The following is a 118451-nucleotide window of genomic DNA, read 5'->3' as shown; positions in this document are numbered from 1 at the left end:
TTTGTCTTTCAAGGAGTTTTTTCATCTCAATTAAATCCCCAAATTTGTTGGCATAAAGTTTTTCATAATATTCTACTATCCTTATAATAGGTATAGAATCTGTGGTGATGTTCCCACTCTAATTTCTGATATTGATAATTTGTGTCTTTCCTAGTTAAATGTTTATGAAGTTATTGATCCCAAAGGATCAGCTTTGGTTTAATTAACTTTTCTCTATTATATTTCTATTTTTGATGTCATTGCTATTGCTGCATTTATCTTTATTAGTTCCTCTTGTGCTTATTTGGTCTTCCCATTCTAGTTTATTAAGGAAGTTTCTACCTTAATGTATTTGATACTTTTCTTCATCAAAGATGAGCATTAATGTTATGAATTCCCGCTGAAGCACAGCTTCGGCAGCACCTCACAAATGTGATCGTGTTTTCATTGTTTTCCCGTTCGAAAGTCTGTCTGTTTTTCTGTGACCCCCTCCCTCCCTGTGATCCATGGGTTATTTAGAAGTTAGTCTTTTAGTTTCCAAATATTTGGGGATTTTCTACATCTTTATCATTGATTTTTAATTTCATTTCATTGTGGTAGTTGACATACATTGCATTATTTCAGTCCTTATTGACTTATTTTATGGTCTATCTTGGTAAATGTTCTCTGTGCACTTGAAAGGAGTATGTAGTCTGTTGTTGGGTGGAATGTTCGATAAACGTTAATTAGGTCAAGATGATTGCTTGTGTTGTTTAAATCTTCTATGTCCTTGTTTTCTATTTACATGATCTATGAATTAGAGAGGGATATTGAAATATCAGCTATGACTGTGGATTCAACTATTTTCCTCTTATATCTATCAGTTTTTGTTTCATGTATTTTGAAGTTTATCTTACTACATAAACATTTGGGATTAATATGTATTTCTGATCAACTATCCAATTTATCATCATAGAATGATCTGTTTTATTCTTGGTAATAATCCTTGTTCTAAAATCTATTTTGATATTCACATGGCCGTTCCAGTTTTCTTATGATTGGTGTTAACATGATATATATATTTTCCATCCTTTTACTTTTAATGTATGTCTTTATAATTACAGTGGTTTCTCATAATTGGGGCTTGATTTTAAAACCCCGTCTGAGAACCTCCGCCTTTTTTTTTTTTTATCCTCACCCGAGGACATTTTTCCATTTTTTGTTCAGGTAGAGTGGGAGGGAGGGAGGGAGAGAGGGAGGGAGGGAGAGAGAGAGAGAGAGAGAGAGAGAGAGAGAGAGAGAGAGAGAGAGAGAGAGAGAGAGAGAGAGAGAGAAACATCGACGTGAAAGGGACACATCAAGTGGCTGCCACCCGCATGACCAACCAGGGCTGGGGACAAACTGCAACCAAGATACCTGCCCTTAGTGGGAACCAAACCCAGGTCTCTCGGGACCACAGGCTGATGCTCTAACCGCTGAGCCAAACCAGCCAGGGCGAACCTCTGCCTTTTAATTGGGGTGTTTGGAGCAATTTAAATTTAATGTGATCATTAATATGTTTGGTTATAACTCTACCATCTTGCAATTTTTCTATTTGTCTCATCTTGTTTCCTTCCTTCTTTTGATTTTTATGATTCCATTTTATCTTCTTCATTGGATTTTTATGTTAGTGGTTACTCTAGGATTTACAGGATACTTCTTTAACTTATCACAATTTGCCTTCAATTAATATTATACCTCTTAACATATAAGACTGCTGACAGTTTGTTTCCATTTCCCCCTTCCTACCTGTGTGATTGCTGTTGTACATTTTATTTTTATATATTACGAAGGCCACATCTTACTACTTTTGCTTGAAACAATCAATTATCTTTTAAAAATTTTGAAGTAGGAAAGTTTTTTTACATTTATCCACATATTTACTATTTCCAGTGCCCTCATTCCTTGGTATAGACACATGAATCGAAAATGTCTTCTCCCGCCTGGCTGGTGTGGCTCAGGGGATTGAGTGTGTTCCCATGGACCTGAGGGGGGTCCCGGTTTGATTCCCAGTCCAGGCACAGGCCAGGGTTTTAGTCTTGATCCCCAGTGGGGGTGTGCAGGGGGCAGCCGATTGATATTCCTCTCACATTGATGTTTCTATCTCTCTCCTTTCTCTAAAAAATAAATAAAAACATTAAAAAAATTTGTTTTAATCCTCACCTGAGGATATTTTTGCATTTATCTTCAGACAGAGTGGGGGGCATCAATGTGAGAGAGACACATCGAGTGGTTGCCACCAGCATGACCCCAACCAGGGCCGGGGACGAACCGCAGCGAAGGTACATGCCCTTAGCGGAACTGAACCCGGGACTCTTTGGTCCATGAGCTGATGCTCTGACCGCTGAGCCAAACTGGCCAAGGCAATAAAAACATATTTTAAAAAAAAGAAGACAAAATATTTTCTCCCATCAGTTGTCTTTTCACTTTTAAAAAAAATGTTTTTATTGATTTTTTTGGAGAGAGAAGAAGGGGGAGAGAGAGAGAAATATCAATGTGAGAGACATACATCGATTGACTGCCTCCTGCACGCCACGCCCCTCCGTTGGGGATGGAGCATGCGCCCTGACTGGAAATCGAACTGGGACCTCTCAGTCCATGGCACGATGCTCAATCCACTGAGCCACACTGGCTGGGCAAAGTTAATCAAACATTTAAAATGGATTTTTAGAGAAGAAGAGGGAGAGAAAGAGACATCGATTTGTTGTTCCACTTATTTATGCAGTCATTGGTTGATTCTTGTATGTGTCCTGATCAGAGGTTGAACCCACAACCTTGGTGTATTCCCCTTATTCTCTCTCTGAAAATCAATGAAAACATATATTCAGGTGAGGATTAAAAAAAAAAAAAGTATACAGTTCAGTGGTTTTTCAGTATATTCACCAAGTTGTGGAATCATTTAATTCTAGAATACGTTCGTCATTCCCCAAGAAACTGTACCTGTTGGTCGCTCCCATTCTACCATTCCCATGGCCTCTGGCCACTCATCTCCTTCCTGTCTCCATGGACCTGCCTGTTTTTTGTTTTGTTTTGTTTTAATCCTCACCCGAGGACATTTTTGCATTTATCTTCAGATAGAGCAGGAGGGAGAGAGGGGGGAAGAGAGAAGCATTGACGTGAGAGACACATCAACTGGTTGCCACAAGCACAACCCCAACTGGGGCCGGGGACAAACCACAACCGAGGTAGGTGCCCTTCGCGGGAACCGAACCCGGGTCTCTCTGGACCGCAGGCCGACGCTCTAACCGCTGAGCAAACCAGCCAGGGCTGGACCTGCCTGTTTTGACCTTCTATATAAATGAAGTCGTATTTCCTGTGGCCTTTTGTGTCTGACGCCCTTTCCTTGGCATATGTTGTCAGGGTCCATCCGTGTTGCCACGTGTCAGCAGTGCATTCCTTCCCGCGGCTCAACATCACCACATGGCTGGACATTGTTTAACCGTCTGTCAGTCGATGGGCATTTGGGTGGTTTCCATTGTTTGGCTGTTATAAGATCCTGCTATGAACATTGGGTATAAGCTGTTGTGTGGACATATTTTTTCAACTTTCTCGTATACGTCACTGTGAAGGGAATCGCTGAACCATATGGTAACCCTGCTTTACTTTTTGTGGAACTGCCGAACTTTTCCAAAGCAGCTGCACCATTTTATAGCCCTACTAGCAATGTCTCAGAGCTCCGATCTCTTCACGTCCTTACTAACCCTAATTACTGTCTTAAAAAAGAATTGTAGTCATCATAATGGGTGTGAAGTGGTTTCTTGATGTGGTTTTCATTTACATTTCCCTGATGACTAATGGTGATGAGCATCTTCCTATGTACTTAGTGACCATTTACATATCTTTTTTGGAAAAATATTCAAATCTTTGCCTATTTAAATAAGTGAATTATTGTTGAGTTGTAACAGTTCTTTTATATATTCTGGATACCAAGTCCTTATTAGATACATGATTTACAAATAATTCCTCCCATTTTGAGCCATCTTTTCATTTTTTTTTATCCTCGCTCGAGGACATTTTTCCATTTTTTGTTCAGAGAGAGCAGGAGGGAGAGAGAGAGAGAAACGTCGACGTGAAAGGGTCACGTCGAGTGGCTGCCACCTGCATGACCCAACCAGGGCCAGGGACAAACTGCAACCGAGGTACATGCCCTTAGCGGGAACCGAACCCGGGTCTCTCTGGACTGCGGGCCGACACTCTAACCGCTGAGCCAAACTGGCCAGGGCTCTTTTCACTTTCTTGATGTGTCCTTTAAATCACAGATGTTTTCAATTTTGATGAAGTCTAGTTAATCTATCCCCCCCCCCCTTTGGTTCTTTGTACCTTAGGTGCTATATCTAATAAATTTTTGCATAAGCCAAGGTTATGAATATTTCACACCTATGGAAATGTCTTATAACCTAGCCTTGGAAGTCACACATCACTTCCTATTCTGGTGATCACACAGACCAACTCTGATATACAGTGTGGGAGGGGACCGTATACAGAACATGATAAATACCAGGAAGGATTACTATACGGGTTGTCTTCCTGTAAATCTAAATTCTTCCTGTAAATCTGGTGTCATTTCCCTTGAGCCTAAAGAACTTTTGGTAATTCTTGTCATGTGGGTCTGTGGGGGATGAAATCTCTTAATTATAGTTTATGTGAAAATGGCAATATTTCACCACTTTTGAAGAATGTTTTCACTGGATGCAGAGTTCTGGGTTGACATGTTTTACTTTCCTCCCTTTAAAGGTGTCATTAGCTTGTCTTCCAGTCTCTGCTCTCCCATAGACTGCAGTGTTTCACACAATTGTATCGTTGTTCTGTGTAACGTGTCATCTCTCTCTTGCTGCTTTCAAGATCTTCTATTTTTAGTTTCTAGCAGTTTGACTATGAAGTTTCTGAGTCTGGTTTTCTTTGTCTTTCTTCTGCTTGGTGTTTGCTGTGATTCTTGAACTTTTCCCAAATTTGGAAAAATGTGGCCATTGCTTTTTCCAAAAAATTTTTTCTGCCTAATTCTCTCTCTCTCCTCTTCTGGCACTACGATGATGGGTGTTAGACTGTTTGCTATCGTCCCACAAGTCAATGAGGCTGATAATTTTTAAAATCTTTTTTCTCTCCATTCTTCAGATTAGATGTCTGTTGCTCTGTTTCAGAGCTTGAGAAACTGGTCAACCCCAGGCTGAATCTTCTCATCCCATGCGCTTACTGTGGCTGCTTGCCCGCCGCAGTTGTAATGGAGAACTTTGACCCATGGAACGAAAAGTATTTACTCTCTGATTCTTTACAGAGGTTTATAACCCCCCTACCTCTTTTCACATTTAACCATTCTTTTAAAAAAAACCTTTTTTTTTTCCTTTACTGATTTTAGAGAGGAAGGGAGAGGGAGAGAGATAGAAACATTGATGAGACAGAACATCCATTGGCCGCCTCCTGCACGCCCCCCACCGGGAATATGGCCCACAACCTGGGCATGTGCCCTGATTGGGAATCGAACTGGTGCCCTTTTGGTAAATAGGTTGACGCTCAACCACTGAGCCACACCCGCTGGGCTACATTTAACTATTCTTTTTTCTGTCTTTTTCAATGTGTTATTAATCCCATCTATTGAATTTACTTTTGGTATTGTATTTTTCAGTACTAGAATTTTTTTTGAGCTTATTAATTTATTTTTGTTACAGATACCCCTCCCCCCCCAGACACCCTCCTCCCTATCCCGCCTACCACCAAGCATATGTTGTCTATGGTTATGCATACATGCATATAAGTTGTGATTTATCTCTTCCCTCCCCCACCCCACCCCTTCTCCTCTGAGGTTTGTCAGTCTGAACCATACTCTTCTATGTCTCCAGGTCTGTTTTGTTCATCAGCTTTTTTTGTTCATTATATTCCACAAATAAGTGAGATCACATGGTATTTGTCTTTCTGATTGGCTTATTTCGCTTAGCATAATACTCTCCAGGCCCTTCATGTCTTAAAGGACACGAGATTTATCTTTCTTACAGCTGCATAGTATTCCATTGTGTACATGTACCACAGCTTTTTTATCCACTCATCTATGGATGGACACTTGGGCTATTTCCATATCTTAGCGATTGTAAATATTGCTGCTATGAACATAGGGGTATCATATATTCTTTCTAATTGGTGTTTCAGGCCTCTTAGGGTATATTCCTAGAAGTGGGATCACTGGGTCAAATGGCACATCAATTTTTAATTTTTTGAGGTAACACCATATTGTTTTCCATAGTGGCTGCACCAGTCTGCATTCCCACCAGCAGTGTACTAGAGTCCCCTTTTCCCCACACCCTCGCCAGCACTTGTTGTTTGATGATTTGTTGATGGTGGCCATTCTGACAGGTGTGAGGTGATACTCATAGTCATTTTAATTGGCATCTCTCTGATGATTAGTGACATTGAGCATTTTTTCATCTGTTTCTTAGCCATTTGTATGTCCTGTTTGGAGAGGTGTCTTTTTAGTTCCTCTGCCCATTTTTTAATTGGGTTCTTTGTCTTCCTTTTGCTGAGTTGTACGAGCACTCTATGTATTTTGGAAATTAACCCCTTATCTGATGCATTATTGGCAATTATGCTCTCCCATATAGTGGGATCCCTTTTCATTTTGATGGTTGTTTCTTTTGCTGTGCAGAAGCTTTTTAGTTTGATGTAGTCCCATGTGTTCATTTTTTCCTTTGTTTCTCTTGTCTTACGTGATGTATCAGTGAAAATTCTGCTGCATGTGATATCTGAAATTTTATTGCCTACATTTTCTTCTAGGATTTTTATGCATTCACAAGCCACATTAAAGTCTTTTATCCATTTTGAGTTTATTCTTGTGTATGGCATAAGTTGGTGGTCTAGTTTCGTTTTTTGCATGTAGCTGTCCAATTTCCCTAACACCATTTATTAAAGAGGCTGTCTTTACTCCATTGTATGCTCTTGCCACCTTTGTCAAATATTAATTTAGCATAATGTCTTGGGTCAGTCCTAGAATTTTTATATGATTCTTTTTGTTATTTCTCTGCTGAAAATTTCTATTTGTTGTTCATCCATTACAAGCATTTTTCCTTTATAGCCCTGTGCATAATGTAATAATTGCTTTATAAATCCTGAGTGTTAATTCTAACATCTGGGTCACTTCAAAGCCAGTTTCCATTAACTGTCTTTTCTTTTGAGTATGGATCACATTTTCTTGAAAGCAGTTCATTCGGCTGACCTCAGGCTGAAAACCGATTTCGTATGGTGAGTGGCAGCTTGAATTTCTCTCTAGTTCTATCAGCTGGTTGGAGTCTGACCTGTGTATTTAGGGATCACAGTTTGGGGCAGAGCTTATACACAGGAGGAGGGGTTCCCTTTCGCCTTTCTGGGGTTTATTCCCTTACTTTTTAGGTGCTGGGGTCATTTGGCACCCTCTCCTTTGGTTATTGAAGCCAGTAAGACTGCAGCTTTCTGTTGAAGTACTCCACACAGGCCTGTCTCCAGGCAAAAGCCATGGAACCGGAACTCCCCCAGCGCCATTCCCTTCCAACTGTCAGCTCCCCACGAGGGTCTCAGGAACGTGGCTGCTCTTCGCTACCTCAGCATAGTTGTTCTATATGTTTTGTTAAGAATTTGTAGTTGTCATTTATGGAAGGGTTGGCGAATAGGAGTTCCTCCATCATTAGCAGAAGCAGAGCACTCTCCATCGTTTTTCAAAAGATATTTTGCCCTGGCCTGTGTGACTCAGTTCGTCGGGTGACATCCTGTACACCGAAAGGTTGCTGGTTCGATCCCCGGTCAGGGCACATGCCCAGGCTTCAGGCTTGATCCCCAGGAGGGGGAGTGCAGGAGGCGGCTGATTGTTTTGCGCTCACGTTGATATTTCTCTCTCCCTCCCTCTAAAAATCAATAAAAAAATCTTTATAGATAAAATATCTTTTAGAAAAAGAAAAATCTGTAACAAAAATTAATTAAAAAAGAAAAAAAATCTTTTTTTCCCCTTTATTGATGTGGGAGGAGGAGAGAAACATCGATGAGAGAGAAAGGTTGGACAGGGCGAGGCTGTGGACAAGGTCCAGGGCCGTCCTTCCCAGTTACTGTCAGGCCCTTCCTCTCTCATTTGGGATGATAGGGTCATTCAAGCAATTATCAGTCTACTTCACCAGCGGTATTTCGGTGCTCGTCTCCCCACTTTGGCCCAGAGCTTAAAGAATCCTCGGAATGCTGCGCTCAAGTCTGCTCTCACCCTCTGCCGGTCTGGCTCCTGTCTCTCCCGTCTCGTGGACTGACCTGGGCCAAGAGGCTGGGAATGACACGCTCTTTATTTTAAAACAGGCTGGGAGTTTGGCCCACTGAGTCTTTTGATCCAAGGAAGTTTGAGAAAGACCTGAAGACTGAGAATACAGGTCCCTCAAAACAGCAGGCCTCTGGAGGAAGAGGACAGAGGTGACATTTATCATGGGGAAAAAAATCAAAAGTATAGAAAAAAAAGATCATCATTTGTTTACTTGGAGAATCAGTTTAGAAGTTGATATTGGCGTTAAGCAACTAAACAGTTAAGGACCCATTAGGCGTAACCTAGTTCAGTTGAATTATAGCCTCTGCGCCCTGTACTGGGGTCATGCTTCTGTTGCGAGCACTCAGCTTAGTCTGGGTTACAAAACAACCTTCACTGGTCTGAGCTGCCCTGTTCACAATGGCTCAAGGAAGGCCAAAACTTAGGTGCACACGTTGCCTCCAGAAAACCCAGGCGGGCTGAGGGTCGTGGCTGTGGGCAAGGCAGAGGAGTTGGCCCCCAATCCCAAGGCTGGAATGCTGGCAAGTGGCCACCTTGCTGCCCTCGCTCCATCTCTGTCTTCTGCACACCCACTTCCTGTCTTGCATTCCTCACAAGGCATAAGCCCACGACCCACAGCTCGGCAGATTTCCAGACCCTCAGTCGCAAATCTAGTTGCCTCTTCCTTGGCCCTAGTGAGAATCCTGGGGCTCAGCGGGGCTGCAGCTGGCTCTCGGCCTCTGTCCACCTGCAAACCAGTGGCAAGTTTTCCAGGTTCTACCTAACAGGGCACAGACTGATTGGAACTGAGTAGGAAAAAACCCAAGTTAAAGGAACCAGAAACTAAGGCTGTCTGCCACGTGACTTTCCTACCTTGTCTGAGACCCCGGCAGCACACTGATGTGACCACCGCCACGAAGCACCTGCTAACTCTCAGCAGCAAGACTTCTGGCCCATGTTATGTAGAGATCAGTGTGCTCGGTCAAACACTGGCCTGTGTGCTTCAGGGGCCCCGGGCTTCTCTTGCACCGATGGTCCAGGAAAAGGGAGCATTTGTAACCCGGCTCTCAAGCTTTTCTTCGTTGAGAGCGCCGTCCTGAGAAATAGCATTCCCGGCTCTATTTACAGCAAGGCCCAGGTCGAGGGACAAAGCTCTGGACACAGTCCAGTGTTGCGTCGCCCAGTGACCTGGAGTGGGGACAGCTGCCCCCTCTTGCCCCACGTGTGGAGCGTGCTACAGCACCCCCTGCACTGCGGTGCTAGAGTAGGGATCAGGATGGTCGGATTTGTTGACTGGGGCACCCAGTCTCCGACACAGCCTCCGCCGAAGCATGACTGACGGGCCTCAAATGGATGGAAAGGGCTTCCAACTCCAAGGGAAAGGGTGGGGAGGAAACAAATGTTGGCTGATACAGTCAAAGGAAGTGGGAGAAGTGCCGTCTGGGACAGGCTCCAACACATGCGAAGTCGAGATTAGCGTCTGGCCGATAGAAAGCAGTCTGGAATTGCATCGAAGTAGAAATACTTGCTAGATTAAAAGGCCCTTACCTGGCACGTCCCTCCCAGAAGAGGGAAGCAGTCCGAGTTCCATGACTCGACTCGCGGCATTTCAGGGGAGATGCCTGCTAGGAGCCACTGTCCTTGAAGTGAATTCACTGTTGGAAACTGCCGAAGACGCTGACTCGCGGGGAGGAGCTGTCCGGCCAGTATGCGCTGCAGGACCAGAAGCAGACGGGCTGGTTTCTTCTGAGCCTGTCTGCCCTGCCTCTATGGACTCGCACGGGACCTTCTCGACGAGTGCGTTCCACGTCTGTACAGAACGGCTCCCTTCCGAGGCTCCTGACGCCCATGTTAGTCTTTACAAAACAAAAATGTCTACATACGACGGGCTCTGGTTGGCAGTAATGTGAGAGCTGCTATGAAGACGCGACATAACTATTTTTAACACTTCACTTCATTGGCAAAACAGAACTCCCCTCCATCCCTATAGAGAACCTGGTGTGTGTGGCTAACAACTCACCTGTTTAACCGAGGCCTGCGCTGCCAGGCTGCCAGGGCCATGCAGAGCCTGCTTCTCCCCAGAGTCCTCCCTGTCCCAGTCTGAACCGTTCCTGCACAGGGAGCTGTGGAGTGATCTTGTCCAGAAAGGACTCAAGCTGTAGTAACAGTAATGGAGCATGCACGGCTTTGGATAAACTTCGCTGTCCAATCGTCATTAGCTCAGATGAGAAGAAAGTCACTACGAGGGAGAGTTCTAACATGCACGCTGTGGGGAGAACCTCAGGCCAGGGAGGAGACAGGGCCGCGCTGGAACCATGTACGTGCCCTGCCTGACGCAAAGGACTTTCCGACAGAAAGCCCAAAGGCAGAGAGAGAAACCGGGGAGGAGAGGAGGGCCTAGGACACCGAGCGAGGGGAGAGGAGAGGTGTGGGGGTACTGACGGCTCGTGCTTGCACTGCAGCCCCCCCTCCCCGCCCCGATCAAATGGGTGCCGCTTCCAGAGCTGGGGAGATTCTAGCGTCTGCTGTGGTTAATTTAAAACAAAAGGAATATTGTCCTGGCTGCTCTGGCTCAGAGGTTAGAGAAATAAATGGTCCTCGGACCGAAGGGTCTTGGGTTTCATTCCTGGTCAAGGGCATGTACCTCAGTTGCAGGTTCGATCCCCGGCCCCGGTTGGGGTCATGTGCGGGAGGCAACCAATTGATGTCTCTCTCTCTCCCCCCCTTCATCCCTTCTATTTAAAAAAATCAATGAAAAAATATCGTCAGGCAGCCCTGGCTGGTTTTGCTCAGTGGTTAAAGCGTCAGCTTGCGGTCCAGAGAGACCCGGGTTCGGTTCTTGCTAAGGGCACGTACCTCAGTTACAGTTTGTCCCCGGCCCTGGTTGGGTCGTGTGGGTGGCAGCCACTCGATGCGTCTCTTTCATGTCGATGTTTCTCCCCCCCCCCTTCCCACTCTGACAAAATATAAAAAAATGTCCTTGGGTGAGGATTAAAAAAAAAAATCCTCAGGTGAAGATTAACTAAAATGAAAGGAATTATTTGCAGTTCCTCTGTCCAAGTTAAGGACTTTGAAGACTAGCAACTGGGATCCAAAGTACATTCAGGAGTCCTGGTGTGGGTACTCACTTCTCCCTAGCCTGCACAGAAGTTAGAAAAATTAAAATGACCAACTGCCAGGATAATATTTCCAATCATTATTGGTGCTCGCCATTAATCGGAGTCATCTGGAAGCCCCCGCCCCCTCATCAGCCACTAGCATCCTGGAGGGCCAAGAAAGCAGCAGAGCGTGCGTACTTCTGGTCTTCACACGTCCAGAGGCCGTGCTCAGTGCTGTGGCAACACAAGCTCAGGCCTCCGACATCTCTAGAACTGCACCAGAGCTGCAGGGGACCCATCTGCAGATAGACAGGGTCTTCCATCAGTCTTCTGGTACAGACAGAGCAAGTAGGAGGTGACAGGAGCTCTGGTACCAAAAACCAAAAGTGAAGATGAGGTGACAAAGTCTAGAAAGGAGTCATTTATTAAAAAAAACCACACACACACATAAAGAAAACAAAAACAAAAAACAGCCCTCCGCAGGATTTGAAGACACAGAGGAATGCACCACCCTGATGGCTCCACACTGCGCCAACGCGAGAAGCACCGCCGCGAGCCCTACCCACCGTGCCTGCAAGGACAGGGACCACAGCACACCAGTCCGCCACACAGGTCAAGACTGATGCAGGTCACCTGCTTATGGGAGAAAGCAGGACAGGAGCCCTTCTCCAGCCTCCGCGCTCAGGCACGCAGGCCAATTCCAGGCTTCTCTCTGCCTCTGAAAAATGGGCCATTTCTCCTCAGGCGGGGGCTGCTGAGACAAAGGCAAGCGGACATGACTCACGCTAGTCACCGCCAGAAGGCTGGCTCTCCAGCAGAGACCACAGCACAGTCACATTCTAAGGGGGTGGGAAGCTTGCTCTTTCCACAATCCCTGGAATGTAGGGCGCATCTCAGGGGGGCACTTGACATATGTCCCCAATACCCAGTTGTCACCACAGGTAAACCAAGACTATAATCACAACAGCAAGGACAGGATTGTGTTGTTTTTGCCTTTTTTTTTTCTTAAAGGAGGGCATGGAAAATACAGCACACCAATGAAACAAAATGCCAAAAAAAAAAAAAAATACAAAAAAATAGAAAATAGAAAAATGTATTTACAAGTAGTACATTACTATGATCAGAAAGCACAAAGACACCTGCTGCTATAATACATGCATCAGTTCAAGAAGAAAGTACTAAAAACCCTGCAAAGGAGAAGCCTGTAAAAACAAAACAAAACAAACAAAACAAAGGGCCAAAAAGGTTTCTCTTTTCATCCCTAATTTGCTACACTGATCAAAACCAAATAAGAGTCCCCTAAAGTCCATGAGTATATCAGTACAAATACCACACTGGTTTTTAACGCACGTTCAGTTGTGGAGGGAAAGAGCAGCTTATCCAGATACAGGGGAGCCGGAGCAGCCGGCTCTGCGTGCTGACAGCTACAGAAGCCCGTGTGCTGCACAGCATGATCTTAGCAGGTTTTACGTTTTGTTTATTCATATAGATCTATGTGCGTGTGTGTATGTATAAAAACCGTGCCCTCGTTCACTGCCAACACAACATCTGGGTGGACATGAACTCTTGACAATTCTTATGTGTATGTTATAAGAAGTCACTCAATATCTGTGGATTTAATAAGTCACTTCACACCACAGAAAATATTTAATAAATCCAAAAAAAGGAAAGAATATAACGACAGAAGAGCTTCTGTCTCAGTTCTCGGAAACTGAGTCCCCCATAGGAAACTGGTCCCAAAGTTGAGGGTTCACTGAAGAAACTTCGGTTTGCTAATGTTTTTCATCCTTTTAGTGTTCGAAAGGTGTAGAACAACTCCTTGCCACTGTCAGTTTTAAACAGTCACATCTCCATCCCCCACAGGTAACAGTCTAGTGCAGATCCATAAAAACGGGGGAGGAAGGAGCGAAGGGGAGGGCCTGCCACTGCAGGAGGACTCCAACTCCACAGCAGCAGGAAGAGAAGGATCCCAGCACGGCTCCAGCACCTCGCTCCTGTACACAAGCTCCCTGCAAACGCAAAATCCAGTCACTCGTCAGTTCCTTAAACAGGTACATCTCCGAGTACCAGGCCAACTCTCAGAGGAAACAAAACCACGCGCTGACAGAAAGGGACTAAGATGGCCATTCTGGTCACTCTCTGTGATCCATCATACTTCCAGGAATCGGGAGCTGCTGGACTTGGAGTGAAATGGCTCAGACCACATCCGCCGTAGGTCACCCTGAGAAAGAAGGAACTTCATTAAGTTACAGGTTTAAACACAAGGCACACATATCTACAAGTCCTTTCTGATTCTTGATCTCAGGCTGCTTCTGCGGAGAATCAAAGAATATTCAAATTTTACTCACTGAACAGTTGCCCATAATTCTTTGAATAACTCACTAGAAGAGTTCTTAGGCCCCTTGAGCAGGAAGAGGTTTTTACCAACTCTATACTGGTACTCATCCTCTTACTTATGAGTCAGCTGATCTGGGCAAGTTAATTTACCTGTGTCTGTATTCCTCCTCTCTAAAATGGAGTTACAAATAGAAATCCTGCCCGGACTGGTTTGGCTCAGCGGTAGAGCACAGGCCCAAGGACCAAGGAGTCTCGAGTTTGATTCCAGTCAAGGGCATGTACCTTGGTTGTGGTTCGTCCCCAGCCCTGTTCGGGGTTGTGCGGGAGGCAACCAGTCAATGTGTCTCCCTCCTGTCGATGTTTCCTCCCTCCCACTCTATCTGAAGATAAATAGAAAAATATCCATGGGTGAGGATTAAAAAAAGAAAAAGAAATCCTGTAAATAAGAATGTTCTAAGTCTAGTTTTTAAAAATCATTTCCTGCTTCAAACTTTTTTTTTTTTAGATTCCACATATAAGTGAAATTAAATGGTCTTTGTCTTAATCTCACTTAACACCCTCTCGGTTCATCTATGTTGTTGTAAATGGCAAGATTTCATTCTTTATTGCTTAATATTCCAGTATCATATAAATTTATGTACATTGATATACATCTTCTTTCTATTGATGGACACATAGATTGCTTCCACATCCTGGCTGCAATGAATATAGTGGTGCATATATTTTTTTGAATTAGGGTTTTTGTTTTCTTTGGATAAATACATAGAAGTGGAATTGCTAGATCATAGTGCAGCTCTATTTTTAATTTTTTGAGAAATCTCCATATTCAGCATTGTGGCTGCACTAATTTACATTCCTACCAACAGTGTACAAAGGTTCCCTTTTCTCTACATCCTCACCAGCACTTGGTATTGATTGGTGATAGCCGTTCTGACAAGTGTGAGGTGATATTTCATTGTGGTTTTAATTTGCATTTCCCTGATGATTAGTAATATTGAGCACTTTTTCATATGTCTGTTGGCCATCTGTATGTCCTCTTGGAAGAAATGTGTATTCAGATCCTCTGCCCATTTTATAATTAAATTATTTGGGTTATTTTTTGTGTTTAGTTGCATGAGTTCTTTATATATTCTGGATAGTAACTCCTTATCAGGTGCATCATTGGTGAATGTCTTCTCTCATTCAATAGGTTGTCTTTTCAGTTGGATGTAGCCCCACTTGTATTTTTGTTCTCCCTTGCTCTAGGAGATATATATAAAAAAAAAGATACTGCTAACACTTATGTCAGAGTTTACAGTTCATGTTTCTTTTAGGAGTTTTATGGTTTCAGGTCTAACATTTAAAATTTAATTCATTTTGAGCTTATTTTGTATATGGTGTAAGATAGTCGTCCAATTTCATTTTGTTGCATTTACTTGCCACTTACTGAATAAGCTGTCTCTACCCCATTATATATCCTTACTTCCTTTGTTGTAGGTTAGTTGACCATGTAAGCAGGGATTTCTAGGATCTTCAGTCATTTCACTGATGTGTTTTTTAAATGCCAGTACCATACTGTTTTGATTATTGTAGCTTTGTAATATAATTTGCTATCAGGATGTGTTCTTAAGATTTCTTTGGCTATTTGGGGTCTTTTGTGGTTCTATATAAATTTTAGGATTAGTTCTAATTCTGAAAGAATGTCTTTGGTATTTTAATAGGGATTGCACTAAATCTGTATGCTACTTTAGTAAGGACATTTTAACACTATTAATCCTTCCAATCCATGAGCAAGGTATATCCTTCCATTTATTTGTATCTTGTTCAATTTTTCTTCAATGTTTTCAGGGCACAGTTCTTTCACCTCTTTGGTTAAACTTATTCCTAGGCATTTTATACTTTTACTGATTTTTTTTTTTTGAGAGAGAAACATTGATGTGAGAAACATCAACAGGCTGCCTCCTGCATGCCCCCCTACTGGAGATCAAGCCCCAAACCCAGGCATGTACCCTGACCGGGAATCGAACTGAGACCTCTCAGTCCATGGGACACTCAATCCACTGAGCCACACCAGCTGGGCTATTTTATACTTTTTGATACAACTGTAGACAGACTGTCTTCACAATTTCTTCTGATTGTTCATTATTGATGTATAGAAATGCAACAATTTCTGTACATTGACTTTACATCCTGCAACTATATGAAGTCATTTGTTAGTTCAAGTAGTTTATTGGTGAAGTCTTTGGGGTTTTCTACATACAGTATCATGTCATCTGCAACAGAGTTTTATTTCTTCCTTTCTAATCTGGATGCCTTTTATATCTTTTGTTTTATCTGACTGCTGTGGCCGGGACTTCCAATACTATGTTGAATAGAAGTAGTAGTGGACATCCTTGTCTTGTTCCTAATCTTCAAGGATGGTTTTCAGCTTTTCACTATTGAGTATAATATTACCTGTAGGTTTGTATGGCCTTTAATATACTGAGATATATATTCCTTCTATACCCACTCTGTTGAGTCTTTATAATAAGAATGTTGAATTTTGTCAGATGCATCTATTGAGATGACCATAAGGTTTTTATCCTTTATTTTGTTGATGTGGTGTATTGATTGATTTATAGATGAATGGTCAACCATCCTTGGGATGAAATCTCACTTGGCCATGATGTATATAATCCTTTTAATGTACTGCTAAATATGGTTTGCTAATATTTTGAGAATTTTTATATCAATGTTTAAAGATGATCTTGACCTGCCATTTTCTCTTTTTGTAGTATCTTTACATGGTTTTGGTATCAGGGTAACGCTGGCCTATAAAATGAGTTTTTAAGTACCTTTCCTCTTCAATTTTTGAAATAGTTTAACAAGTATTCATTTTCTTCTTTGAATGCTTGGTGGAATGCACCTGTGAAGCCATCTATTTGTTGGGAGCTATTTTAAAAAATATATTACTGCTTCAATTTCTTCACTAGTATTTCATAGTCTGTTTAGATTTTATATTTCTTCCTAGTTCAGTCTTGGGAAGTTATATACTTCTGGAAATTTATCCATTTCTTTTAGATTGTCACATTTGCTGGCATATAATTGTTCATAGTATTCTCTAATGATTCTTTGTATTTCTGTGGTATCAGTTCTAACTTCTCTTTTATTTATTTGCTGATAAACAGAAATTTATTTCTATGAGTTCTGGAAAGTGGAAGTCTGAGACCTAGGTGCCAGCATAGTTAGATTCTAGTGAGAACCACATCTTGGTTCTCTTTTTGGCTAAAGATTTATTATATACGTACCTTTTCAAAGAACCAGCTTTTAGCTTTATTGATCTTTTCTACTGTTTTTTAAATTTATATTTTGCTCTGAGCTTAACTATTTCCCTTCTTCTACTTGGGGTTCTGTTTGTTGTTCTTTTTCTTGTTTCTTTAGGTAGGCCTGTATAGCTATGAACTTCCCTCTTAGAACTGCTTTTGGTGCACCTCATAAATTTTGAAAAGTTTTTTTTTCATTTGTTTTTGTAGTTGATTTCTAGTTTCATACTACTGTGGTCAGAAAAGATGCTTGCTATGATTTTAATCTTCTTGTATTGAGGCTTGCGTTATGGCCTAATGTGTGATCTATACTGGAGAATGCTTCATGAACTTAAGTCAATCTTGTCTAATATGACATTTAAGGTCATTATTCCATCATTTTCTGTCTGTCTGATCTATCCATGGATGTGAATGGAGTTTTAAAATCCCCCAATAAGCCCTGGCCAGTTTGGCTCAGCGGTTAGAGCGTCGGCCTGCGGTCCTGAGAGACCCGGGTTCGGTTCCCGCTAAGGGCGCGTACCTCGGTTGCAGTTTGTCCCCGGCCCTGGTCGGTTGTGCGGGTGGCAGCCACTCGATGTGTTCCTTTCACATGGATGTTTCTCTCTCTCTCTCTCCCTCCCACTCTACCTGAACAAAAAATGGAAAAATGTCCTCGGGTGAGGATAAAATAAATAAATAAATAAATAAAAATAATAATAAAATCCCCCAATAACAACTGCTTTATATATTTAGGTACTCCTTTGTTGGGTACATAGACATTTACAATTATGTAATGTTCTTTTTTCACTTTAAAATCTATTTTGTCTGATATAAATATTGCTACTCCAACTTTCTATTTGTATGGAATATCATTTTCCATCCTTTTACATTCAATTTGTGTCTTTCAACTTGAAGTGAATCTCTTGTAAGCAGCATACAGCCACGTCATGGTGTTTTTTAAAATCCATTCAGTCACCTCATGTCAGGAGCATTTAACCTATTTACATATATATTTTTTTCAATCCTCACCTGAGGAGAGAGAGACACATTAACAGTTCGCCTCCCTCATGACCCCAACCAGCGCCAGGCATGAACTGCAACCAAGGTACGTGCCCTTGACCGGAGTTGAATCCTCGACTCCTTAGTCCATGGGGCTGACCTTCCAACTGCTGAGTCAAACCAGCCAGGGCTTAACCTGTTTACATTTAAAGTAATTACTGATAAATATGTACTTATATTGCCATTTTCATTGTTTTTATTTATAGTTGTCCTCTATTCCTTTCTTTTTCTCTTGATATCTTCCCGTGCTTTGCTGTTTTTTTGGTTTTGTTTTGTTAAATGTTCTACTTAGGTTCCTTTCTCTTTGTGTATCTTATGTAGGGTTTTGGTCACCATGAGGTTTATGTATAGCTGTCTATCTATGTAGCAGTCTATTTTAAGCTGATGGGTGTTTTAAGTTCAAATACAGGGTGAGACAAAAGTAGGGACACATCGAGTGGCCGCCTCCCACACGACCCAACCAGAGCCGGGGACAAACTGCAACTGAGGTACATGCCCTTATCGGGAACTAAACCCGGGTCTCTCTGGACCACAGGCTGATGCTCCAACCGCTGAGCCACACCAGCCAGGGCTAATTATTACTGTATTTTTATATGAACTGTAAACCTACTTTTGCCCCACCCTGTATATTCTATAAGGACTACATTTTTTTATCTTCTCTTCATGCTTTATGTTCTTGATGTCACACTTTAGATTTCTGTGTGTATCTCCAAACTACTTACCGTAGTTTAAAACTTTTTGCTTTTGTCTGCTTTGCTATATTGAATGTCTGGCTATACTGAGGTTTTTACTTGTCTGGGTAACTCTTTTTATCTCTCCTCCTATTCTGAATAACACTGCTGGATAAATTATTCTAAGTTGTAGGTTTTTCTCTTGCTTCCTTCCTGACTGTCTCTAACTTTCACATTTTAACTACAATATGTCTTTGTGTGGGTCTCTTGGGTTCACTTGTTTGGAACTAGCTGTGCTTCCAGGGATGTCCATTTCCTTTCCCAGGTCAGGAAATTTTTCAACCATTACTTCTTTCTAGTATCTCTTATAATGCAAATATTTGAGCACTTAATATTATTCCAGTGGGACTTAAACTATCCTTGTTTATTGAAATTATTTTCTCTTTCTACTGTTCTGATTTGTTGATTCCCACTAGGTCTTTTAGGTCACTGAGGCACTCTTCTGTGCTAATCTGTAATTGATTCCTTCTAATGTGTTTATTTCAGTTATTGTATTCTTCAGGTCTGCTCGGTTCTTTCTAATTCTTTGTTGACATTCTTCTTAAGTTCTTTTATTCCACTCTCAAGTTTGGTGAAGATCTTTATGACCATTTCTTTGAATCCTCTTTATGATTTCAGAGAGAGGAAAGGATAAATATTGATCAGCTTCCTCCTGCATGCACCCCAACTAGGGATTGAACCTACCACCTCCTGGTACAGGATGACACTCCAACCAATGGAGCCACACCAGCCAGGGCTTTTTTTATTTCCCTGGGGATTTTTCTTTTGCGTTCATTTGACAGATGTCTTTGTTCTGTTTACTTTTCTGTTTGCTTCTATGAATTAAGAGGAAATAGCTGTCTCTTCCAGTCTTGGGGAAGTGGCTTTATGTAGAAGTATGCTCTGTGTAGATTGGGGAGGTCAGGTGCGTGTAATAACGCCCTGTTGATCCTGTCCACTCTTTGTTCAGGTAGATGTGGGCTCCAGCGATGTGTCCAGGAACACACTGTAGAGACCTTGCAGGCAGGCCACAGCACATGGACAGAGTCCCTGCCCACCCTATAGAGGTGGAGAGGAAACATAAACAATGGTTCACCAGCCCCTCTGACCTCAGAGAACTCCTGAGGCTCTCTAGTCTTCGCTCTACAGTCTCTATCTGGTTTGCTGTACTGAAAGCGGTCCCCTGTAGAAGAGACCTTGATGCAGGCTTTATGTGCCAGGTAGTTTAGGAAAACCACTTGGAGCCAAGCAAGCACTTACAGTGCCTGGGGCATTAAGCCTAGCATAGCAGCCTGCTGGAGGAAGGCCAGGTGGGTGTGTTGACACCCTGTTGTTTCTGCTTGCTTCTATTTCCAAACTTTAATGCAGAGTATTAAAAGAACTGTTTGGTGGCAACAGGGTGCCGCTTTTAAGAAGAGCAGAAAGTCTCTGCAGCTGGGCTCTAGGGATTTCAGTTAATTATCCATGAGCAGGTGATGTAGCGGTCTAACTCATTAGCATTTTCTGCCAGAATCTGGAAGATGTTGGTAATATCAGGTTAGTAAAACAAAACCCTAATGTCAAGAGCTCAGGGGCTTAAGTAGAACCACCTCTGGCAAGAAGAATACATACCCAAGCCCTGGATCAATGCCAAGTTAGTGCTTTTACAGGTTTATAACTGCTTCTCTCACCTTTAAATAGGCCATCGTGAGGAGTGGCAATAAGGTAAATGGCACCAAATAGAGGAGGGCAGGCTGGGCTGCTCGGTGAATGCGAGATGCCACAGTAGCAGTGAGCAGACCTATGAGGATAGAGAAGTATTTGTGAATAACTTCAAGGGGCCAGCCCTGAGAGAGGAGATTGTTACCTAACGTGTCTTGGCATCTCGAGATTATATAGCTATAATGTGACATGTTCCATCCAATGGGTAGGGTATACAATGCCTAGCTCAAGGAGTTAAAGAAACATGGAACAGCAGTTAAAAAAAAAAACAAACACCCAGAATTCCAAGAACCCGGTTTCAGTCCTGAGTGTGCCTGTCTATTGTGGTATGTGTTGTTAGACTTGGAAGCAGAAGACCTGGGTTCAAGTTTCAACTGTGTTATTTATAAGAGCTATGTAACTTTGGTTAAGGCATTTCACCTCTTGGAGCCTCACCGTTGGTCTTGAAACAGATCCATGTATAGGAAAGTCAACAGAACTGGTGAAGTGCGGCTGAGGAGGTGGCGCTCCTTTCCCTCACTTCCCTGCAGGCATTGTGATGGCAGACAGGTTCCCGCTATCCTAGCCCAATACAGTGGTCTCTCCTACCTGCCTATGAGTGAGCTGGCTACAGAAAAGCTAGCCTAGGGAGGGTCTGAGGTGATAGAACAAATGAAGGAAAAAAAGTTTAGTAAAGTAGGAAATACACATGACACAGATTTTTAAGCATATAGACTGACCCATGATCATTATGAGGTAGTGTTCTTGACTCGGGGGCCAAACCATACTCTTACTACAATGTTCCTTAGACATAGGGAATTGGGCTGGCCAGTATAGTAGGCATCTGTCATCTCATGGGCCTGTGGGTGTTTTCCTTCGTGGCTGTCTAGTAACAGCAATCAGTTACTGCTCTCCTTCTATCCAGTTTGCAACTAGATGACCTGATTTAACTCCAGAGGGTGGAGGAGAGCCACAGAGGGGATCTAAATGCAGTTTCTCTCTTACCTACAAAGTATCCAATGAGGGTGCAATGAAAGTAGGAGACCTTCTGCATGCGTCCAGAGATGTTGGCAGGTCCAGAGGCACCACAAGAGTCACCATTGGCTTGTTTTTTGTAGTTGTCATAACGAAGGACAAAGCATAACAGGAGGCCAGGCATCACAATGTCTCCAATGCCCAACATAGAGAAGTGACTGCCAGTGGAGCTGGAACAGAGTGTCATGTCAGGGATACCACACTCTACAATCCCATTCTCCTCCCCCTGTGCAAAGTCTGTCAGCTTTTTAAGAAGTCAAAGAACTTATATGAATGATAGATGGAAATCTCTACTGGTTGCACACTAGTTTTTTAAGAGTTTAGAGATTAATAGCCACAAAAATACTGGCAATAGAAGTCTTCAACCCAGCCCCTCATTGCTTCAGGAGAGCACCTTGTGGATAACTGCAAGTGATCTGCAAGCACTGCCATCACTAGACATTCACTATTTGTCACAATTACTGCTAAGACTTCAAATAAGCACCTAACTACTACCAGGCACAGGAGATTAAAGCAGCACATTAATCTTTCTAAGGTTATATTACCAGGAACAGTATAATTTAAGCATTAGGACATATTTTCCCCAATGTCTTACAAGTAAAAAGATACAGAATCTTTTGTTAACTCTCTACTAGCTAACTTCAAAATATATTAACAGCAGTAACATATGGTTGTTTGGTAACATTAATCAATCATAAAAAGCAGCACCTGTATTAGTAATAAATCTTTGCAAGTTAAGTCAATATTCTCTTTCTCATTTGTAAGATGGAGATGCTGACTCACAACCCTTTCCAGTCTAGGATTAGAAATGGTGATGACAGAGTAAGAACAGAAAGGCAGTGTGTTCACTGTCATGAGACCCAGTATGTCAGTCCTACCTTGGGAAAACGAGTTTTCCAGGCAGAGATAGGCGAGGAACATCACGCCCAACATTGGGCCCCAAGTGGAGCTTCCGGGAAAGAACATCAAGGGGATTGTCGGCTGGCTGGGTGGCCACCTTCACCATGACGTTGCTGTTGAAGATGTAGGCAGAGAAAAACACCTGCCAAGTGGAAAGTCACCTTAACAGAAGAAGCTGGAAGCAATCTGATTGCAGCATAGGCCCTCTTTGCTCTTAAGAGCAGTCTCAGAATACTGCAACATCAAGCTTTTTTGACTGCATACTTTGAGGAGAAAAATCTTTGCTCCCGGGGCAGAGAACCTTGTCTCCCTCATCCACCCTCACTATCACACACACATTATCTACTCTAACACATTGCAAGAAACAAAGGCACACAGATACCTGCTCACCTTTTAACACAGACAGTTCAGGGTTGGAGGGAGTGGTCTTAGTACTCTGGCCAGCCAGACTTTAAATACTTAAAATTCCAATTAAACACACGAGGAGCAGCAGCTTCAGAGCAACAGACACTTACCCAAAAGACATCGTAGATGAGGAGCCCTGAGAGAAGCAGGCAGGAGACCTTGAGGCTGGGCAGGCGGACGAAAGCGATCATGGCAACACAGAGACCCATGGCCAAGGCTGGGGAGGAGACAGCGGACGGTCGTCAGTGCGCAGTCCAGGCTCACCCCTTCCACAAGCTATCCAGCTTCTAGCCTAACAGAGTTGTAAGTTCCCTCAAAGAGCAGGCAGCCCTCAGCTCCACTCTAAAAATTTACACCTTATAGTGCCAAGTGTCCACTTGAGCCCATTCTGACCTGCTGGTATTTGGGGAAACCCCTTTTCTCACACTGTAGATAGTGTTCAACTGTGTAAGACCCATGATTCTCTATTCTGGTAAAGCTCGAAGACAGGCTAAGTTCTGGACCTCCTAGCCTCAGTTTCCTGCCTCCCCCATTACTGCAGATTCATCATCCTTGCTCCTTACTTTAGAGTTCACTCACCCTGTACGGCACCCCCTTTCATTTACTCAGGGACACTGTCCCAGCAATTCATTCCTCTCTATCCTTGCACCTCTCAAAATCTGATACATGATGTATCCTTTCTTAAACATTGTCTATAAAGATGCTGATGTAGAAATGTGCAAGAAATAACTCATAGGAAAATATGTATTAATTTCAATCTATGCAACACCCTAAGGCAGTGATTTTCAACCTTTTTCATCTCATGGCACACACAAACTAATTACTAAAATTATGCAGCACAACAACAACAAAAAGGAAAGTATAATTTTGACTAATTCATACGGGATGGCTATTGTTGTGTTGGCTGAAACATACTCAACTATTCATCTAGTTTGCCCCTCTTTTTCTTCATTCTTTCATTCAAATAACCCTGAAAAATCTTCCCTTAAGGGCTATTCCAAGCCAAAATGAAGAGAGATGATAACTTTCCCTTGCTCCATGCCACTTGAGAAACTCCCAAAACTCTCCCTAATAGTTTTATCAACAAACTTACCTTCTGATTTAATGTAAACTAAGCAACAATGTTAGAGAAGTAAATGAGTAATCTTAGCGACTTAGCTATAATTACTTTTAATTTATTACTGATATAATCTCTCCATCACCTTGTGTTCTTGAAAAAGATGATCTAGAAAGCTTCTAAGCTCTCTAGATAACTAAGCCCTATGTAGACTAAGTGCCAGAGTCTAGTATTTTTTTTAAATCCTTACCCAAGGACATTTTTCCATTTATCTTCAGATAGAGTGGGAGGGAGGGAAGAAGAGAGAAACATCAACGTGAGAGGGACACATCGACTGGTGGCCCCATCCAGAGCTGGGGACAAACTGCAATGGAGGTACGTGCCCTTCACTAGAATCGAACCCGTGACTCTTTGGTCCCTAGGCTGATGCTCCAACCACTGAGCCAAACCGGCCAGGGCGAGAGTCTAGTATTTTAAAACAAAAAAACTAATTGCTAGACTTCTGGCACTGAACATTTTCTAATCACAGCTTAGTGCAAGTGCTATGGAGTGAGGGGCTGGACTAGACATCTGTTAAAACTCTTCTAGTCTCTGAACTGGTCAGGAATGCAGACTCAACCTGGTTGAACGATGACTGAACACCAGATGTGTATGCACAAGACTCATCAGCTTTTAGCTAACATATCACACCACCTATTGGGCAAATCCTTTAAAGCTTCACCAGAGGATACTTTTCTATTTATTATCAGATAGAGTGGGAGGAAAGAAAGAGAGAGAGAGACATTGGTTGTTTCCCACATGACCTGAGCAGGGCTGGGGACGAACTACAATAGAGGTACATGCCCTTGACTGGAATCAAACCCGTGACTCATTGGTCTGTGGGCCAATGCTCTAACTGCTGAGCCAAACTGGCCAGGGCAAAGCTTTTCCAAATTTAAAAGGATAGTTTACCAGATTTAACAGAGCAGATTAAAAAAAAGTTCTAGTTCAACAAACTCTGAAGTTCCTTCTTAATATTAATGCTTCTTAGTATAACCCTGAAAATACAACTCATGCCTAGCCCTAAAACAGCCACATTCATTATTCTGTTTTCAGTCTAAATCAACTTCAAAGAACAGGCTTTAATTAAACACTCATTAAAAAACAAAAACAAACCTACTACCAAATCACTGCCTACAAAATGACTTCTGATTCTGCAGAGAAATCTGGAAAGATAATTTCTACACCAGAGGATGTATTTCAGAACGTTAAAGACCATGTCTAGAAAGCTATAGTTTCTATAATAGCAGAAAACAAGTCAAACACACATCAATCACTAATCTGAAAAACAAAAAGCTCAAAGGCTTTTTTTTTTTTTTGAGGGAAAACTCTATACTTGTTCACAAGGGCAATTTAATCAGGGCAAACTGGTAGGAAGAAGGTATCTTTGGACAACGTGAGAGGGACACATCGACTGATGATAGAAAATGATGTAAAAGAGTGTTCTGGTTAGGGCTAGTCAGGGTTTCTGGGACAAAGACATTTTTTTCTTTTTGGTTAATTCTCACCTGAGGACATTTTCCCATTGATTTCTAGATGGAATGGAAGGGATGGGGAGAGAAACAACGATGTGAGAAAGACACATCAATTGGGTGCCTCCCGCACGACTGTGACCAGGGCCGGGGATTGAACCTGCAACCCAGGTACATGCCTTTGATTGGGAATCCAACCTGAGACCCTTCAGTCTGCAGGCCAATGCTCTAACTGCTGAGCCAAACTGGCCATGGCCAAAGAAATTTCAATTATAAGGTGAATTTCACAATGGAAATGTATTTCTGATAGCGGCCACCGGGAAAAGAGTTTGTCCTTTATTGCCAATTATCTATAGACTCTATAGTCTAGAGAAAAGAATGCTGTAGTGGAATGCACTCCAGTATATCTTATGAAGTGCCACTTACCCATTTTTCCTTTAGACTAATAAGTATATTCCCACCCCCTGCCTGCAGAAATACAATGGAGAACTTTCTGCTGCCTTGCTCTGAAGCATGTTTCAGATGGCTGTGTAAATCTATTTATCTTAAAAAGAATGTCATCTTCCATCATGCCAACCTTTTCTTTTTTAGTGATGTACTACTAGTAAATAGGTATTTTTCTGTTCTATACAATGCTCAGGTAGGGTAGAGATGAGAGTATAAAGAACACATTGCTTCCTGATTTGAGAGATATCTGATCTTGTTGGGGTCAGCAGCCTAGTAGACTTAAAACCCTTAGAAAAATCTGTAAATAGTATCATGTGTGTCTAGACACATGAATAAGGAGTTCCATGAAAGAAGACCCTGCCCTGGCCGGTTTGGCTCAGCGGTTGGAGCGTCGGCCTGCGGTCCGGAGAGACCCGGGTTCGGTTCCCGCTAAGGGCGTGTATGTCGGTTGCAGTTTGTCCCCGGCCCTGGTCGGTCGTGCGGGTGGCAGCCACTCGATGTGTCCCTTTCACATCGATGTTTCTCTCTCTCTCTCCCTCCCACTCTACCTAAAACAAAAAATGGAAAAATGTCCTCGAGTGAGGATAACAAAAAAAAAAAAAGAAGACCCACCAAAAGTTAGTAGTGGGATTACAGAGAACCTCAGACCACCCAGGGGACTGAGAGACTTCAAGGTACTTTAGGCATCATTTGTCATCATATGGACTCTTGAGTCTGCTAGCATGGAAACTAACTAGTCTTGGTTAGGTGATTACTGCTTTACATTTACTCTAGTTCAAAAAGTAGCACCTGAAGCGTTCATCATTTCATTTCATATAACATTTGTGTAGGTGGAGTTTAAATGTACTCAATTTATATCTGTGCTATTTTTTGTTCAATCATTCTGCTGCAGAAATCAAGGGTTAAATCTCGGGATAAGTCAAACACACATTCCTGCCACTTTATCATCCTCAATACCAAGTATATATAAAATAGGCATTACCCTTCTACCACAAACTGGGCAAGCAACTTGTGTGACTTTGGATATAATGTATTTTTCTCAACTTACTCTTTATCAACTTCCAGAAGCACTGAAGTATCAAACACCAATTCATAAGAACACTGAAAGCACTAATACTTGATTTGGAAAATTTAGCAGTTTTGACAACCACTCAAAAATTTTAAACACTATACTTCATAATGCTTATATGCATAGTAGGCACTCAGGTACTGAAGCAAATGATCACAGTAAATGTTTTTTATAAGGCAATGCATGATGCTAAAATAAGACCAAAGTTGTCAGAAATCAACAAAGGTGAATCACTGCAGAGAGCAGGCACTGGTGATTTTGAGGTGGCCTTCCTACTCTGAGTCATTAAACGTCCGTGACCTCATCTAAAGGGTAACCTGATCTGCAACCTCAGGGAACTGCTTTTGACTTTGAATTATTGGTATATGGTAAGCATTAAAAAAAAAAAAAAAAAAAAAAGCACTGAACAACTGTGACAACAAATGATATATTTATGTAATTGTAAATATGTTTAAAATGTTTGAGATTGCCTGGCCAGTGTGGCTCAATGGCTGAGCATCCACCCATGCACCAGCAGATCACCAGTTCGATTCCCAGTCAGGGCACATGCCCAGGTTATGGGCCCAATCCCCAACTGGGGGGCATGCAGGAGGCGGCCAATCGATATTCTCTGTCATCGATGTTTGTCTCTCTCCCTCTCCCTTCCTCTCTCTCTAAAGACAATAAAGAAAAGCATTTAAATAAAAAGTTTTAAGATCACCCAACAATAAAATTGAGAGTTGTTCCTTAGAAGTACAGTTCTATGAATTCTAACAGATTTGTAGAGCCACCACCACACTCAGTATATGAAACAGCTATATCATCCCAATAAAATCCCTGTGCTATTTCTTTTATTTTTGTTGTTAATCCTTAGGGATATTTTCCACTGAATTTTAGAGGGAGGGAAAAGAGGGAGTCACAGACACATCGCTTGGTTGCCTCCCACACTACCCCAACCCAGGCTGGGGATCAAATCTACATTATTGGAACTGAACCTGTGACCCTTTGGTCCAAGGGCCGATGCTCTAACCGCTGAGCCAAACCAGCTAGGGCTAATTTTATCTTCTTAAGCAAAACATATATTTAAAAATAAGTATCATATGCCACTCAAATCTAATTTTACAGAGCTTACAATCCACTCTATATTTTGTTTCCTAATAATATGCAGCTTCTTAGAGTTTTTAAACTAAGAGTTCAGTTTCCCTTCAGGTTTAAAATGTCTTCTTTATTGAGAATGTTATTGATTCCGGATTTCAGAAAAAAAAAGTCTAAAATCCTTTTTTTGTTAAATTCTATCCAATTTGACCATTAGCAGAACATCCTTGGTTTTGAACTGTCCAGAAAAGGCAAATTCAGAGACACAAAGATTAGTGGATGCCTGGCCTTGGGGGGGTGGGGGGGAGGGGGGAATGGGATGGGATGGGATGGGGAAGTGATTGCTAATGGGTATGAGATTTAGAGGGTGGGTGATTAAAATGCATTAAAATTGATTATAGTGATGGCTGTACAACTCTGTGAATATACAAAAAACCCCCACTAAATTGTACACTTTAAATAGGTAAAACGTATGTGGTATGTACGTGAATTATATCTCAAAAAAGGCTATTATTAAAAAATATCTTTTAGCCCTGGCCGGTTTTGCTCAGCAGTTAGAGCGTCGGCCTGTGGTCCAGAGAGACCCGGGTTCAGTTTCCGCTAAGGGTGTGTACCTCGGTTGCAGTTTGTCCCTGGCCCTGGTTGGTTGTGCAGGTGGCAGCCACTCGATGTGTCCCTTTCACGTCGATGTTTCTCTCTCTCTCTCTCTCTTCCTCTCTCTCCCTCCCACTCTATCTGAACAAAAAATGGAAAAATGTCCTCGGGTGAGGATTAAAATAATATGTCTTTTAAATGTGGGTAAAATAATAAAAATATATAACACCATCTTTCGATACCTAATATTCATGGTAATTATAATTGTATGACCAACACAGAGATAGCAGAGGAAGGGAGGAAAAATTTAACTATCTATACACTATAATAAAATTTTAACTTGTCACATATTAGTTACTCACCATCCATGAGAAGCCAATGGCCAGTGAGAACCCAGATGAGGACGAGCATGACAGAAAGAGAGAATGATAGTAGCTCAGCAGCAGTGAAACGCCCACAGCAACCAAAGGAAATCCTGCAAAACACATGACATTTACTGGACTGATGGGCAAGAAATTTTATTCAATAATCAAACACTCCTTTTGTTCTTCATGATTAGAGTTCAATAGAGCCAGATTAGAGTAGCAGGCAAGTATCTAGATACCTGGATATAAAAACTACCAAAAACTCTTTGAAGTAAACTACAGAGAGCTCAGGGAATTATATTTATGAACCCATTTGATAATGTACTCTTTATCCCAAATTATGAACATGAGCGTTTAGAAGTTTAAAGTGACAATATCAATCTTTGGAGATTCTAAGTACAGGGGACATTCTATTCTTATGAGGAAAACATTGAGGAAAGTTAATAATTCAATTCATTTAGCAAAAATGATTACTTTTAAGAAAGACAGTGACTCTGTTTGGTTATCACTAATTCCTGGGACTATCAGCTGCCCCAAGGGATGGTTTCCTAAGTGCATATAGTATCTCTATTAGCAACAGACTTGTTTCCATGGAGCAACAGCTTTAGGAGTTAAGGTGTGAACATTGGGATTAAACCTAAGTGATCAGTTCTATATTCTAAGTCTCCAAAGATGAAAGGAGAAGAATGTATTTTCATATTCCGTTAACTCACTAGTAAAAGAGTGAAAGCACTGCTTTGAAAGGAAAATTCTCATCTTTTCATAAACTAAGCAGGAAGCATATTACAATGATTCTAATTTCCTAGAATTTGTTTATATTGCCTCTACTATGAAAAGGTGCGAAAGCAAGTAGTACCACTGTCTTCCCAATTTTATGGCATGTGTGTACTCCAGTCAATGTGAGAAATTTAGAATCGGCCCTGGCAGGGTAGCTGTCAGTCAGAGCACTGTCCAGATACACCAAGGTTCAATACCTGGTCAGGGCACATACAAGAAGCAATCAATGAATGTATAAATAAATGGAACAACAAATGGATCTTTCTCTCAAATCAATAAATATTAAAAAAATAAATAAATTTAGCCCTGGCCAGTTTGGCTCAGTGATTGGAGTGTCAGCCCTCGGACTGAAGGGTTTCAGGTTCGATCCCCAGCCCTAGCTGGGGTCAGACGGGAGGCAACCAATCGATGTCTCTCTCGCACATTGATGTTTGTTTTTTTCCCCTGTCCCCACTCCCTTCCTCTCTATCTAAAAATTAATAAAAAACATCTTTGGGTGAGGATTAAAAAAAAATTTTTAACTCATAATAATGCTAACAAGTATGAAAGAAAAACATATACAAGTTTATAATTTAGAGGACATTCCCAACTCCTTACTTGTTCTGAGGTGAACAGGGTCTTGTTAAATACTGGCACATCGGGAGAAGAAGAAAAGCAAAAGCTATCGTTGCAAGAACTACAGAGAGAAAATGTATGGTTAAAGTGGATACAATCAAATTAACCAGAGAAGAAAAGTATCTTCCTTTGGCATTGTACAGATAACCTCTTTTTTTTTTCTTAAAAAGTACCAGGTTTGAAGTAAAGGGAAGCAGAAGAAGGATTTTTCATTCTCTTGTATCTCAATAATAGATAAATAGCCCTGGCCGGTTTGGCTCAGTGGTTAGAGCTTCGGCCTGCAATCCAGAGAGACCCGGGTTTGGTTCCTGCTAAGAGCATGTACCTCGGTTGCAGTTTGTCTCCGGCCCTGGCTGGGTCTTGCGGGAGGCAGCCACTCAATGTGTCCCTTTCACATTGATGTTTCTCTTTCTCTCCCTCCCTCCCACTCTATCTGAACAAAAATGGAAAAATGTCCTCAGATGAGGATTTAAAAAAAAGAATAGATAAATAGTGGGGCAGGGGCATATCTCCTAACAAGTCTAACACTTTGTTCATGTATTACACATTTCCTTCATTGCTTAAATTAAAAACTGATCAGAGAGCCTGGCTGGTGTGGCTCAGTGGACTGAGCATTGTCCTGTGGCCTGAGAAGTCCCGATTCGATTTCTGGGCAGAGTGCATGCCTGGGTTTCAGGCAAGATCCCCAGTAGGGGGTGTGCAGGAGGCAGCCAATCGATGTTTCTCGCTCATATCGATGTTTCTCTCTCCCCCCCCCTTCTTCTCTATCTAAAACAATCAATAATAATAATAATATTTTAAAAAATGATCAGAGCTGACAAATTACCTTGATTAGATATCAATGTTTCTATCTGTGGAAACATCAATGAGGGTTGCCAATGACCACTCTGCCAAACTGGACTTTCTGGTAACCTACCAGCCAAAGTGATCCTGCTCTGGCATCATAAAGCTCATGAGTTTTCAAACCCCTGGACTTTTGCTTAGATTATGTGGGCAGGTTTGAACTGTGTGTGTGTCAAGTGGTTCAAGGAGGGAGGAGGGTAGGAAAAGTCAGACTTATGAAGAAAAACTTGATGAATGGCACAGTGTATAAATCTTCATTTTTAATGATGATAAAAAAAAAAGAGAAACACATTTCCTTTTAGGTTACTGTTACGAATAGACAGAGAAATTAATTTACCTGCTGTACATATTGTAAAAACTACTTGAACTGAGTCAAAGAAGAAGAACATTACTAGGAGAGAGACAGATGCTCCAATCGGAAGGAACAGGGCCTGGGTAGAGTCAATAGTTTGGATACCTGAAAGAGAGAAAAAAGGAAAAAATAATGTACAATATGCCATGTACTTTAGATATATTAACCTATTAGAATGCAGACAGTTCTAGGAATTAGTATATAAAATATAAATTATCTAGACTCCCTAAATCTTTCTTTCCCAATGAGATTATGAACTCCTTGCTCTTCTCAGAGTGCCTTCATTATAGCAGCAATTCAAAAAATACTTATTGAATTGAGGTGCTAACCATCTGGATGACAGGGTGCCAAGAACAAAAACAAACAAAATCAAGAACATTCAAAGGTAGTAAAAATTCAGATTTGTCAACTGGACTACATTTGTGGTCTTGTGTTATAGGCTTGGTAATAGAGGTAGTTTAAACCCACTGACTAAAATTATTTCTCATCATCTGTGGGTTTATTATACTCATGTTCACTCTTCCCCAGTGTTGCTAATAGTTGAAGACTGACTTTGGGGGTGGGGAAAGAGAGAGAACAAAACATATGAAAACAGTAAATCAGAAAAATTATTTTATGAGGATTTTTTTTTAATCTTCACCCGAGGATACTTTTCTATTTATCATCAGATAAAGTGGGAACAAGGGAGGGAGAGAGAGAAACATTGATGTGAGAAAACCACATCTACTGGTTGCCTCCCACGACCAGACCAGGTCTGGGGACGAACCACAATTGAGGCATGTGCCCTTGACCAGAATCGAAACTGCAACTCACTGGTCTGTGGACCAATGCTCTAACCACGGAGTCAAACCTGCCAGGGCTTATGAGAACATTTTAAGGAACAAATAGAATTTAGCACAGTGGTTCTCTTTTCTTGGCTGATCATCAGAATCACCTGAGGAATCTATAAAAAAAAAATTACAATGCCCAGACCCAACAACCCTAGATTAATTAAACTGAACACTCTGGGGATTAGTAGGCCCAGCTAAAATAAAAACTCCTTACAGAATTTTATTTTCCATCTAGTGTTGAGAAACATTAATAGAATATTTGGTAGAAAAGGTAAACATGGTAACCACTGAATGAAAAGAAAAAATTACTAATTTTATCTTGTGTGTGATCTGCTTCCAAATTAACCCTGCTGAGATATCATTAAGTGCATGAGAGGAACTAAATAAATTTTCATTAGCTGTGTGTCTTTTTTTTTTTTTTTTTTGCCAATACCATACTGTTTTGATTACTGTCATTTTGTAAAATAATTTGAAGTCCGGGAATATGATACTTCTGGTTTTGTTCTTTTTTTCTCTGGATTGCTTTGGCTATTGGGATTTTTTGACACACAGACCAATGGAACAGAATGGAGAGTCCAGAAATAAACCCACACATACATGGGCAACTTATTATTTTTTATCCTCACCAGAGGACGTTTTTCCATTTTTTGTTCAGATAGAGTGGGAGTGAGAGAGAGAGAGAGAAAACATCAATGTGAGAGCGAAACATTGATCTGCTACCTCCTGCACACCCCCTACCAGGGATGAAGTCTGCAACCTGGGATGTGCCCTGACTGGGAATTTAACTGGCAACCTTTTGGTGCACAGGATGGTGCCCAACCAACTAAGCCACACTGGCCAGGGCTCTAACCAAAATTTTAACACTAAATTAATATCTTCCTTTTCTTAGAACATTTCCCCCCAATTCTACACTGCTGATCATTCAGGACTTCAATCTCTTTAGCACCTACACAATCTCTTGTATTTCTCTGCTCATCGTTCAGGCTATTACTTCTTTGATTTTTATAAATGGATCCCATTTTCCATGCCATCCCTTCAATCTGGAATGGTGTAATGCTCCGTAATCAAGTACTGGCCTTCTCTGCAACGGCCATTTCTTTCATTACGTTGTTCTTGATTATGTGGAAGTGGACGGTATTCTTTTTGGTATTGATGGCCTGGATTATGCACTAAAGAAATATGTTTGTTGAGAATAATTCAGCACAACATAGGAGGTAGATTTAAGAAAATGACCATTGCCCTGGCTGGTTTGGCTCAGCAGTTAGAGCGTCGGCCTGCAGTCCAGAGAGACCCAGGTTCGGTTCCTGCTAAGGGCATGTACCTCGGTTGCAGTTTGTCCCCAGCCCTGGTTGGTCGTGCGGGTGGTAGCCACTCGATGTGTCCCTTTCACATCGATGTTTCTCTCTCTCTCTCCCTTCCTCTCTCTCCCTCCCACTCTATCTGAAGAAAATGAAAAAAGGTCCTCGGGTGAGGATAAAAAAAAAAAAAAAAGAGTATAAAGTGATTTTGCTTAAAATGGTATGGATGGCAAGCTGCTTTGCAATAATTTAACCCGAAAATCAGATCTTGACACTGGGGTTTTACCTGGTTGCTGGCATTTTACCTCATACAAGGATCTATGTTATAAATTTCAGAAAAGACTCATATTTAAATGATTCTATTCATTGCATTTATCACGCCCACTTTACACTGCTGGATATAACACATTTAACTGGGTGAAAACTGGACAAGTATAATTTCACTGATGGGATTATAATAACTAGAGAAACTGAAATAGATATTAAGTGATTTCCAATTTAACTTCCAAGATCCTCCATGATATTTCTATCTAACTTTATATTAGAGCCCCAGTATTTCCTCCCTATTCGGTATTGATGTTAAAATGTAAGCTACGCTCAATCTCCTCTTGTGCCTGTTCTTTCCACCTGGAATGATGACTTCTCTACCGATCCAACTTTACTGCTTCAAGTCAAACTCACCTTCTCTAGGAAAGAGTCCCTGATCCACTGTTGCTCACCCTGACTTGCCTTTCTCTTTACTATCTTTGTACATAAATGTCAAAATGACATCATCTCTAGTGCTTACTCTGATCTGCTGATAGTAAATACTTGTCCAGAAGGATTCTGAGGCTATGTTAAGTCAAAAGTACTTGCTTAGGTATAAGATGGGAAGTATGTGCTATGTCTGTCTTAGCATTTTATTAATACCTTGTAAACTATTTTGACCATACTGCCCCTGCGACAGCTTGGGAACCAGCTCTTATACAGCTCAATATACCTAACAGAATGCCGAGTGCATGGTAGGGATCCAATACCAATCTCTTAATATTATCAAACCAATTCTCCTTATTTCTAATTCAATTCCCTTTTAATAATACACATTACCAATTTTCTATAGCTATAATGAGGTACAATTTTTAAAATTCACTTGTTTTAAGTGTATAATTCAGTAATTTTGTGGTAAATTTACCAAGTGTGAAACTATCACCATAATCTAGTTTTAGAACATTTCCATCACCTCAAGAACATTCCCTCATGCCAGTTTATAGTTAATTGTTCCCATCCCTAGGTCCAGGCAACCATTATTTTCTGTCTCTATGTATTTGCCTTTCTAGATTTCACATAAATGGACTCATACAGTATGTATTCTTTTCTGTCTGGCATCATCTGCTTAACACAATGTATTGAGATTCATCCATGTTGTAGCATGTACTTCATTCTTTTTAATGCTGAATAGCATTCCATGCATAGGTAGACGATATTTTGTTTATCATTCACTAGCTTAATGGATCTTTGAGTTGTTTCTACATTTGACTATTAGGAATAATGCTGCTGAACACTTGTCATATAGCACAATTCTTTTTTTTAAAACAAGTATTCTTATAAAATCTTAAATATCAGAAGAGATTCAGTGCTTAGTTTTACAAGTACTTCAAGTAGCTTTTTTTAAAAATATTTATTTATTTATTTATTTATTTATTTATTTATTTATTTTTTATTTATTTATTTTGAGAGAGAGAGAGAGGAAAGGAGAGATTAAAAACATTGATCGGCTGCCTCTGCATGCCCTCCACCAGGGATCTAGCCCACAACCTGGGCATGTGCCCTAACTGGGAATTGAATGGGACCTCTCAGTTCATGGGACGACATTCAATCCCCTGAGCCACACCAGCTGGGCCAAGTAGCTAGCTTTAAGAGTCATAATGGCCGCCCTGGCCAATTTTGTTCGGCGGTTAGAGCGTTGGCCTGCGGACTAGAGTTCCTGGTTTAGTTCCCGCTAAGGGCACGTATCTTGGTTGCAGTTTTGTCCCCGCTCCAGTTGGGGTTGTGTGGGTGGCAACCAGTAGACGTGTCTCTCTCACGTCAATGTTTCCCTTCCTCTCTCTCTTCCTCCTGCTCTATCCGAAGATAAATACAAAATGTCCTCGTGTGAGGATAAAAAAAAAAAAGAGTCACAATGGCCGTGGCCAGTTTGTCTCAGCAGGTGGAGCATTGGCTGGAGGACCAAAGAGTTGAGGGTTCGATTCCAGTCAAGGGCACATACCTCAGTTGTGGTTTGGACTGGCCCTGGTTGAGATCATGCGGGAGGCAACCAATTGATGTCTCTCTTTTTCACTCTCTCTCCCCCCCCTCACACTCTAAGTCACAATGAATTTATGATCAACACCTATAAAAACCTCAACAAAATATTTAAATAAAGTCATAAACAGGCACATACTAATCTATCTTCCTTATCTTTAAGAAGATAAAGAACCTCAGCAGCATGCTTTTAGGCATGAGTTAAAAGCAGTACACAGGAAATCGGTAGTTCAGATTTGAAACATAGTTTTAACAAATTATACCATATAGATTAGATTTTGTCATACCAAACATAAATCTTAACACAGTGAATTAAATGGGGTTATAGAAAGTATCAAATTAAAACAACTACATGTATGAAAGTTAATTGACATAAAGTGTCTTACTATTATTGCTGCTGTTGCCATTGAAAGACCCAGAAGAACTGTTATTGTCTTTCTCTTTATCTTGATTTTCAAAGTCCATATTAAGGGACCTGTGGAAAAAATTGTACAGGTAAGTTTTAGTTTTGCTTAAGAAAGAAGTTGGTTAAAAAAGTAACAAAACAGTATTTTTAAATGCTAAGGTATCAGGAGAGAAAGGAAGGTCTATTTTTGACCAACTCTGCAAAAACAGTTCTTGCCACACTTCAAAAACAATCTACATTCCTTCCAGTATGTCAAGAGTTCAAGAGTTTTAAAAGCATTTCACTGTGGCTAAATCTTCCAGCACATCCTTAATTACTTCCTTATGTGATAAATACCTAGAGGGAGAAATGTTGGGTCAAAGGGCAAGCACAATTTTAAGACATTTTACATACTACATAACTATTTCTAGAATAGTTGGACCAATTTACTTTGATAGCAGCCTATGAAAGTACTGGTTTCTCTATACCTTGTCAGCTTTCATTCAACAACAAATATCTGAGTTTCTGCTGTATTTGGGATTGTTCCAGGTACTTGGAAGGACAATAAATAGTGAGTAAAACAGGCTTTACACTGAAAGAGGGGAGAGGCTGACAATAAAAAAGAAAAGCAAGTTAAATGGTAAGAGCTAAGGGAAAAGGGCAGGACATAGAGAGTTTAGGTTTGAAATTTTAAATAGGATGGGCAGGGAAGGTGCCTCATTGTTGTGAATTCTGAGTTAAGACCTGAAGGAATTTTGTCAATATGGGGGACTAAAAATGCTATCTCTGCCCTGGCCGGTTTGGCTCAGCAGTTAGAGCGTCGGCCTGCGGTCCGGAGAGACCCGGGTTCGGTTCCCGCTAAGGGCACGTACCTCGGTTGCAGTTTGTCCCCGGCCCTGGTTGGTCGTGCGGGTGGCAGCCACTCGATGTGTCCCTTCACGTCGATGTTTCTCTCTCTCTCTCCCTTCCTCTCTCTCCCTCCCACTCTATCTGTACAAAATATGGAAAAATATCCTCAGGTGAGGATAAAAAAAAATAAAATAAATAAAAATGCTATCTCTGCTTCAATGTAGAACTCTTTTACTCTGAACAACTTTATGTATGTGAGCTTGCTCATTTATTTATTTATTTATTTATTTATTTATTTATTTATTTATTTATTCGTGAACTACCTGTTCAAGTGCTTAGTTCCTTTTCTATGTTCCTTTAAAGAAGGGGTTTGTGAGTGTTTGTCCAAAAAAAAACTTCTTGCAATGATGGAAATGTTCTGTATCTACACTGACAAATATGGCAGACATTAGTCACATGAGCACTCGAAATGTGGGAGTGCGTGCAGCTGAGGTACTGAATTCTGCATGTTATTTAATTTTAACTAACTTAAATTTAAATAATTTGAGAGCTAAAACTATAAAATTCTTAGACAAAAACACAGAAGTAAATCTTTGTGAGCCTGGATTTGTTAAAACCATTACATCATTGCTGATTTTTCTGACCATTTGTTCTGTTAATTATTGGGGGGGAGGGTACTGAAACCTTCAGCTACATTTGTGGATTTATTTCTTTACAGTTTTATCAGCTCCTGCTTCATGTTTTGAAGATCTTTTAACAGATGTATAAATATTTAGGATTTTTTTCAATCATGTTGCTTAATTGAACCCTTCTTCATTATTAAACAACCTTCTTTGTAGTAATACTCCTTGTTCTGAAAGTTGCTTTGTCTGATATTAACATAGTCACACTCCAGCTTTCTTTTAATGAGTGTAAGCAAGGGAAATCTTTTACTTTAAGTATATAGCTATAGCAAGTAATTGGATCTTGCCTTTTAATTCAATCTGATAGTTCCTACCATTTTTTTTTTATCCTCACTCAAGGACATTTTTCCATTTTTCTGTTCAGATAGAGTGGAAGGGAGAGAGAGGAAGAGAGAGAGAGAAAGAGAAACGTCAACGTGAAAGGGACACATCAAGTGGCTGCCATCTGCACGACCAACCAGGGCCGGGGACAAACTGCAACCGAGGTACATGCCCTTAGCGGGAACCGAACCCGGGTCTCTCTGGACCGCAGGCCGACTCGCAGGCCGACTCTCTAACCGCTGAACCAAACCAGCCAGGGCCAGTTCCTACCTTTTAACTGGGGTTTGGGGGTTTAGGCCAATTTTAATTAATGTGATTATTGCTATGACTAGGTTTTCATATTATCATGTTGCTCTTTGTTTTCTATTTGTCCTATCTTTTTTTGGGGTTCACCTTTACCTGCCTTCTTTTGGATTACAGTATTTTCTTATGATTCTGTTTTATTTTCTTTGTTGTCTTATTAGCTGTAACTCTTTGTTCTTTCATTTTAGTGGTTGCTATAAAGTTTATAGTATACATTTCTAACCCACAACATAGTCTGACTTCAAGTTATATTACTTCATGTATAGTTTATAGTATATAGTAGTTACTTTTATTTCCCCCTCGCAACCTTTGTACTATTATTGCCATGCATTTTACACATTATGCTATAAACTCCATGATTCTCTTTTAAATAATTTTAGATAAGAAAAAACCCTTTATGTTTATCAATGTAATTACCTTTTCTTGATCTTCATTCCTTTGTGCAGCTCCAGATTTCCAACTGATACCATATTTAATCTGCTTGAAGTATGTCCTTTAACATTTCTTGTACTGCAAATCAGCTGAATTCTTCCAGGTTTTGTATCTGAAAACATCTTTACCTTGTCTTCATTTTTGAAGATATTTTTGCTATAGAATTCTATGTTGACAGTTTTCCTTTCTATAGTTTAAAGCTGTTGTTCCACTGTCTTCTCACTTGTACTATTTTCAATGAGAAATCTGATGTCCATCCTTATCTTTGTTGCTGTGTACAGAACGTATCTACCCCCTACCCCTTCTTTCCCTGGCTGCTTTTTGGATTTCAATTTTATCACTGGTTTTGAGCAATTCGATTATGATGTGCCTTGGAGTAGTTTTCTTCATGTTTCTTGTGCCTGGAGGTTAAAGAATTTCTTAGATTTGAGAGTTCCAGTTTTTTTCAGGTGTGAAAAAATTTTGATCATTTTTTAAAAATGTTTTTTAATTGATCTTAGAGAAATACTGATGTGAGAGAAAGAGCAATTGTTTGCTTCTGTACATGCTTTGACCAGGAACTGAACCCACAACCTTTCTGATGCAAGGATGACACTCCAACCAAGCAACCCAATCAGGGCTTGGCCATTCCTCTTTCAAGTATTTTTCTGTCCTTCCCTTTCTTCCCCTCTCTTTCAGACTCCAGTTACTAATACATTAGGCCACAGGAAGTTGCTGTTAGATGTTCAATGATGGCTCAAGAATATTCTTTTCATTAACAATTCTTTTTTCTCTATTTCATTTTGTGTAGTTTCTATTGTTGTGCCTTCAACTTCATGAATCTTTTCTTCTGCGATGTCTAACTGATGTTAATCCCATCCAGTGTATTTTAGATCTCAGATATTATTTTCATCTCTAGGAGTTTGATTTGGGTAGTTTAAAATATCTTATCTGTTTTGATGTACTTCTCTGTTAAATCTAATTATCTGTGTCAGCTCTGGGTTGGTTATGATTGATTATTCTCATCACGGGTTACGTTTTCCTTCCTCTTTGGTACATGGTAATCTCTGCTTATATTCCAGACATTGTAAGTTTTACCTTGTCTCAATGTTTTTATATTCCTATTGGCTGCTTGATATTTTTATAGTACTACAAATCTTCTTAAGCTTTGTTATGGGATGCTGTTACTTGGAAATAGTTTAATTTGTTCAGGTCTGAAGTAGTGTTCATTCTAGGGAAATTATTTTCTACCACTGAAGCAGGACCTTTCTGAATACCTTACCCAATGCCACATGAATCATAATTTTTTTCAATCTTGCTGGTGGAAACAGGTACTTTTCCCTTTAATCCTTTCACATTATACTTTCCTCAGTTTGGGGTCATTTCCTCATATGCATGCACAGATCCACACTGATGAATGCTCAAAGGGTCCATCTACAGAATTCTGGAGTTTTCTTTCTTTGTAAGCTTTCTTTTCTTTTGTATTCTGACTTATTAACTCTAGCTGCCTCAGTCTCTGTTTTTTTTTTGTGTGTGTGTTGTTGTTGTTGTTTTTGGTGGTGTTAAGCCTCACCCGAGGATATTTTTCCATTGATTTTCTAGATAAAGTGAGAAGGGAAGAAGGGGGGGAGAGAGAGAGAGAAACATCGATGTGAGAGACACATCGATCAGTTGTCTCCTGCATGACCCTGACCAGGGCTGGGGATTGGACCTGCAACCCAGGTACGTGTCGTTGACCAAGAATCAAACCCACGACCCTTCAGTCCGCAGGCCAATGCTCTTAACTGCTGAGCCAAACCAGCCAGGGCTGCCTCAGTCTCTCTGAACCCTCAGCTCCACCTCCTCAACTTATAGAGTCTTTCTCCCTGTACCACAACCTGGAAACTATCCTTAATTTTTTACAAAAAAATTGTATACAGATGGTTCCCAACTTTATGTGGTTCAACTTATAATTTTCGACTTCACAATGGTGCAAAAGTGAAACACATTCAGTAGAAACCAGCTATTCTCCAGCCTCATCAGAAGAGAGAGAGATTGATGATCCTGTTGTTGTCACATCCCCATCATCCAGCAGTTAATTTTAGTTCAATACTTCAACCATTCTTGAGGCCCAGTGTATTTTCAACTGTGCATGTTAATGGCAAATACCCATACAACTATTCTGTTTTCACTTTCAGTACAGTATTCAATTACATGAGATATTCCACACTTTATTATAAAACAGGCTTTATGTTAGATGATTTTGCCTAACTGTAGGCTAATGTAAGTGTTCTAAGGTAAGCGAGGTAAGTTATGATGGTCGTAGGTTAAGTGTATTCAATTATTTTTAACTTACAATATTTTCAACCTTCAATAGGTTTACTGGGGCATAACCCCATCATAAGTCAAGGAGCAGCTGTATATTTAAGGTATACAACATGAAGTCTTTATATATGTATACACTGTGAAATAATTACCATAATCAGACTAACATATCCATTACTTCCCATAGTTGCATTTTTGTTTGTGGTCAGAACACTTAAGATCTACTCTCTTAGCAAATTTCAAGTACTTAATACATCATTATTAACTATAGTCACCATGACGTATATTAGGTCTCCAGAACATATTCATCTTATAACTGAAAGTTTGTGCCATTTGATTAATCTCTCTCCTTTCCCTCTACCCTCCAGCCTTTGGTAACCACCATTCCATTTTCTGCTATTATCAAGTTGACTTGGGGTGGGAAGAGGGGGCATCTTAAGACAGCTTAGAAAATTATTTATCATTTCTCAAGATCATTGTCCTAAAAATCAGTTTCAGGTGGAATGGTAAATCCAGTTTCTGTTATTCCATCTTCCCTTCACCCCCCTCCTGAACTTAGTGTCTTGCCAATAATAAGCTGCCTAAGAAATTCTAAACCAGCCTCTCATTACAATTCCTGGTTCCATCTGCTCATCAGAATAACCTCTTTTTATGGCTTTCACTTTTCCCTCCAGTTATTGTTCTCTACCTCTCTCAGTCTCAATGCTCTCCTGTAGGTCTATCAAACTCTGGAAATTTACTCCTAAGATAAGTAATTATGCTTTTTTTTCTGAGCAGCTAAGAAGATTACAGGAAGTTTGGCAAAGCTCAGCAAAGGGATGGCAAACATAGGGGCTCCTAAATCAAGGATTTGTTTTGTCTTTTAGAATCTGATTTTACCTGATATAGTATTCCCTTCTGTACTTAGAAATTGAAAACCTGGTGGGAAGTAAGCAGTCTACTTCACAAATTCTGTAACCAATATTTTATGATCTACTTCTCTTATGGAGCTTTCTAGCTCAAAAATGGTACCATCTTTTTGTTTAGGCCATGAACCTTGGGAGTCATCCTTGATTCTTTTCTCATACATACTATACCCATTCCATCAGCAATCTCATACTAAATCTAAAGCTATTTCATCTCATTCCACCATCATTAGCCTAGTTAAAGCCATCACCATATCTTGCCTGTAGTAAGGCAACAGTCTCTCCTAGGTTTCCCTATTCCACCTTTCACATCTATTTCCCACACAGAACCCAGAACAATCTTTCTAAAAAACAAACCAGATTATGTCATCCCCTATACTCAACTCTCTGTTGAAGACAGATTTTTCTAACTGCACGTGAACAATTTCCTAGATGGATTGTATGCTAGGTCATAAAACAAGTCTCAACAAATAAAAAGTATTTCTCTGACTACAACGAAATTGAATTAGGTTGTTGAAATTCCTTTCAACAACAGAGATAATTTTGAAATACTAGTAAAGTATTAGTAATGTTAGTAAAGTACGCAACACACTTATAAAGAACACTGGATCAAAGAAAAGAAATCACTAGGGAAGTTAGAAAATATTTTTTGTTGTTGTTGTTAATCCTCACCCATGGATATTTTTTCATTGCTTTTTAGAGAGTAGTGGGGGAGGGACATTGATGTGAGAGAGACATATCGACTGGCTGCCTCCCGCACTTGCCCTGATGGGGATCCAACCTGCAACCCAGGTATGTGCCCATGACCGGAAATCAAGCTAAGACCCTCTAGTGCCAACGCTCTGACCACTGAGCTCACCAACAAGGGCTAGAAAATATCTTGACTTGAATGAAAGTAAAATATAACAGTTATGGGATGCAGTTAAAACAGTGCTTAAAAGGAAAATCTGCTGTTTTAAATGCCTGTGTTAAAAAAAAAAAGAAGACAGGTTACAAATCAATTAACTTGAGCTTCCATCTGAAGGAACTAGAAAAAGAGGTGCAAACTAAATCCAAAGCAAGCAGAAGGAAGGAAATAATAAAGATTAGAATGGAAATCAATGAAAAAAGAAAAAAGAAAGTGAATGGAACCAAAGTTGGTTATTTTTTTTTTTTTTATCTTGAGGACATTTTTGCATTTATATTCAGAGAGAGAGAGAGAGAAACATTGACGTGAGAGAGACGCATCGAGTAGTTGCCACTGACATACCCCAAATGGGGTTGGGGACAAACTGTAACCAATGTACATGCCCTTAGCAGGAACCGACAAAGTTGGTTCTTTGAAAAGATCAACAAAATTGATAAAGCTTTAAAGTTAGATTGACAGGGGTGAGGAGGTATCCACAATGACTAAAATTAAAATGAGCCTGGCTGGTGTGGCTCAGTGGACTCAGCGTTATCCCATGAGCTGAGAGGTCCCAGTTCAATTCCCAGTCAGGGCACATGGCCAGGCTGTGAGCTCAATCCATAGTAGGGGGTGTGCAGGAGGCAGCCAATCGATATATCTCTCACACATCAATGTTTCTCTCTCCTTTCCTCTCTCTAAAAAAAAAAAAAATCAATAAAAACATATTTATTAAAATAAAAAAAGGAACCATCACTACTAACCAATGAAAAGTAAATGGATTATAAAGGAACAGTATGGCCCTGGCCGGTTTGGTTCAGCGGTTAGAGCATCAGACTGCAATCCAGAGAGACCCGGGTTTGGTTTCCGCTAAGGGCACGTACCTCGGTTACAGTTTGTCCCCGGCCCTGGTTGGTTGTGCAGGTGGCAGCCACTCGATGTGTCCCTTTCACATCGATGTTTTTTTTCTCTCTCTCTCCCTCCCACTCTATCTGAACAAAAAATGGAAAAAAATGTCCTCAGGTGAGAATTAAAAAAATAAAATAAAGCAATAGTATGAACAAACTGATACCAACACAGACAATTTAGAGGAAATGGATAAATCCTAGAAAGACACAAATTACCAAAACTGACTCAAGAGAAAAAGAATATCCAGGTAGATTTATAAGAAATAAAGAAATAGCCCTGGATGGTTTGTTTGGCTCAGCGGTTACAATGTTGGCCAGCGACCAGAAAGTCCTGGGTTTGGTTCCCGCTAAGGGCATGTACCTCAGTTGCAGTTTGTCCCCGGCCCCGGTTGGGGTTGTGTGGGTGGCAACCTCTCCATGTGTCTCTCTCAAGTTGATGTTTCTCTCTCTCTCTTCCTCCCTCTGCCCCTCCCGGTCTATCTGAAGACAAATGCAAAAATGTCCTCAGATGAGGATAAAAATAAAATAAATAGAATTAGTAGTTAAAATCATACCACATGCAACCATAAGAAAGCTGGAATGGCTACACTAACATCAGATCAAGTAAGACTTTTTTTTTTAATCCCCACCCAAGGACATTCTCCATTTTTTGTTCAGGTAGAGTGGAAGAGAGAGAGAAACATCGACATGAAAGGGACACATCGAGTGGCTGCTACCCACACGACCCCAACTGGGGCGGGACAAACTGCAACCGAGGTGCGTGCCCTTAGCGGGAACCAAACACGGGTCTCTCTGGACCGCAGGCCGAAGCTCTAACCACACTGAGCAAAACTGGCCAGGGCTCAAGTAAGACTTTTAAGACAAAAATTGTTACTAAAGATAAAGAGGAACACTTTATCTCAGTCAACCCATCAGGTAAATGTAAGTTTATAAACATACAGAAAGTAAAAAGACAAACCCAAAGGCTGGGAGAAACTCTTTGCAAGCATTTATCTGATAAAGGTCTTGTATTCACAACATATATTGAACTCTCAAAAGTCAATAATAAAAAGACAACATAATTTCAAAATGGGCAAAAGATCTGAACAGACACTTCACCAAAGACGTCACCCAGATGGTAAACAAGAACACAAAAAGATGTTCAACCTCATTAAAAAAAAATGCTAATCAAAACCATGAGATATCATCAAAATAGTAGAATAGCTATAATCAGGAAGACAGATAATAACAAGAGAAACTGGAACTCACATACATTGAAGATAGGAATGTAAATGTGTGTATAGCTGCTTTGAAAAACAGTGGCTGTTTCTTAAAATGTTAAAGAGTTACAATATGAGCTATCCCTAGCCATCTATCCCAGGGATAGGAAAACATATATCCACACAAAAACTTGTACAGGAATGTTCATAGCAGCCAAAATGTGGAAAACAACCTAAATATTTATTAACTGATGCATGGACAAATAAGAGTATTGTTTGTCAAGAAAAATAATGTAATACTGATACATGTTACAACATAGATGACCTTTTAAAAAATAATGCTAGTGAAAGCAGCCAGTCACAGAAAGCCACATATTTTATGATTCCACTTATATAAATGAAATCTCCAGAGTAGGCAAATCTATGGAGACAGAAAGTTAAAGATTAGTGGTTACCTAGAGCAGGGGAGAGAGAGAATGTGAATGACTGCTAATGGATACAAGGCTTCTTTTGGGATGATGGAAATGTTCCAAAATTGGATTATAGTGATGATTCCACAACTTAGTAAGTATATGGAAGAACTTGATAGTATGTACTTTATATCTCCATAAACCTGTTTTTAAAAAAACAACCCTTATTGGTACAGGGGGGTGGGAGGCAGTAAAAGCAGTGAAATAAGCTGTAAAAACAAAACCAAACAGATTTATTTGCAAATCACATGATTAAGAGAGCCTGTATCTAGAATATTTAAATTGTTACAATTCCATATAAGACAAACAACTCAATTTAAAAATGGGCAAAATTTGAATAGTAACTTCACCAAAAAAAAAAAAATCATGTGGCACACAACTAAGCACGTGATAAGATGCTTAATAGCTAGCTTTTCAACATCCTAATCCTAGTTATTAGAAAAATGCAATCAAAGCCACAGAGATATCATTTCACACCCTAGTACTAGGATGGTTAATACTTTCTAAAAAGCTTGTACATGCTACTTAACTGTATTGTTAAAATTAAAATGATCAGTTTCATGTTATGTATATTTTCCCACAAAAAATGCCCTTGACAATACTTAATAAGGAAAATAAAGTATTGAACAAAGCAAAAAACGAAATAAAATCTTCCCACAAAGAAAAGCTAGGCTTTAGATGGTTTCACTGGTGAGTTGTATCATATATTTAAAGTGGACCTACCACAATTTTACACAATCTTTTTCAGAAAACAAGAGCAGAAAACACTGCCAAATTTATTCAATGAGGGCAATTTAAATGTATAATTAAAGGCATCGTGAGCCCTGGTAGGTTTGGCTCAGTGGTTGGAGCATCAGCCTACAGACAGAGGAGTCCCAGGTTTGATTCCTGCCTGATCAATGGCAAATACCTCAGATGCAGGTTTGAGCCCCAGCTCCCATGAGGGCAGTGCAGGAGGCAACCAATAGATGTCTCTTTCTCACATCAATGTTTCTCCCCCCCATCCCCGCCCTTCCCTTCCACTTTCTCTAAACATCAATGGAAAAAATATCCTTGGGAAGGATGAACCAAAAACAAACAAAAAACAAGTCTTTGGAAAGGCTGATATACCCAAAGAATAGCAATAGAAAATATCAAGATGATGTGATAGGTTCTAGGTTGCTCTAGCTTGACTAATGCTTCCTGAGAGTTGTTATGAATCTAGGGCTATCAACAGAAGCCTCAATGACTAAAACTTTTATCAGTTGATAATGGAATTACCAACAGTATTGTACTTGTTCTACTTAGTGTTGAGATACAGCCTGTGCTTTGCTAAATTCCTATTAAAATCCAGATATAGCCCTGGCCAGTGGACCCAAGAGTCTCAGGTTCGATCTGGTCAGGGGCACGTACCTCCGTTGCAGAGCAGTCTCCAGCCCTGGTTGGAGTCGTGCGGAAGGCAACCGATGTTTCTTTCTCTCCCTCTCCCTTCCACCCTTCCACTCTGTCCGAAAGTAAATGGAAAAATATCCTCGGTGAGGATTTTAAATAATACTAATAAAATAAAATCCAGATATAATATTGGATAGTTCAAAATCCTTTCAAGTTCTCAATTTAAAAGTTGTCATGTGACCTTTATTTTTAAGTGTATCCAGCCACAAAACTATTTGAGTTATACAAACACTAAAGTTCCTTTCAAGAAAGGATAGTGAAAAAGGGAATAAGTGTCTAGCTTCCTATTCCTGTAGCTGCCTGCTGCATAGGAACTTAAAGAGAATCCAGTCTTAGCATTCCCAAGGTCAGCAGAGAAAATACTTAGTAAATGCTAATGTCCATAATTCTAGTAACAGCAGGCTGAACCATAAATTATTTCTATAGGTCAAAAAAGTTGACTACAGGCAATCTCACATGGCTCAACCTATGTCAGTGCTTCTGTTTTAAGGAAAACTTTGTCTCGTCCTGGCCGGTTTGGCTCAGTGGTTAGAGCGTCGACCCGCAGTCCAGAGAGTCCCGAGTTCCATTCCCGCTAAGGGCATGTACCTCGGTTGGGGTCATGTGGGTGGCAGCCAGTCTATGTTTCTCTCTCTTCCTCCCTCTCGCTCTATCTGAAGATGAATGCAAAAATGTCCTTGGGTGAGGATTAAAACAAAAAAGAAAAATTTTGTCTCCTTTGAGAATATATAATCACTGTCATGGATTCTCTCAACCTTCCCAGTGAGTGTGCTTATGTGAGTCATTATTTTCAGAACCAGAATTTAAGCAAATCATTTGCATTAAAATTTGAAAGTCAAGCCTGGCCGGTGTGGTTCAGTGGCTGAGCACTGACCCATGCACCAAGAAGTTGCCGGTTGGATTCCTGGTCAGGGCACATGCCCAGGTTGTGGGCTAAATCCCCAGTGAGGGGCAGGCAGGAAGCGGTCATTTGATGTTTTCTCTCATCAATGCTTCCATCTCTCTCTCTCCCTTACTCTTTCTCTAAAACCAATAAAGAAAAAAAGTTTTTTTAATTCCAAAGTCATATAAGCAAAGCCAAGAGGTGTTTTAACAGCAGCCAAATTAAAGAATATCAGAATTATCCTGTTCTAACTCAATTCCTGCTGGTCACGTTTCCCTTCACAAAGCAGTAAGTTTTGGTGCTAACACTTTCAAAGCAGTGCTTCTGCCGCCTCCCACTGAAGTCAGTCCCACTTTGAGAGCATCTTACCTGAAACTACCATAGACTATCAGTAGAATGGAAATCAGAAATGTAGACACTTGACTGGAATCCACCAGGGAATAGGCCCTAGAGAAATAAGAGAAAAAAATTAAATTATACGGCATCAAGTCCTCATGGAATTTACAGTCTAATGAAGATTCACAAACCCTACTAAGTTTTTATTTCATCTTTAATATTAAAAAGGTATAAATTAGCATTAAAAAAATAAGAGATATGCTGTTTTCTCAGCTATTTTTAGTAACTATTCACAGGATGTTGAATGATATTAATGTAAATATCCCATTTCTGTATGACATACAATATATGCTTCTAACATCCACACCCAACTTAAAAAGTAGCATAATATCTACCTACTCTATGTGAATGATAAAAACCCTCAATGATTCAACTTTCATCAATTTACATTTGGATTACTAATAGTGGCTTACTCAGGAGAGATACAGGTTTTACCTCATCATTAAGTTCTATTTCCATTTTTATAACTGCCTACTGGTTCTCTCCATCTGGGGTCCCACAGGAAGTTCTTCAAAGCCAACAGGTCCAAAACTAAAGTAATTGTTGTTCCTTTCATACCTGGTCCTCTCAAGGAAGGGTATCATGATCCCCTCAGTTGTCAAAGCTGTAAATCTGCTGCATTCTTGACACTCATCTTACTTCCCACATGTAACAACAGTGAGTCCTGCAACTTCCATACCTCCGACTCCCCTACTTCTCCCAATCCTACTGCCAATTCCTTAGCTCCCTTCCATGGCTTGACTATCAGAAATCTTGTTTGCAAGTCTCCAAAAGTTCACCTTCCACACTACCCATTCTTGTTTGTTAGGGATTTCCCTAAATAAATGTCTGTTCCTTTTCTCATTTCATTAAACATATATATTTTTTATCCTCACCAGAGGACATTTTTCCATTTTCTGTTCAGATAGAGTGGGAGGGAGAGAGAGGAAGAGAAAGGGAGAGAAACATCGACGTGAAAGGGACACATCGAGTGGCTGCCACCCGCACGACCCATCCAGGGCCGGAGACAAACTGCAACCAAGGTACGCGCCCTTAGCGGGAACCGAACCCAGGCCTCTCTGGGCCGCAGGCCAATGCTCTAATGGCTGAGCCAAACCGGCCAGGGCCATTTCATTAAACATTTAATGATGCTTCTATGCCAGACATAAACTCTGCTAGCTGTGGGGATATAATAACAAATAAGATTGTCTTGGTTCCTCCCTGAATGTCTTTTCTAAAGTAATAAAAAAAATAAATTTCATTCTAAGAAATTAAAAAACAAAGAGTTAACATAAGCAAGTGATATAATCGTGGCAAATGTTATAAAGGGGAACCCGGTTGCTGTGGCTCAGTGGTTTGAGCGTTGTCCCATGGACTGAGAAGACCTGGTTCGATTCCTGGTCAGAGCACATGCCCAGGTTGTGGGCTCAATCCCCGTGGGGGCGTGCAACAGGTAGCTGATTGATGTAGCTCTCGTACAACAATGTTTCTATCTCTCTCTCCCTTCTTCTCTCCCTAAAAAAGTCAATAAAAACATTAAAAAAATATATTGTAAAGGGGAGAGAGGCAAGTACAGGATACTATGAGAAAGTATAAGTAGATCTTACCTAAGAATTGGGGCAGGAGGTGCTTCCTTAGGGAAGTAGATGAATGAGACACAATAAATAGGACTTGGTGATTGTTAATGGGAGCTTGGGGGAGGATTCCCAGGTTTCAGCTGAGCAGCTGGTGGATGGCTGTACCATTTACCAAAAAAGGCAACATAGGAAGAGCAGGTTAAAACTTAGCTTTTAGGTATTAGGTGTAGAGACAGCTATGGGTCTAGAAACCAGAGGCAGCTATAAGATACGTACTGGAAGTTCATCACCTTCTATGTGGTAACTGAAGCCATAGGTGTGGGTAAGACTGCCTAGCAGCAGTGAGAAGAGGATCTAGGATAAAACCCTAAGAAAACGCCAAAACTTAAAGATCTGGCAGCAGGAGGAGCTGCAAAGAACACCAAAGTGAAACAGAGAAAGAGGAAGAAAACTTAGGATAGCAGGGTGCGTGATGAGAGTGTTTCAAAGAGACAGCAGGATTGGATGGTGTCTGATTTTATTTTATTTATTTTTTATCCTCACCCAAGGACATTTTTCATTTTTTGTTCAGATACAGTGGGAAGGAGAGAGAGAAACATCGACGTGAAAGGGACACATCGAGTGGTTGCCGCCAGCATGACCCAACCAGGGCCGGGGACAAACCACAATGGAGGTACATGCTTTTAGCAGGAACCGAACCCGGGTCTCTCTGGACCGCAGGCTGACGCTCTAACCACTGAGCAAAACTGGCCAGGGCGGATGGTGTCTGATTTTAAACCCTTGATCTACCCCTTACTAGTAGAGGGAACTAGTTACTTAACTTCTCTAAGCTCCAGCTCTATCTGTAAAATGGGGATAATAACGATACCTATTTCGAAGAGCTGTTAAAGAATTAAATGAAATAATTCATATAAAGAGCCGAACACTGTACCTACTTAACATTCATTGTATTAGGAAGAATACACAAGTGACCACCTGTGTTGAAGACTGCTGAGAGGTCAAGTAAGATGGAAACTACAGTGTCCACTGGATTTATTTAATATGTAAGTCACTGGTGACCTTAGCAAAAATAGTTTTAGAGTAGTGATGGGGATGTGAATCAGACTGGAATTGGCTGAGAAGTTCAAGTTAGGGAAATGGAGATAGGTGTTTGAAAAGTATAGGGAAGAGAATAGCAATTGGGGAGGAATGTAAGAATAAGGGTGGTCTTCCATTTATTTAAACACAAGAGATACTCAATTCCTTTTTTGCATGCTGACTGAAAATTACCCCAGTGAAGTGGGAAAAACTAATGAATATAGAGGAGGAAAAGTGTCCTTTAATCTGTCTTAAAAAAAGGATACATAATAAAATGTCATGATAAGGTGTTGTGGTCTATGATGTCATTTTTTGATCTTTAGTTAGAGATATGTAACTGAAGTATTTGTGGGTAAAATGATATAAAGTTTGCTTTAAAATATTCTGAAGGGGAGAGAGTAGGGATAGATGTAAAAAAAAAAAGGTAGCCCTGTCCAGTTTGCTCAATGGTTAGAGCATTGGCCCGCGGACCAGAGTCTCAGGTTCGATTCCAGTCAAGAGTATGTACCTCCTTTGTATTTTAATCCCTGGCCCTGGTTGGGGTCGTGTGGGAGGCAACCAATCGATGTCTCTCTCTCATGTGGATGTTTCTCTCTCTCTGTCCCTTCCACTATCTGAAAATCAATGGAAGAATATCCTCAGGTGAAGATTTAAAAAATAATAAAAGATAAAATTGTTTTTTAATCATTGAAGCTGGAAATATAGGTGCACGGGAGTTCATTATACTTTCTCTGTTTTTTGTTTTTTGTTTTTTTTTGTTATCCTCACCCGAGGATATTTTTCCACTTTTTGTACAGATAGAGTGGGAGGGAGAGAGAGGAAGGGAGAGAGAGAGAGAAACATCGACGTGAAGGGACACATCGAGTGGCTGCCACCCGCACGACCAACCAGGGCCGGGGACAAACTGCAACCGAAGTACGTGCCCTTAGCGGGAACCGAACCCGGGTCTCTCCAGACCGCAGGCCGACGCTCTAACCGCTGAGCCAAACTGGCCAGGGCATGTTTTTGTAAAACTTTTTTTTTTTAAATCCTCACCGAGATTTTGTTTTATTTTAGAGAGGAAGGGAGAGGGAAGGAGAAAGAGAAACATCAATCAGTTGCCTCCTGTATACTCCCTCCCAGGTGATCAAACCTGAAATCTAGGTATGTGCCCTGGCCAGGAAATTGAACCGGCAACCTTTTAGTGCTCCAACTGAGCGAGCCACTCCTCCCAGGGCAAAACATGTTCTTAAATTGAAAATAAGTAAATAAAAATGCCCGGCCAGTGTGGCTCAGTGAACTATCATCCCATGGACTGAGAGGTCCTGTTTTGATTCCCAGTCAGGGCACATGCCTGGGTTTTGGGCTTGAATCCCAGTAGGGGGTGTGCAGGAGGCAGTCAATCAATGTCTCTCATTGATGTTTCTCCCCCTCTCCCTTCCTCTCTATCTAAAAATCAATAAAAACATATTGAAAACATTGGAATAGGTCATATATTCACATGGTACAAAAATCAAAAGTATATTAAAAGGTACACATTGAGAATTCTGACCATCCCACCCCATCCTCTTTAGATAATCAATTGTATTAGTTTCTTGATAGCTTTATGGAATAAATATATAATTTCTCAGCATTTCTTATACAAACAGTAGAGTATTAAATACACAGTTCTGTATTCCCCCACCTCTGTCTTTTACCTTCCAAAGCCTAGAGACCTTCCTATATCACTGTGGAGAATGGTTTCTGTAAACATCTGTATAAAATTCCATTGTGTGGATATACCACTTGTTTTGTTTTTTAAACAAATTCCTTTTAGATGGACACTGGTTGTTCCCAAAAATTCTATTACACACAATTCTATAATAGAAACTTGTATATTTATCTGCACTGCACACACAATGAAATGACACATCTGTGTAGAATCAAGTTCCTAAAATTGAGATTGCTGGATTGAAGAGGAAATGTACCTGCAATTTGACAGATGTTGCCTGACCATCCTTCAGAGAGGTTAAATAATTTTGCACTCTCACCAGTAATGGATCAGAGTTCTAGTTTTCCAAAGTCTTGTCAACACTGAGCACTAACTTTTGAATTCTTTACAACCTGACAGATAAAAATTGGTATCTCAATATGGTTTTTAATTTGCATTCATTTTCTAATGTAATTATAAATTTTAAATTAATTAAAGACTGAGCAGCTTTTCATATGATTAAGGGCTAGTAGGCATTTTGAAAAGCAATAAACCCTGGCCAGTTTGGCTCAGCAGTTGGACCGTTGGTCTGTGGTCCAGAGAGACCCGGGTTCGGTTCACACTAAGGGCACGTACCTCAGTTGCAATTCTTCCCCGGCCCTGGTTGGGTCGTGTGGGTGGCAACCACTCAATGTGTCCCTTTCAAGTCAATGTTTCTCTCTCTTCCTCTCTCTCCCTCCTACTCTATCTGAACAAAATATCAAAAAAAAAAAAAAAAAAAGAAAGAAAAGGAAAGCAATTAAAATTTTTCTTCCAGACTCCAGAGCTGTAAAAACATATAAGCAGCTTTTCCCCCCTGAGGAACTTTTGCCGGTGTTTTACTTGAATGACAGCTTTTTTTGGTACCCTTTGCATTTGGAAGCATATTGTCATTACTTCCCAAACTCAATGTCTTAAGGTCTGATAATAGCATTTATTGCTTTCGCAACATCTCTCGAATCAATGGAGACTCAGCTCGCTTAAGACTTCTAAAACTCTGTGTTGAATTTTTGTGAAACCAGCTCCTGCTCCTTCACAGATCCTCTGTGCTGTGCTCTAGTCTGTAGCTGACAATCTTGTAGTCGCTGACTTTCTTTAGTCTGTTTTTCAAGGTGAGGGCTTGACCATGTTCAAAATACCTTATGAAGAAGCTGATTGGGGCCACCAGGTCTCATCTCTATATCCTGGTAGTATGTTACCCACTGCAGAACTAAATGCATGGTTTCAGGAAAAAAAAAAAAAAAGCTCTGATGTTTAATGTCTTTTTCTAGACTAAACTGCTTTTTGTTTTCTTTTTCAAATACATCTATACAAGAACATATTGTTAAAGTTGACTGCTAATGCAAACTATACCAAGTATTACATAATTAGAAGTTAGAACTTATTTCATGGTATTATTGAAATTTCATGTATTTTCATTTCTATCATTATAGAAATTGTATAAAAAGCTTTTTAACAAAAAGGGCATTATTAGAAAATACAGAACATGGATTAAAATTAATTTTAAAACGATCAATTTAAAAAAAAAATATCCAAAACGAATCAATGTTCACTGTAAAAATTCAAATAAAATATATAAAGCAAAAGTATAAGGATCTCCTCCCTTCTCTCTCTGCATGCATTCCATTCCCTAGGTGTATAAACTATTTATTCATTTAAATATTTTTCCCCCTTTATTGATTTTAAAAAGAAAGAAAGGGAGAGGAAGAGAGAGATAGGAACATCAGTGAGAGAGAACATCAATCGGCCGCCTCCTGCATGCCCAGCACTGGGGATTAGGCCTACAACCTGGGCATGTGCCCTGACCGGGAATCGAACTGGAGACCTCTTGGTACATGGACTGATGCTCAAGCACTGAGCTACACCGGCCAGGCAATACACACTATTTACAATTGGGTATATGCATCCTTCCATATAAATTATGTGTATAGAATCTATACACACCACATAAATGAAAACACACCTGTTCTTCTATAACTTGCTCTTTTTATAACTCAACTATGTAATGGGAGCTATTCTTTTCTTTTTCAATGTTTTTATTGATTTGAGAGAGGAAGGGAGAGAAACATCTTCAGCTGCCTCCTGCATGCCCCCTACTGGGGATCAAGCCCACAACTCAGGCATGTGCCCTGAATGGAAATCATAACTGGTGACCTGTCTGTGCATGGGTGACAACACTCAATCAACTCAGCCACACAGGCCAGGACAGAAGCTATTCTTTTCTATTGCCTTACCTTACTGGCCTTTTGCTATAAAATTAAGACACGGAAAACTTGACAATATAGAATGCACTCTTCTTCTTCTTTTTTTAATAAAGAGAAATCTTCTAGGTTCAATGAACACAACTTTGTTGTTGTTAATCCTCACCCAAGGATATTTTTCCATTGCTATTTTTTAGAGAGAAAAGAAGGGAAGGAAGCAGAGAGAGAGAGAGAGAGGGGAACATCAATGTGAGAAAGACACATCGATTGGTTGCCTCCCACACACGCTTTGACCTGGGCCAGGGATCAAACCTGCAACCTAGTACATACCCTTGACCAGAAATCGAACCCGAGACCCTTTGGTCCTCAGGCTGATGCTCTAGCTGCTGAGCCAAACCGGCCAGGGCTCAATGAACACAACTTTTAATCACATGAATAATGTCTAGTAATTCTCATTTCTACCAATGTTTCACACTTTTTCATCTAAATTAACCTTCTGAATTAGGAGGGTAGATTGTGGTTTCTAACCTCAATAGAAACAAATGGATGCCTTTGCCCATGCCTCTCTTTTTAGTCAATTTATGATTTAATGAAGATAGGAACATTTCTATTGCCCTTTTATCAAATGCAAACCATGGACTCCCGCAGTTAAAGACAATATGCATATCAGGATACTGAACACTCAAACCTCCTGTAAAAACAACATTAGGAAGAACTAACTACATCTTGTACTTTGGCAGATGTACACTAACAAACCCTTTCTAGCCTACAGGAATTATAAAAACATTGATCTTGAATATAATATTATACTTTAAAAATCATTTTTGGAAAATAATATCTGCTTTACAATGTGAACATTAATTAGCACATTTGTTACTAACATTGAAGAGGCTAGAATATTTTGCTATCCTGAAACAACTTTATTTTTTTTATTTTTTTATCCTCCCCTGAGGACATTTTTTCTTTTTTTTTTTTTTGTTCAGATAGAATGGGAGAGAAAGAGAGAAACATCGACGTGAAAGGGACACATTAAGTGGCTGTCACCCGCACAACCCAACCAGGGTCGGGGACAAACTGCAACGGAGGTACGTGCCCTTAGCGGGAACCGAACCCGGGGTCTCTCTGAACCGCAGGCCGATGCTCTAACCACTGAACCAAACTGGTCAGGGCTGAAACAACTTTATAATGCAGTTTTTCTTTGGGAAAAATTTACCAGGGAACTTTCTGCCACTTAAATTCTCTAAGTTTAGGGACTTCTTGGCATAGATGCATTATATTTTATGAATCACTTAAGTTGATTTCATTAGATATTGCCTGTGTCAAGTTAAAGTGAAAATACACACATTTTATTATTAAGTCTTTAAAAAACCCTGGAAACAGAAGGAACTATTTATTATTAAGTTGATGACAAGCCTAGGATGTACTTAGAAACATAAGTTCTCCTTCTCACACTAGCTGTCTTAATTAGCCAGTAAATAATCTGCTGGGTCATGTAGTATATTTTAATCAATAGAAAGAGATAATTACAAAAAGCAAAAGTAAAGTTTGAATGGAACATGAATTCAAATGAATTACAGAGCTATGCAGTCCAACATGGCAGCCACTAGCCCTGTGTACCTATTTAAATTAAATAAAATTAAAAATTCAGTTCCTCTGTTGCACTAGTTGAATTTCAAGTGTTCAACAGCTGGTGGTCAAATAAAGAACATTCCCATCACTGAATGAAGTTCTAGTGATCGCACTGACCTACACCTGTATACAGTAGACTCTTGAACCACAGGTTTGAACTGTCCACCCATACACAGATATGTTTCAGTAAATATATAGCTGACCATCTGTATCCATGGGTTGTAAATCTGTGGATTCAACCTACCACAGATCAAAAACAGTACATATTTTCAATCCATGATTAGGAACCCACCAAATGTTAAGTATGCATTACTTTACACTATTTTATGTTACGGACTCGAGTATCTGTGGATTTTGGTATCTGTAGGGGGTCCTGGAACCTATTCCCTGAGGAATGACTTAAGTCACACACTAATTTTCCACTGCATGTATGACAGGGTGGGGGGAGGGGAAGATTGCCCCCCACCACCACCACCACCCGAAAGCCCTGTGTTGTTTACAGGTCAACTGTAGACAGATACTTGTGTTGCATTTCAAAAACTGGAGTGCTTGGGATTTTACTGGTGGCAATAACAACAACATCTTACATTTTACCGATCATATAGTTTTTATAACCACTCTATGAGGTTCAAGTCCTACATGTCCACAACTCTTTATCCAAAAATATGTCTTGAAAATAGATGTATTTCAGAATTCAGAATTTTTGGATTTTATGAAGAAAAACTCCCCCATTGTGGTCTGCTGCAATGCTTTATAATCAAACAGTAATATTTCAGTAATGAAACATATGACTAGTCACACAAAGGAAGATAAATAAAGATTATAAAATAGACCCAGATCAGTTTATGTCGGGTTTGCTTCTAAATGAGTAACAAATACTATGAGTTTGCAGAGTTGTTGGTTTGGGGACTTGTGTGATTATTACCACTTTTTTTTTTTTTTTTTTTTTTTTGGTACGTGCCCCTAGCAGGAACCAAACCCAGGACTCTCTGGTCCACAGGCTGACGCTCCAACAGCTGAGCCAAACCGGCCAGGGCAATTATTACCATTTTTGAGATGAGGAGCCAGGTACAGTTCTGAACATAAGCAGTCTAACTCCAAAGTCTCCCCAAATGACTTCATCATCGGCCCCAAACTGGATGACAAACTTGGAGTCAGGAGGCTCTGGTTTCTATCTTTAATTATACTATAATCGGCTGGTTGATCTTCCCTGGGCAAGTCTTTCCATCTTTCTGGAAAATCCTTTGTTGGTCTACAAGAATATGAAGGCCCAACTAACTTCTATATTCAAGATTCTAGGATTTTACATTGTTTTTCTTCCAAAAAATAGAGATATTGCCAGAAATATCCTTTCACAGATAACTGTCTTTCATTTGGCTGATCACTGGAATGTCATTAGCATTGGGAAAGATGACACTGTTCCCAGGCTACTAAAAACTGTAATTAGCCCTGGCCAATTTTGCTCAGCAGTTAGAGTGTCGGCCCGCGGACCAGGGAGTCCTGGGTTCTGGGTTCGATTCCCGCTAAGGGCATGGACCTTGGTTGCAATTTGTCCCCGCCCCGGTTGGGGTTGTATGGGTAGCAACCGATTGATGTGTCTCTCTCATGTCGATGTTTCTCTCTCTCTCCCCTTCCCTTTTCTCCCTTACGCTCTGTCTAAAGATAAATGCAAAAATATCCTCAGGTGAGGATTAAAAAAAAATGAATTAATTTTCTTCTTTTAATCACCCAATATTTACAGACTTAAAAGTGATTTATGTAAAACCTAAATTATACCAGCAGAGTTAGATAAAGCTCAGCCATTATAGGGATAAAGTCTCTGTGGTTGGTTTAATCAACCGAGGGGAAATTTTTCTCTTGGGTCACTGTTTTAAAAATTTGGCCAGTACTAGGGTCACAAGCTCTTTTTTCCCCTTGCCAAATAAATTGGTTTCTCCTATATTTGTTTATGCCCTTGGTCTCCTGAAGTAGGCTCACTTTTCAATTACTCTACAGCCCTGGCCGGTTTGGCTCAGAGGTTAGAACGTTGGCCTGCGGTCCAGAGAGACCTGGGTTCGGTTCCCGCTAAGGGCGCGTACCTCGGTTGCAGTTTGTCCCCGGCCCTGGTCGGTCGTGCAGGTGGCAGCCACTCGATGTGTCCCTTTCACGTCGATGTTTCTCTCTGTTTCTCTCTCTCCCTCCCGCTCTACCTGAACAAAAAATGGAAAAATGTCCTGGGTGAGGATTAAAAAAAAAAAAATCAACTACGCTACAAGCCCATAAACACAAGCATACAGCTATTTTAAAAATGTCTAAAGGTTTTCACTGCTAATGATGGTGAGGAAGAGGGCCTTGTTCGTATCTTTCTCTGTTCTTCTCTTTGCCCACACAAAAACTGAAGATTCACCAACACTTCAGAAGTAAACAGAGATCCTAGCATTTTACTACAGGAATTGGGGTCTGGGCTCTGGGGTAAAACTAGAATAAGTAGGCAGGAAAGAAAAGGTATTCCAATCAAAGAAGGGTGGATAGGCTGGCCAATTTTAGAAAATAAGAGCCCAACGATCTTATTTATTTCACAGCCTCTCCCTACATATACTTCCAAGTCAAAGCATCAACAGAAATGTGTCTTCTCTCAGACTCTCCTACTGAGGTATTTGTTTTCAGATATTCTAAATGTACATTAAAAATAGGAACGACACTATACTCTGAAATAAAGGGATTCTTACTAAAATACAAAAAGAAACTAAATACATGCATTTGAGACATGCCAAAGTCAGGTTAGCCGAATGTACTAAAACAGACTTGAAGCCTTTGCTAAGTGATGTATTAGTATAGGTTAGCTGTTCAGTTGAAATATTTTATGTGGTCATTACAAAAACCACTAAGTCTTTAACTACATTCCCCCAAGCATTAATAGAACAAACAAAGAGCTACCAGAAATTTCTCACACATATAAAATTATATTCTACCCCCTAAGACTTTTAGAACCATGCTGGATTTTAGTAACTGCTCTAAAATCAAATATCTATTTCTGGCTGCTTTACCAGCAAGTGCTTATAACACATATCCTGCTAAAAATCATGCCAAACTGAGACAGAGCGAGTACTGTTCTATAATGTGTTCTATGTGTCAGCCTTCCAGCTATACAATGAAAGCATTCTTGTCCACCCCACAACCAAGCAACTACTATTCCAACCCTGCACAGACACTGCCCTAGACCAGCACTTTGCAAACTTTTTGGTCTTGAGACCATTTATACCCTTAAAATAGAAGACCCCTAAGAGCTTTTGTTCCTTCATTCCTTTGGGTTAGAGGTATGATATTTATCATATTAGAAATTAAAGTACTTATTCACGAATTCATTTAAACATAATAAACCATTATATGTGAACGTAAATAACAATTTAAAAGGAAAGTTTACTTTCCAAAACAAAAAAAATTTAGTGAGATGGGACGCGTTCCTTTACGTTTTTGTTTTTTTATTTTTGCAAACCTCTCTAACATCTGGCTTAAATAGAAGATAGCCTGATTCTTATATCTGCTTCTGCATTCAATCTTTTGCCATATGTTGTTTCTGTTGAACTCTGAGGGACTGGGGGATGAGGGAGTCAGCCTTACATAAATGGGCAGTTAGAAAACGGAGGGGTATTTTAGTAACGTTTTCAGATAACTAAGGATATTCTTTGATACTCCACTAAAATTCAACAAGTGGTTAATTTCTTAAAGGTTAGTTGCAATATGGAATCTGAAACTATACTGGGAGTTTTTAAAAACTATATTACATTAAAATCCAATAGATTATGCTGTACTTTGAATGAGTCTTTTACCTATGGATGATTTTGTGAACTCAACACACTGGTCATATGGAAGATATTGATTCACTGTATTATGCAGCTATTCCAGATGTTGTCACATTTCATTATACAATATCTGAAAAAACCACATTTATTAGTATCATTCCTGAGGCTTATGATAATGAACCCAAATTTTCCAAAACTCTAAGTTTCACTTAAAGGTTCAAATTTTATCACAGGCAAAAAACAGATTGTTTGTTTGTTTGTTTGTTTGTTTGAAGTGACTGGCTCACTTTATTCATTTCTAAGAAACTGTCAAGTGGGCATAACTCTAATTCATCTACTAGTCACTCTTCAAGTAAAAATGGTATTTCAAGAAACAGGTAGCTAGTTTAGCCAGCATCTCAAACGACTGCACAAGTGATTTTCTCAAGAAAACCAATGGTACATGAGCAGCAGAAACCTTTAAAGGGAACTTTCCATTTTATCATAAAAAATTATGTGCTCAAGGGTTGAAATTTAATAAAAGTAATTTTCACTGCTTTGCCCTAAGTTAAACTACTTTTTTTTTTTAATCTTCACTAGAGGAAATTTTTTCATTTATCTTCAGACAGAATGGGAGAGAGAAGAGAGAAACATTGATGTGAAAGAGACACATTGACTGACTGGTTGCCTCCCGCACGACCCCGACCAGGGCCGGGGACCGAACCACAACTGAGGTATGTGCCCTTGACCAGAATCGAATGTGTCGAATGTGAGACTCTTTGGTCCGTGGGCCGATGCTCTAACCGCTGAACCAAACTGGCCAGGGCTTTTTTTAAAAAACTGTATGTGCATGGTGGTGAAGAATACAATGATTACTAACACAGTCTGGTGCCATTGCCTTGACTCATATTACAGCACAGCATTGGTTTTACTCACCACTGCTTTTCACCATAAGAAAGTCTCCAAATGAAAAAAAAACAAAACTTCAGTAGCATTATGGAAATAGTTTGACCATGACCCACTGAAAGAATCTGAGAAACTCCCAGGAATCCACAGATCACACTTTGAGAACTGCTATCTTATACATTTACCCATAAGCCCTGGCTATACAAACTGCTAGCATTTTCTCACATGCAATTCTATCACATCACAGACACCAAGTAGTAGTGACAATTTTTTGTTATGCATGATTTTGAGCCTCACATGTAATATAAATTGACTTATATTCCAGGCCTAAGAAATGCTACAATTTTTCCCTTCATGGTGAAATATGTTGAAATAGAAAATTTTATCTTTATCTAAAATATCTGTCGAACATGATAATATCCGCAATAATTCTCTTCCATATTTTCCCCCATATTTTAAGGGGAAAAAAACAAACATGTAAGCTTAAAAAGGAACAGGTTATCTTATCAAGTAAAATTTTAACAAATTAAATTTAATCTTTGTGTGCAACATATAAAAAGTGAATGGGACATTCACTTAAGGTTACAATCTAGTAAGAAAGATGCATCATACAAGGTGGCAGAATGTTTAACAAAGAAATAAAAATAAAAGTGCTATGGAAGTGTTATGGATTGCCACATACCAGGAGTGGGCAAACTATGGCCTGCTGGGGTTCCAAAGGACACAGCCAAGCTCATTAATTCAGGTACTGTCTGTCTATGGCTGCTCCAGCACTTCAATGGCAGAGTTGAGTGGTTGTTACAGAGACCATAAGGCTCACAAAGCCCCAAATATCTGTTATCTGGCCCTATATAGAAAAGGTTTCTGTCCTAGTAGGTGGCTACACCCACCTGGCCAGGAGGGCACAATTTCTTATTTTGCACAATAGAGTTGGTATGTGTATAGGCTAGCAGGAGTCATGAACACCTCTGAGTTACACCATGAAGATGAGGTAGATTTCCAATGTCAAAATAATTTTACATTAGAAAGGAAGAATCTTCATTCTTCATGTCCCTTCCTTAGCACCAAATACTTTATGGAAAGAATATATGTTAGATGCACCATATGTTAATATGTTACATTTTACATCTATCAGAGATACAAAATCTGATGACTGAGCAAATTCCTATGAAAGGAAGGTATTAGTCTCCAAGGCAGTGAAGGTGATCTGGGGTCATTTTGTGTTCAGATAAAAAAGAATTTACAAGAGTTTTCGTGAAACAGAAGACCCCACACTAAAGGCTTCCATGGCAATATACTTCCGTTCTTCTCTATGAATTACTCTCTTAGATAGGTCCTCACATTACAATTTCAAAAACGTGTTTTTTTGCCCTGGCTGGTTTGGCTCAGAGGTTAGCGTGTCGCCCGCGGACCGGCGAGTCCCGGGTTCAGTTCCTGCTAAGGGTACACACCTCAGTTGCACTTTGTCCCTGGCCCTGGGAGTTGTGTGGGTGCCAACCACTCAATGTGTGTCTCTCACATCGATGTTTCTCTCTCTCTCACGCTCTATCTGATGATAAATGCAATGTCCTTGGTGAGGATAAAAAACAAACAAACTTGTTTTTTGGTGGTTTGAGCACACATCCAGGAACATAATTGTGACTCCCATGTTAAAACACCAGCAGCCAGAAATAGCCCTATATTGGCTTTAATAGACATATTCTTAAGGCAAGGGAAAAACTAAGCAACTGCACTCCTCAAAGTAGATAGGTACAAGCTGGAATAAAGTGCTTTATGCATTTTCATTTGACCAAGGGACTTAGTTTTTGGGAAAAAATTATAATATAAATTTTGAAGACATTTTTGCATTACTAGCTTTAGAACTTGAACTAAATAAATTTCCTTAAAATTTTGCAAAAATCTGTGTTAACATGATGGTCAGAATTAGTATTTCTTAAAGGAACTGTTCTTGAATGTTAAATACTCTCTAAGGATATGTACTCATAAAACTTATTAAGGGCTAGGTATATACCCAAAACAGTTAAAAGCAGGGATTCCAACAGATACTTGTATACCAATGTCACAGCAGCATTATACACAGCAGCCCAAAAGCATCAATAGATGAATGGATAAACAAAATGTAATATATACATACAACTGAATTTTATTCAGCCTTAAAAAAGGAAACTGATACACGCTACAACATGGATGAACTCTGAAAACATTATGGTAAGTGAAAATAAGCCAGGCACAAAAGGACAAAAAGTTTATGATTCTACTTATATGAGGTCACCTTAAATTCAATACATCTAAAACCAAACAGATCTCCCATCATCTTGAGATAGCTAATGTCTGATACAAGTTCCAACTAGTATAACTGCTTCTGGTCACTGTCCCATTCTATCTTATGCATCACTGCATGTATGACTATTTAAATTAGTACTCTGCTAGATGCTTGCACTCCAAGATAAAGACCCAGGTCCTACCACCCACCAAGAATTGTCTAATGGGGTGACACAGAAGTAAACATGCTATCAAATTAAGTCATGACATGGACAGGTATAGCAGTTCAACGAGTATGGCCTACTAGATTACAAATACTAGTCAAATAGGTTTAGTTGAACTAGAGAGAAGAAAGCAAGAGATAGGGAGTAGCATGGGTAGGAGAGACAGATAAGAAGAGTGAATAAACAAGAGTTAGAATGTACTTCCAACAAGGGTATCTGTGTTGGGGGGGGGGGGGCAGTGCAGGGAAGTTAGTGGAAAGAAGAAAGGCCAGAAAGTTTAATAAGGCCAGGTCATAAAGGACTATCAAAAAACCTTCTAGAGCTTCAGGCTGTGTTTGCTGTGTCCACTGGTGTCTTCTTCCCTCAATACTTCATGGAACATGCTCTCCCCAAGATTACCAACAATTTTGTAGTTGCTTCATTTGATAAACATTTCAGCCAACATCTACATGACATGCCCCCTGTGGCCCTTTGCAGAATCTGACAACAGTGGCAACTTCCTTTCTGATAACAATTTTGTCCCAGTTTCCATGATATTCTTCTGGATTTCTTCCTATCCTTCTGGCTCCTAATCTTAGTCTCCTTTTCCTCTGTCCATTAGGTTCTGTCATGAGTTCTCCTCATGTCTTACTCCACACAAGATCTCTGGGTGATACTATCCATTGTCATGTCTTTAGTAACCAGTCTAATGACTCCCTCCTCTAAGTAGTAACAACAATCTTTTATTAAGTAGTGTGTCAACTGTTGTATTAAGTACTCTACATTATTATTTCCCTTTTACAGATGAAGAAAAAAACACAGTGAGGTGAATCAAACTTTTCCTTTTTCACTATAGTCATTATGTTTTGTATAATTCACTCCACTATGAAGACATTTAACAGGATAACATGGGAAACTGTTACAGGAAGAAGCAACACAATCCCACTTTTTATTAAAAAGAGGACTCAGTATTTCACACTTCTGTATTATTTGAATTAAAAAAAAAAATTTAATTGTGTTTAGGATCCTAGTGAACATGTTAGAAAAAAAGTAAAAAAACTTTGATTTGGCTAGATTTTTCTTTTCTTTTTCTTTTTTTCTTTTTTTTTATCCTCACCTGAGGACATTTTTCCATTTTTTGCACAGATAGAGTGGGAGGGAGAGAGAGGAAGAGAGACAGAGAGAGAAACATCGACGTGAAAGAGACACATCGAGTGGCTGCCACCCGCACGACCAACCAGGGCTGGGGACAAACTGCAACCGAGGTACATGCCCTTAGCGGGAACCGAACCCGGGACTCTCCGGACCGCAGGCTGATGCTCTAACCGCTGAGCCAAACCGGCCTATATTTTTCATTTATTTTTAAACAAATGCTAAAAGCTTATGTTCTACAATTGAATGTAATATCCCATCCATATAGATTTTCAAAGAGCCAAATTTAAAGATAAGGGTTTTCTTAAACTTTTAAAAGCATCAATCAATATTACATTTGCATATATACTTTAAGATTTATTTAGTCATATCAAATGAAATCCTGATTATCAGCACTAAATGCTACTTGCAGGTAAATATTCAATTTTTTTCAGTTACTGAAGCTGCTTTTCACATAGGAAACAAATGCATTACCCTAATTTGAAAAGGCAGCTATAAAAATTTTAAGGGGCTACTATAATACATTTTGACAAATGTATTTGTAGATGGGACTGAACAAACATTAAAGGGTAAATAGGCTCCTTCAGTCCCTTTCCCATAGTATGTCCTTCCCTATAAGACACTACCTTAAATCTATTAGACAGTCATTATATTTACTAATATAAATGAAATATCTTAATTACTAAAGTCATAAACTCATTTTTTTTTAATCCTCACCCGAGGACATTTTTCAATATTTTGTTCAGATAGAGTGGGGGGGGGGGGAGAACCATCAACGTGAAAGGGACACATCAAATGGTTGCCACCCACACGACCCAACCAGGGCTGGGGACAAACTGCAACCAAGGTACGTGCCCTTAGCGGGAACCGAACCCGGGTCTCTCCGGACCGCAGGTCAACACTCCGACCGCTGAGCCAAACCGGCCAGGGCCATAAACTCATTTTTAAAAAACAGATTCACGTTGGCCAGTTTGGCTCAGCAGTTAGAGCGTCGGCCCGCAGACCAGAGAGTTCTGGGTTTGGTTCCCACTGAGGGCATTTACCTCGGTTGCAGTTTGTCCCGGGCCCTGGCTGGGGTCATGTGGGTGGCAACCAGTCGATGTGTCTCTCTCACATCGATGTTTCTCTCTCTCTCTTCATTCCTCTCTATCTGAAGATAAATGCAAAAATGTCCTCGGGTGAGGATAAATAAATAAATAAATAAATAATAAAAGACAGATCCAAGCTCAAGGGCAATTTGATCAAAAAACACTTTTTCACAAATTTTTCATTTGTTAAATCCAAAATAATAGTTGCATTAAAGTAATAATTTTTTTTTAAATCCTCACCCGAAGACATTTTTGCATTTATCTTCAGATAGAGCGTGAGGGAGAGAGAGAGAAACATCGATGTGAGAGAGACGCATCGAGTGGTCGCCACCCACACGACCCCAACCAGGGCTGGGGACAAAGTGCAACCGAGGTACGTGCCCTTAGCAGGACCCAAATCTGGGACTCTCTGAATCACGGGTTAATGCTCTAGCAGCTGAGCCAAACCAGCCAGGGCTAAAGTAATAATTTTTTTAAAAATGTACTCTAATCAAACCAATTAGTTATTTAGGTTGGAAAAAAGACTATAATACACTGAAAAGGAATTGTCAGAAAAGTCTCCAATTCAGTGAATTGAATCTGTAATCAAACAGAGACCTGAAATATTGAACAGTAGTATTTTCTGATGGTTATATTAAATCACATACCTATTTATTGAGGACATTAAAGAAGTGTGATTTGGGAGGGAAAAGAGAATGAACAAATCCAAAAGAAGTACAAGTTACAACCTTAACCCTCTGGGAAGAGGACATAAGTACATAGAATAACATCAATAGGACCAGGTCTCTCTTATCTCACAGAATTCCAGAGAGACTAACTGAAAGAATACCTTCTGTTTAGTGAATAGGTTAAAATACAATAGACCAGGATTCTAGGTTTGTCAGTAGAATTTTATCTGCTGGAATTGTATATTTTTATTTTTAAAATTTTTTTATCTATTGATTTTGAGAGAGAGAGACATCAATTCTCTGTTCCACTGACCCATGTACTCACTGGCTGCCTCCTGCACATGCCTCAACCAGCTGAGCCACCCAGCCAGAGCTATCTGCTAGAGTTTTAATTTCACCTAGAAACTAGCTTTATCAGTGGAATAAAATCATAAAAATGATATATATTTTTTTAATATTCCCTCTTTATTGAATTGAGAGAGAGGAAGGGAGAGGGAGAGACAGAAATATCGATGAGCGAGAACCAGCTGCCCCCTGTCCGGCCCCGCCCACCACTAGGGATTGGTCCCACAACCTGGGCATGGTACCCTGACTAGGAATCAAACCAGTGACCCCTTCGTGCATGGGTCAACGCTCAACTAGTGAGCCACACTGGCCGGATGATATCGTATTTTTGAAATACCAATCAGGTAGAACTGTTCAGTGTAGATGAATGGTACAGAAAAGACTGGAATAATGGAGCCCAAAAAGTACTCTTATAGGCATGAGGTGATAGAGCCTAGGCTAACTAAGAAGTGGAAACATGAAGTAATACAGCTACAAAGTGTATTTTGAAAGAAAAACCAGTAAGACCTGGTGACACATTGGGCAGTGGGAATGGAGGGATGAGAGTCAAATTTCGAGTATAACAAATGCTGACCTGACCACCTAGCCTGATCAACAGTGGTGGGCACCAAAATCCTGATTCAGGTACCTCATATATGCAGCAGAGCCAGCTGGAAATCACATTCCAAAGCAGAACTCTGTGGACACAGACCACCTCCACACAGCCCAATGCTTACCTAATCAACAAGCCCAAAAGCACCAACGATTAATAACATCCAGACACTCCACCTTCCTAAAAATGGAACTGAGATGTCCTCTGACTGGACTTTAAAAGCCCTATCCCACTTCCCCTTCCTTCAAATCTCATCTCCCAGAGCCTAGACTCTCTGGCTTCCCTCTCTGACAGTAAAAAACTGTTTCCACACTTAGCATATATTCTTTGGTTTCATTTTTCTTGAACAGCTGGCTCATTGGAAATTGGCGTTACTACAGAGAGAGCTTACAGCTGAGGAAAAAAGGTCATTTTGGGATGCAAAAAAGAAGTGTTAAATGCTGAGTACATATGCTGAGAAAACTGGAGTAGTGAGATATTAAGAAGTTTGCCCCAAGTTATACACAGAGAAAATGTCAAAAACAGAATGTGAACATAGGATGGCTCCAAAGGTCCTAACCTTTTAATGCTTCTAATCATTATACTGGATTACCTCTCAACATAAGCAGAAGAGCATGAGGGCTGGGAGTAGGCCATTTGATCAAGAGATTACAGGTGATTTTTTAGAGCAATTCCTATAGAACCAGTAGGTAGGGAGAAAGTGGAAGTGGTGAGTTCCCATCATTGCCTGAGGAAGTCGAGCACTGAAAGATAGGAATGACATTAAATAATAATGTGAAAAATAAACAGGGTGACTTTGTTTATATTTTTTTAAGTTAGGGAATACCCATCCACTTGAAATACAAGAAAAATAGAAGTTCTTAGTCCGGCCAGTGTGGCTCAGTGGATTGAGCCTTGTCCTCTGGACTGAGGTACTGGTTCAATTCCTGGTCAGGGCACATGCTCAGGTTGTGGGCTTGATCGCTGTTAGGAGGCATGGAGGAGGCAGCAAATCGATGTTTCTCTCTCACACTGATGTTTCCACCTCTCTCTCCCTTCCTCTCTCTCTAAAAAAAATCAATGAAAACATATTTTAAGCCCTGGCCGGTTTGGCTCAGCGGTTAGAGCGTCGGCCTGCGGTCCAGAGAGACCTAGGTTTGGTTCCCGCTAAGGTCATGTACTTCAGTTGCAGTTTGTCCCCGGCCCTGGTTGGGTCGTGCCGGTGGCAGCCACTCGATGTGTTCCTTTCATGTCGATGTTTCCCTCTCTCTCTCTCTCTCTTCCTCCAGCTCTATCTGAACAAAAAATGAAAAAATGTCCTCAGGTGAGGATAAAAAAAACAAACATTTTTTTAAAAAAAGAATAGAAAAAAGTTCTTAGAAAACTAAGGATAACCAGAGGAGGGAAATGATTATGTGGACACAATTTTAGGGAAAACAGGAAAGAAGGGGTTAGCGTTAGAGAGAAACAAGTAACACCTTTTCTACTGAGACCAGAAAGATCAGATAAAAAATAATGGGCTGAAGTAGAGATGAGGTTTTATAAACGTACTCATGCTAGAAAGTCTCAATCTTATCCATAAAATAGGATACAGGCAGGGTTAGTTATTTACTGTGAAGTGAAGAAAAGAGCAAATTTAGAAGTATCTTAAGCTAAAATTTCCTTAAATTCAAAGTGTGATTTCATAAGATAAATTAATCATGTACTTTTATAAAATTTATGTTAGAAATTCTTTATATTGAGTAAATATATAAAAATGGACACTTGGCCCTGGCCGGTTTGGCTCAGCGGTTGGAGCGTCGGCCTGCGGTCCAGAGAGACCCGGGTTTGGTTCCGGCTAAGGGCACGTACCTCGGTTGCAGTTTGTCCCCGGCCCTGGTTGGTCGTGCGGGTGGCAGCCACTCGATGTGTTCCTTTCACATCGATGTTTCTCTCTCTCTCTCCCTCCCACTCTACCTGAACAAAAAATGGAAAAATGTCCTCGGGTGAGGATAAAAAAAAAAAAAAAATGGACACTTGAATTCCCTTCAAAGAATAATGAGTATCTAAGTGCTATGGAAATCAACCAGTTAAAGATGCCAAATAAAGATATCAAGAGTTGGGTGAGGCAAACTGTGGAAGGTTTTCCAGATGATTGGTTGATAAAGAGGAAGGTATTTTAAGCAGAAGAGATGGCATATATAATGGTAAGAAGATGAAAACACACCAAATTAGCTTGACCTAAGGAGGATAAACACCTAATAATGAGAACCAGGTAAAGAAACATGTGGGATGCCTTGTGAGGTTCTGCAGTCAGACAGCCTGGGTTCAAATCCTGACTCTGTCTTTTGCCAACGGTGTGACCCTGTGCAAGTTACTTAACCTTTCTAGTCTTCAATATGTAAAATTAGGGTGATAATACCATCTTTTCACAGAGTTACGCTCTCAATGAAGTTTTCTGGTAGATGGAGTGTTAATAACATACATTTACTGTTCATGGGAATCATTACATATTCTTCAGCTAGGGGGTGTGATGAAATGAAAAGAGTAAGGAAAATTATTTTAATAGTTCTATAGGGGTAATAACTAACATCTAAAGATTTGGCTTATTCTGAATAATTCTGTTGCTTAAACCTCATTACCACCCTAGAAAATAGTTAACTGGTTTTTTAAAAATATTTTTCTTTATTGATTTTAGAGAGGAAGGCGGAGGGAGAGATAGAAACATCAATGAGAGAGAACATCAACTGGCCACCTCCTGCATGTCCCCCGTTGGGGATCAGGCCCACAACCTGGGCACGTGCCCTGACCAGAAATCGAACTGGCAACCTCTTGGTGCATGGGCTGACACCCAACCAGTGAGCCACACCAACCAGGAGAAAATTGTTAATTTTCTTTATTGATTTTAGAGAGAGAGGAAAGGAGAGGGAGAGAGAGAAACATCGATAAGAGAGAACACTGACTGGATACCTCCTGCATGCCCCCCAATGGGGATCCAGCCCACAACCTGAGCATATACCCTGACCAGGAATTGAACCAGTGACCTCTTGGTGCATGGAATATCATGCTCAACTTGACAAGTCAAGAAGCTCTCAAGTTCTGTTTACTCTGAACAGCTGCCATTTTTGATTTCCCAAGTAAGGGGTTCCCTATATTAGTGAAAATAATCAAGGACTGACTGCAGAGACAATTATTTGTCATCTTCCAGCAGACAAATAAATCAAGGTCAGCACCAGGGCCCCATTTTTCCCACAGAGACCCAAAGCTATGCAGAATGACTGTGGTGACTTAAAGCTGTTTGCAGTAGGGAGGTCAGAGAAGAAATATTAACCCCTGTTGAGGTTTAACTCTTCTGTACCTTCCACTGGGATATGTGCTCCCATTTGGACTACTTAGTCCCTCTAACTTTTGTCACTTCTACCTGTACTACTATATTTTCAAGTGCTAATGATCTGTTTCAATTTGATTGCCCGTATTTATTCAACTGGATTTTACCTACGTTAGATACTACATGAGTATGAGGAAAAAGCATACCTACCTACATCAACATTGGCAAACTTCAATATCAGTCAAAATAGAAACAAAAACCACCTTTTAAAATAGTGTTTCCCAAAGCAGATTCTATGGAACAAAAGTTTCTTAGGCAATTTAATTGATTGTATGACTAAAAGCAGTGACTGACAAACAGATTTGATAAATGCTGAACTAAACAAAATTGACTACCGGGTTTTTCTTCTTTTAAGGAGAGAAACTCCTGAAGCTCATGTATTTTCCCACAAAACTTATCCTCCTCCCGCTATTTTCCTTAGCACACCTAACAGTTTTATGTTCCACAGCACACTCTTTGGTAAGCTTTGCTTTAAAAGAAGAAATCTTTTTTCCAATCAAAGGCCAGGTAAAAACATGATTGCTAACTCTTGATTCAGAAATAACAACCACAATAATAACAATAGCAAATAATATTTGTTAAACACTTATTATGTGCCAAGTATCATTATACAGTACTTTAACTTCATTATTTAATTATCATTACCACCCTTTTATTATCTCTAATTTAAAATGATTAAATTGATGAGCAGAGAGGTATTCAATGACTTATTCTACGTCACAAAGCTAGTTGATGACAGAGTCTGGATAATATCCAGACAATTTGAGCCCAAAGCTTGAAGTATTCTGTGCTAAGTATCATCCAAAAAGCAGACACTTAGCTGTCTGAAGAGGACTCTTCTCTCCTTAGCAATAACAAGAATATTTAATACCCTTGTTTTTTCAGAGATATACACAAAGAATCAATGACTGAGGTCTTTAGTTGGAATTAATCCACTTTCACTCCTCTAAAATTCAGATGAAATAACTACAGTCCAGGACTTCAGGAGAAGAAAAGAAAACCCAATACAAATATAAAAAACTGAAAAGAACGAGAAGGCCTGGGTATTTTTACTTAGGAATTTTCTAATTAATAAGATGAATGCCCAAATTTTAAAGTCACAGTAAGAAAAGACTATTCTTGCCATGGTTGCTTTGGCTCAGCGGTTAGAGTGTTGGCCCGCAGACCAGAGAGTCCTGGGTTCAATTCTGACCAAGGGCACGTACCTCTGTTGAGGTTTGTCCCCGGCACCAGCTGGGGTCTTATGGGTGGCAACCAATTGATGTGTCTCTCTTACATCGATGTTTCTCTCCCTCCCTCCCTCTCACTCTATCTGAAGATAAATGTAAAAATATCCTCAGGTAAGGATAAAAATAAAGAAAAGACTATTCTTACTTATTAACTATAAAAGGTCCTGGATTCTATTCTATAGTTGGAAAATTTCTGCCACCTGTGAGAATATTTTCAGAGGAACTCGCTGGTTTAACAAGAGTCAAATTCTTGATTAGAGATTATGTTACTGTGTTTTAAAACTTAACAGTTTTGCCCTGGCTAGTTTGGCTCAGCGGTTAGAGCGTAAGCCTTTTTCGGGCGATGAGTTGCAGAATGATTCCAGTCAAGAGCATGTACCTCGGTTGTGGTTTGTCCCCGGCCCTGGTTGGGGTCGTGTGGAAGGCAACCTATCAATGTGTCCCTCTCACGTCAATGTTTCTCTCTCTCCCCCTCCCTCCCACTCTATCTGAAGATAAATAGAAAAATATCCTCGTGTGAGGATTAAAAAACAACTTATACAGATTTTCCAAACTTTTGGTTTTCCCTCTACACAGGAATGCAACAAACACTCAAGCAAAATGTTATCTGGCCTCCCATAAATAATAAACATGAAAAAATCCTTTAAAGGGAGAGTAATTCTTTTAAAAATATGCAAGTGACCAAACAAAGCTCTATCCAAAAGGCCTATGAGATCAAGACATAAAACTGCTGTAATAATAACAACAACAATAATAGCTAATACTTTGAGGGATCTTATTATGTATTAGACCAGTGACTTTCAACTGGAGTGCCGCAAAAATTTTTAAAACATGCAATACCTGACTCTTTAGTCAGGAGCACTGACCTCTTTTCTGACTGTCAAATTAAAAAATGACAACACAACAATAGCTATTCAGTATGAATAAATCAAAATTAGACCTTTTTTTGGTCAGATCAGCAAAAAATATAACATTTTTGGTGTGCCGCAGAATTTTAGTAATTAGTTCATGTATGCCATGAGATGAAAAGGGTTGAAAATCACTAGCTGTTTACATCTAACTCATTTCATTTTCACAACATACCTTTGAGGGAGGCACTATTACTAACAACTCTAGAGATGAAGATACTGAAGCATGGAGAGTTGAACTAATTTGCCCAAGGAGAAAGCAGAGCTAGCATTCCAACCCAGACAGTCTGCCTCCAGGTCCAGAAATCATGCTCTAAACAATACTTCTCCCTCCTCAACTTTGTTATGTTATATCATAGATCAAAATGAACTTTCTAAGTGCTAACAATAAACAAAACACACATGGGCCATTTTCCAAAATAAGCCATAAAAACAAACACTGAAAAATCACACAAAGTGTGTTCTGCAACTACAATGAAATGAAATTAGAAATCCCCAAACAGTTGAAAATTAAACAACATGCTTCTATATAATCCTTGGGTCAAAATAAAAGATCATATGAGATATTAGAAAATATCTTGAACTGAATAAAGATAAAAATACAACATACTAAAATATGTAAAATGCAGCCAAAGCAGTGTTGAGAGGGAAATATACAGCATTAAAGATTATACTGGAGCCCTGGCTGGTGTTCTCAGTGGTTAGTGTCTGCCTGGCACATACCTTGGTTGCAGGTTCAATCTCTGGCCCTGGTTGGGGCAGATGCATAAGGTAACCAGCTGATGTTTCTCTCTCACATCGATCTTTCTCTCCCTCCCTCTTTCCCTCCCTCACTCTTTAAAAATAAATGGAAAAATATTCTCTGGTGAGGAATAACAACAACAATAAAAGCAATGGAGTTTTACTGTTTTAAGCTGACAATATAACCTCCAGTCTCTGGCTTACTTACACAGTTGCTATTTCAATTTGAAATAGTTGTCTTAGAATTCTAAAGCCTGAACATGTTTTATCCTATAAAAGCTCTGGAAAGTAAAATATGAGCCAGGGGTGTTTGGCTTATTTAGTGTATGTCACTTAAGACAGAAAGATAAACAAGTCTTTAAATTAGTTTTTTAAAAACTTGCAACAAATTAGGTTAAATGTCTTAAGAATACAATAAAGTTTTCAAGAAAAAGAATCATTTTTTTAAAATTTAAAAATGACTAGGAGAAAGCTGGCAAAATGAAATGGAAGTAGTCAAGTTTTGAGCGTTTGGTTGAGCCACTCAAAAGTTTCTAAATCAGTTTTACAGAAGCTCTTGGAAGAGATTCCGTATTTTTGTTTGTCAGAGAGAGGGCAGGAATAGAAAACCCAAGAGAGTTCATGAGGGTGGAAGTATGGAAGATTCTTTTAGGCCCTTTCTGGGTATTTTTGTTAATCCTCCCCCCAGGATATTTTTCCATAGATTTTTTTTTTTAGATAGAGTGGAAAGAAGGGAGGAAGAAACATTCAAGTGAGACGCACACATTGACTGGTTGCCTCCCACACAACCCCACCAGGGCCTGGGATAAAACCTGCAACTTAGGTTTGTGCGTGCCCTTGGGAGAATTGAACCAGGGGCCGTTTGGTCCTCGGGCTGATGCTCTAACTGTTGAATAAAAGTGGCCATGGCTCTTCTGGGTATTTATATTGTGACAGCAAACTCTGGTTAATCTTGTGCAGTAATTAAGTAGTGTGTTTATAACTTAAATCTCAATGGACTTTTCTAAGATTTCCCCTCAGGCTCAGGAAGAAGTAAAATAGGATTTTGGCTTATAAATGAAGTTTTATGTTAGTGAATCTGTACCAATAGCCTCAAGCTTCTCTATGAATCAAACATAAAGAAAAAGAAGATTCAAATAAACAAAATAAACCAAAAGAAAAGATGTAACAATAATTTCAACACTAATTAGAAATAAAACAAAAAAAGGAAGGAAAAAGAAAAATACTAATTTAGTCTCTCTAGGGAGACTCGAAATACAGATAGGTTTATTTTTAAGGTATCCATTTGAACTGGCATTTAGTCTAATAAAAAATTAGTGCCAATATTCATAATGTTCCATAGCAGAGCACTGGTCTTCTTGTCCTCCTATTCTCACGTAACATAACCACTTTGAGTATGTATCCTTGCTTTTAGCCACAGTGAATATAAACTGTGTTTGTCTTAACTGCTGAGATAAGCGGGGATAATCTCTGGTTTGGGTAGAGAGTGATTTTATAAGCAGTGAATGTTTGGGGACAGAAAAGGAAAAATAAGGCATTATGCAAACAAGACTAGAGTGGGACAAGAAGGTGGTCCATGAGTACAAGAATGAATGAATTTTGACCTAGACTATTTACCAACTCCTAATGAACTAAGCTGCCAGAATCTATTAAAGGGAAAGAAGATTCACTAGCACTGACTTAACAGAGCATCTCAAAGCTGCTCTAGTTGGCACTGTAAGCAAAATTGCACTTGTTGTATCTATCTGATCTCATTGTTTCCAATAACCATTTTCTAATAATCTAGGATCAGAATATAAATCTCAAGGAAAGTCTGAGAAAACAAGCCAAACCGCAGCCACTGGAGTCTAAAGCTCTGGAGTGAGCTGAAGAGTACAGGGATGCATATGGGTCTAGAATCATACTCACGGAACTAAGAACTCAAATTAAATCCCTCCACACAGAAAAAGGGGGCCCAAAGATGGGTGGGTGGGACATGAACACTGCTGTTTTTGACTAGTCTGAATGACTGAGTTCACCCTAAAGTGAGCTAGCTTAACAAGTATTATTTAAGAGCTGATATACTACTTTAATCATCTGCATTTTTTACAAGGACTTATGGAATTAATCTATATATTTACAATTAAAAGAAGCCAAAATTATACTTTATTATCAAAAGTGACACTTTAACCCAGTAGGTTACAAAGGGAAAAGCCTAGGTTTCTCACAGGTGCTTTAAATTACTGCTCTTTTAGTGTATAAGAAAACAGTAAAGAAAGTAAGCAAACGTAAAGGACAAAAATTCTTTAAAAACTGTGTATAAACTGCTCTTTATCACCTCTATGTGCGGTATGAAAAAAATTTTTGACTCTTTGACAATGGACTAATAATGGTTTATTGTTTTAAATCCTCACCTGAGGATATGTCTATTGACTTTAGAAAGAAAGGAGAGAAACATTGATATGAGATAAACATCAATTGGTTGCCTCCCAAATGTGCCCCAACTGTGAATCAAACCCAAAACCTAGATGTGTACCCTGACCAGGAATGAAACCCGCAATATTTTTGGTTTACGGAACAAGGCTCCAACTAAATGAGCCACCTTCCAGGGCTGGACTAACAGTTTCTTAAAGAAACTTTCCCCCTTTCAACTTGAGTAACTGTATTCGTTTTCTGTTGGTACTGTAGCAAATTACCACAAACTTAGTGACCTAAAACAACACAAATCTACTCTCTTATCATTCTGGAGGTCACAAATCTGCAATGAGTCTTATGGGACTAAAAATCAAGGTGTTGGCAGGGCTGGTTCCTTCTAAAGGTCTGAGGGAAAAATTAGCTTTCCTTGCCTTTTTCAACTTCTTGAAGCATGCCTGTCTGTACTCTGGCTCATATTCCCTTTATCACTTCACTCCAACCTCTTGCTTCCATCATCAAATCTCCTACTACTCACTCTGATCTCTTTATAAGGATCTTTGTGATTATATTGGACCCACCTTAATTTTCCAATTTCTCCATCTCAAGATCCTTAATCATATCACCAAAGTCTCTTTTACTATTCACTTGGTAACAGAAATTAGGACGTGGACATCTCTCAAGGGCCCTTATTCAGCCTACCATACATCTGTATAGAAATTTTTAATTCTACTGCCTGGCTAGTATGGCTCAGTGGTTGAGTGCTGACCTGTGCATTGAGAGGTCACTGGTTCGATTCCCGGTCAGGGCACGTGCCCGGGTTGCAGGCTCGATCCCTGGTAGGGGGCGTGCAGGAGGCAGCCAATCAATGTTTCTTTCTCATTGATGTTTCCATCTATCGCTCCCTCTCTCTCTAAAAATCAATTTTAAAAAATTTGTAAAGAAAATTTTAGTTCTATAAAGTACATTTACCTATAATATCTCATTTGATCCTTATGAGTATCATCATTCCTATTTTATGAATAAAAAGCAGGTCTAGAAAATTCAATTCCTCAGCCAAAGTACTAGGACTCAAAACCAAAGCATATCGCACTAGGACCATATACCATTACCACATGCTGCCTTCTCCACTGCGCTGTTCATAATTCCCTGGCCATTCTCCTCTTTTCTTGAACTTTTTACCTTATCTAAAGCCCAAAATAAAATTTACCAAAAATAATTTAGCCAAAACCAGAGGTTCCTAAACTTTTTAAGGTCATGACTTCCTTAGAATCTTGGTCATTTTTTCTTTTTTTTTTTTAATTGCATGTCCTAGGCCAAAAGAAATTCCTAACAGTTCTCTTGGTGAATGAGTCGGTGCTCAACCACTGAACCACAGCAGCTGGGCCCTAACAGTTCTCTTAGGTCCACACTTAAGTTTTTATATCCTAACAACTTAATTTAGCACCTTCTGAGTATTTCACAACTTCTCAACTTCTGAGTCTTAGAATCAAATTGGACACTGCCACCTTTATTTCCTGTTTCACAAAGATTTTCACACAGTGATTGCCTTATTCATGACAATGGCCAAATCCCAGCTTTGCATAAATATATCAAGAGGAATGTGATTTAATGCTGAATTGTGAACTATGTTAAGCTAGCAGTTCATGTGATGTCTGACAGATGTCACTGTATTTCTCTGGAAAATTACAAATATCTTGTGATGCCCAGGTGACCCCACGCTCTTCGGTATGCAAAGTGTACAGCTATATCTCCAGATAATGAGCTAAGACAAACAATACAGGAAACTCCCACTTTGTTTTTTTGTTTTTTGTTTTTTTTTATCCTCACCCGAGGATATTTTTCCATCTTTTGTACAGATAGAGTGGGAGGGAGAGAGAGGAAGAGCGAGAGCGAGAGCGAAACATCGACGTGAAGGGACACATCGAGTGGCTGCCACCTGCACGACCAACCAGGGCTGGGGACAAACTGCAACCGAGGTACATGCCCTTAGCGGGAACCGAACCCGGGTCTCTCTGTACCGCAGGCCGACGCTCTAACCACTGAGCCAAACTGGCCAGGGCAGAAACTCCCACTTTGTTATCACACATATTTTTCATTCCAATTTGACTTTTTCTATTAATGATACATTCTTGATCACCACAGTACCTGCTCATCCAGTTTTCTTCTGAGAAAGGCAGGCAAAAGAAGGAAAATGTGTGTATATAGAAAATATTTTTACTTCTTACTCTCCAGAAATATATCTAAAGGCAAAGAACTCCTGTGTTAGACAAATAAAATATACTGACATTTTTATCTGTCCAAAGGTATTAATTTATTCATTCAAATGTCACAAGAAGCCCAGCCCGTGTGGCTCAGTGGATTGAACATAGTCCATGGACTGAGAGGTACCAGTTCTATTCCTGATCAGGACACATGCCCAGGTTGTGGGCTTGATCCCCAGTAGGGGGCGTGTAGGAGGCAGTCAATCAATGTTTCTCTCCCGTTCTCTCTAAAAAAATAAAAACATTTTAAAAAAAATGTCACACACAAAAAAAAACCTGAAAACAAGTATCAAGTAACATTTTTACTAACATTAAAAATATATACAATAGGCCCTGGTCCATTTGGCTCAGCGGTTGGAGCGTAGGCCTGCGAACCAGAGAGTCCTGGGTTCGGTTCCCGCTAGGGGTCCGTACCAAAAAAATAAATAAATAAATACACAGACACACACAAGTAGCAAAGTAAAAAAAAACTGTAATACAAATTGTCATATTTCCTGATCCTTTTGATATTGTTGTAAGACTAATTAAAGAAAAAAAGATATGACATAACTCAAAGCACATGGAGAGTCTCAGAGTTTGTCCAAAATGCTGCAAATTCATGGATCTAGATCAGTCATTCTCAAAGTCAAGGGTGCATCAAAATCACCTAAAGGATTTGTTAAAATACAGATGGATGAGCCTCACCCCAAAGTTTCTGATTCAGAAGATTTGTGGTGCAGTCAAGAATCTACATTTCTAAAAAGTTCTCAAGTGGTACAGATGCTAATAGCACAGATACCACACTTTAAATAAAACACTGTTTTGCCCTGGCCGGTCTGGCTCAGCGGTTAGAGCATCAGCCCGCGGACAGGAGAGTCCTGGGTTCAGTTCCCATTAAAGGCATGTACCTCGGTTGCAGTTTGTCCCAGCTCTGGTTGGGGTCGTGTGGGTGGCAACCACTCGATGTGTCCTTTCACATCTCTCTCCCTCTCTCTCTCTCTCTCCCTCTCCCTCCCACTCTATCTGAACAAAAAATGGAAAAATGTCCTCGGGTGAGGATAAAAAAAATAAAAATAATATAAAAACCACTGTTTTAACTCTGGCAGCGTGGCTCAGTTGGCTGGAGTGTCGTCCCAATGAGGGTTTCGGGGCACATACAGGAATCAATCAGTGGGTGCATGGATATGTGGAATAGCAGAGAGGTGTCAATCAATCTCCTCCCCCTTTCCCTCTCTCTAAAATTAATCAATTAAATAAATAATTTTAAAAAATTTAAAGCCACCATTTTAGATAAAATTCACCTTTTCATGGCAATTAAGAAAAGCTATAGAGTATATTATAAAAGCTGCTGAGGGGATAAATTTGTATCTGAAACAGTAAAACATAACCCCACCACCAAAACAAACAAACAAAAAACAGTTGACAGTTCAATTTTTCCTCAAACAGCAAACTGAACTACTCAAGTTGAGAGCTCCCTGAGGTTTGTGCAAGTTACCAATATACTCTTCACTGACAACTCTGCTAGGATTAAATGTGATAATACCTGTAACAGCCTCCTGTGAGGGGACAGAGGAAATTAACACCCAGAAAAGCCCAAGAGTTCATCATCAAGTGCCAGAATAACTGTCAACATTCAGTGAGAGGGTATTAAATTATTTTTGTAAACATGGTTCATCCACCCCTGAGCTTTAGACTACTGAAGAAACTAATTTTGGTAGTGCTTGTCAAATTATACACTTAACAGGTAAGTAAATCTAGTCCTGCTGACATAAAATAGAAGTATGTGAGCAGAAGGCACAGTTTTAAAAAAAACCAGGGGTGATGTGCTATGTGGTCACCTCATCTTACAGCATCTACCTCTATAAATCAGTAAAAGAGTAACTGATGGGTAAGAGTCTGAAGTCCTGTCACAGCCTTAATAGTCAAATAAATATTATATTACATTCAGTATATTTTATTAAGGTGCAAAAGTATCCAATTATTATTAAAAAGATTTTCTAAAAGAAACAAAAATGGCTGTTAACTGAGTCAACCTAAATTTTAGTCAGCCTGAATGCCTCAAAGTCAAGGCCTCATTAAATTACAGAAATTTGCAAAGGTTATGAACAATGAAAAGCTCAACTTCCTGTTTTCCCTATTCCTTTTAAAGAATAGCCATTGTCAAGTGTTTCCAAAGCTGGGGTTTTGTTAAAACCAAAACCTGCTCAACTGAGAGCAATAGTGCAATAACAACATTCTTTGTGTGTGTGTGTGTGTGTGTGTGTGTGTGTGTGTCTATATATATCACCATTCTTATATTGACTGTATTCACGCTACTTATCTGGACCTAATTATCAAGTCAGGATTTTCAGTACATGCATGTAACTGGTGATGTCCCTCTGGCAAGGGGAAGTACGAGAAAGCAGCAACATGCAGCACTTGTCTGACCCTACCTTTAATACGCAGGAAAGAGGACAGGGAAATCAGTCTCCTTCCAGCCACTGTTTCTGCTCTTTGAATGGAATGATCACAAGACCCCAGAAATGCAAGAATAACTAGGAAGTAAAAGAGACTATCAATGATTATATCCTTTTTCTGCCACCATGATGAACAACAGCAGAATAAAAATGATACTTAAGTGATGGAAAGCACTGAAACAGTTCAATCCACATTCCTAGCTATAATAATTTATGAAGCAGAGCTCCATTATAATCTGGACAGCACAAAATATGAACAGAAATAACATAGTTTATTGGCACTTTCAACTACAAAATTAGAAACTGACAAATATATACAAACTAAATTTTGTCAAATAAATCATAGGTCCCTGCTCTTTAGTGTTATGATTTCAAAGTTTAATTTTCAAATAAAGTATTGGTCTCTAGTAAAACAACACTTGTACTCTGGCCAGTTTTGCTCAGTGGTTATTGTCAGCCTGTGGACCGAGGGGTGGTGGCTTTGATTCCAGTCAAGGGCACGTACTTGGGTTATGGGTTCTACCAGTCGGGGTCTTGCAGAAAACAACCAATCAATGTCTCTCTCACACTGATGTTTCTCTTTCTGTCTCCCTCCTCCCCTTCTATTCTCTTAAAAAAAATAAATAAATAAATGAAAAAATATCCTTGCCCTGGCCAGTTTGGCTCAGCGGTTAGAACGTCGGCCTGCGGTCCGGAGAGACCCGGGTTCGGTTCCCGCTAAGGGCACGTACTTCGGTTGCAAGTTTGTCCCCGGCCCTGGTTGGTCGTGTGGGTGGCAGCCACTCGATGTGTCTCTTCACGTCGATGTTTCTCTCTCTCTCTCCCTTTCTCTCTCTCTCTCCCTTTCTCTCTCTCCCTCCCACTCTATCTGTACAAAAAATGGAAAAATATCCTCGGGTGAGGATTTAAAAAAAAAAAAAAAAGTAAAGGGAGCAATGCCTTCATAATTTAAAAAATATATATATATCCTTGAGTGAGGATTAACAACAAAACTACCACCACTTGCTTTAGAAATATGTTCAGTCTTCTTTCAGGTAGTAAAACAACCTTACTCTTTTTCATACAAGGAGGAAACATGTCTCTCATGCAAAGGAGTATAAATGTACCTAAGCTAAGAGCCACCATCAGAGTGAGACCATTGTCAGATATTGTACCAAAAAGCAGCAAGAATTCCAGTCTTAAGACTGAATGTAGCTGGCAGGGTAGTTCAATTGATTAGAGCGTCATCCCTATACACCAAGGTTGTGGGTTTGATCCCCAGTCAGGGCACATACAAGAAGCAACCAATAAATGCATCGATAAGTGGAACAACAAATCAATATCTGTCTCTCTTTCCCTCCCCCTTCCTCTCAAAAAAAAAAAAAAAATCAATAAATATATGTCTTAAAAAAGGACTGTTATGATGAAATACAGACTGAGTGTAATTCTGACGAGATCAGGCATGTTCAGGGTGGTATGGCCGTAGACTGAGTAATTCTGAAAGGCCCAGAGGGTAAATCATGATTAAGGTATGCCAGCACTGTCCAAGACAACTTTCTGTAGTGATGAAAAGGATCTGTATCTGCACTGTCCAATAAGGTAGCACTTGAAATGTGATGAGTACAACTAAGAAAATGAATCTATAATTTTACTTAATTTTAATAAATTTAAATGTAAACAGCCACATGTGGGCTAGTGGCTACCTAATTGGAGAGCACAGATTTAGGCAAATCCTCAGTCTCCTTAGTAGTGATCTGGCTTGGGTTTATGATGTAATTCTGACCAATGAGATTAGGAGGAAAAGGTTTCTTTTAATCAAAAAAAAAAAAAAAAAAGACAGGAAGAGAATGTTCTTTTTCCTGCCTCTGGATGTGGTCTTGAAGAGCTGTGATATCTAAGAAATGTTACAGACATCTTGAAAATAGTAAGGCAACAAACCTACAGTCGAGAAAAGAGAGCAGAAAAATGGAAAGAACATGGGCCCTTGATACTATGAAGCCACCTAATCACTATTGATAATTTTCATCTATTCAGATATTTCAGACATTTTCATTTATTCAGATATTTCTTAAGCACTGACTAGAGATACAGCAATGAGAACAATAGATAAAAATCCCTGTTCTTGTTACTCAATTTATCCTCCATTCACCTCCCTCTCTACCATTTTAAATTAAATTACAAAATACATATTATTTAAATTATCTAATTGTCCTCAAACCAAAGCATAGTCCAATCTAAATTTGGCTAATCATAAATACAGACTAAATCACGTTTCCAAAGTGAAATAATTCTGACCTGTTTTGCACTCCTAATGGATCAAGATAATATATATCACACCAGAGCTTTTCCACTATATTGTGTTAAACAGATTACATGCACATTTGAAGTTAAAACACAAAAACAAAATAGTACCATTCTCAATTTTTATCACTTTTCTGCTCAAAGGGGAAGATTTCTTAAAAATATTTAATTGTGAGACAGGATTTAGAATGATGGCAACAGCCAGGGCACAACTGTTTTTCTTGTGGTTTGTTTTTTAATCTTCACCCAAGGATATTTTTCTCTTTATTTTCAGATAGACTGACTGGGAGGGAAAGACAGAGAAACATCAACGTGAGAGGGACACATCTACTGATTGCCTCCCACACAACCCTGAACAGGGGCGGGGACAAACTGCAACCAAGGTACATGCCCTTGGATGGAATCGAACCCGCGACTCAGTGGTCCATGGGCCAACGCCCTACTACTGAGCCAAACTGTCCAGGGCTAAAATATGTTTTTATTGATTACACTCAATCCACTGAGCCACACCAGCCAAGCCACAATTGTTTTTGAGCCTTCTTGAATTCTCCCATAAAAACAGACTGCGCAATCTGGATAGCAAAACTGAAAATCTGCATCTACAACAAAACTAAGTGATAAGGTAGCCTCACGAAACCCAAAATACAAGCAAATGGGGACAAACTGCAGACTGCTTAAGACTCATGTGCAATTGCCATTTGTGTGAAAAAGAAGCAGACAGAAGCAACAAGGTATTTGATGAACCAGATATTAGGAAAACCCCCAAGGAGACAAGAGCTGCATGGGCCAAATTGAGATTACCAATGGAAGCAAAAGAATTCTGCACTTTCCAACTTGCATGTGAGTGTAAGAAGACTGTGGTAGTCTGAAGGGGACTGAGTACTCTGGGCCTTATAAATTCAAAGTCAACAGTCTGAAGCTCCCTTTCAGGACAAAGACTTGTACCGAGGAAAAACTATGGGAACAGGATCTAAACTAAGCAGAACAAAGACAAGAGACAGACTGAAAACAGCAGCCCAGATAATAACTGGGAAGAGTAAAAGCCAGCTGTCTGAAAGTACAAGGCTTCCCTCTGCTCCTCCCCACTGGAAAATTCAGAAGAGGTACTCTAGAACCATTAAGCTGGAAAACTCACATCTAAAAATAAATTCACATCTAATAGTTCAGGAAAAGTAATTTCATTTAAAAATGAGCAAAAGAAAAGCACTGTGATTTAAAATATTTGAGTCGTTTTAAGAAAATAAAGGGGGTCCTGGCCGGTTTGGCTAGGCAGTTAGAGCATCGGCCTGTGATCCAGAGAGACCCAAGTTCGGTTCCCGCTAAGGGCACGTATCTTGGTTGCAGTTTGTCCCCAGCCCTAGTTGGGTCCTGCGGGTGGCAACCACTCGATGTGTCCCTTTCACGTCGATGTTTCTCTTTCTCTTTCTCTCTCTCTCTCTCTCTCTGTCTGTCTCCCTCCCTCCCACTCTATCTGAAGATAAGTGGAAAAATATCCTCAGGTGAGGATTAAAAAAACAAAAAACAAAAGCAACCAATGAATGCATAAATCAGTGGAACAACAAACCAATGTTTCTCTTTCTCTCTCCATTCCTCTCTAAAATCGATCAATAAATTTTTTTTTTAAAAAAGAAAAATAAACTAACAGAAACACAGAATGAACAAACAGATAATAAATGTCTTAAGAAAACCAGGACGTGAAAAGGAGAAAAAACTTCAAAATCAAAAGAAATAGATTTTTAAAAAAAGTTTCAAGGGAGAGAGCAGCCATCTATAGAAGACAGGCAAAAAGATCCAGTATGTGTATAATAGGAGTCCCCAAACAAGAAAATCGAAGCAATGAAACATAGGAACTATTAAAAGCCATAATTTAAGAAAAGCTTTATGCAACAAAAAATTTGAAACTGTATTGAATGAACTGCCAACAAAATAATGTCCAGTTTATAGAAAAGTTTTTTTATATGAGTTTAAACCAAAATTTTGAGGACATGCCCAGAAGCAAAATTTCAACGGATTAAGAAAATGCTCCAGCCCAACCAGTATGGCTCAGTGGTTGAGCATCGACCTATGCACCAAGAGGTTGCCGGTTCGATTCCCGTCAGGACACATGCCCAGGTTATGGGCCTGATCCCCAGTGGGGGACATGCAGAAAGCAGCTAATTGATGTTCTCTCTCATTGATGTTCCTCTCTCTCTAAAAGAATCAATAACGAGAAAAAAAAAGAATGTTCCGGAGAATGGCAGTTTTGCAGTTCATTTTATGCATTTACACCAAATAAGAAAATGTAAGAAAGTTGCATGAAAGCCATTGGTCATATAGATTAAGGAGGCAAGAGAAAGCAAAGAAGGAAAATCTGTAGGATTAAATAAGCAAAATGGAGAGAAATACTTCTTTTACATTGACGGGTACATTGACGGGTACAGGATAGTTAATAATTAACATTTACAGCACATAGAAATAGTATAAGGGGAACAAGATAATAACGAGGGGTCTTGTGGCCTAGTGCACTGTGGTTTTGTGTTATGGCGCCTGTGGTTAAGCCTTGAGAGGTCTAGAAAAGAAAATTACTCTGACATTTCAAAAGGATGTTATTCTAGATCCATAAGAACAACGGACAGGGCTCACTTAAGGTGAAGTCTGACCTTTGCTAAGGAAGCTATAGGCCTGGGATCACTACCTGTCATGACCTGCCCAGTTAGGAATTTATGATCAGACCATCCTGTGTGGTTACTTTCTTTCTTTCTTTTTTTTAAACATTTTTCTCAAATTCCTGACTCTTTTTTTAAAAAATTGATTTGAGAGAGGGGAACCCAAGCCTCTTCCCTGACCAGGAATTGAACCAGCAACCTTTCAGCACAAACCTTTCAGCACACGGGACGACCCCCAACCCACTGAGCCACACTGGCCAGGGCCTGTGTGGTCACTTTGAAAAAAAAACAAACAAACAGCCCTGGCCGGTTTGGCTCAGCGGTTAGAGCATCGGCCTGCGGTCCAGAGAGACCCGGGTTCGGTTCCCGCTAAGGGCATGTACCTCGGTTGCAGTTTGTCCCCGGCCCTGGTTGGTCGTGCGTGTGGCAGCCACTCGATGTGTCTCTTTCACGTCGATGTTTCTCTCTCTCTCTCTTCCTCTCTCTCCCTCCCACTCTATCTGTGCAAAAAATGGAAACATGTCCTCGGGTGAGGATAAAAAATAAATAAATAAAAATAAAAATAAAACAAGTTTTTTCCTTTATTGATTTTAGAGAGGAAGTGAGAGGGAGAGAGAGAGAGAGACAGAAACATCCATGAGAGAGAACATCAATTGGCTGCCTCCTGCATGCCCCCCACTGGGGACTGGGCCCACAACCTGGGCATGTATACTGACTGGGAATTGAACCGGTGACCTCTTGGTACATGGATTGATGCTCAACCACTGTGCCACACCAGCCGGACTGTATTGTCACTTTTGATCACCGAGTTTGTAAAGGCTTGCTATGTGGGATCCTCCATCCTGAGCTTCTCAGGTTTGGTACATGGCCTCTCTTTTGTTCAATCAATCCCCAATGAGCACATTTTAGTAAAATTACTGATATTTTTTAAAAAGCAAAAATCCTGGCATCCAGGCAAAAAAACCAAAACACTTGTAATGGAAAGAATACCAGAATATAACTGGTCTTTGACAGCAACACTATATGGCAGAAGACAATAGAGAAAACCAAATGTGAACCAAAAACTTATAGCCAGCCAGCCAACTAGTAGAAGTAAAACTGCAGAGTCATATGGAAAATTTAACATTTTAAGAACTAGGTTCTTTTTTTAAAAACATGTCTTTATTGATTTTTTTTTTTTAAGGGAGAGAGAGAGATAAACATCATGTGAGCAAGAAACATCAATGGCTGCCTCCTGCATGCCCCCACCAGGCATCAATCCCACAACCTGGGCATGTGCCCTGACCAGGTATCAGACTGGGACCTCTCAGTCCCTGGGACAATGCTCAATCCACTGAGCCACACCAGCCTGGCAAGAACCAGGTTATTTATTTAAATATGTTTTTATTGCTTTTTTTAGAGATAGAAGGGAAAGAAGAAACATCCATGAAAGAGAAACATCTATCAGCTGCCTCCTGCATGCCCCCTACTGGAGATTGAACCCGCAACCCGGGCATGTGCTCTGACTGGGAATTGAACCAGGACCTCTCGGTCCTTGGGATGACGCTCAATCCACTGAGTCACACCGGCCAGGCCAAGAACCAGGTTCTCTTTATAATCTATTAGTGTTTTATTTACTTATTCAGTCATTCTATTTAGGGCCCTTATAATAAGTTATATTTTCATTTTTTATTCTGTTTCATCATGTTCCTTGGAGGCACATAAATTTTTTTTCCCAATGGGGAGATTTTTATCTATGAAGAAAACTTAATGTGCTACAACTGCAAATATAAATATAAATATAAATATATATGCTAACATGTCTTCCTAAACAAGGTAAAAATGACCAAATCTAGATGCTTTTTTCCAAGCAATAACTGAGATTAAATTGTGATAGCATATATAGCATATGTACTCTCTCTACATAGTAGTGTGTGTGTGTATAGTTTTGACAAAAACACAATAGTGCCTGAAACAGAAATCTTACAGGAAGACCAGTGCTTCAAAGAATTCTTTTTGAATACTTCTATCTATAGCCATATTAATAAGAAAGCTATGTCAAGTCTAAACACAATAGAAAATATAGTCTCCTCAGTCACTGACTGAGCAGGGTCTTTGAAGGTGATAAAGAACACATCAAATTATCCAGGAAGAACTTGGCCCACCACTGGAAGATTCACATCGCCTTCAGGATTTATCTTCGGCATATTTTGACATACTGAAATCAGAAATATATGAGTATATAATATACTTGGGTCTACAAAAATACCTGCAGGAAAAGGGTGAATAAACTGGATAAATATCAAAGTTTTCTAGTTATAGACTGACTACTAGCACAGGGCTTCTCAAAGTGTGTTTCAACACTGATGTTAGGCCCTGGCCAGGTAGCTCAGTTGGTTAGAGTATCATCCTGATAAACCAAGATTACGGGTTCAATCCCCAGTCAGGGAACATACAAGAATCAACCAATGGCCAGGCTGGCATGGCTCAGTTGGTTGAACATTGTCCTGTGCACTGAAGGGTTGTTGGTTCAATTGCTGGTCAGGGCACATACCACGGTTGCAGGTTTGATCTCCAGTCAGGGAGTGTCCTCCCCCCATCCCAGCATTTCCTCAGATGAGAATTAAAAAATAATTAAAAAAAAAAAAAAAGATCAACCAATGAAGGTATAACTGGAACAACAAAAATCAATGTTTCTCACTTATGCTTTCCAAAAAAGATGAACGTCCAGGAATTTAAAGAAAGAATTGATTGCCTTTTATTTTAAGAGCTCTTAGCTCTTGAAATTATTCACATGCAGTTCAGTTAACCCAGTACAATTTTTTCAAAGAAAAAAAATCAATGTTTCGCTCTCTCCCTTCCCCTCTTTCTAAAACCAATCAATAAATAAAAACTTTGATTAACAAAACAACAACACTGGTGTTGATTCACAAACTATTGGTAACTGATCCACAGCAAGGTAAGGTACAAACACAAAACAAATGTTTAGAAACCTGTATGGCAATTTGGTAATTTTATGTGTTGACTCTAATAAAAGAAAATTTGGGGCATGTGTTTTGTAAATTTATATTTCATTTTCATCCTGGTAACTTTTTTCGTGTATTTTACCCAAAAAAAATCTTTTGTGACAAATTGTGGGGAAGGAGGGAGAAGGAACTGGTATTTTACCAGAAATAGTCTGAGAAGCAGAAACCAGTAAACTTTTTCTGTAAAGGGCCCAATAATAAATATTTTAGGCTTTGCAAGCCATATGGTCTCTATTGCAACTACTCAATTCTACCATTATAGCATGAAGTAGCTATAGATAATATGCAAACAAATGCGTGTGTTACAATAAAACTTTATGAAAACAGGTTGTACTATAACGTTTAAAAAAATAGAAATAGGCCCTGGCCGATTTGGCTCAGTGGTTGAAGCACAGGCCCATGGACCAAAGGATCTGGGGTTCCATTCCAGTCAAAGGCACATACCTGGGTTGCAGGTTTAATACCTGAACCCAGGGGTGTGTGTGTGTGTGTGGGGGGGGGGGTAATGTGGGAAGCAACCAATAGATGTGTCTCTCTCTCTGAAATCAATGAGAAAATATCCTCAGGTGAAGATTAACCAAAAAAAAAGAAATAGAGAGACAAAGCACAAAATAAAAGACTCATACAGAATGTCAAGAGACCAACAGACTTGTATTTTTCTTTTTTGTTGTTGTTAATCCTCACCTGAGGATATTTCTTCCATTGATTTTTAGAAAGAGTAGAAGGGGGAGGGAGAGGGGGAGAGAGAGAGAAACATTGATGTGAGAGAGACACACCTAGTGGCTGCCTCCCGCACATGCCCCAATCAGGGCTAGGGCGCAAACCTGCAACTCAGGCACGTGCCCTTGACCAGGAAACAAACCCACAACCCTTTGACCCACAGACTAACACTCTAACCACTGAGACAAACTGGCCAGGGCTGTGTTGTTTGTTTTAGAGAGAAAAAGGGGAGGGAGGGGGGCTGAAAGGGAGACAAGAGGAGAAAGGGGGAGAGAGAGCGAGAGAGAGAGGAAGAGAGGGAGAGAGGGAAACATCTATCAGTTGCCTCTGGTATGCACGCTGACTGGGGATTAAACCTGAAAACTAGGTATATGCCCAGACTAGGAATCAAACTCACAACCTTTCAATGTACGGGACGACTTTCCAGCCAACTGAGCCACCCAGCAAAGGCAAACCTAAACTTTAATGGGGAAAAATTTGGTTGATTACAGAGGACAACTATACCATGAAGACAATTTTGTCCAAGTTAAAAAAATAGATGTAATGTACTTCCAATTAAAACACTAACCAGCCCTGGCCGGTTTGTCTCAGCGGTTAGAGCATCGGCCTGTGGTCCAGAGAGACCCGGCCAGGTTCGGTTCCTGCTAAGGGCACATACCTCGGTTGCAGTTTGTCCCCGGACCTGGTTGGGTCGTGCGGGAGGCAGCCACTCGATGTGTCCCTTTTCACATCGATGTTTCTCTCTCTCCCTCCCACTCTATCTGAACAAAAAATGGAAAATGTCCTTGGGTGAGGATAAGAAAAAAATAAAAATAAAACACTAACCAGATACTTTATACAACTTAAGAACTTGGAAAGTTAATGGGCAAAATAATGAAAGAAAATTCTGTAAAAGCATAGATAGGCTTAATCCTGCATAATACTAAAAGCAATGGCTAATCAAGGGATTGAGTCTCAAACTGACAAATGACTTCCTCTTGCAAAATAAAAGCAAATAGGCTAGTGATTCATTCATTTGCTGACCATCTTTGACACCAGTTTCTGCTCAGTGTTTAAATGGTACACTCATAACAGAGACAATCTTTCATTTCCTAAATCATAGTTTATGTTATCTGTGGTACAGCTAAAATGAACACTTTATGACTAAGATAGAATCCACAACTCAAAGCTATGTAAGAATTATTATAAGTTAAATATTTTTTTCTTAAACATCTCTAAATATGCCCTGGCTGGGTTGCTCAGTGGTTAGAGCGTCGGCCCGCAGACTGGGGAATCCCAGGTTCAATTTCCACTAAGGGCATATGCCTCGGTTGCAGGTCCTCCCCGGCCCTGGTTGGGGTTGTGCGGGTGGCAACCAGTCGATGTGTCTCTCTCACGTGGATGTTTCTCTCTCTCTTCCTCCCTCTCTCCCTCCTGCTCTATCTGAAGATAAATGCAAAAATATCCTCGGGTGAGGATAAAAAAAAATGTGTGTGTGTGTATAAATAAATGAATGTCTTAAATCCTTCTGTTGTATGTATAATTTTATCGTATTATACACAGTGAAATAAAGCTAGAGGTTAATATTTACCTCTCCTGTGGACAAAGTGTAGTCATATGCAATTCATCTCTGGAAAAGCACTTACTTATCCTTTTGAACCTCCACAGTAAGCTTCGGGATATAAGCTGACCCTCATTCTCCAAAAAGCTACACCCCTGATCCGTTAGGTAATACTATATAGGCTGTGTCTTTTCTTCACCAAGTTAGAATTTAATTTCCTGTCCTTACCATTGCTTGAGATTTGATACAAGAAAGGACACAACCTTTCAGTGGCACTTCCCAAAATAGTGCTAAGAGAAAAATGTTCCAGGTATTGTTAAGTTACCAAGCAAACTCTTCCCTTGAGCAAGTGTCTTAACATTTAAAGAAAATAAACAAGTTTCTTTTTTACTGCCTGATTTCTCAGAGCTCATAATATGCTAATTCAGGCTATGAATTTCCAAGAGAGAGATTTAATATGCAGCCTTTCTCAAGCTTACTTGATTAAAAGTTCCCTTTATTTTCAGAGAACCATCAATGGCAAAGAGTTCTAGCTTTGGAGTAAAAAATACCTATGTTCAAACTCTAGCTCTGCCACTCATTAACTATATAATATTGGATGAGTAATCAGTTTTTCTACTGTAATATGGGGGAAATACTATTACCCACAAATTGGATAAATTATAAACACACAAAGTGTTAACCATATGCCTGATAAACTTATAAACAAAATTGCAATTTGTCCTCCTGAGATCAAAAGTTGATGTTTATTCCAATACCCTCCACCTTCCTTTTCCTTTTTTGGTTTTTTCCTTTCCATTTTCATTCCTGAGATTAGTATTCCTATTTATCGTTTAATTTAACTGTTAGTTAAGGTAGCCATACTCAAAAGCTCTCCTACACATTGATTTACAGCTTTCAACTGAATACTGGGGGACAGAATGAAAAGAAAATAAATTTGTGGGGTCAAGATACACTAAGTGAAAAAAGCAAGATACGGGATCATAGCATGTACAGTATGCTATCATCCTATTAAAAAGGGATTACACAAAAGAATGAAGTTGATGCTTACCATATACAAAAATGGACTCAAAATAGATCAAAGGCATAAAAGAAAGAGTGGCTCAGTGGGTTGAGCATCATCCCGTGAATCTAAACGTTTTCAGGGCTTGACTCCAGTCAGGGCACATGCCTGGGTTTCAGGCTCCATCCCCAACAGTTGGGCATGCAGGAGTCAGACAACCTGTTTCTCTCATCAATGTTTGTCTCTCCCTCTCCTTTCCTCTCTCTCTCAAATCAATAAAAACATTAAAAAAAAAAAAGTAACAACTGCCCTGGACAGTTTTGCTCAGTGGTTAGATTGTCGGCCTGTGGTCGGTCCAGAGAGACCCAGGTTCGGTTCCCACTGAGGGCACGTACCTTGGTTGCAGTTTGTCCCTGGCCCTGGTTGGTCGTGCAGGTGGCAGCCACTCGATGTGTCCCTTTCACGTCGATGTTTCTTCCTCTCTCTCCCTCCCACTCTATGTGAACAAAAAATGGAAAAATGTCCTTGGGTGAGGATGAAAAAAAAGAAGATAACACCTTGTCCAGCTGGTGTGGCTCAGGGGTTGAGCGTTGACCCATACACCAAGAGGTCACTGGTTCAGTTCCTCGTCAGGGCACATGCCCAGGTTGTAGGTCCAATCCCCTGTGGGGGGCATGCAGGAGGCAGCTAATTGATGTTCTTTCTCATTGATGTTTCTCTCTCTCTCTCCCTCTCTCTTCCTCTCTATCAATAGAGAAAAAAATTTTAAATAAAATAAAAAATAAAAAGGTAACATAAAATGTTACTATAAATTTTCCAGGTAAGCAAAATTTTAGGGAATTATAATTTTAAATTACTCCTTATTCAGAATTTCTTATTTTCAACAACAAATCTTTGTATAATTTTTTAAAAAAATCAATAGCCACCCTTGGCTGGTTTGGCTCAGTGGTTGGAACGTCGGCCTGTGGACCAATGAGTGGTAGGTTCAATTCTGGTCAAGGGCACGTACATCAGTTGTGGTTTGTCCCTGGCCCTGGTTCAGGGTCATGTGGGAGGCAACCAGTCAGTGTGTCTCTCTCACATCAATGTTTCTCTCTCTCTCACTCCCTCCCACTGTAACTGAAGATAAACAGAAAAATATCCTCTGGTGAGGATTAAAAAATATATATATAATAAATAATTAAAAATCAACTGCCACAAGTATATATATATATATTTTATTTATTGGGGGGGTCTTTATATGCATGTATTTTTCAAATAACTGAAAAATATGTAACATTTAATGAAGGATCTCTGTGAGTTGGTGGGATTGTGGTTGGTTTTCTTTTCTTTTTATGTTTATCTGCATTTTCCAAAATTGCACCAATAAAATATGGATTATAGTACCATGATCTTTTGGCCAGAGATGTTTCAGAATCCTGATTTTTATTTATTTTTTTATTTTAGAAAGGCAACACAGGCCCTGGCTGGGTAGCTCAGTTGCTCAGAGCATCCTACTGATATGCCATGGCTTCAGGTTTGATCCCCAGTCAGGCAGGGCACATGCAAGAATAACCAATGAATGCATAAATAAGTGCAGCAACAAAAATCAATGTTTCTCTCTCTCTCACACATCAATCAATCAGTCAATGAAAATAGAAAGGCAACCGAGTATCTTTAGGTACTGTTACGATTCCCTAACATTCCCAGCAGGGTCTCAGCCAGTAACCCATAATTGAACATAAATATTTCTGCAGCAAAATGAAGACTCATGCTAAGTGGGATAAATAGATACTATAAATAACTTCACACCAGTTAAGGTCTCCTGTTTTTGCTACCAGAAGAAATCTAAATTACGTTTTACCACCAAAGGGGTGGTATTATTTAGTTCACAAGACCAGAGAAGAGAAACCTTCCAATTCTGCCCCCACTGGTCCAACTAACTTGGAGCTTAGTCAGTGCAGACTGTGCACTCAGTTGAGAACAGGTAAAATAGCCCTTAAATTAAGTTTATAATACCCAAAATTCACAGCATTTCAAATTCAACTAAAAGACATTGTTTCTCTTAGTAAGGTTAAGACTTTCAAGTACATTTCAAAAATGAAGACATTAATAAACAAGTGTCAAAATATAAAATATTATCAAAATCATAATGTATATTAAAAACTCAACATAGCCAGCAAATAAGCCATTGACTCAAAAGATAGTATTCCTCAGTCCATAATTGTGCACTGAGGACGTACAACACAAGGATTTCATGTAGCCTTCAAATTTAAATTCATGGGCTGTGGGTCCACAATATCACAAATGCCAAGAGTTAAAAGATGAATGCAGCCCTGGCCAGTTTTGCTCAGTGGTTAGAGCGTCAGCCTGCAGTCGGGAGAGACCCAGGTTCGGTTCCCACTAAGGGCACGTACCTCGGTTGCAGTTTGTCCCCGGCCCTGGTTGGTCGTGCAGGTGGCAGCCACTCAATGTGTCCCTTTCACATTGATGTTTCTCTCTCTCTCCCTCCCTCCCTCCCTCCCACTCTATCTGAACAAAAAGTGGAAACATGTCCTTGGGTGAGGATAAAAAAGAAAACAAAACAGAAAGATGAATGCTGTAGGATATACCGTGTAAATTAAGTACTGACCCTTATTCTCTTGGTTAGAGAATTCCATTTACAGACCCCCAAAGCAACAGCACATGAATTCCATTTATAGTAACTGCATGTCAAAGCGCAGAAAACCAGACCAATAGCTGATGAATCAACATTTGTTAGAATATTAAGGCATCCAGTAATCAGTGATACTTAATGCAATGGTTGAATCTGGTGAAAGTATTTGTTTCTAAATATGCAGGTGCCTATATCCAGTGTCACTGGAGTGCTAATCAGTTTTTCCTTATCCCTAACCCATCTTTGAGGCAATGACCCAGAACTGATCATAGACACCAAGAGGTCACAATACAATTGCTTTCAGGGGCTAGGCAAATAATGTAAACTAGTGATGTAGAGGTTCATTGCACAGCAACAAAAAGTGACGGGGATTCAGGCAAATTAGAAAATGTAAGCTATGAGTAAAGGTACTCAAGTACTAAGACACTTTTAACTAAATTCAGTCTCTCTTGTAATCAAATGATTGACTGGGACACAGAGTCTATACAATGGCCAATGGAATCTCCTTTCTCTTAAAGTTGTTTTTTTTTTTTAATCCTTACCTGAGGATGTTTTTCCATTTATCTTCAGATAGAGCGGAAAGAGGGAGGGAAAGAGGGAGCAAGGGAAAGAGGGAGAGAGAAACATTGATGTAAGAGAAACACAGTGATTGGTTGCCTCCTGCACGACCTTAGCCAGAGCCAAGGATGAACCACAACCAAGGTACATGCCCTTGGCTGGAATTGAACCTGGGACTGGTTGATCCACAGGCTAACGCTCTAACGGCTGAGCCAAACCAGCCAGCGCTCTTGAAGTTGTCTTGATTACATTTGCTAGCATCTGACGCAGCCAATGCCAGCAGTCTCTTAACAACACTATAAACTCCTGGAAGAGAGAAGATCCTGTTTATTCTGCTTTAGTTACTACAGTGAAGCCCCAGCAGGGCATAAAGTCATTCATTAATTAGAGAGATCAAAGTTACAACCTATTCTGTCAAACCAAGTAAGCTATGTGGTTAAATAGTACAAGTAGCATAAAACTGATAAAGTACAAGCCAAAACAAACTCTGAACATTTTAGAACAATTAGAATAAGGACCAAACAACAATTACAATAGATTTCTTTCATTTGCTAAGAAACATAGAAACTAATATATCCTTAAGAAGGAAGATCAATTTTTTTTATATATATATATTTTTAAATCCTCACCCAAGGACATTTTTGCATTCATCTTTTAGATAGAGCAAGAGGGAGAGAGGGGGGAAGAGAGAGAGAGAGAGAGAGAGAGAGAGAGAGAGAGAGAGAGAGAGAGAAACATCGATGCAAGAGACACACATCGACTGACTGCTACCCACACAACCCCAACTGGGGCCGGGGACAAACTGCAACTGAGGTATGTGCCCTTAGCGGAAACTGAACCCGGGTCTCTCTGGACTGCAGGCCGATGCTCTAACCGCAGGCCAATGCTCTAACCACTGAGCCAAACTGGCCAGGGAAAGATCAATTTTTTTTTCTTTCTCCTGTTAATTAATGTCTACTCACAACCAAAAATCTGAGCTGTAAGGAGCTTGCTTCCTATACCCCTCTAAAGACCCTCTTCTACATTAAAAACAAATTTAAAAAAAGGGTTGTAACAACATAAAATTAAAGAACCAGTAATACAGGCTGATCAACACTTGTCTGTTTTTACTAAAGATATACAGATCATACATACATGTGAGCAGAAGCTCTTAGACCTCCAGGACTGTGTTATTCAAATTGGTGGCTGCCAGTCACATGCAGCTAGAACTGAGCTCTTCAAATGTGCTAAATGAGTAGACTTTGTACTAAAAAAATAATGTAGAATGCTGTGTTAACTTTTTTATTGATTGTATGCAATCAATGATATGATAACTATTTTTTATATACTGGGCTAAATAAACTATTTTATAATTAATTTCATTTTTTTTAATGTGGCTTCTAGAAAACTTTAAATTACATATGTGCCTTACACATTATACTTCTATTAGACAACACTGCCCTGGAAAAGGTCATATCTTCTAGCTAATTTCTCTAGCTGATTACCTTCTTGGCAAAGGAGATATGGAGGACTTCCTCCACTGCCCTCAACCCCCACAGAAACAAACAAAAACTTAAGTCATTAAGCCAGTCACAGTCCCAGGACTCATGATGATGCAGCAGGTTGCCAGAGTAATTTGATCATTCACTTACCCAAAGAGCAGAAACTAGTTTAACAATCATCTGAGGCTAATCTCTTCCTAATAGTTTTAGCATGTAAAAGAAACGACTAGCCTCGAGAAAAATTTGTGAGCCAAAAGATTTTTCCCCCTGCCCTGGCTGGTTTGGCTCAGTGGTTAGAGCATCGGCCTACGGTCCAGAAAGACCTGGATTTGGTTCCCGCTAAGGGCGCATGCCTTGGTTGCAGTTTGTCCCTGGCCCTGGTTGGTTGTGCGGGTGGCAGCCACTCGATGTGTTCCTTTCACCTCTCTCTCTCTCTCTCTCTCTCTCTCTTCCTCTCTCTCCCTCCCACTGTGTCTGAACAAAAAATGGAGGAATGTCCTCAGGTGAGGATAAAAATTAAAAAAGATTTTTTCCCCCTTAATGCTAGATTTTTACAATTTTAAAATTTATCTGAGAGAGAAACATTGATTTGTTGTTCCACTTATTTATGCATTCACTGGTTGATTCTTGTATGTGTCCTGATCCGGGATTGAACCTGCAACCTTGGTGTATTGGGACAATGCACTAACCAACAGAGCTACCTGGCCAGGGGTCAATGCTGATTTTTTTTTTAATAATACTTTACTGCGCCCAGCTGATGTGGCTCAGTGGCTGAGTATCAACCCATGCACCAAGAGGTCACCAGTTCGATTCCCAGTCAGGGCACATGTTCAGGTTGTGGCGAAATCCCCAGTAGGAGGCATGCAGGAGGCGGCGAATTCATGTTTCTCTCTCTCTCCACCTCTAAAATCAATAAAGAAAAAATATTTTTAAAAATAATAATACTTTATTGCTTTTTAGAGAAAGAGGGAGGGTGGAAGGGAGAGGAAGAGAGACAGAGAAAGAGAGAGAAACATCCATAGCAGAGGAAAACATCTATAACATCAGTGTGAGAGGGGAAACATTTATCTCAGCTGCCTCCTACAAGCCCCCACCAGGGATCAAGCCCAAAACCCAGGCATGTGCCCTGACGGGGAATTGAACCAGCAACCTTTGGTGCATGAGACAAATCCCAACCAACCAAGCCACACCAGCCAGGGCAATGCTAGATTTTTAGGAAACTAAAGCTGAGGTTTAACTTTGGTACTACACTGTTAAGAAAAAAATGATGCACCATTTTATTTTATTTATTTTTTCCTCACCTGAGGACATTTTTTGCATTTATCTTCAGATAGAGCAGGAGGGACAAAGGGAGGGAGAGAGAGAGAAACATCTATGTAAGAGACACACTGAGTGGTTGCCACCCACACGACCCCAACCGGGGCTGGGGACAAACTGCAACCAAGGTACGTGCCCTTAGCAGAACCCAGGTCTCTCTGGACTGCGGGTGGACGCTCTAACCGCTGAGCCAAACCAGCCAGGGCATGATACACCATTTTAAACCAATGCTTTGTTTCTCTATAAACCCTTAAATATAAACATTACACAAACAAAAGACACTTCACACACACTAGGACGGCTTTAATAAAAAAGATGCACAATGACAAGTGTTAGTATAAATGTGGAGAAATTAGAACCCTCCTACATTGCTGGTAGGAATATAAAATGGTACAGCTGTTTTGAAAACAGTTTGGCTGTTCATGTTAAGGCACAGAGAAATCCTATGAGCCAATAATTACACTTCAAGAGAAATGAAAACACACATCTGCACAAAACTTGTACATGTATGTTCACAGCAGCATTAGTCATTAACAGTCAAAAAATAAAAACAACCCAAACACCCATCAATGTTTGGTGAATGAAAAATAGTATCCATACAGTGGAATATTATTCAGCAATAAAAAGGTCCTGGCCAGTTTGGCTCAGCAGTTAAGACCATTGACCCATGGACCAAAGGGTTTGAGGTTGAATTCCTGGTCAAGGGCATGTACCTCAGTTGCCATTCAATCCCTGGCCCTGGTCAGGGCCATATGGGAGGCAACCAATTGATGTGTCTCTCATATCGATGTTTCCATCTGTCTCTCTCTCTCCCTCCCTCTCTTTCACTCTATCTAAAAATCAATGGGAAAATATCCTTGGGTGACGATTAACACACACACACACACACACACGCACCCACAAAGAAGGAAAGAGGCAAGTGCAATATACTAGGGAACAAAAAGAATGGTCATCCTAAAACAAAGATGAAAATGAAAAGATACAGATACAGATTTAACAGAATTTACAGACTTGTTTGATGAGAATCAAGAATGTCTCTCAGGTCTCTAACTGTGACATCAAACTAAGTGCACTCAGCTATGGGTCAGGCTAAGACTGCCCTATCACCAAATGTTGACTTGTTATCATCTTGGTAAGTCTAAACTGAAACACAATGCTGGATTTCCAGAGATGTATAGGGCCATTTTTTACCTCAGTTGTATGATGATTATGGATTAGTTTCATATTTGTTAGTAGCTGGCCCTATTTTCCATTTGGCTTTACTACTTGAAGTTTAATGATGCTTGAGTATCTAACCCTTCACCTTTGCTTCTACTGTCCAATCACATTGCTATTCACACTTCTCTCCTACTTCTGCTTATTATTCCCTTTGTTCTAAGTTAGTTAATAACCTTTAGTTCTGGCTTTTAGAACTTTTGCTATCCATGAATACCAGCCTATTAATAAGTCATCCTTAGGCCTGTAGGTTATTTTCACCATCATTCAGCATGCAAAATTCCACAAACAGAAACAAACTCTTTATCCCCCAATCTTCTGATTTATGCCTATTCTGGATGACTGGTTATTTAATTCTGACTTAAAATTAAAGTTCTGCTGCTGTAGCTATGAAATTTTAAACATGAACACACCAGTCTAAGAAAAATTTTTAATTGCCCTTTCTGGTTAATAACTACTAAAAAAGAGATAATAAGTTAAAAGAGAAAACAATCTTTTAGAAATAGGAAAAATACTGCTGGGCTGATGTAACTCAGTGGATTGAGCATTGTCCCATTGACTGAGAGGTCCTGGTTCGGTCACTGGTCAGGGCACATGCCAGGGTTGCAGGCTCGATCCCCTATAGGGGTGTGCAAGAGGCAGTCAATCAATGTTTCTAGCGTGCTCTCTCTAAAAATTCAATAAAAACGTATTAAGAAACAGAAAATATATGAAGGCAAAAAGTTTGTTTTTAAAAAATGTTTTAGCTTTTTAAACAAAAGCTTAAATACAAAGAATATAAATTTCTGAAATAGTAGCAAAAGAGAAAATGTTACATTGCTCAGAAACTAGTTGCCATATAGCTTACAGCTCATGCCTCAATGGAAGTTTCCCACAAATTCATTTGAGCACGGTACTGAAATTCCCCCCCCCCCCAAAAACTGTTTTTGCTAATTGAGAGGGGGAAAAGGGCAGAGCTTCTCCACTTTAAAAAATAATAACATAGCTCTGGCCGGTTTGGCTCAGCAGTAGGAGCATCGGCCTGCGGACCACAGAGTTCCAGGTTTAGTTCCCGCTAAGGGCACATTCCTTGGTTGCAGTTTGTTCCCAGCCCGGTTGGGGTTATGTGGGTGGCAACCACTCAATGTGTCTCTCTCACATCAATGTTTCTCTCTCTCTCTCTTCCCCCCTTTCTCCCTCCTGCTCTAGCTGAAGATAAATGCAAAAATGTCCTCGGGTGAGGATAAAAAATAAATAAATAATAAATATCACGTTTGTTTGTTTGCTTGTTTATTTTTCCTCCCTCCGCTCGCCCCTCTGGCATCCCGGCCTATATCACATATTTAACAAGTACCTGTTTGGGAGATAAAGTATAAGTAAATTGGTAGCAGTCAGACTGTGATCAAGTTGGAGAAGGAGACTGCAGATAAATGAAGACTACTGTAAAGGCCCTGTGGTCCTTTGTAAATGCTACCCTTAGGTGTTCAGTTACAGACTGAGCCACTTTCTTTTTTAAAATATATTTTTTTTTTATTTTTAGAGAGAAAGAGAACATCAATGTGAGAAGAGAACATCGATCAGCTGTCTACTGCATGCTCCCTACCAAGGATCGAGTCTGTGTGCCATGACTGAGAATTAAACCAGCAAATCCCCCCCCCCCCTTTTTTTTGCATTTATCTTGAGACAGAGCGGGAGAAAAAGAGAGAAACATCGATGTGAGTGAGACACGTCAAGTGGTCTCCACCCACACAACCCCAACAGTGGCCTGGGGATAAACTGCAACCGAGGTACGTGCCCTTAGTGGGAACCGAACCCGGGCCTCTCTGGTCAATGGGCCAACACTCCAACGGCTGAGCCAAACTGGCCAGGGCTAAACCAGCAACCTTTTGGTGCTCGAGACAACTCCCAACTAACTGAGCCACACTGGCCAGTGCCAAGCTGACCCACTTTCTTTCTTTAAATGCTGTATAACTATTAGGATGTTAGGCAAATCGGGCCATAACACTTGGCCCAACTTAACACTAACAATTTTACTTCGTATTTTCTTGAAAGAACAAATAGGTGTATTAGGTAAGTATTCTTTCCTCTCTTCTATGTGCCCTGGCATATTTTCAGGGAAATAATCTATTCTAAAATCCAGCATCTGACCAATTTCAGCTCTAAAATATTCATTCTTTAAAAAAAAAAATCTGAGCATCCACTGTATTGGTCCTTGCAACCATGAAATTAATGACTTTGATCCTATCCTTACAGAGTTCAAGGTTGGAAAGACAGCCATATAAATGCATTCAGTACAAAGTCAGAAAATCTTTTAAGTGCAGCCATATGACAGGATCAGATAAAGAACTATTGGCATCAGAAGAATATACCCCTTGGGCCAATCAGAATGCTCTGTTACAAAAGGTCAGAATTTCAGCTGAATCTTGAAAGATGAGTAGGACTTAACATATTTAGAGACTTGGAAGAAAGGCTAACCAGGTATATGAGTCAGCTTAAATAAAACGGGAAACAGTAAGTAATCAAGTTTGGCTGAAGTAACAAGAATTTTAAAGAAAATATAAGGAAGTAGGGTTACAAGGCCAGTTTGTTTTAGAAGTCAGACTTTAGATGTTGGATTTTATACTGTAGGCAATTTTTTAAAAGCCTCGAAGATCCAAATGCAATACAATCTGAACTAGTGACAACATAAAGACCAAAAGAAAAAGACTAAATGCATACATCAAACATTCATTCCCCATCAAGTTCTCTTTACAACTCATGACAAATCCATCATTAAAAAAAAGAGGCAGATATCTCTAAACTCAAACTACAAATTTAAAAAAATCTCCAAGATCAATTTCTCCTTCTGACTTCAAACACACAATTCTCTCCTTGAAAGAAAACAAAGGACCTTTATGACCCCGTTGTCTATATCAACCATCCTCTTTCTTTTTGTCTTTCACACATTACTTCTCAAACAAATGGCCAGTACCCAAAGGATGTCTTTCTTCATTAACTATTCCTAATTTGGCTTTCACCCTCACAACTCTGACTTTATTAGTGCACTCTCAATAATGACTTCCTTTGTAAATTCAATAGCCTGTTTTTCTTTTTCTTTGAACCCTGAAGCTTTTTACACTCCTGTCCCTAAAAATTCTCTGTGCCTTTTCTTTCAACACCATTGCCCTTTCCTAATTATCCTACAGAGCTTCCTTTGACTCTTCTTCCTCCCATTTCTCAATTGTTAGTTTCCCAAGCCTCAACTTCTGGTCTTCCATTCCCTCACCTCTACACACTCCCTCTGGTTAACTGACCTATCTCAAATCTTTACTACCTCTAGCTGTGGGCCCCACGTGGCATTTCTGTAATAATACTAGACTGAATGCTATGAAAAAGTTATGTTTGAAATATTTTTAAGTTATTAAATCTTAATTTTTTAAGGTATCAGTGCTTTCAATAATCAATGGCATAGATAAGAGAATTTGTTCTCTAAAACTAACTTTTACTTGTAACAGTACTGTTTTGCAAGCATTCTTGAGAAATTAATGTAAATTTCTATAAGTTTACAGTTGTCCCTCACCACTGCACGCTTTGACTTTCGGGGCTTCCCTCTATCACGGTTTTTTCGAATACTATACTATATTTGAAAAAACTGCAATAGAGTGAAGCCGCGAAAGTAAAAGCGCAAAGTGGCAGGGACGACTGTATATAAAGAATCCCACTTCGCGGAAATGCATTCATCGCGGTAGAGTCTGGAACTGATTAACTGCAATAAAAGAGGGCTGACTGTATAAAGTCAAAACATATAATCAAAGGTTTAAAAGTTAAGGCTGTCATGCAAGTCCTGAAGATGTAGTCAAATCAAGAAGATCAAACTGTACAACTCTGGGCAAAAAAAATAAGACAAGAAAACTACAATACGAAGTTAAGCAGTGTACTTAGGTCAAAATGTCTGTATAACCAGAGACTTTGCTAAACGTGTCCTAGTTAGTTCAAAAGTGAAGTCCAAGCCCTCAGCCCTCAGAGGAAGGGAAGTGGCTGTGCCTGGCAGGCTTGGTGTGGAGTTAGAAAACAGATAAGAAACTGCTAAGAGTTCCTCCTTAGGCCTCTTAGGGTAGAAAAATTTCCTGCGCATTCCAAAGAAAATCAGGAAAAGACTAGAATTACTTTTTGTATAGTCTTTCCTCATTTGAGTAACTTCTGAGGGAAAATGCCTTCAAAAGATCAAAACAAATGTATCTTATGAAAAAAAAATTAGCCTTTATTCAATTCACAGTATTTCTTCATTTAAAGGAATGCAGCAATGAACAATGAAACGTGACTAAGAAGAGATGACTTTAACACATTTCACAAACACTATAACTCAATGACAATTTGCAAACTTAGTTATATTTCTTTTTATATGACATTATTTGAACATGTTAATAGAATTCTCACTAGAATGAACATGTCAAAGTTTAAATGCTGGTTAATTTGTGAAACAAGAAAAATCACTGTTGTAGTGAGGAACTCTATCTAGAATCTATCTGGATCTAACAATGTAGAAAACAAATAACTTGTTTTATTGCACCTAATTTACAAAACATTTTCTATACATTATCCACTGAATCCTTACAACAAGTGTGGAGTAAGACACGCATAACTATTATACAAAATACAACATTGGGACTAAGACAAGACTAGGTCACGATCAGAAGTGACAATAACCCTCAAAGTAAAGATATCCCAATTCCAAGAAACCAGAACAGAACTAGATCCCCATATCTTAGGATTTCAAATGAAAATTTAATGAGCAGCCCTGGCCAGTTTGGCTCAGCGGTCCAGAGAGACCGGGGTTCGGTTCCTGCTAAGGGCACCTACCTCGGTTGCAGTTTGTCCCGGGCCCTGGTTGGGACATGCAGGAGGCAGCCACTAGATGTGTCCCTTTCACGTCAATGTTTCTCTCTCTTTGTCTCTTCCTCTCCCTCCCACTCTATCTGAACAAAAAAATGGAAGGGTGTCCTCAAGTGAGGATAAAAAAAAAAAATGTAATGAGTAGTGACAAAATTGAAGACTTTTTGAGTGATCACTTATATTCCACAGAATTCATAAATATGTGAAAAACAAAACTAGGGCACATCTGTACTTTAGTACACTTTTTTTTTTTAACCCTTCAATGGTTCTTCACTATCAATACTAGAATTCCAAAATAGAGATTATCAGGTTTTCCTTCCAGCTTAGGGCGAACTCCACAAGCCAAGAAATGGGATTTTCTACTAGGTCTCTATTAAGCCAATGCATACTCATTGGTCTGATACCTTAAAAATATTTTCAAACCTAACTTTTTCACAGCAGCTCAATCTAGTCTTATCACAGCAAATAATGGGTCTGTTTTATTTTAAGCTTTGACCTTATTAAGATCTATTAACAAAATCTGAGAGGAAACAATTCATTCCAAGATCACATGAACTAACTGTAGATTTCTGTTAAAGAACTTTCTCTCCCTCCCTTGAGCATGACCCCCACAACCCCATGCCACACGTTACTTACTTTTGCTCTTTCTCCTAAGCTTCAAGGGCCTTTTTTTTTTATCCTCACCCAAGGATATTTTTCCATTTATCTTCATATAGAATGTGAGGGGGAGGAAGAGGGGAGAAAAACATCGATGTTTGGTTGCCTCCTGCCGGACACGGACCGTGGCTAGGGATGAACCACAACTGAGGTACGTGCCCTTGACCAGAACTGAACCCGCGACTCATTGGTCCACGGGTCAACACTCTACCCACTGAGCAAAATGGGCCAGGGTGGGCCTAAATAATCACCCAAGGGTATATTTATTTATTGGTTTTTCGAGAGAGAGACAGAGACATCCATGTGAGAGAGAAACACTGATTGGTTGCCTACTGTATGCACCCCCATGGAACCTGAAATCTAAGTATGTGCTCTGCCTGGAATTGAACCCACAACTTTTGATATATGCAACAACGTTCCAAACAACTGAGCTACCCACCTGGGGCCCAAGGGACCTTCTTTTGCTTCCATAACTTTCTAAATAAGCTTTCTCTTATTAAAAAAAAAAAAAAAAATTCCAGAAGAGGAGCACTTTGCCTCTAACTTTAAGTGAGGATTAGAAAACATACAACAACTCAAAGTTGCGACAGTTTCTTGATTTATACATACAACAAATAAAACCAATATTTTCCTTTAACTCCTAAAAAGGGACCATTAAACTTCAGAAAATATATAACAGAATTTTAAAAATCAAATTACTCTTACAGCTCTATTGCCAGGAATATATCAATCACAAAGTTTCATATGCCAAATATAGCCAACTAAAACAGCATTTGGTTAGCTACTCTTCTTAGAGTATTCCCTGATTTTTCATGAGATGGTTTGATGAAACAGATAAAAATTATGAAAACTGTTATTAATGTTGAAATAAAATGCAATTATATAGTAAATAACACCTCACAATTCAGTGGCATTTGTTATTTCTAAAATAAATGATTACCTAAAACCTATTCTTTCTGTGTGTGTGTGGTACATGCCCCTAGTGGGGACCGAACGCTGGATTCTCTGGTCCGTAGGCCGACGCTCAACTACTGAGCCAAACTGGCCAGGGCTAAAAACCTATTTTATAAAAATGCAAGGCCCTGGCTGGGTGGCTCAACTGTGGAGCATCGTCCCATATACCAAAAGGTTTGGGGGTTCAATTCCCAGTCAGGGCACATACCCAGGTTGTGGGTTCGATCCCAACTGATCCATGCTTCTCTCTCTCTCTCTCTCCATCCCCCCAATCAATAAATGTATCGTCGAGTGAGGATTAAAAATAATAATAAAAGATTTAATAATAAATAAAAAATGCATTAACATCGGGTATTTTAATTTAGAACTACTTGATAAATTACAGGCTGATATGGTCACAAGCACTCCAGCTATTTTACCTCCAAAGGCTTTATAAGAAACATTTAGGAAAATTATTTCAAAACAAATTCATGCTCTTAGCTTTGGCTAATTTTAGTTTGAATCACACATCACCAAAACATTATCATAGCACTTTAACTATAGGCAAAACATGCTTTAAAAATAATGAGTAAATCTAGCCCTGGCCAGTTTGGCTCAGCTGTTAGAGCGTCGGCCTGCGGTCCGGAGAGACCCGGGTTCGGTTCCCGCTAAGGGCACGTACTTCGGTTGCAGTTTGTCCCCGGCCCTGGTTGGTCGTGCGGGTGGCAGCCACTCGATGTGTCCCTTCACGTCGATGTTTCTCTCTCTCTCTCCCTCTCTCTCCCTCCCACTCTATCTGTACAAAAAATGGAAAAATATCCTCGGGTGAGGATAAAAAAAAATAAAAATAAAAATAATGAGTAAATCTAAAGTCTATACTAGACACACATTTTCCTCTGAAAAACTTTCATCAGATGTGATGGTCACACAATCAGATATTACAAAGAGACACTGGAATGATATACAACAATAATCTGAAAGCAGGGGTGACTTCCATTGGTTCTAGAGATCTACAATATTTTTATTTTCAGGTTTAGCACTATTTGCAAATACCTGACTGGATAGTATCCATTATCACAATAAATCACCTCCAAATAATGCAATCCTTAGATTAGATCTTAAGATATCCCAGGAGGAAGCATTGTTACTCATCTGTTTTTGTATCCCAGGCGCTGGAAAGAGTACTAAGACAGAAATACTCTTTTATCTTTTTCTTGATTATTTGGAGAGGGAGACAGAAACATAGATGAGAGAGAACATCAACTAGCCGCCTCCTGCATGCCCCCCACTGGGGATTGGGCCCACAACGTGGGCATGTGCCCTGACCAGGAATCGAACCTGCGACCTCTTGGTGGATGGGTCATCGCTCAACCACTGAGCCACATCATCCGGACAAGTCAGAAATAATCTTATTCCTGTGTAACTTTTAGTCTATTTACTGTCTGTAACCCCCTCAGACACACAGATCATGCCACAAAGAGCCTTACCAAGGAGTTTGGATTTGATTCTAAGTGTGGCCAAAGGCACACTTCTAAGCAGAAAACTAACATGATCTGCCTTAGGTTGTTAGGAGGCCACTAAAGAGAATGGCCATTGTGTGGAGAATGGAGGGAACCCAGTGAGGAAGTTAAAAGGGAACTCAAGTAAAAAAGGGAATGGAAGAAGACAGATTCGATGCCCGAGTCTTATTGTCAGTCTTGACTTTGAGCCCCTTTACCATTTACACATCCTTGAGTAAGTTACTTAAACTCTTTGAGCCTCAGTTTCCTTACTTAGCAATGCCTGCAAAGCCCTAACCAATAGAAAACACAATAAACTATTACACTACTTTGGCAACAAAATTCATTTGCAGGAGGTTTACATGTACTGACTTCCTTTTTCCTCCTATACCAACATTAAGCCTAACATAAGTAATTTTTAGCAAGGTTCAAATGCAATTATATACAAGTACTACATTGACTCCATCAAGAGACAAGCTCCTGCTTCTCACAGAAGTTATACTAAAACAACTGTTCATAAATATACATTGAGCAAGGTGTTTTTCCCAAATTAATAAAAGTCTAGTTTGCACCTTCAATTTGTGTTTTCACATGACTTCTTTCATTTCCTCAGTATTGAGTTGTAAAAAGAATACAAACAGAATCTTGTGGTTAAATCATGATAAATATTGTGGTGTTACTACCCATTAGTTTAATTTCTTCTGTCATTAGTTTTTATTTAAAACTTTATTAAGGGATGGCATTCCTCATTCTTACAGTACTGAGAACACCAGAAAACTAAGTTACCAAAAGCTCTCTTTTATAAGTATATGTATTATAAATATCTATAACTTCCTTTATGTTTAATTATTCATTGAACAAATAATGAACCACCCTAAAACCTACTATCATATTCAACCACTCACTATGTACTAAGCAGGAGTTATGGGCAAGACAATGTGCTAGGCACTATGAGAGGACAAAGATCAGTGTAATAACATCCTTACCCTCATTGAGATTACAAACCAGTGGAGATTAGTACTCACAGTTGAAAAGAAAGAAGTGATGCAGACAAAACTACAAGTATTAAAAATAAAGAGATCACGCCCTGGCCAGTTTGGCTCAGCGGTTAGAGCGTCGGCCTGCGGTCCGGAGAGACCCGGGTTCGGTTCCCGCTAAGGGCACGTTCGGTTGCAGTTTGTCCCCGGCCCTGGTTGGTCGTGCGGGTGGCAGCCACTCGATGTGTCCCTTCACGTCGATGTTTCTCACTCTCTCTCCCTTCCTCTCTCTCCCTCCCATTCTATCTGTACAAAAAATGGAAAAATATCCTCGGGTAAGGATAAAAAAAAAAAAAAGAGATCACTTTCTGTTGGGGTGATCATAACATCCTTCACTGCTAGGTGGAATTTGAGCTGGACCCTTGGGTAATAGGATTTTGACAGAATTTGCTAGGAAGAAAGCAAGCACAAGAAACCAGAAAACAGCATGAATTTATGTATAGGGGCCTTGAACCTACATGTACTCATTACTGAGCTTCAACAATTACCAACTCATGGCCAATCTTGTTTTATAATTTACGTATCTTATTATATAAAAATCCTAAAGAAAGCTATTTTCTATGCTTCTACATTCTTCACTGACTCCATCTCAGACAAATTACACTGCCACACTACGTACTCTCAATAGGTTACTTTTCCTAAAAGCCACATACAAATGAAGTGTGAGAGTTCACTTTAAACAATCAACTCTTGATTGTATGTACAAACCAAGGGAACAGTAACAAAGATATTGCAGAATAATAGATAATCCAAAACTCAGTTTACATGTAATTTTGAAATACCTTTTCCATCCTTATATTTCAGTAAGAATAAACGAAATGGGAGAATTCATGCAAAACAAAATAAAGCATCACAGGCAAAGTATCTTGGACAAATCACTTGGTCTTCTGAGCCTAAGTTTCCTCATCTATAACACAGAAAAAGATCACCTACCTCAGGCACTTATAATAATTAAGAGTACACAGTAAATCCTTACTTAACATTGTCCATGGGTTCTGCAGCTTTAAAGGAAACCATGTACAATGAAACCTATTAAGCCATAGGCTAATTGATATAAATGAGAGCTAAGTTCCTACAGCATCTTTTGGTTATAACAATGCGACATTGAGCAAAAGGACATTATCTAAGAACCTCGGGTATATTAAATGCCACATGGTAGCTCCCTATGCTATTACCCAGTTGACAGAAAGAACTACAAAGCTGCCTGGTTTCCTAATCCTCTCCCTTCATATACCACCCTATCAAGATGATGTAAGAACTTTCGTCTCAAAACATGCTAACTGTGCCCTGGCTGGTTTGGCTCAGCTGTTAGAATGTCAGCCCATGGACTGGGGAGTCCCAGGTTCTGTTCCCGCTCAGGGCACGTACCTCAGTTGTGGTTCATCCCTGGCCCCGGGGTTATGTGGGTGGCAACCAGTTGATGTGTGTGTGTGTCTCTCTCTCTTCCCTTTCTTTCTCCCTCCTGCTCTATCTGAAAATAAATGCAAAAATGTCCGGGGGAGGGGGGGGCATGCTAACTGTGAAGGAGTAAGAATTATGATTTCAAGGAGCTTTGACTGTGAGGCAAATAAAGGCAGCTGAGACTTAAGAATGTATTTTAGTAAGATAATTTTTTTTTTATCCTCACTTGAGGATATTTCTGCATTTCTCTTCAGATAGAGTGTAAGGGAGAGAGGGAGGAAGAGAGAGAGAGAGAAATATAGATGTGAGACAGACACATCGAGTGGTTGCCACCCACACAACCCCAACCAGGCTGAGGACAAACTGCAACCGAGGCACATGTCCCCAGTGGGAACCGAACCCGGGATTCTCTGGTCCCCAGGCCGACGCTCTAACCAAACCGACCAGGGCTAATAAGATAATTTTTATAAATTGTCAAACTTCACAAAAAATCCCCCCTTAATTACTAGAGCTGTCCAACATCACATAGAGGTAGTGTGTGGCCAACCTTCCTAATAAAACATTCATTTTCCCCATTTCTTGGTCACTATGTTTACTCTTTCAATTATCCATGGCCTATATACATCACAGTAAAAACAGGAGGGCAACCATCACCGCTCTCAGCTGTGTGGAGCTCAGGACGAGTTAGTTACAAGACAGGAGCACCTTTACCTTCATTTCTTACTCTGTCCATAAAAAACTCGAATTGTAGATGCACTCTCCTTGGAGCATGCCTGTAACCCCTCCTTTTCTCAGGCATGTATTTTTGCTCTTTTTCTCCTAAACAATAAGGGTCCCCATGAGACTTGCAACCAGGGGAGCATTGGGTAGCAACATCTCATCCCAGGCTAACCCCCTGAACCAGTCTCCAAGGCCTTCTCTTCTCTCACTTCTCAGTGAGCTAACAGCAGCCCCATCTTGGTCCTCTTCTGTCACTGTGACTTTTACTTCTCAGTGAGTCCACGCAGTCCCACGTGGCTCACTTCTTTCCTATGTTTCTGGAGAGCCACACTGCACTGCCTAGGCTCTCTCCCATTGCTTTTACTCTACTTAACTCTTTCTTTCACTGTCCCCAGCTTTAATAAACAAATGTACTTTCAAAATAATATACCTCAAATTGTAATCTTGTGTTCCATATCACCTGCTACTGAGAGGCAGTTCACTGTTGCTCAAAACTATCAAATTAGTTTACAAAAAAAATTTTTTTATCCTCACCCGAGGACACCTTTACATTTTTTGTTCAGATAGAGTGGGAGGGAGGGAGAGGGAGAGAGAGAGAGAGAAACATCGACGTGAAAGGGACACATCAAGTGGCTGCCACCCGCATGACCAACCAGGGCCGGGGACAAACTGCAACCAAGATACACGCCCTTAGCGGGAACCGAACCGGGGTCTCTCTAGACCGCAGGCTGACACTCCACCCGCTGAGCCAAACCGGCCAGGGCTAGTTTACAAATTTTTTAAAAATAATGTGCAGTCACAACTGTTCATCAATATTTTAATTCTTCTTTTAGCACTACTTTCTTTCCATCTCTCAGTTTATCTTCTTGAAATTGTACATATATCACTTAAATTCCCTTTTTAATTATCACCTTCAATCCCCAATCCACTTTCCCTACATGAAGATGGCAGTTCTTGATTTATTAACCCCCCCACCACAAATCATCCACTCAATTAAAACCTACCTCAAACCATTCTTTATTTTCAAACACAACCTATTTCTTTGCTATTTCCCTCAGATAATTATAATATAGTAAAATACAGTACTTTACAGTTTGTGTGCCTTGTATTAATTTAATCCTTACAGCCCATGAAAAAGGTAATTCCCCTATTTTATCCATAATGAAAAATAAATGGAGCACTTACTATCTTGTCTAATTATAAAGCAAATTAGTGGTGAACCGGACCTCCAAACCAAGTCTTCCAACTCCAAACGCTAGGCTCTTCTCACTCTATTATGCTCTTCTCTAAGAAGGGAAAGCCTATAGTTCAGTCCCAAACCACATCTGCCTCCCAGAGTAAACCTCCTTCAAACAATCTCTCTAGACTGCAATCAGATCTCCCATCCCCACACCTACAATCACCCATTTTCTTGCTTCCTCACCCTCCAACGATTACTTTCCCCCCAATATCCAATTTCCACTTTTCACGAATACGATCATCATTCCTTTAACCTCTCCTGCAAATATTCCACCTTTGCCTGTTAAAGGGAAGCTTCCCATCTCCCTTTCCCCAAACCTTGGCACTCCCTTCTCAGGATACATATGCTCTCCTTTCATAAACTACATGGTACGCGTCTCAGTCCTTAACAAGCTATTTAATAACTTTAAAAGTCCCATAAAAATAGACAGAACTTGAAGATCCTCCATCACCATACCTGACCTAGGGAGCCACGCCACTTAGAATTTTAAAGACCAACTCTTACGACGCCTCTGCCCATGCCCCACTGGCGCCGACTTCCTTTCCAGAAGTTGGTTATCCAAAGTGGCTCCCCTTCTGACCTCTTCACCAGAGACTCCCCTCCACGGTTCCCAAGACGCTCTCCTTCCGCGGTTCTCCTTCCCTTGCCCCCGGGCCTCTGCCCACCTTACCCTCCCTTCGCTCCCCACCCCAGCGCTAAGCAGCAGCCCCAGGTGAGGCGGCTCCTAGCTCACAACTTCCAGTTCGGCCTCTTATCACCTGTTCTCGCTCAGCCCGGTGGCCCACCTTTGCCCCGGCCTGCCTCTCCCCACCCTTTCCATTCCTCCTGCCCAGGAGTCATCCCCTCAAGTCAGTTCCGGGTGCCTGTGGGACTCAACTTCCCACCCGTGGGCTTCCCACCCTTGGGGTCATGCTCCCCTTCTCCATCACCTGCTCCGCCCAAAACCAGATGACATCCGCCGCGGCCCCCGCCGCCGCCTCCATCCCCCTTCTCGGACGCCGCGGCCCCGGCCGCTCCGCTCCGCCTTCCCGGAGCACCACCCGCCCCCTAGGGTGGGAACGAGGGGGGCGTGCACCCCAACACGCGGCCCCCCCAACACGCACCTGTTCCTCCTCCTCCCCCACCCCCGGGCCGGCCGCGCCGGCGCCCCGACCCCCACCCGCGCCGCGCCCCGGCCTTCCGAGACCCCGCACTCACCACGAGTAGGTCTGCTCCGCCATGGCGCTGACCCGCAAGGGCTCCGCGGCAGGCTCTGGGGCCCGGAGGCAGGGAACGAACGGGCGGCGGGCTCGCTCGGGCCGCGAGCGGAAGGCGCGGCCCGGCGCTCGCTCCCTCGCTCGCACGGCGGGCGGCCCGGGAAAGCGGCTGGCAGGGAGAGGCCGGGCTCCGAGGCGGCCCCGCTCCCTGGGCCCCGGGGCGGGGCGGGCTCCGCTCTCGGCCTCCCTCACCGGCGGCGGCGGCGGCGACTCCGCTGCGGCTCTAAACCCAACATGGCGGCGGCGGCGGCGGCGGCGCTGAGAACAAGGGGGCCCCGGGGCGGGCGGGCGGCAAGTGGGCCCCGCGCTCACTGCGCGCTGGGCCGCGGGAGCGCCGTGCTCGGGCGGCGGCGGCGGCGGCCGAGGGACATGGCAGGCGGGCGGAGGTGACGGCGGCAGCGGCAGCTGAGGGGGGCGCTAGGCTGAGAGGCGAGGCCGCTCGGCTCACACCCGCGGAGGGGAGGAGAAGAGGGGGCGGGGGCGAGCCTTGGCCCCGCGCGTGTCACGTGCCCAAAACACGCTCACGTGACGCGCGCGCGCCCCGCCCCTCGCGCCGGGCCCATGCGCGCAGACGTCGGTTCTTCGGTTCGAGGCGACTGTTGTTCCCCCCGCTCTTGGAGGTTGGGCCGCCCCCCGCCGCCTGGTGCCTCCCCCTCTCCACGCGAAGCCGTCGCCTCGGCGCCCCCTCCCCTTTCCCTTTCCGAGGGGCTGCCGCAGCCAGCCAATCTGGAGCGCCGATGCGCGTCGGTTGGCTGCCACTCAGCTGTCAGCCGTCAATCAACAGCCTGCTGGCCACGGGACCCCACCTGTCAGTCAACCTGTCAGTCCGCAGGCAAAACGCAGCACCCCTTCGTTCGTTTGTTCCTTGGTTCCATTCATGCCTTTAGCAAATACTCTAAGCGACCAACCTTTACTGCGCCCAGGCTCTGGGCCAAGTCCTCTGGGGGCCAAGTCGAATACCCCATACTTGAGTTCATTTAATCAATCAACAAATATTGATTGGGTGCCAACTATGTATCAACTCACTGTGCTGGTTTCTGCCCTCTGAAAGCTTACGTTCTAGAGGAAGAGACATAGTATAAGCCAACAAATAAAACAAGTGAAGATAGTTTCAGATGCTGCTAAGTTTTATGAAGATGGTAACACAGGGTAGTGGGACAGTGTGTGGGGGGGTGAGGACTACTTTTGATCGGGTGGTCAAGAAAGGAGGTGATAGCCCTGGTTTGTCTCAGTGGTTAGAGCGTTGGCCTGTGGCCTAGAGAGACCCGGGTTCAGTTCCCGCTCAGGGCACGTACCTTGGTTGCACTTTGTCCCCGGCCCTGGTTGGTCGCGCGGGTGACAGCCACTCGATGTGGCCTTTCACGTCAATGTTTCTCTCTCTCTCTCTCTCTTTCTCTTCCTCTCTCCCCCTCCCACTCTATCTGAACAAAAAAATGGAAAAAAAAATGCCCCTGGGTGAGGATTAAAAAACAATTAATTTAAAAAAAAAAAAAAAAGGAAAGGAGGTGATATTTGAGCTGACATCTGAAGGATGAGAAGGAGCTGGCCATGCAAGAGCACAAAGCTCATAAAGTTCAGAGGTAGGCACAGAAATAAACATAATAGAGCTAGACCAGAGACCAACAGAGTGAATCTGGGGCTTTGGGGGAGAGAGGAGGGAAGGATGGATTGCACCCCAGGGCATTGGGGAATGCTTCCAGGAATGGATGAGGCCCAGGCTTACCGGGAGAAAAGGCATTCTAGGAAGAGAATGTATGAAAATGATCAGTGCAGCTCCAGGTTTTAGAAGCACACATGGGCAACGGACACACTAGCACTCCCCCATCCCCCAGGCTCCACATGGAGCAGAGCCTGCACACCTGAAACCAGCATACCCAAGCTCCTCTGCAGCTTGCCCAATTTCCAGTTTCAGGCCAAGATCTAGCTCTGCTCCAGTTTCCCAGGGCCTGCCCAGGCTTATGGGGAACACCAAACCCTGATTCTATCTCCAAATGGATCAGCTGGCCATTGCCCATACATCTGCCGCTTGCCTGTTCCCCCAGGGGAACTCTTTAATGAGAAAGCCAAGTACACTTTTCCTTCAGAAGCAACATCTCTTTCCTCCTTCCCCTATTGCCAGTGCCAACACCAGTCAGGTTCAATACATTTCCTGAAGCTCTACCAGAGAGCCTTGGGAAAGGGCCAGCTGATAAGATCAAGGGCCGGAGAGGGTTGAGGCAGGGCCCCCCCAAATTACCAAAGCACCAGAGACCATCCCCTGACCATTCACAGAAAGATACCAGCATACAAATATCTGCCTAGCCATAAATGGCACTGGATGTGGGGATATCATGGGGAAATGGGAAGGCAAGGAGCCTAAATTTTTTTAAAGCTAACCTTATTGATTTTAGAGAGAGAGGAAGGGAGAGAAAGAGAGAGAAACATCAGTTTGTTGTTCCACTTATTTAGAAATTCATTGGTTGATTCTTGTATGTGCCCTGACCAAAGATCAAACCTGCAACCTTGGTGTGTTAGGATGATGCTCTAACCAACTGAGCTACCCGGCCAGGGCAAGGAGCCTACATTTTTTTATGTTAATTTAGCTCTTACAACTTTGCCAGATGCTTTTACAAAATTTCAGCTGTACCCTTGAACATGACACACAGTTATTCTCAGTCTCAAAAGGGCATGAGTGAGGCTTCAGCCCCCATGGGAAAAGCTATAAGCCACTGGCACAGTGGCTGTGGGAGATGCTGAAGCTCCTGAGAGCTAAGAACAAAACAAACCAGACAGGTCGCTAGTGAAACAAAGACACACTGAGCCCCTGGGCGATTCACTTGGGCTTTAGTTTCCAGTGAGTCATAGAAGGCAAAGCCAAGTGAAAAGTTGGTATTAGGTTGATGGAACAGGAGATACTGAGGCAAGCTTTGCCTTTCCAAGAGCAAAGGAACCACTTTTTGCACTGAGAAAAATCTAGTGGAAGAAAGAAGGGAGAAGGGGTCCGTCCGGGTGAAGGTATGGGTCAGAAATGAAAAGAAAGATTTTCTTCTCTTCCTCTAAACCAGCGGTTCTCAACCTGGGGGTCGAACGACCCTTTCACTGGGGTCACCTGAGACATAACAGTAGCAAAATTACAGTTATGAAGTAGCAACGAAAATAATTTTATGGTTTGGGGGTCACCACAACATGAGGAACTGTATTAAAGGGTCACGGCATCAGGAAGGTTGAGAACCAATCAGTGAGTCTAAACCATAGGCTCTCCAAGTGTCCTTTGGGAAAACGTGAACACACACCACATAAGAAACCAAACAGCATTTGTCAGGCCTGGGAGAGCGTCCAGGCCATGGAAATCCTCTGTCCATGGTCACAGGAAGATGGAGTGTGAGCCTACAGACTGGTGACTTGAGCATCTCAGGCTAAGGTTGCCCACATGTAGAAGGCACCTCCAGCTCCTGGTCAGGATCTCTGCAGGCTTCTGAAGTCCCCCCAGAAGGCCAAGCTGGAAAAAAATCTGAAGCCTGAGGGTTGACTGAAGGCTGCCCAGCCCGGGGCGCTCAGGGAGTAACTTTCAGTCCCTGAGCCAGCAGCACTCAGCTCCAAGCTGGAGCAGTCCCAGGTGTATATCTGTGGCACCTCTGGTCCTCAGCCGGGGAGTCAGGTGTGCTTGGCAGGAGATGAAGGCATTGGGTCCCCACAGCCCCGCAGGTGAGAGGGCCACAGCTTGTGCAATGTTTGTTGAAAGAGGCAATGTAAGTTCCTCTAATTATCACCAAGATAATTATAGGATCGTTCCTTCTACCAAGTGTGTCCAAGAGAGTTGGTGTGTCTCCCCAGGACACGTCATCTACCTTAGGCACCGACTCAGGGGAGCAGGCATTGCCAGGTCTGGCTGGATTGCCTAAGTACTGCTTCTGAGAGGGTCAAAAACTCAGGTCTGACAGGCCCCTGCCTGTCCCTCCAGCCCTTTTCTCATCTCTGTCCTCCGCGCTCCCCACACACATACATACTCCACGGTGAACTGCTTGCAGCTTCCCAATGGGTGCATGTTCTTTTTCTGCTTCCAGACCTCTGACCTAGCCCAGGAGGCATTCCCATTGCCTTTAGCTGCTGCTCATAATTTTGAGGCATGGCTACCAGGAAGTCTCGCTTGACCAAACCTAGGCTGGTTAGATATTCCTCCCCTGTATTCCCACGGACCCCTGAGCTTACCCCTATAGTAACACTTGGCACAATGAACTGTCACTGCCTGTTTACTTGTCATTCTCTCCCACTGGATCGTGAATGCTGTGTGGGAAGGGACTGTGGCTTGTTGCCAGTTAACACCGTCAGGGCCAGCACAGAACTTAGCTTAGAGTAGAAGCTCAAAGATGTGGAATGAAGGCTTGAGTGAGCCAGAAGGCGAACCAGGTTTCAGAACAACTGGGTTAGCCTGATTAGCTCCCCCATCGCATATTCAGCTTCCTCTGCCATCCTCCTGCAATCCCCTCCCCAACTGAGAAAGAAAAATCCTTAAGGGCAGAGAAATCTCGACATCGTGGGAAGACAGAAGTAAAGTATATGGTAAGCTTGTTTGTTTGTTTACTTTTTTAATTGATTTTAGAGAGAGAAAGGAAGGGAGGGAGAGAGAAACATCAATTTATTGTTCCACTTATTGATGCATTCATTGATTGATTCTAGTATGTGCCCTTACTGGGGATTGAACCAACAACCTTGGTATATCAGGATGATACTCTAACCAACTGCAGGGCATATGGTGAGCTTATTAGGCATCAGACCTCTTATAGTCTTTGATCATGGGTTTAAAAAAAATACTTTATTTTTTTTGAGCAGTTTGCGGTTTACAGAAAAATTTGATGGGAAAGTGCAAAAAATTCCCACATACTCCCTCTCCCCCAACAAACAGTTTACCTTATTATTTACATCTTATATTAGTGTGGTACATTTGTTACAATTGATGAGCCAATGATGGCACATTATTATTAACTAAAGTCCATAATTTACATTAGATTTTACTTTGTGTTGTACAGTTCTGTGAGTTTTGACAAATGTATAATGACATGTAGCCACCATTACAGTATCATAAAGAATAGTTTCACTGCCTTAAAAATCCCCTGTGCTCCACCTACTCATCCCTCCCTCCTCCCAACCTCTTGTAATCACTGGTCTTTGGATTGTCTTCATAGTCTTGCCTTTTCCAGAATGTCACATACAGTAGTTGAAATTGTATACAGTATCTAGCCTTTTCAGGTTTTTTTCTCTTAGCAATATGCTTTTAAGTTTTCTCCATGTGTTTTCGTGGCTCAATAGCTTGTTTCTTTTTATCACTGATTAATATTTCATTGTATGAATGCACAGCATTTTTCTATCCATTCATCTACTGAAGGACAACTTGGGTGCTTCCAGGATTTGGCAAATATGAATAAAACAGCTATAAATATTTGTGTGCAGGTTTTTGTATGGACATAAGTTTTCACTTATTTAAGTATACCACGAGGTGTTTGAAGTTGTTTAGTTTCCAAATATTTGGGGCTTTCCAAGATATCTTGTTATGATTTCTAATTTCATTCTGCTGTGGTCAGAGACTATATTCTGTAAGATTTTAATCTTCTAAAATTTGTTAAAATATGTTTATGGCCCAGCATATGGCTTATTTTTGGTTATTATTCTATGTGCACTTGAAAATAATTTGTATTCTATTATTTTAGGGTATAATGTTCTATAAACATCAATTAAGTCAGGAGGTTATAATGTTCAGATCTGTCCTTACTAATTTTTTTGTCTAGTAATTCCTTTCTTTTGTCTTGATCATTGAGAGAGAGGTATTAAAATATCTAATTCTGACTGTAAGTTTGTCTCC

The 118451-nt window shown here is 40.5% G+C and overlaps 1 protein-coding gene across 7 annotated transcripts; it reads right to left on the bottom strand.

The window, feature by feature from the left end:
* Positions 1–12787: 12787 nt before the first annotated feature.
* Positions 12788–113068, bottom strand: SPPL3 (signal peptide peptidase like 3). 7 transcript variants are annotated; one of them, XM_036276446.1, is made up of 13 exons: positions 54736–54888; positions 49747–49875; positions 48134–48211; positions 38788–38935; positions 36216–36304; positions 31407–31526; positions 30209–30287; positions 28832–28944; positions 22828–22934; positions 22291–22454; positions 21383–21582; positions 20368–20477; positions 12788–13552 (listed from the first exon to the last, which is right to left on the bottom strand). In XM_036276446.1, the coding sequence occupies exons 3-13, from the start codon at positions 48144–48146 to the stop codon at positions 13481–13483; spliced, it is 1215 nt and encodes a 404-aa protein (XP_036132339.1). In that variant the 5' UTR covers positions 48147–48211; positions 49747–49875; positions 54736–54888; the 3' UTR covers positions 12788–13480. The 7 variants fall into 7 exon arrangements, with proteins under 7 accessions (XP_036132339.1, XP_036132341.1, XP_036132340.1 ...); XM_036276448.1 differs by having other exon boundaries at positions 38788–38914; XM_036276447.1 differs by lacking the exon at positions 49747–49875.
* Positions 113069–118451: the final 5383 nt, after the last annotated feature.

The sequence above is a fragment of the Molossus molossus genome, unplaced genomic scaffold, assembly GCF_014108415.1.
Source record: "Molossus molossus isolate mMolMol1 unplaced genomic scaffold, mMolMol1.p scaffold_m16_p_22, whole genome shotgun sequence".
Taxonomy (NCBI): domain Eukaryota; kingdom Metazoa; phylum Chordata; class Mammalia; order Chiroptera; family Molossidae; genus Molossus; species Molossus molossus.
The sequence above is the reverse complement of the archived record's forward strand: the minus strand, read 5'-3'. Positions and strand labels throughout refer to the sequence as shown.

Coding starts and splice junctions, on each gene's coding strand:
- SPPL3 (XM_036276446.1), bottom strand. Junction 36,305..38,787: donor GGAATGAAGATCAAGAAAAG/GTAATTACATTG, acceptor TTTTTTCCACAG/GTCCCTTAATATGGACTTTG. Junction 13,553..20,367: donor TCACGATGGCCTATTTAAAG/GTGAGAGAAGCA, acceptor CTTCTTTCTCAG/GGTGACCTACGGCGGATGTG.